Source organism: Sarcophilus harrisii, chromosome 5 (assembly GCF_902635505.1).
Source record: "Sarcophilus harrisii chromosome 5, mSarHar1.11, whole genome shotgun sequence".
Taxonomy (NCBI): domain Eukaryota; kingdom Metazoa; phylum Chordata; class Mammalia; order Dasyuromorphia; family Dasyuridae; genus Sarcophilus; species Sarcophilus harrisii.
The window spans coordinates 268,310,583-268,445,158 of record NC_045430.1 but is presented as its reverse complement, the minus strand read 5'-3'; the positions used below and the strand labels follow the sequence as shown (position 1 = coordinate 268,445,158).

Here is a 134,576-nt window from a genome sequence, read left to right as displayed (position 1 = left end):
GACTGAGGGATTCCTTCTCAGCCACATCAGTTTTTTAATTTAATTTTTGTAGGTTATACATGTACATTCATTTTTTATATATTTCCATATGAGTCATGTTGGGAGAGAAAAATCAGAACAAAAGGGAAAAACCACAAGAGAAAAAAAAAAAAAAAAACAGAAGGAAAAAAAAGTATGTTTTGATCCACATTCATTCTCCATAGTCCTCTCTCTGGATATAGATGGCTGTTTTGATCACCAGACCTTTGGAACTGGCCTGAGTCACCTCACTGTTGAAAAGATCCATGTTCATCAGAAGTGATCATCGTATAATCTTGTTGTTGCCGTGTTCTGCTGACTTCACTTCACATCAGTTCCTGTCAGTCTCCCCAGGTCTCTCTGAAATCCTCCTGCTGGTCATTTCTTACCGAACAATAATATTCCATAACATTCATATCCCATAACTTATTCAGCCATTCTCCCACTGATGGGCATCCCCTCAGGCTGCTGTAATGTCCAGGCTGGCTGTCTGGAGGGTCTCGGGACCAGCCCTAACTTAGTGGAGGAGGCAGGAGGCAGGAGAGCCACCAGGAGGATGGTCAAAGGTGGAATGTCTCATTTCCAGTCCTCTTAGCCCTTAAATACCTTGGTATGATTACATCATTACAGCACACTGAGCATGTGTGAACTAGAGAGCCATTACATCACCATATTTAGTACTAAGTATATGTGAATTAGAGAACCATGATCTCATCAATCAGTCTGAGTAAAGTCCTGTTGTAAGTATTCTGGTTTCAATTATACTTCTCCAGAGTTCCCCAGTATCTGTGGTCCTCTACAGGCTGCCACAAACATTTTTGCACATGTGGGTCCCTTTCTCTTTATATTTATGATTTCTTTGGGATACAGGCCCAGGAGAGACACTGCTAGATCAAAAGTTAAGCACAGTTTGAGAGCGTTTTGGGCATAGATCCAGATTGCTCTCCAGAATAGTTGGATCAGTTCACAACTCCACCAATCATGGAGTAGTGCCCCAATTTTCCCACATCCTCTCCACCATTTATCATTATCTTTTCCTGTTATGAGAGTCTTTCTTCCTGCCTCAGACTCTCATCAGCTGCTTCATGACTTAGATGATAGCAGCACCGACCTCCCAGGATGGCAAGGATCAAGTAAGTTAATTTATACAAAGGATTTTGAAAAATACATGCTCTTATCTATATTATATATTATTCCTTTACAGAATACATGCCTCAGTTTCCTCCTCTGTAAAATGAGGGGATAAGACTAGATCTACACCCCAACTCTACAGTAGAGGTCTACACTAAAGACCCTGTGAAATGTACCAGCAATTCAGTCTTTCACAATAGGGGCCATTGGGGGCCACAAGGAGTGGTGGGCTCAGGAAATGCTATTAGATGACCAGAAGAGCTGCCCAAGCCTCTGTGGAGGAGACTACTGATAACAGCAGCAACAATTCATGTTTCTAGAGTTTATCAAGCGCTCTGCTCACACCCCTGGCTTATTCACAGCCCACCCACGCTCAGCTCTGGGTTCTGAAGCTAACTTAGTTCCAGGTGAGATATGATTATAAAATCCCAAGCCCCCACTTGGGACACTGAGTGGCTGTGGGCTGCTGGTTCTTTCCAGGTCGCTTTCCTCATCTTGTGTCAGAAACTTATGATTCAATTCAAATCTGAGCCCAGAAAGAAGACCCCGTCTTTTCCAAGAAGGGATCGCGAGTGGGGGCCCATTTGTCTGCTTCTCTTTATGTATTACTCAGGGAAGCTAGGAGACTGGCCATACTGGGAAAGAAAGCTAGAACTGGTGAGAACCGGGGTCAAATTTGGCTGGTTTGCCTCTCGGCTCAGAGACACTCCCAACATCTACCTTATCCCGTACCCTCCGAACAACATGGCGGCAGCATAACCAGCCACCGGGCCCCGTCTCTCCTTCACATAATAGACCCGAGGCTGGAAGGGACTCAGGACAATTTTAGGATTGAAAGGCCGACTAATAAAATTGTGGCTGCCTAAATCAACCCCATCTGCAAAAGAACTTCTACCTCAACTTTCCTGACTCGTCTTCCAGCTTTACCTTAGAGACTTCCCAGGAAGAGGGGGACTCCTGGAGTTAACAGACAGCAGCCTCTCCACACAAATTATCTCCTGCCATGAAATCCCTAAACCCGGCCAGCGCCTGCCAAGTGCAGATAAGGACGGTGGAATTGTTGGGTCTTTGCAGCCTAGAACCTAAGGACCCAATAACTTGTATACAGCAAGTGACTAAAAAACTCCCATACACTGGCTTTTATCTCATAGTACTTTGGACCTTTCCTTTGCAGGTAATTGTGCCAGAGAATAGCAGATGACTCTTGTGTGTTTATTCCCCAAGTACATCGTTGGCTATCTGAGAGTAGAGATTGTGTCTGATTTCATCACTGTAATAATTAATAATAATATTGATGTTTGAATATTAATTGTTTTTAAGTATTAATATATTAATAAATATTAATTATTAATAATGTGATGTATTTTGTTAGTTCTTTAATATATTTATATAATAATTACATTTGTATGAAAATATACATTTCAACAAATTATATGTTTATATTATTATATAAATATGACTATTTATTAATATGAATATGAAATATAAATAAATATAAAAATGATATGATAATTACTATATTAATAGTGATAATAATGATTATATTAATCTTAATATAGTACTAGGTTTGTGAAGTGCTTTACAAACATTTCATTTGATCCTCACATATAAGTGCCATCAAGAGTCCCATTTTACAGATGAAGAAACTGAGGCCTCAGTCTCAAGGAGATCAAGTGTGATAAAGTCACACAGCTAGTAGTGTCTGAGGCAGAATTTGAACTCAGGTCTCCCTGACTTCAGGCCCAGTGCTCTATCTATTGTACCCCCTGAGACCTGCAGAATCTCAACAGTGCTTTGATTATAAATGTTTAAGTTGAATCTCACTGTCTCTTATGGAACATGACCTTTTAATAGGTTACCATCCTTTCCCATGAGCCAGCCGCCCAACATTTCATGGGAAGAGCATCAGAACCAAAAGGAGGAAAAGAAATATAAAGATCAGATGACAGAGAGAGAGAAAGTATTTTGAAAGCTTTTAAAGTGTTTAAAGAACGTAGCTAGATGGTGCAGTGGTTAAAACATCAACCCTGAAGTCAGGAGGACCTGAGTTTAAATCTGGCCTTAGATACTTAACACTTCCTAGCTGTGTGACCCTGGACAAGTCACTTAACCTCAAGGGGAAAAAAAAGAATATAACCTCAGAAAGTCAAATCCTTGGCTGGGAGAAAGAGAAGTTTGATGGGTGGGAATTGGGGAGGGCTGGACAGAGAGGGCAGGCTGGAGATGAAAGAGATCCAAAAATCCCCTTTGGATTAGTAAATATGATGTAACATCAGAAGATAATGTTGAACCCTCGCCCTGGGTAAAAAGGTGGTGGACCATGGGTTTGGAGTAAGGCATGCCTTTTCATACATAATCAATGTGTTGATTGTTCTTTAATTGTATTTATTTGTTATAAGAGAAGTTTTGTTTGTTTGTTTGTTTGTTTTTTATTTAATAGCCTTTTATTTACAGGTTATATGTATGGGTAACTTTACAGTATTGACAATTCCCAAACCTCTTGTTCCAATTTTTCCCCTCTTTCCCCCACCCCCTCCCCCAGATGGCAGGATGACCAGTAGATGTTAAATATATTAAATATAAATATATAAAATATATTAAAATATAAATTAGATACACAATAAGTATACCTGACCAAAACGTTATTTTGCTGTACAAAAAGAATCAGACTCTGAGATATTGTACAATTAGCTTGTGAAGGAAATCAAAGATGCAGGTGTGCATAAATAGAGGGATTGGGAATTCAATGTAATGGTTTTTAGTCATCTCCCAGAGTTCTTTCTCTGGGCGTAGCTGGTTCAGTTCATTACTGCTCCATTGGAAATTGGTTGATCTCGTTGCTGAGGATGGCCAGGTCCATCAGAACTGGTCATCATATAGTATTGTTGTTGAAGTATATAATGATCTCCTGGTCCTGCTATAAGAGAAGTTTTTAAGAGCTGGAGAGAGGTACTGGGAAGTAACAATGATGTTTAAAAAGTAAAATATTTTAAAAACAAACATAAAGTGTTAGAGCGATGAATTTGGAGACCAAGGACCAAGATTTGAATGGGGAGGCTGCAGCCTCCTGGCAGATGTTGAGCAGGTGACTTTCCTCTTCCTCCCGGCCTCAGCCACTTTATGTGTAAGATGAGAAATGAGTGGGTTGGACTGGATGGCCTCTGAGCTTCCATCTCGCTCCGAGCCTGTTATTTTTACCCTAACGGCCTCAAGAAGGGATTCGCCAGGCTCATCGTGGTGACGTTTCCAAAACAAATGGAGGACTCTGGGTCCTCCCTTGTTCTCTGGCCCCTGGGCCCTCACCACAGCTGTTTTCACAGAAACCTCAGGCCTGAGCTGACCAGCGCCCTCTCATCCGCCAAAGAGCGGGTGGTTTTGATCTTAGCCCAGAGCCCCCAGCTCCAAGTACCTTCACTAGAAAAACATCCTGGAGAAGGATCTTTCCTCAAGTTTCTCAAGCAGCTTGTTTTGAATAGATTAGGCTGAGAGCTCTGTGTTTACCTAAGAAACTCTAGGATTACAAGGCAAACACAGTGGGAATGTGCCATTTCCCTCCCTCAACTTCGTCTTCCAAGTTTTCCATTTTATTAAGAGGAAAGGATTTGGGGGATCAGTCTTTTGCTAACACTGCCCCCACACATGGATCCACCATGCTTCAAAATCTTATTCAAATTCCCATGGGAGCCCTCCCTTTTGTCACCCCATCCCGTTTTTTGTAAATGTCACTTGGCTCAATTTCATGGGGATCAGGAAGCTTCACTCCACACACAGGCACATGTGGTCCCCTCTACTTCCTCAGGTGCCCCCCAAAAAAGGGTCTTAACAGCAAGATTAAGATATTTCCAAAGTACTTTTTTTTCCAACCGAAAGATTACGATGAAACTGACGGGCTGTGGAAGAAATATTGGATTGGGAGGCAGGGGCTCTGAGTGTCCTCATTATTTAGTCTTGTTTTAGTTGTGAGGGACTCTCCGTGATCCCATTTGGGGTTTTCTTGGCAGAAATAGAAGAGTGGCTTGCCATATCCTTCTCCAGCTCATTTTACAGACGAATAAACTGAGACAAACATGGACTTGCCTGGGATCATCAAGTTAATAAAAGTCTGAGGCCAGCTGTGAATTTAGGAAGAGTTTTCCTGAGTCCAAGCCCAGTGCTCTTTCCACTGTATTATTTTATGTGCCCCTTGGCAGCTCTTTTCACGGTGGAGAGCTGGGCCTGAAATCAAGAAGATTCATCTTCCTAAGTTCAAATTCAGCTTCAGACACTAATTAGGCAGCGTAACCCTGGCCAAACCATGTTTGCCTCAGTTTCTTCAGCTGGAAAATAATCTGGAAAAGGAAATGGCAAACCAGACCAGGATTTCTGCCAAGAAGACCCCAATGGGTCATGAAGAAATAAGGAAATCCAATTAGTCAATTCTTAAAGAAATTAATTCAGACTATTTAGTGAAAGGTCAAATACCAGAACTGAAGCTCAAGTATTTTGTCCACATCATGAGAAGACAGGACTCACTGGAAGAGATCCTGATGTTGAAAGAGATAGAAAGGGAATGTTAGTTAACAAGAAAGAATCATCGATTCCTTCCAATCACTTGTACTATTCCAGCCCCATCCAGACTTTACAGGGTCTGCTCCGGAATCATTTTACATTCTACCTCTATCGAGTGCAGCCTGGTTGGGCAAAGGAGCTCTTCCTTTTCATCTTCTCTCCTCCCCGGTGATTCTTTCCCTCTTGGCCATTCTCTGTCTCAGACTTTGGTAGCTGATGGCCCACTGGTCTGGCGCCCAGAGAGAGGAACACAGCAGCTGCAAAAGGAAGGGAATGGCAGAGGAGGGGAGGGCTAGAGACTGTCTTAGAAACAATAAATGTGAATTTTTTCGAGATAGTGGAGAACCAAAGGGTCTGGTCCCTAAAGGTTAACAAAGACTAGCACAAGACTGAACAACAACTCTATTCCAGCCATCACTATCACTGCCAGGGGTGGAGAGGAAGCTGGGGAGTTAAATGAATGAAATGACAGACTTTCTAGATATAACCCTTAGGTCAATATTATACAATGGTGATCCCAGTTTGCAGTAAAATTTTACTTGCCCACCAAAGCTATATTTATGAACAAAAGTCCTGACTTCATAGAACTTGGTGCATAATAAATGCTTGATAAATGCTTGTTTGACTGTTTCCTTAGCGGATAAATTCCTACTGTTTCTGGCATTCCCCACTCCCCCTCCACCCTTTGTCTTTCTGCTGGTTCTTATCTCTTCTTCAGAGAACAGATAAGCCTTCTGGAGGTCAGAATAGCCCACAGAGAAAAGTTAATGATTTTAAAAGGCTGCAGTAAAGCTAGTTTGGGAAATGCTACCCAGGGGCTGAGGGACACTTTGATGAATATCTATCTGGCTGTGGCCAGCCAGGGGCCAAAAGGCAGAAACTATCTGAGGCCTTCCGGAATCCCTGTGTCCCCTGGTTTGCCCTGAAATGATTTCTTGGGGGGAATCTGTCTCTCCAGAGGGAAGCTGAGCATCCCAATGCTTCAGTTCCACCCCCCTACCCCTCACCTCCCTGTGGAGCAATTCTAGTATCAACAGGATTCCATTTTGGAATAACCTCACACAGAAAGGGAATGTTAACAAGAAAGAATCATCGATTCCTTCCAATCACTTGTACTATTCCAGCCCCATCCAGACTTTACAGGGTCTGCTCCGGAATCTGGTTGGGCCAAAGGAGTTCTTCCCTTCTCTCCTCCCTGGTGACTCTTTCCCTCTTGGCCATTCTCTGTCTGTCACAGACTTTGGTAGCTGATGGCCCACTGCTCTGGGGCCCAGATTGAGGAACACACCAGCTGACTTTGGAGATGTCACAAGGCGCTGTTCAAAAGGAAAGAAGGCAGGAGTGTGAGGTTGTCCCGTCCAGAGCATCAGCTCTTGGCTTACAGACTCACCCTCCAGAGGGACATCCTCCAATGGCTACAAGAAGGGGTTCTGGGGAGGTGAATCTCTTCAGTGTAGCCTTAGAATTCCAGCTCAGAGCAGCCCGAGGATAATTGTGCTTGCTCTGGTTTGCACTGATAGTTCCATGAAAAGAGAGAGGATGGAAGAGATCCTAGTGGCCTAGGTCAGGGTATTGCCACTGGGGGTACAAAGCTAAAGCAACTCCATCTTGTTTGCAATTCCTCCATCTTGCCTCTGGCCCTGTTTGGATTGCAGGCCCAAATTCCCTACACACACACACAAACACACACACACACACACACACACACACCCCATTACCTTCCCCACTGCTGCAACAGCAAGGATAGTCCTATCTATTAAGGCATGGTGACAAAAAACAGCTAACCTAAAGAAGAGTTTTTCTGGTTATTAGCCCTTGCAAGGGGCCTGTCTAATCAAAGGACGCCATCTTCTCTATTCCTACCCTATTAGGTCCCAGAGAAGGACTTGTCCAGTCCTAAGGTACTTCATGCCCAACTCCTTCTGCCTAAATTGAAACTCGTACAAATTTTGTCCTTTTGTTCCTTCAGGAAGTCTCTACCTGTGCAAGTGGGGCTCTGTTGTTGATATATATAAATTCCCATTGGTTCCTAAAGTTATGGTATTGGGTTTTGATGTTTAAGTTATGATTGTGGTTTGTAATGGTACCAACAAATTTTACCCACACCATCTATTCCATGGCATTTAACCATGTTTTTGTACTCTAACATGTATTTACAAGAGACATACTTCAAACAGACAGATACCCAAGAGTTAAAATAAAGGGCTGGAGCAGAATCTTATTATTGTACAATGGAAGTTTTTTTTTTAAATGGCAGATGTAGTAATTATGCTCTCATATAAAGCAAAAGCCAAAATAAACCTAATTAAAAGAGATCATCAGGGAAACTACATATTGCTTAAAAAAAAAGTGCCACAGAAAATAAAGCACTGCCAATAATAAATATATATGTACTAAATAGCATGGCATGCAAATTCTTGATGGAAAAGTTAAATGAACAATAAAACCAACTTCTGGGGGACCTCAATTTATCCTCTCACACTTAGATGAATCTAACCATAAGATAAATAAGAAGATTAAAAGGTTAACAGAATTCTATGAAATATAGATATGATAGATCTTTGGAGGATATTAAATGGGAATAAAAAGGAATATGCCCTTTTTCCAACTGTACATGGCACCTTCACAGAAATTGACCAAATCAGGACATGAAACCTCACAGACAAACGCAGAAAAGCAGAAGTATTAAATGCTTCCTTTTGGGACTATAATGCAATAAAAATTATATCCAATATGAAAAGGCTCCTCTTTCATGTATATCAGAAAGCAAGCCTTCCCCAAGCTTTTATGAGTTGACTAGGATGCCACCAGAGCCTAATGGTAGAGTGGAAATCAGAAAAGATATAAATAAATAATGGCAAAAAACCAATATTTAGCATATCTATTGTTTGTTTACAAATATTTGCTTCTGAAGCATCAGAGAAGTAAAAGCTTTAGAGCTAGAAGGGATCTTAGAGGGTTCTAGTCCATATTCTCTCTAAAGAGATGAAAAAATAGAATTCTGGAGAAGTTACAGGGTTAAAACAAGGTCAAAAATGTTCAAGGTGAGGATCTGAATCTAAGTCTTCAGACCAGATTTCATTCTTTCTACTGCATTGGGATGGTAGCTGTTGTTCTCCTGTTCATTTACTCAGTCAACCATTTTCCAAGTTCTCTAAAAGATGATCTGGAGACCAATCTCTGTCCAGTTTCTATTGATTCCTAATCCTGAAACACCCAAATAAGTGAGTTTGTACATGGGTAATAGAGAAATCTACTCTTCTTATCCAACAGTCAATCCCCTATCAGCTGGAGAAATAGGAGGCAAGAGAGAAGGGGGTATGAGTCAAAGAATTAGACAACTCAAGCACCAGGAATAATTACTCTGCCTTTTAAAAAGTGACCATCTCCTCTGCCATAGATATTACAAAATATTTCTTCAAGATCCAGTTCATAAACCACAACCTCCATAAAACCCTCCCAGATTTCCCACCTCTATACTCAACATCTACTCCCACAGAGGAAAAATAGAAATCATTGCGCTCTGAGCATTGGATGGCCAATAAATGTTGAAGTCCTTCCCACCCCAGGGTGCTATTGAATTATACCTCCAAGTCATTCTCCTCTTCCCCCATGCCCTCAGGCTTTCTTCAAATAATGAGGGTCTCTTCCCCCAGCATGTTCCCTCCTCCACCTCAAAAAAAAAAAAGAACAGATTTAGAGCAAAGAGAGATCAAAGAATAATGGCTCTGAAATCTTGATAGGTGTCTAGGGAGTCCAGCACAGTCTTTTTTTTTTAATAATTTCACTAGATTTATTTCATATATATATATGTATGTATATATATATATATTTAAGCTTTTTATTTTCAAAACATATGCAAGGATAATTTTTCACCATTGATCCTTGCAAAACCTTGTGTTCCAATTTCTTTCTCCCTTCCCTCCACCTCCTTTCCTAGACAGCAAGTAATCCAATACATGTTAAACATGGTAAATATATATGCAAATCCAATATAGGCATACATATTTATACAATAATCTTGCTGCACAAGAAAAATCAGATCAAAAAGGAAAAAAAATGAGAAAAAATAAAATTCAAGCAAACCACAACAAAAAGAGTGAAAATGCTATGTTGTAATCCACACTCAGTTCCCACAGCCTCTCTCTGGGTGCAGATGGCTCTCTCCATCACAAGACCATTGGAACTGGTCTGAATCATCTCATTGTTGGAAAGAACCACGTCCATCAGAATTGATCATCATATAGTATTGTTGTTGAAGTATATAATGATCTCCTGGTCCAGCTCATTTCACTCAGCATCAGTTCATGTCAGTCTCTCCAGGCCTTTCTGAAATCATCCTGCTGGTCATTTCTTACAGAACAGTACCTTGCCCTCCTTTAAGATCTCTTTGGGATACACAGGCCCAGCACAGTCTTTAGAAGCCCTGCTGGAGAGTCCAAGAATCAAACACTAAATACAGTTAAATGAATAAGATAAAACTGTCACTAAAACTCCTTGAGGGCTGTGTTGTCCAGAGGAGAAAGAGGAAGAGACCCTGGGGCTCTTGAAGGCTCCACCAGAGAGAGCAGTGGAGTGGCTTTCCCATAATTGCTCATGAGGGCAATCCCTCCAGTGGTTCAGGTTGTCAATCCTGTGGGACTAGTCCATTAGAGAGGGGAGAGATATCCATCCTTCTGTGTTAAAGTAAGACTTCGCATAACCCTGCCCCCTACACAAAGCACACTCTCTTGAGAAAAAACCATCTTTTCAAATAATCATGTAGACCATAACATGTGGATAATATAACACATTTTCATTGGCCTTGGAGGTGTACAAAGCCCACCCCCTCTAACAACTATGGGAAGGTAGAAAGTGAAGAACTCTATCTCCACAAGCATTATATATATTATATATTTATATTATAATATATATTATATATTTTCTTATCTGCCATTTTAGTAAACAACAACAAATAAGCAACAAAATAAATAAAACAACAAAAATAAAGTTTTAAAAATGCTCTAAAAAAAAATTTCTGTCTCCAGTTTACAGATGAAAAGCAGAGAGCTTCGATCGGTCGTCCAGAATTGTCCAACTGGTCACTCTTTTGACCCCAAGGCCAATGTTTGCCCTCCACCACCGGAGGTATTCAAGAAGGACATGAATGACCCCTTATCAAGGAGCCAAATCATTAAAGAAACCTCTGATTCTATGCTCTGATTTCAAAAAAGACCCGGATTAGAATCCTCAGCTCTGTGACCTTGGCGAGTCATTTAACCTAAATGGGCCTCAGTTTCCTCATCTGCAAAAGTAAGGAAGCTGCACTGGCTGACCCCTAGCTCGAAATCTAGAAACCTACAACTGGCCTTGATTCCCGGACTGTGGGATGCCATCACCCAGTCCAAGGAGCGGCTCGTGGCTCTGCTGAGCACCAGGGGGTGCTATTATACTAGGAAAATGAGAGGTACCAGGACCTAATCATTGTTTCCATTTAATTCACGGCCTGCCAGAGATTTTAATAACCTGCCAGATAATATCTTCCATCCAGCAGCAAAAAGGAAACATTGTAATCGGTGTTTGCACAGGTGGAATAGCTTCATCTTCAAATGAGGGGCTATATGCTTTAGTGGAGAGAAGGGATCTGGGTGGGAGTCCTCTAGTTAGTTGTATGTTCGTGAGGATACATGTAACCCTCGGCGTCCTCACCTGCAAAACAGAGATGATACATTTCCCAGCTTTGCTCTGTGAAAAGCACTTTGTAAACCTGGACCTGCTTGAAAATGAGCAGAACTTCTTTGTTCTCTATGAAGCTGGGCCAGCGGATGAAGAGGATTCAAGAGAGGTGGGAAAAGCTGGGGATGCTCCCTTCCTCCTTCCTAGAATGGAGAGTCTAGAATTCAAGAATAGCAAAGATGTGGCACATTAAGGTTTAGAGTATTAGGTCTCAATAACCCCGAGAATTAGGGGCTATTATTCTCATTCCTGTTTCATGGAGGAGGGAACTGAAGCATTTAATGGCGGCAGTGAAGCTCAAGGTTTGGAAAGTTAGTAAATGTTGGAGGAGGACTTGAACTCAGATCTTTCCACCTCTAAACCCAGCACTCCACCCACTGCACCCAATATTAACCGCCAGCTTACAAAGAGGCTAAGAAGAGAAACTGTCCAGAGAGGAAGTAAAAACAAACAAACAAACGAACAACCTCTCTCTCAAAAGAAATCATGAAGTCCCCAGAAAAATGTCTTAAGAGTCCGGACTTTTCTTGTTTTGTCTTGGTCCAGCTATCACTTAGCCAAGCTTGCAGAGTTGATTAATCAGGATGGAGAGGTGTGTTCTTGGACTTCTGAGTCTGTTTTGGCACGGGTTCCCTTCCATCTGAGGTTGGCTCAGTGCCCTCCCCACAGAAGGCATTTCAAGAAACCTTTATTAAGTGTGCAGGGGCGGGTGTGCCAGGCTGCTGGTTCCTGGGGCCACACTGACCATAACATCAATATTCCCTGTCTTTAAGGGGCTCTTGTTTTACTGGGAGAATCAGGAAGGGACTAGAGGCCATCTAGTCTAATCCCCTTCTTTTACAGATGGGGAAACTGAGGCTCATAGAAGTAAATGAATTACCCAAAGGATCACACAGGTGGTGGTTGTTGCTCTCAGTCATAAACTTTTTCTGTGAGGGGTTTCTTGGCAAAGATACCGGAGTGATGTGTTTTTCTTGCTCCAGGAAGAACTAAGGCAAATGGAGTAAGTAACTTGTCCAGGGTCTCACAGCTAGTAAGTGTCTCAGGCCAGATTTGAATTCAGATCTTCCTAACTCCAAGCCTAGTGTTCTATCCACTGCATCACCTAGTTTCCCCCGCCTCACACAGGTAGGAAGGAGTCAAATCTGGATTTGAAATGTCCAGAGAAGTCTGCAGAGTCCTCAATGTAGCCTGCTTTCCTCTCTGGGAGGGAGATGGGGAGGGTATCCTGTACAGAGAAGGGTACAGACATGGGCAAGTGGAAGGTCACTTAGGAAGGAGTGAACATCAGCAACCAGGGAATCACGGGAAGTTTCCCACTTCTTGGAGGAGGTGCCACCCAAAGCAAGTTTTGAACAAAGAAGGGGATTCTAGGATTTCTCTTCTTCTCCTCCTCCTCCTTTCCTCCTCCTCCTTCTTTCTTCCTCCTCCTTCTTTCCTCTACCTCTTTTCCTCCTCCTCCTGCTCTTCCTGCTTTCCTCCTCCTTTTCTCCTTCTTTCCTCCTCCTCCTCCTCTTCCTCCTCCTTTCCTCCGCCTCCTTCTTTACTCTTCCTCTTTTCCTCCTCCTCTTTTTCCTGCTTTCCTCCTCCTCTTCCTGCTTTTCTCCTCCTCCTTCTATTTTCCTTCTCCTCTCTCTTCCTTTTCTCCTCGTCCTGCTTTCCTCCTCCTCCTCCTTTCCTTCTCTCTCCTCCTCCTCTTTTTTCTTTCTCCTTTCTCTTCCTCCCCCTCCCCCCATAACAGCCCAAGCAGCCCTCATGTAAGATTCAGAGTTCTCTCCCTTGTCTGAGTGTTGATTGGCTCGAGCTTTCTTGGGTTCTTATTCAAACCATTTTTTTTAACTTCACTTGTGAGAAAATTTTCTTTGGGGATAATCATGGATTCAGTCAGTGGAGGCGTTTTTAGAATGTTTCCAATCCAATTTGCTTATTTTACAGATCTAGAAACTGAGGCTCAGGGAGGGTAAATGAATGGCTGCATAGCCAGGAAGCAGATGCAGCAAGACTTCCAAAGCCTAAGCCGGACTCTGCGCTCACTGTCTGAGGGGACCCTAGCCAGAGAATTTGGTGCTTTTAAAATCCATTTTGACGATTGCACTTCAATATAAGTCATTTCCTTGGCAATCCTGTGTATTTTGTTTAAAAACCATGATTCCTTGGGACAGCTAGATGGTGCAGTGGATAGTGCACCGGACCTGAGTTTGAATTTTGCTTCAGACCTTTAACACTTCCTAACTGTGTGACCCTAGCCAAGTCATTTAACCCCAATTGCCTCACCAAATAATAATAATAATAATTTTTAAATAATGTATAGACCCCTCCTCAAAATAATGTTTAAATAAATAAATAATGAACATCTGGATTCTATGGAGTTCATAGGTTTCACCATTCTGCTTTCCAGCTGACCCCACGGCACCCGCAACTGAACCATACCAAGCTCAGATGCACTCCCCTTCTGAGACAGACTCACTGTCTCTTTCTTCTTCCTCATTGGACAGGATAACTAGGTTAGATGAAAGCAATTCAGAAATCAGGCAGAGATCAGCCAGCCTAAGATTGAAATCCTAAGGAATCAAGGGGGGGGGGGGGGGGGGGGGGGGGGGGACCTCAGTTACTTCCCTCCTTGCCTTGTCCTCCCCCAAATAGGCTGGCTAGGATGAGAAGGCTCCCCTGGCCACCACTCCTGGGCTCTGCCAGTGTTCCCCAAGGCTAACAAATTGAAGAGAGGATGCTGGAGAGACTGAGTCATTCTCTGCATCCGTGTACTTGGACAGGTGAGCTCTCTTCATCATCCGAAGAAAGCTGCCAAGGGCGAGATGGCAAAGCTTGTCCCCTCTCCGGCCTTCAAGAGTTTTCAGAAATGTTGAGAAAGGGCAGGGGAGCAAACTGTTTTTTACTAGAGCCATAAAATCATCACAGAATTTATTGAAAGCACTGGACTTTCTTGGAATTTCCTTCCTTCCTTCCTTCCTTCTTTCCTTCCTTCCTTCCTTCCTTCCTTCCTTCCTTCCTTCCTTCCTTCCTTCCTTCCTTCCTTCCTTCCTTCCTTCCTTCCTTCCTTCTTTTTTTTTAGTAAGGCAATTGGGATTAAATGGCCTGCCCAGGGTCACACAACTAGCAAGTACAAAGTGTCTGAGCTCAAATTTGAGCCCAGGTCTTGTGTTTAAGCTACCCCAGATTGCCATTCCTTTTCAAAGAAGACCAATAATATCATAGCCTCAAGCCAGTGAGTCCCACGATATAATGCTTAGGATTCTGGAGTTTAAATTGGTGATCAGACCTCACTTATGACTCCACTTACCACATAGTTGGGTGTTTGTTTCTCTTCTGATAAAATGATGCCTTGCCTTAGGACCCACTAAAAACAGCCTTCTTCTCTTCCAAATGGATCTTTTAAATCACCTTAGAATTTGCTGTCCTGCCTTCTCCCCACTACCCCGGGAGCCTGGGGATAAGAGTTTCCCATTAAATTGATTAAAAGATTTGATTTAGGGGCAGCTAGGTGGTGCAGTGGATAGAGCATCATCCTTGAAGTCAGGAGGACCTGAGTTCAAATTTGATTTCAGACACACTTCCTAGCTGGGTGACCCTGGGCAAGTCACTTAACCCCAATTGCCTCAGCCAAAAAAAAAAAAAAATTGTATTTAGAAAATACTCTGCCTTCAGACCCCCTGGCTTTCCAGCCAATGAACAAATATTTATTAAGCTCTTTGCTTCGTTTCTCACTTAGCCTTAATCACTGAATGGGTGTTGCCTCAGACAAACTGAGACCTGGGAAAGACTTTAGTTTCTACAAAGGGCTAAGGTTTATGGGATAGGGGGATAGATTCCACAATCACCAAAAAGTATAATCTTTCATTACGGATTGCTGAAAATACACATTTTTGTATGTAATTCTTATATCAGTTCTAAGAAAATGTGCTTTTTTTTTTTTAACATAGTGACCATGAGATAACCAATAATATATAGTACACAAAATAAAATTGGTAATATGTAAAAAAAATTATCGATTTTACATTTTAAAGAAGGCTAAGATTTTTTCTGGCCTACTGTGAGTTTGACATTTCTCAGGACTGCTAAAGGAAGGCACTTAGTAGGACCACTTAAGGGCTTTTTAGCTCCCACGTCCTTCATCTGTCACAAAGAGAGGCTTAGGGAAGTGTCTGCTTTTAAAGACACATGAATTGTGTGTCCTTGAAAAGCCCAACAAAGAAAAGGCCAGCACCATCATTTCTTGTACATTCAGCTTCAAGTCCTGACAAGAGCAAGCTGTTCTCCCTTGGAAGCAGATGGGAAAACAAGATAGAGACAGACCTTCCAAAAAAAGGCTTGCGAATGCTCCCTAGAAAAGAGAAGCCTCGTCCTTCCAGCATTCGTCATCTTTGCTGAAAAATTCTGAAAAAGACTTTTGAAGAACCTCTCACACTTGCATCTTGGGGCCCTTTTTGGGGAGTGGTTTGTTTATTTGAAAAAAGTGGTCCAGTGGTTAGAGCCTGGAGAAGAACTGCCTTCATTTAGCCTCAGACACTAGTTGTGTGATTTGAGATAGATCACTTAAGTCTATTTGCCTCAGCTTCCTCATCTGTAAAATGAGTCAGAGAAGCGAATGGCAAACCACTCCATTATCTTTACCAAGAAAATTCCACACGAACAATTAGATAAGACCAAAAAATGACTGAACAACAAATATAGTAACATGTAGGTACACTGGCTATAGAACTGTGTCATATAGTGACATAATTATATTGATAGTTATGTATACATATATATATATATATATATAACTAATTGAATCAATCTCTTGGTATCCCATCAACTTTCTAAGATTTTAATAATAATAATTTAAATTTATTTAACTGCTCCTGAAAAGTTTACAACTGCCATAAATACAGATTTACTTCATTTGATCTCCTCGAGAATTGTCTGGTGGAAACTATTCCTATTCCCTGCTATCATTTTCTTTATTGGAAATCACTGTGTAATTTTAAAGCTGTAAACAATCTATATGTCTCTGAACAGACTTGTTTCTCTTCAGTAGAACGTAAGCTTCTCGAGGGAAGAAAACTCTGTTGATTTTATATTTGCAGTGCTGAGCACAGTCCCTGACACATAATAGGCTTGTGGTAAATGTACCTGGCACGTAGTAGGCATGTGGTAAATGCTTGGTGATCGATCTGCTTTGCAGATGTATAAACTGAGGCCCATTGACTCAATAGCTGGCCAAGATCATGCTAAGTGACGGAGGCAGGAGTTGAACCTGACTATAAATTTTGAAATGCTTTGCAAAGCATAGTAAAGCAGCTCATTTTTTTGGTACGATTCCCTGGAAAAAAATAACTTCAATCAAGGTGTGATTATAATAAAACTCAAGTATATTTTTAATTCATCATGCATTTATTAAGCTTTTCACACCAGATATTATGTTAGGAATTGGGTAAAGACAGAAACTAGTTCCTGCCTTCAGGAAGCTTACAGTCACACACACACACACACACACACACACACACACGTGTGTGTGTGTATACACATATAAATGTAATATCTGGGAATATATTTTATTATATGATATAATATGCTCATATAGAAATATATGAATGATTTTAATGTATACACACATATGCATACATGCATATATATATATATATACACATACACACACACACACACACACACACACACACAAAGAGGAAATTAAATGTACGAAGTAATTTCCAAGGAAAGGACACTAGCTTCTGTGAGGAATTAGGAAAGAGTCTCTCTTCTTCAAGAGGAAGCACTGATCCCCAAAAGAAGCAAGGAGTTCTGTCCAAGAGGCGATGGTAAAGAAGGAGAGCATGGCAGCAGGACTGGGAGGTAGACTGGGCAAAGGAATGGAGATGGGAGATAGAAGGAGCTGATGGTAAGGAGACCAGTTTGGCCAGAATGGGGAGGGAGTATGTCAGGGAGAATAATGGATAGGGAAAGAAGACTGAGATCATCAATAATGCCTTCAAGTGAAGGATTGCTTTACATCAGATATGGAAAACTTCAAATCCCATCACTATGAGTGAAATTGATTGCATTTTAATGGAGAGGAAATGACTTGTTTCTGATGTGGGAGTCACTCCTAAATCAACCTTCTCTACAGTCAGACCTAGACACCAACTTGTCAGGGCAAAGATCCAGACGATCTTTAGAAGTTAGAAGAAAGGCCGAAAATGAGAAAAAGATGTGGGGTACGATGAATCTAGTTCAATAAATTATAAAAGGTGAAAAAGGGAATGGGGAGGAAAAATACAATCCAGAGGCAGACAACTGGGAATTTCATGCAGAAATTTAACTAATGATAAATTAATAGTAATAATAGCTTTATAAAGATTTATATAAATTAGTAGTAATAGTAGCTTTATAAACATTTATATAAATTATTAGTAGTAATAATACCTTTATAAACATTGTATTTTACAAATCTTATCTCATTTGATTTTCACAATACCTGGTTGTTGGCCTTTATTCATGAAGAAAGGAAGGAAGGAAAGAAGGAAGGGAGAGAGGAAGGAAGGGAGGGAGGAAGGAAGGAAAAAAGGAAAGGAGGGAGGGAGGAAAAAAGAGAAGAAAGGAAAGAGGGAAAGCCAAAGGGAGAGAGGGAGGGAGGGAAGGAGGGAAGGAAAAAAAAAAAGGGAGGAAAGGAAGGAGGGGAAACGGGAGGGAGGAAAGCCTAAAAATCTTTGTCAGTTAACTAATTTACTTGTCAAATGGAGTGATGTTAGTTAAGGACAACACTAACTGAGAACGTGAACTTATCTTTAAAATCTTATGAAGAAAGATGACAGATAATAATGAGCGATGCTGTCTTAAAAACAAAAAGCAGGGGAAAATAAAATTAGTTTTAAGAAAATTTGTGTGTGGTCCAATTAAGGGGAAAAATATCCCAAGGATAGCTAAGGATGAAAATGGAAAGAGGTCAATTAACAAAAGAAAAATGAAAAAAATCTGCATAGATTTTTACAAGAAATTGTCTGCACCACCAAGGGCAATAGAGCCACCGACAACATTGTTGTACCAAAGGGAGGGAAAGACCTTAGGGAGAACAAGAATGGGGAAAGTGGCCAGACTGAACCAAGGGGACACAGAAGAGCTCCATCCTCCAGGAGACCACTTTCACCAGATATCTAAAAGGGAAGGTTTGAAGAGGGAAAAAAAAAATCTGGGTCCTCATTAATAGCAGAAAAATGTGGTAGAAATTAAAAGCTAGAAAAATCTATACCTGCTCTACTGCCAAATATAAAATTATTAAAAACAATCTTCTACAGATGAAATAGGGGTATCTTTTGTGAGGGAGGAAACAGGAAGGTTTTTACCACCTCTGCTCCAGAGTAAAGCTTATCTTTACCATTGGCATTATATCACACAATGGTTGGAGCTCTGGGCCTAGAGTCAGGCGGACTAGAGTTCAAATGTAACCTCAGGCACTTATTAGCTGTGTGGGCAAGTCACGTTACCTTCTTTGCCTCAGTTTCCTCATCTGGAAAATGAGCTGGAGAAGAAAATCACAAAACACTCTGGTATCTTTGCCAAGAAAACACCAAATGAAGTCATGAAGAGTGAGACGGGCTGAAAAACACCTCTACAACAACAAATCACTTGAACTCTCTGAGCTTCAGTATTTTGTTAAAAGAGATATTCATGTTTGTTCCAACTTCAGTAAAGGCCATAAGCTTTGTAAGTCTTAAGGTATGGCTCAAAAGTGTATTCTTTTTTTTCTGTTATCTTTTTGTTTTATTAAAATCTTTTTTATTCCCTTAAATTTTTTTTTTTTAGTTTTCAACATTTACTTTTATAAGATTTGGATTTCCATTTTTTTCCTTCCTCCCTCCTTCCCCTCCCCAAGAGAGCAAGCAATCCGATTATAGGTTGTGTATGTAAAATCATATTAAATCTATTTCGACATGAGTCACATTGTGAAAAAAGAATCAGAACAAAAAGGAAAAAACACAAAAAAGAAAAGAACGTGCCATCTACATCCAGAGGAAAAACTAGGGAATCTGGATGCAGATGGCATTTTCCATCATGAGTCTTTTAGAAATGGCTTAGATCGTTGTATTGCTGCAAATTAAATCCGTGGCACAAACTTGCTTTTATTAGTACAATGTTCGCCCGGTTCTGCTCACTTCATTCAGCATCAGCTCATTTAAATCTTTCCAGGTTTTTCTGAAATCCTCGTGCTCAACATTTCTTATAAAACAACAATATTCCATCATATTCATACACCATAATTTGTTCAGCCATTGCCCGGTTGGGAATTTCCAATTCTTTGCCATCCAAAAAGAACTGCTACAACCATTTTTGCACATGTGGGTCCTTTTCTCTTTTTTATGATCTCTTTGGGATACAGTCCCAGTAGCAGTGTTGCTGGATTAAAGAGTATACACAGTTTTATAGTCCTTTGAGCATAGCTGCTCCCCAACAATGATTGGATCGGTTCGCAACCCCACCAACAATGCATTAGTGTGCCAATTTTCCCACATTCTCTCCACCATTTATCATTTCCCTTTTCTGTCATATTAACCAATCTGATAGGTGTGTGAGATGGTACCTTAGAGTTCTTTTAATTTGGATTCTTCTAATCAATAGGGATTTTACATAAATATAGCTTTAATTTTTTCATTTAAAAACTGCCTGTTTATATCCTTTGACCATTTAACAATTGGGGAATGGCATGGGTTCTTATAAATTTGACTCAGTTCTCTACCTATTTTAGAAATGAGACCTTTATCAGAAACATTATCTGTAAATATTGTTGCTCAGCTTTCTGCTTCTCTTCTAATCCTGACAGCTTTGGCTTTTCGCAAAATCTTTTTAATTTAATGTAATTAAAATTCTCCATTTTGCATTTCTTAATGTTCTCTATTTCTTGCTTGACCATAAATTCTTACCTTCTTCATAGAGCTGACAGGTAATTCCTTGCTCTCCTAATTTGCTTATCGTGTCTCATGTACACATTTTGTCCGTATTTTCATGTGATGTGAGAAGCTGGTCTATACTTAGTTTCTGTTGGACTGTTTTCCAGTTTTTCCCAGAAGTTTTTGTCAAATGGTGAGTTCTTATTTAATGAGATGAGGTGAGATCTTTCAAGACTTGTGAAAATCGAGTAAGGCTTCAGCTACTTCAGAGTTGGAATAGGCCTGAAGGACTTTAAGCATTGAGTCAAGGGCATACCTAAGTCCCCTTCCTGCTCTCCTCCCATGACATCAGCATCTTCCTATTTTGGTCAAATATGGGCAACTATGTACTTATTGGTCAAGTTCAATTTCTTGGGTAGTTCCAGAGTTTAGAATGTAAGACCCTCAGCCAATGAGAATGAGGGTCACTGGTGGGAGGGGATATTTGTATTAGGGATTAAAAGTGTTGACCCTAACTCCCAACGGGGCTTCTTCCCTTAGATGGTCTGCTTGATGGGTGGGTCGCCCTTCTCCTGAGAATGTATAATAAACTTTGCTTATAAAAATCTCTCCATTTTTTTTTTAATTAAATGGTGACCCCCTCACCATTTCTGAACCACACATTATCCCTGAAGTTAAAGTCTTTAGGTTTATCAAACCTAGATTACAGGGAGTAAGAGGTGAAAAATTGGAACAAGAGGTTTGGCAGTTGTTAATGCTGTAAAGTTACCCATGCATATAACCTGTAAATAAAAGGCTATTAAATAAATAAATTTTAAAAAATTAAAAAAAAAAAAACACCTAGATTACTATAGTAGTTGACAATTGTGTCTTGGAAACCTAACTTACTCCACTAATTTACTACACTATTCCAGCACCAATCTTGCTGATTGTCACTTTATAATATAGTTTTAGATTTGGTATAGAGAGGCAGCTGGGTGGTGCAGTGGATAGAGCACCAACCCTGAAGACCTGAGGAGACCTGAGTTCAAATCTGGTCTCAGACATTTAACACTTCTTAGCTGTGTGACCCTGGGCGAGTCATTTAACCCCAATTCCCTCAGGAAAAAAAAAATAGATTTGGTATAGCTAGGCCACCTTCCTTTGCAACTTTTTACATCATTTCCTCAGAGATGTATTCTGGTAGTTACTATCTGGAGATCTGTAGAAGTGACCAGGGTCACTCTTATCATATCTACTTTACAGATAAGAAAATACTTTTGGAGGTAGGAACTGACTTGTCCAAACTGCTAGCTTTCAACTGCCCAGGTGGAGACACCCCTCCCAGTCTAAGCTGATCCCATCTAATCTCCTCATCGTGTTTCTAACTCTTTTCACTCAAGGTCATTCACCCAAGAATGGGCACAACCGAATCTGAAGGTAGATCTTTTTCATAATAAGTTCCTTACTCTTGTTGGCCTTTAGTAGCGTCTGATCCTTCATGGCCCCCATTTGGAGTTTTCTTGGCAAATACCCTGGAGAGGTTGGCCACCTCTTTCTCCAGCTCATTTTACAGATGAGGAAACTGAGGTAAACAGGGTGAGGTGACTTGCCCAGGGTCACACAGGTAGTGAGTATCTAAGGCTGGATTTGAATCCATGATTCCCTGTCTCTAAGCCCTGTGCTCTGAGTACTCTGTAATAAGAGCACCAACATTTCTGTAGGATTTTAGGACACCCACACAGAGTACCTTCCTCACAACCACCTTTGAGGGAAGTGACTGCTTGTAAGATGGCTCAGGAAGGTCGCAGGACTAGTCAAGTCAAGGATGGGATTTGAACTCAGGTCTCCCGTATCCAAGCGCGGCATTCTTCCTTCTTTTCCTTGAATCCCAGTCAGTGGGGTTTGGGGGATTGTGGGCAAGAGGAACGCTGGGAGTGTCCTGAACTGGGGAAGAGCCGCGTGGTGCCCCAGGGTGACGGGGTACTGATGCATGGTGTCCTTCCCATGGGGAAGTCCTGGCTTGTGGAGTCAGAAATCGGGATCCTTGCTTGGTGGGCCCACCTTCCTTCTACTTTACTTTTCACCTTTCAGTTGAAATTGGACCACGTGAAAGGTTACACTTGCGGAGGGCAGCGAGGGGCAATTCGCGCTTCTGGGGGCGAGAGGAGAGGGTCAGAGTTTAACCAATAGAGAAAGCCAGAGAAATAAGGGCCACCCCCTTCTGTCCCAGGCAGATCCTTTTTGGGGTGTTCTCTCTGAGTCTGAGCATCCTGTGTGAGGGAGAACGGGCCAGGGAGCATCTGGGAAAGGGGGGCAGGGCATCCAAAAGAATGGACTGAAAGTGTTGGGGTAGTTAGCCCAGAGAAGAAAAGGGTCAGGGACCACGAGCATGGCCTTCCAAGTGGTCATAAATAGATAAGGACAGCTGGGCAGTGCCAGCCCAGGAGGCAGAAGGACCCGAGTTCAAATCTGACCTTAGACATTTAGTAGCTGTGTGACCTTGGGCAAGTCACTTAAGCCTGTCTGCCTCAGTTTCCTCATCTGTAAAATGATCTTGGGGAAGAAAATGGCAAACGGCTCCATTACCTCTTCCAAGAAAACCCCAAATAAGTCGTGAAGAGGCAGATAAGCCTGAAAAGTGAGTGATCACCAACAACATAAACAGATAATAATATTATATATGTTATCTCATTTGGGCCTCACAACAACCCAGGAAGGTAGATGCTATTAGCTCTTTTCATGGATGAGGGAACGAAGACAGAGAGAGGTTAAGAGAGTCATGCATCTAGAATGAGCCTGAATCAGGATTTGAACTCGGAACTCCGACTCTAGCTCCAACTCCAGAAGGGACTAGATTGTTCTGCGTGGTCAAGTTACAGAAAGATGGATCTGCTGGAAGGAGGAAGTGGGCCCCCATTATAGAAGTCATGGAGATGAGGCTGGATGCCCTTCAGTCAGGTTATCATAAGGGAAGGCTTTCCTGTGGAGAGTGGGGAGGAGAGGAGGAGAGATGGGATGGGGGGAAGGGACCAGGATTAGAACGTGGGTGATTCCTCATTCTGAGTTCAATCCCTTGCCCAAAGCCCCACCAGCAGTAAACAGGAGAAGCAGGACTGGGAAACAGGACTGTGCTGGCCCAGGGAGGAGCTAAGGTAACCGCTTGTTTTCTTCTGGGCTTCAGGCAGGTCTGGGGAAGCCATAGCCCTGCCCCTCCTCCCTCAAATCCCCCTCGCTGTCTCCTCCCCAGGGTTTTAGGAGAAAAGAGGACCCCAGCGGCGCCTGGGCAGCTCCCACCTCCATGCCAGTGTCTTTTGGGTGCAGGAGCCACCACCACCGGGGTGTCCCTTTGTCTTCCCCCCAGAGCTGCTGGGCTTGATTGGCACATGGGACACACATGATACAGAAGTTTTATCGATGCCATTTTAAAAAACATTATAACCATATCTAGAAATATTACAGACAACCCCCCCCCCCACAGAGATTTCTTTGTAACAAAAGCAATGGGCACATGGCCACGGTGTATGTGACTTTCTGCACCTGTTGCCCCCCACCTCTCCAAGGGAAGGAGGGAGAGGGATTTTCTCCAGCACCAAGAATAGCCGCCACTATCCCACAGTGTTCTAACCCTCTCATCTTGGAGATGATGAAAGGGAGGGAGCCCCCCGAGAGAACATAATCTGCCCAGTTATATGGGGAGCAGAGGAGGGTCTTCCTCAAAGCTGGCGCTCTTTCCTTTTTATGAGACTGAACAGCTTGGGAGGAGGTTCAAGCAGCCATCTTGTGGGAAGTGTGGGCCTCAGAATGGTGAGGGGGCACCATTAAAAAAAAAAAAAAAGCTGGAGAGATCTCTAGGAGAAAAACCAAAGTTTACTGTATGTTCTCCAGAGATCCAGGGTCCCACAGGTTGAAGGGCAATGGAAGGGAGGAGGCACCTTTCAGGACTGCTTTGACACTTAAATCCCTAACGCAAGCACCCTCCCGCCACTGACCCTCATCCTCATTGGCTGAAGGTCTCACATTCTAAACTCGGGAACTACCCAAGAAATGGAACTTGGCCAATAAGCACAGAGTTGCCCACATTTGATTGAAGTAGGGAGAAAATGATGTCATGGGAGGACAGCAGGGAGGACTTAGGTGTGCCCTTGGATCAATGCTCAAAGTCCTTCAGGCCTACTCCAACTCTGAAGTCGATGAAGCCTTACTCGATTTTCACAACTGCCTTGGGAGATCTCACCTCCTCTCGTTCAGGAGGGTCTCCTATCCCCATGAAATGGGAGAGTTGGAAGGGACCTCCAATCTGTACAGGGAAGGATCTCCACTGGCACTGGCCACAAGGACCGGCATGCCCCAGGCTGGTACAGGCTCTGGGCCCTCTAACTGCCCAGTATCCCTCATGGGCCCAGCCAGCTAAACTCGAGAGTGGGCAGACACTTGGGCACATTTCCTCAATTTTCCTCCATTTTCTGTTTCATTCTGGAGATACTAGGGAGCCAAAGGGAGTTAAAAATACATTAGGGAAGCAGAAAGTCCCAGCAGTGACTAAGCACTTCCAGGGAATAGTAAGTTGATCAACATATGGGATTTATTTATCTAGCACCTTTTGTGTGCAATTCTGGGAGGCTGGGTTTAGAAAAACCTACTTTGGAGAACATGGAAGTGAGCCTCTTGAGAGAGAGAAAAGGAGAGAGAGACAGACTATGGTCTGGAATGAGGAGAGACTTGAGGATGGCTATTGCAGTCATCCGAGATGAGGTGACAAGGAGACGAGAAGGGCCAAATGTGAAAGATCCACGTGGGGAGGGCAAAATAACCAGGACTTGGCAACAGATTGGATGGGAGAGAATGAGGAACCAAGGATGACAATGAGAGCATGAGCTCAAGTAGGACCCAGCACCTTCCTCAGTAACTGGGAAGACCGGAAGAAGGGGGGGCTGGGTTTGGGGTGGGGGACAGAGATAGTGAGTTCACTTTTAACTTGCTGATTTTAAGATATCCGTGGTCTCCTTTAAGATGTTTAGAAGGCAATTGGAGATGAGACTCAGCTGGGGGGGCAGGCTGGGATAAGTTGAAGGGATAACCATCTCTCATAGAGACATTAATTGCATGAGAGGAGAAGACTCGATGAGATCATCCAGTGAGCCACAGAAGCCCCAGTCCAGAGGCCTGGGAGATGCCATTATCTGCAGCCTCTTCCACAAAGATCCAGTAGAGGAGAATCAGGAGGTCACAGTCACGGATCCCTAAAAAAGACCAACATGGTCAGAAGCCGCTGAAGGGGCAGGAAGGAGAAGAATTAAGGAAAGGCCACGGGATCTGGCCATCACAGGATCATCCATGACATTGAGGAGAATCCCTTTGGCTGAATGAAGAGCCAGAAGACAGAGTGGGAAAGAGAGAGAAGAGAGGAAGTGGAAGCACCTTTTGTAGGCCGCCCTCTCCAGGTTAAACACAAAGTGGAGGAGAGGAGGGGACAATAAATAGGAAGGCGGATGGACCACTTGAGAGTTTTTTGAGGACAGGGAGACGGGTCATGTTTGTAAGCAGCAGCAGCAGGCAAAGGTGACTGAACATTAGTTAAGGAGTCAAAGTGAATTCTAGGGAAAGTGGAATGGGATGGAGTTACTTGGACAAGCAGAGGAGCTGGTCCCATGGGGGAGAAGGAGGAAACAGAGGCAGAAGGCATCTGGGGGATGGGAGACGCAGAGGAGGGGAACAAGAAGCTCTCAGCAAACAGCCTCCTTGAAATTTAAGACAAAATTCTAAGCTGAGAGGTCAAGTGGTCCATGGAAGGGATGAAAAGATTTGGTAGAGCTGCCAGGATGAGCGGAGCAGTGAATTAATTGGGGAAGAGAAAAAGGATTGCCATGTCATGGTGAGAGCCCGTTTGAGATTATGCAGCATAAATTTATAATGGATCCAGATTTTCTCCAGCTTTGTTAAATGGACTCTTAGCTTTTTAAGCTGAGGTTTTCAACAGGTTTCAGGTTGACTGAAGCAAAGCCACAGTGTTTAAGATTAGATAAGAAACAAGGCAGAAAATGTCCTCTTTTACCTACTCCCAACCCCCCCCCCAAATCTATATGTATATCTGCCTGTCAAATAGATAGATAGATTTAGGTATAGATATATCTCTCAGGTTCCAGACCCAAACAGAACAAATTGTTATTTATAGTCACTCTGAACCAAACAGGGCCCAAAGAATGACCAGATGGAACTTGGCCTAGGACATATCATTGGCCAATCAATGAAAATTAGAGGGATTTGGATTTAAGATGTGATCTTTAAGAAAGAAAATTAATTAAAAAAAATTAAAATAAGTAAATTTATAAAAAGAAAGAAAGTTAGCTGGTAAACCCCAAGATTTTTTAGGGGGTTTCAGTGATCGAAACTTAGATTCCTTTGAGTAGAGCACCTACAGGTAAGGGTAGAATATGTATGTGGACAGAGGGAAGGGAAGGAGGAAGGAAAGGAAAGAAAGGATAGAGTGAACCCCAAAAGAAAAGATTATTGGGTGGTGGAAGATGTTTAGAAGTAGCCATGAGGACCAGGGAGCATTTCAACATGCCCATTTCAGTCATGAGTTGGGAGGCCTGGCACCCGTCCTCGGTCCTGAAGGGAGACCCTACAACATTCCACCCCACGACGCAAGCTCTCATGTCCTTGTGAGGTCAGCATGGCATGGGGCCATTTATCCTATAGGTCTTTGTATTTTCAATAACACATCAGAAGACCTGCCAGCATTGTAAGACCCTCTTTAATGAATCTTTAAAGTGTTTCCATAAGATGCCAGAGGAAGGGTCTGCTGCCTTTCAGTCATTATACAGAGGAAGGAAAGGAAGGAATAGGGAGATTATATGACCTATTTGGCTGTTGTCCATTCTCAAAGAGGCTAAAATGACATCACAAAGTGAGACAAGTTAGTGTGTCCAGACCAATAGGAGCTCAGAAGGCTCTGCCACAGACCATAGTCTTTATGAACATTTGGGGTGGATTCTCTAACTGCGCATCTCGCGTTTCTTCTGGGCAAAGTCAGTTTTACTTTGCTCATGGAGCACAGCCCTTCTCTGAGGAGGGCACGCCATGCCCGGGTGTCCTGTGCCGGGACCTCCAATGTCATACAAATGATTCTAAAGTTCCTAAGAGAGACCTTGAGCGTGTCCTTGTATCACTTTTTCTGACCGCCTTGTGAGCAGTTGCCCTGTGTGAGTTCTCCATAAGTGAGTCTTTTTGCCAAGAGTACATATGGCGTTTGCACCATATGGCCAGCCTAGAGGAGCTGTGCTCTCTGGAGTAAAGTTGGAATACTTGGGCAGTTTAGTTTGAGAAAGGACTTCACTGTCTGGTACTTTATCCTGCCAGTCTTCCTAAGGAAGGAGAGGAGGTGAGATCTCTCAGGACAGTTGTGAAAATGGAGTAAGGCTTCATCAGCTTCAGAGCTGGAGTAGGCCTAAAGGTCCTTGAGCATTGACCCAAGGGCACACCTAAGTCTCCTCCCTGCTGTCCTCCCACGATATCATTTTCTCCCTACTTCAATGAAATATGGGCAACTCTGTACTTATTGGCCAAGTTCCATTTCTTGGGTAGTTCCCGAGTTTAGAATGTAAGACCCTCAGCCTCTCTCTCTCTCTCTATATATATAGATAGATAGATAGATATGTATATATATTTATATATTTCAATTTGAGTCTTCCTGTACAAAGTGACTAATAGGGAAATGTCTAGCAAGATTGCATATGTATAACCTATATCTGATTGCTCACCATCTCAGGGAATGAGGAGGGGAGGAAAGAAGGGAGGATAGAATTGGGAATTCAAAACTTTTTAAAAATGTTTGAAAATTGTTTTACCATGTAATTAGGGGAAATAAAATATATTAAAAAATAAATATATAGTAATCAATTTCTTTTCTATTAAATATTTATTTTCTCTCCCTTTTTCTTCTTTTCCCTGGCTCCTTAAAAAAAAATTAGAAAGATAAAATCTCTTGTTAAAAATATGTCAAGCAAAACAAATCTGACAGTGAACATTTCCAATAATGTGATTCTCCTTCTGCATGTTGAATCTTCACCTCTGGAGGGCCACAGATTAAGAGCTTGGAATGTTTGTGGCAGCCCTCTTTGTGATGGCCAGAAACTGGAAACTGAGTGGCTGCCCATCAGTTGGGGAATGGCTGAATAAATTGTGGTATATGAATATTATGGAATATTACTGTTCTGTAAGATATGACCAACAGGATGATTTCAGAAAGGCCTGGAGAGACTTACACGAACTGATGCTGAGTGAAATGAGCAGGGCCGATTATATACTTCAACAACAATACTATATGATGACCAGTTCTGATGGACCTGGCCATCCTCAGCAAGGAGATCAACCAAATCATTTCCAATGGAGCAGTAATGAACTGAACCAGCTACGCCCAGAGAAAGACCTCTGGGAGATGACTATGAACCACTACATAGAATCCCCAATCCCTCTATTTTTGTCTGCCTGCATTTTTGATTTCCTTCACAGGCTAATGGTACAATATTTCAGAGTCCGATTTTTTTTTTGTGCAACAAATAACTGTTTGGACATGTATACATATATTGTAATTAACTTATACTTTAACATATTTAACCTGTATTGGTCAACCTGCCATCTGGGGGAGGGGGTGGTGCAAAGGAGGGGGGAAATTGGAACAAAGGTTTGGCAATTGTCAATGCTGTAAAATTGCCCATGCATATGGTTTGTAAATAAAAAGCTATTTAAAAAAATAAAATAAAATAAACATATTGCCACACACACACAAAAAAAAAAGAGCTTGGAAGAGGCTGTAGGGGCCATCTATTCAACCCCTTCATTTTACATATGAAAAACATGAGGCCCATAAAGATGAAGCTGCTTAAAAAGGACACACAGGTAATAAGTGGCAAAGTCAGGATTTGAAACCCAGAGTCTGATATTAGAGATAGGGTTCAGAGAAATGAGGTGGCCACTAGCTGTGTGACTCCTGGTCATTCTCTGAACATCTTAGTGTCAGTTTCTTTATCCATAAAAACAAGAATAATGGGATCAGGCATATCCTCCCTCAAGTGAATGAGATAATCAATGTCAACCTTTATGGTTGTTTTGGCTAAGAATCCAGAATTCTGCCCTCAAAGCTTTCCGAGGCACCACGTTTATGGTGCTGTAAATGGAGACCTAGAAGAGATCTAGAACTCCCTGGTCCAATCCCATTCTTTTCCAGACCAGGCACTTGATGTCCAGAGCAGACAAACGGCTCACTTGTGGCCCCATGGCTTAGTGTTCAGTGGAAGTGCTCACGCATGGACTAGGAAATTCCAAAAGATTTTTCTGTTCCCTCTCAGTAAGGAACACACACGCAGTTCCAGTCGCAGGCAGCTGTAACTGGACACTTTCCGCTGACCCGCTGCCTTGTAAAAGCCCAGCAGGAGCTGCCGCAGAGAACATGGGAACAGCCCTACCCACCGAGGCTCCGGCTAGACCAGGCTTCCGTGGATGGCGCAGGAGCCTGGGCTGGTGGGCTCTGAAGAAAGGAGTCGGGGCAGCTGGGAAGTCTCCTTCAGAAAGGAGGCTGGTCCTCTCTGGCAGCTATGTCCGAGCTGCCCGCCAGAGACTCCAATGGAAAGTTAGTCACCGCCAATGTCAGGGATCTCCTTCATCCGGAAGAGCCAAGTTGTTTTGACTTGTGATTTGGGGAACCAATATTGGGGAAGCTGAAGGTATAGAGGTGGAGTCTGGAATCATAATCTCAAACTTGGCAGGATCTTTGGGGACCCCATAGACTCATGGGATCATAGATTTGGGCTGGAAAAGACCTTTAATCTTAATTTTACAAATGAAGAAACTGACTCATCCAGAGTCCTATATATAGTATTAGAGGCAGGATTTCCACCCTGGTCTTCTTGATTCCTGAGTCAGTAGCCTTGGATCTCTGTTTCAGGTTCAAAGGTTCTTAATCTGGGCATAGCGGGAGGGTCTGTGACCTATTAAAAATGTATTTTGGTAACAATATTTTTATATAATTTGTTTCACTTGTAATTTTATTCCATGAGTGTCAGCAGACTGCCAAAGGGGTCAATGATACAACAATCATAACGATAACTAGCATTTATATAAAACTGACTATTTGGTACAGAGATAAGCACTTTCCGGACATGATCTCATTTGATTCTCACAATAACCTTGGGAGGGACGAGCTATCATTCCCATTTTGCATCTGAGGAAACTGAGACAGAGAGAGGTTAGTGACTTGCCCAAGTTTAGCATCTGAGGCAGGATTCAAAGTTGGATTTTCCTAATTCCAAACATCATGCTCTAACCATCCCACTACTTACCTACCCATAAGAGAGTTATGAATCCCAATGCGATAGATCTCTTCTGCAGTGTTCCTGAAAAGCAAATAGAATTGGATGCCCACAGATACCGGCAGGTCTACCCATATTCTGACTGAAGACTAGAGAGAGAAAACTGAACTTGGCAAGAAAAGTCTTGGGTTCAAATCACTTTTGACTTATGTGACTTTGGGAAAGCTTCTCTAACTGGATTATGTGGCCCCTAAATCCCCTTCCAAGCTTACATCTACAATCCTCTGATCTCTGACTGGATGGGAAATCATATGAACAAGGAAAATGGACATCACCTATTGGAGGCGCCCTCTCCAGTGCATCTTATCCTAGAGTCCCAGTGAGTCCATAACTTGGATGGGAAAATTACACCTTTACATCCAAATAACTGGTCTCTTTTGTGATATTTTACATTTTCTTTTATGCATTCACGTTATTCTGAGGGATCTATGGGTTTTTTTCCTTCTTTTTTATTATACCTTTTTATTTACAAATATATGCATGGATAATTTTTCAGCATTGACAATTGCCAAACCTTTTGTTCCAATTTTTCCCCTCCTTCCCCTCCACCCCCTCCCCCAGATGGCAGGTTGACCAATACATGTTAAATATGTTAAAGTATAAGTCAAATACAATATATGTATACATGTCCATAGTTATTTTGCTGTACAAAAAGAATCGGACTCTGAAATATTGCACAATTAGCCTGTGAAAGAAGTTCAAAATGCAGGCAGACAAAAATAGAGGGATTGGGAATTCTATGTAGTGGTTCATAGTCATCTCCCAGAGTTCTTTCCCTGGGTGTAGCTGGTTCAGTTCATTACTGCTCCATTAGAACTGATTTGGTTCATCTCATTGCTGAAGATGGCCACGTCCATCAGAATTGATCATCATACAGTATTGTTGTTGAAGTATATAAGGATCTCCTGGCCCTGCTCATTTCACTCAGCATCAGTTCGTGTAAGTCTCTCCAGGCCTCTCTGAAATCATCCTGTTGGTCATTTCTAACAGAACAGTAATATTCCATAATATTCATATACCACAATTTATTCAGCCATTCCCCAGTTGATGGGCATCCACTCAGTTTCCAGTTTCTGCCCACTACAAAGAGGACTACCACAAACAATCTTGTAATACAGGACCCTTTCCCTTCTTTAAGATCTCTTTGGGGTATAAGCCCAGTAGTAACACTGCTGGATCAAAGGGTATGCACAGTTTGATTATAGGTTTTTTTTTTTTTCATCAGACTGACTTTCCTAACGGGGCTATGATTCAAAAATCACTTAGCACAATGCCTGGCACATAGTAGGTATTTAAGGTTAATTTATTGATTAAAAAAAGATTGAGAATTCCTAGTCTAATTCAACCCCTTGATTTTACAAACAAGAGAAGTTCACAAGTTTACGTGATTTATCCAAAATCACACAGTTGTTCAGTGACAAAGCCAGAACCTTCTAACCGTCGGCTTCATTTACTTTCTGATCTGACATTATGTCTCCGTCTTCTGAAGTGGATGGATCAATAGAAATAAGAAAGAACTCCAAATAATTCCCCTGTTAAAAAGCAGAACGGATCGCCTCAGGAACGGATGACTGGATGAATGAATGAACGAATGAAAAAAGCATTTATTCAAGTGTTCTACATGCCAAGCATTGTGAAGCTAGAGAAGGAATGAGTGGAATTCTGGGGGCCTTTCAGTAGAGACTGACTGAGAGCCATATAAATGCCAGCCATAATTATTATTATTAATTCAGTTCTTCAGTGGGGGGCACGCAGACTGTCTGACACTCGGTGCCATATGCAAGAGGGTCAGGGCTTTAACTGGAAGGAAGTATTCAAATGGTTCTTCATCCTGATGACAGAGGAAGAAAGTTCTGATCAGGAAGCTTGGGGTATTTTAGGTCCAGAAGACTGGGGGCTGGGGAAAGGCTACCCTGAAGGGATAGAGGAAAATATGGAGCAGGAGGAGAGGGCATCCCTAGAGCAGAAGTAGCCATGGGGAGGAAAAACAGTTCAGGAAACCATTGGTTTTTCTGCTTTACCACCTACCGGCACAAACTCAGATTTTGAAAAGAAGTCAAAAACATGAACAAAGAACTGAGGGTGAATTACAGGTCCCTGTAATTGCCGTGTTCACAGTTCGGAGCCTGGAACGAGCCGAGGCGGGCAGTGGAGCCTAAGCATAACAGAAAGGGTTTGGGATTGTTGTTTTTAGCTATATTTGAAGCAGAAAATCAAAGGAGGACTAAGAGAATGGGATTATAATGGCTGAGTTGGAGGCTGAATTACTCAGCTTTTCTTTTTGCTTCTGTTTTGTTCTCCAAAGAAAATATGCCTGCAGATTAGAAGGAATGAAATCATAATGGTTATGTGGAGGGAAATCCCCAGGAAAGGGCTAAAGAAAGCACTGACTGAGCACTTACTACGTGCTGGATGCTGTGCTGCTGGGTTCTGGGGATACAAATAAATCCAAACCAGAAAGTCTCTGCCCTCAAAAAGCTTACATTGTAATGGGGGGAAGACAACACAGAAAGGGATGCTGGGAAGGGACAAGGCAAGGGATATCCATGAGCCTCTGGTCAGCAACTATAGAAAACAAAGGCAAAAAGCTCACCCATGAGGCAGGGGGCTGGGAAGAAGGGAGAGAGGCAAGAGTGCTACTTTCTGGTGGGCTGGGGGGACGGGGAAGTGAGACCACGTTGGGAGGACTGCAGAAAGTGGGAAGTTTGTCACCCAAACCCGGTGAATGATACAGGAATGTAAAGGATTGCCTTCTTGCCGAGCCACAGCCAGGGAGAGGGGGAGGGAGAAGGGGGAGGGGGGTTCAATAAATGGAGGAGAATAGGAGAGGGAGCCCAGGACAGTGGGCTCGACTTTCTGAAAAGGGAAGAAACAGACATTCTGGGGTCTCTGGCTAACCAACTCTGGCTTCCATTCCCGGCAACCTTCTAAAACCTATGAATGAGTGCAGCATGTGAGCATCAGGGAAGGGATGCAGCGCTCACCGAACCCCAGCAAGGCTTCCTCCGGGACAGGACAGGGCAGGCCACCTTAACCCCATCTCCTTCTCAGACACAGTGACTCAGGGGCAGTCAGAGAGGGAAGGAGGGAAGCACTGCGTGTATGTGGATACATATGTGTACATGGGCACAGGCACGTGTGTATAATTCTGATCAGCATTTACTAAGTGCTCACCGCATCCCGGGTCAAGTACTTTGCTGGCTCAGAGATACCCAAACCTTCTTGCTCTGAGGGAGCTTCTGAGACAATGGAGGAAGCGACAGGTAAATAAGCAGTTCTGTCCTAGAGGGTGGATAGAAAGGTCCACAATAACATGTCTCTCCCGAGACCCCTTTCTCCCATCCCTTACTTGTTCAGCTGTAACCGACCCGCCAGAAATACGTGTACACCCTCTCCCCGAGACCCCCGTCTGGGACTAAGTAACGGCCTTGTGTGCTGATGGGATGGGATGGTCCCTGTCTCTTCCCTCCCCTGGGGATGAGTTTGGCCCAGATACTGGGATTTCTAGGCGGAGTTCTGACTTTAAGGGCCAGAGCTCTGCCCTAGACATCTGTAAGATGGAGATAATAATATCTGCAGTACCCATTTCACAGGATAGGTCAGCTGCTCTCGTGAGTCCCGGGTCCACTTCTGTTCTCCCATTTCAGGATCAGCCCCCTCAGTGCTCCATGTTACCCTGGTGGACTTAGCCCAAGGAGTCGAATGCCCACTCCTGCTGGGCAATGAGGCCTCTGGCTTGTCAGGGAGGTCCTGGGTAAGAGCCATGGGCTCCCTCTTCTCACACTCTCAGGCTAAGCAAAAAGGAAACCCAGACGACTGTTCAGTTACTCAGGGTTTGAAGCTCAGCCAGAATCTTGCGAATCTCTGTAGAATCATACCCCCAGCTGGCGGGGTGAGCAGAAGCCAGTGCCCTCGATGCCCGCAAAGAGGTATCATGGTACAGTGGGCAGGACAAAGACCTTGGGGAGAAAATCTCACTCTGCCTCTTATTACTTGTATGGTCTTGCACAAATCACTTTGTTTCTCTGCATCTGAGTTTATTCAACTGTAAAATGGCGGAGGAGGAGGCAGTCGGACAAGAGTCTGCAAGAGTGGGACCTTCTACCTCTAATTCATGCTGCTCATGCTTTTCCCATCGCCATTGCTTCGTTTTTAGGCCCAAAGCCTCAGTTCCTGCGAAGTAGAAGTTAGACCCAATGGCTAGTTAGAAGGCAAGAGGCCCCTTTGTGGGGGGCAGTGTGGGATAGTGGAGGGAGCTTTTGATTTGGTGCCAGAAGACTTGGCTTTCAGTTTCACCTCACATGCTTGCTGCCTCTGGCACCACTTAGGTCTCAGTTTCCTCAAACATAAAATGGGGAGGGAAGAGGAGGGGTTGTACTAAATGGCCTCTGGGATCTCTTCTAGTCCTAAATTTTAGCTTCCCTGATTCTATAACTTGCTTGCTACATGACCTCCCCCTCACTGAACCTCAGTTTCTTTAGCTGTAAAATTGGTTATTTGATCCCCCTGAGAGGAAACAGTCCTGGCTTCAAGGAACTTTCAACTGTTGAGTCCCCACAGTGAGAAGTATTGTGATATGGTGCATAGAACATTGCTCAGAGAGCTGGTTCAAATCCTGCCCTTTCGTTTACTGGTTCCCTGATTCTATGCATCTCTTAGTGCCCCAAGCAATTGTCTAAGGCTTCTAAGTCACCACTGGAATTGCTGAGCTGCATTGGGAGAAGTTTCCTCCTTGAGAATTCTCATCACTAATGAAATCACAGACTCAATCTCCCTCCAAACCCTAAGGCTGTCCCCAAGCAAAAGGCAAGAGATGTTGTCTTCTTGTCTTCGGGCCCTTGGGCACAAACAGGCTTTAAGAAAGAGTTCTTGAATCAAATTGAATTTCAGCTCTAGGTTTTCTAAAATTCATAGAATTTTTTCATTGAAGGTGACTTTTAATGATTCATAAATTCCTTCTTTTTGTTTTGTTCAGTCATGTCTGACTCTTCATAACCTTATTTGGGGTTTTCTTGGCAAAGATACTGGAATGGTTTGTCATTTTCTTCTCCAGTTAATTTTATAGATAAGAAAACTGAGGTAATCAGGGTGAAGTGACTCGCCCAGCTAAGAGGTATCCAAGGCCAGATTTGAACTGAGTAGGATGAGAGTTCCTGAATTTTGATCCAGTGCTTTATCCACCACACCATCTAATTGCCTTTATTTTTACAGATTAGGAAACTGAAAGTGAGAGCTTCAATGACTTGCCTAAGGTCACACAGCCAAATCCTTTGATTCCTAGTCCTGTGTGATGGTGATAAAATGGAACAACAGGCAGTGATTGGAAGCTAAGAGGGTAGTTTCTGAAAATATAAACATGTGGAGAAGAAGCAACAGTAGTGTAACCCTTGGTGGATGTGATGGAGACGTGCAAGGCAGGTGTTCACAGACTCCAAAACTTACCAGGATAAAATTATGTAGGAGGAGAGGTATGAGCAATGTCACCCCAGAGGTGTAGGACAAGAGAAAAAGGTGTGAAGGGCATTCAAGGAGAGGGGGAGGAAGAACGATGGGTGGCTTGTATGGACCTCTTTACTTCTGCTTCCCTTTTTGCATGCCCATTACTAAGGCCTTAGTAAGCAATTAATAATTGTTGCCTCTATCTATCTATCTATCTCTGCATCCATCCATCCATCTATCTATCTATCTAATCTATCTATCTATCTATCTGTCTATCCATCTATCCATCCATCCATCCATGTATCCATCTATCTATCCATCCATCCATCTATCTATTCATCCATCCATCCATCTATTTATCTATTCATCCATTCACTGATCTAGCTAGCTAGCTGGCTATCCTCTATCTCTCCTCCTTCTAGCTTCTCTCTCCAGGTATCTATCTACTTCTTCTGTATTGATCTACTCCATCCCAAATGTTTTTTACAGCTATTCGTACCTGACTCAGCAACAACAGAGCAGAAGAGGAGGGGGCAGCTTTCAGAGAGTTGGTGAGCAGTACTGCATTTGCTCATCTGGTCCAGAACACTCCCAGACATCAAGACTGGTTTGATGAAAATGATGGGGAAAATTCAGAAGCTGCGAAATGAAAAACAAGAACTCCATGGGGGTACCAGCAGGGCAGTCCTTCCCTCTCCAAGAAGGTAGCATTCAATTCTATCAAAAGTAAAGTACAATCAAAACTTTGAAAGATGCAGGATTCTTGGTTCAGTAAGAAGGCAGAGAAATCCAGGTTTATGCTGATAGTAACAATCCAAAGCATTTTCATGAGACAATAAAGACTATTTATAGGGCAAAGACCAATGGTGCTTCTCAGCCACTTGGTGCTGATAGTGTGTGGCCACACTGATTAGTGATAAGGACATGATCCTAGAGAGATGGACTGAACACTCCCACAATGTTCTCAACAGACCATCATCAATCAATGTTGAAGCTATTGACCATTTACTTCAAATTGAAATCAATCACTCCCTAACTGAAGTTCCAACCAAAGAAAACCTTTTGAATATCATTAGGCTACTTTTGTGTGGTAAAATACCAGATGCTGATTCTATTCTGGCTGAGGTTTACAAGATGGGGGGGTCCATTGCTCATGCAAAAGCTGACTGAAATTATCCAGAATTCATGGAAATGTTATGCCCCAGGAGTTCAAGGATGCCTCCGTAATCCATCTTTATAAAAGTAAAGGGGAGGGAGTCTCTCTCATTCATTGCTGGTAAGATTCCTGCCACCTTAACAGGCTGACTCTACATGTAGAAAAAGGTCATTTACCCGAGAGCCAGTGCAGCTTCAGAAGGGGCCAAGATGATATGGTGTACATTGTCTGACAACTCCGGGAAAAATGGCAGGAGCAGAGCAGAGGGCTCCGTACAACATTTTTTTTTTTTTAATAGCCTTTTATTTACAGGATATATACATGGGTAACTTTACAGCATTAACAATTGCCAAACCTCTTGTTCCAATTTTTCACCTCTTACCCCCCCACCCCCTCCCCTAGATGGCAGGATGACCAGTAGATGTTAAATATATTAAAATATAAATTAGATACACAATAAAGTATACCTGACCAAAACGTTATTTTGCTGTACAAAAAGAATCAGACTCTGAAATATTGTACAATTAGCTTGTGAAGGAAATCAAAAATGCAGGCGTGCATAAATATAGGGATTGGGAATTCAATGTAATGGTTTTTAGTCATCTCCCAGAGTTCTTTTTCTGGGCATAGCTGGTTCAGTTCATTACTGCTCCATTAGAAATGATTTGGTTGATCTCGTTGCAACATTTGTAGCTCTGACCAAGGCCTTTGATGCTGTCAGTTGTGAGGGCTTATGGAAAATTATGTCAAAATTTGGTGGCCCAGAGAAATTCATCAGTATAGGACATTAATTTCACAATGGCATGCTTGCCTGGGTTCTGGACAACGGGCAACGCTCTCAGCTTTCCCAGTCACCGATGGAGTGAAACAAGACCGTGGGCTTGCTCCCGTGCTTTTTAGTATGATGTTTTCATCCATATTGCCAAACAGACATGGAATCAAAGGCAGCTATCGCACCCATGGTGAATCTCCAACTTGCAAAGGCTACAAGCCAAAAGGGAGTGTTGGTGCCTGGTTTTTTGTTTGCAGATGAGTGTGTGTTCAATGCAGCAAATTTGTCCAAAAAACCACAAATGAGTCATGGAGACTTGGATACAACTCAACAACAAAAATCTTCTACCCATGCTTTTTTATATCTATTCTACTCTATCTTCCATTTATTCTTCAGTATCTTTTCTCTCTCTCTCTCTCTCTCTCTCTCTCTCTCTCTCTCTCTCTCTCTCTCTTTTTTTTCTCTCTGTCTCTGTCTCTCTGTCCCCTGCTCCCCCCTCTACTGGGATCCATTATCAAAAGAACTGGAAAAGGCTCCCAGAAGAGTGGGTGGATCAGCATTATGAAAGAGCAGCTTTCCAGGTTGAGAAGAATTTTGATAAATTATGCCATGGCTGTTGGAGAGAACTCTTCACCAATGAAAGCATGGGTGAAATCCCAGTTACATAAGAAGCCTGAATGCTTATTAAGTACTTTGTAGCCATTAACTCATCGGTTCTGTTATGATCGACCCCATATTATGGATGAGAATGGAACTTAGCCAAGTTGGACAAACACCAATCGCCTGAGGTCAGATCCAGAACCCTACTCTCCCTCCAAAACAAGCACCATCAGTTTAGGAAAATAAGGCACTCCAACAAATCGGCAAACTTTGAATCCTCACCTTGCCAGGAACTGTCTTTGGTGCTAGAGATAATAGAGACTAAAACCAAACATTCCTTACCTATAAGGACTTTGTTTAAATGTTTAAATAGGTATATAAGAATTCAACATCTGACTCTGTTGTAGCAATAAATCAATCAGCAATCATTTTTTAAGCTTTTACTTTGTGTCAGGCATTGTGCTAAAAACCTGGCAATGCAAAAAGAAAGCAAAAACAGCCCCTGCCCTCAAGGAGCTTACATTCTAAAGGTGGGGGCAGAGACAATAGACACATATGTAATTATGTGTCTATTGTCTCTGCCCCCTCTCCTTTGGGATATATTTGGAATATTTGATTTCAAATATATTTGAGATATATTTGGGAAGGATGGAAGGTTACATGAGGGAGAAGACACTAGCAGGTGTGGATTGGACAAGACTTGGGTGTCTGGGATTATTGCAAACCTGTGTAAATCTAGAGAGTAAAGTTTTGGAGTTTGAGACAAGTGTGGTCCCTCTGAAGTTCTCTGCTGTAGAATGAGGAAAAGGCAGATTTGGGCATTTGATTCATGATGAAAAAAATTGATGGGCCCCCTCTGATAAGTTTTTGTTTATTGATAAGGAAAGGGAAAAGCTTTCTAAAGATTCTCCCAAAAGCTGATGGGATTAATCTAAAAATTGGAATTCCTACTTCCTTTTCTAAAAGTTAGAATCCCTAACTTTCTGCAAGGTTCAGTACAAGTAAATTCTTCCTTCCCAAGGCTTTCCCTCATTCTCTCAATTCTCAGCCTCCCTCATCTATCAACAGGTTATTTTACCTTAGTAGAATGTGAGCTCCTAGGAACAAAATTGTTTCTTGTCTGTACTTGTGTATCCAGCACATAGTAGGTGGTGATGGTAGTTTTGTCTTTCATCCTCAAAGACGCCATGACATTAGGGAGGTGATGTCATGACTTGCAAGGGAATTGGATGTGAGGGAGGGCTGCGCAAAGTCATCCTCCAGTGGCTAGATATAGATCAGAATAAAATCAGAGATGGCTCTGGATGCCTGGGAGACCTTGAAGGCCTTTTTTAAGCTAAGCTGTTTACCAGATCTCAGTTTGCCTGAGGTACTTAATAAATGGTGGATGAATGAATGAACAAATTATCATTCATTCATTGTCAGTGAGAACTTCCCGTTCTCAAATTCTGTGATTCTGATTCATTCATTCTAATTTGTAAGGCGCCTTACGTAATTACTTAGAAGGGACTCCTACCCCAATAGCTGCATAGTCAACCCTGTTAAAAAGCAGGGTTGCTTTATTAAAATTCAATTAATTGGATTTTAATAGCATGAAAGTAGTTGTGAGAAATCATTAAACACCAAATAAAGCTCTTTGAAGAGCACAGGATAATGGGGCAAGAAGAGACTGGCTTTTGTAACAGTAATTAGTGAAAGACTAATTTTCTCCTAAGTTTTAACAAGAGAGTTACTCAAGTTAGTACACAGCAAGTTTATTTAGCATTTTACAAGGTCCTGGAAGGAGTTATAAACTTGGTAAGAGATTTTTTTAAAAGGCAAAAGAATGAAAGTGTCCTAAGTGGGAATGCTACTTCATAATATTTTCGTGTGATGGGAAGAGGCTCCACTTCTATTCTTCTACCATAGTGATCCTAGATAAATCGTTTTCTCTGAGCTTGAGTTTCCTTATTAATGAAATGGGGGAAATCTTAAATATTCTCCTACCTCCCTGGCTTATGTGGAAGATGAAAATGGAGAAAGTAGGTAGTTTGCAGTTGGAAAGGACCTGGAAGCCACTGAGTCCAATCTCCTCAATTTACAAATGAGGAAACTGAGGCTGAGAGGTCAAGTAATTTACCCATGGTTATCTAAGTAGGGCTTAGAGCTGGAGTTCACACAGGTCTTCTGACTCCAAGTCCCATATTTTTTCCATTCTCTGTGTCCAGTGCTGGCCCTCGTTACCTCAAGCCCAGACTATTGCTGTTTGGCTCTTGTTTCCAACCCGTCCCCTCTACAATCCAACCCTCACTCACCTATCAGTGGTTTTCCTAAAACACAGGCCTGACCATGTCACTCCCCTACTCAATAATCTCCAATGGCTCCCTGTTATCTCTAGTATCAATGATAAAATTCTCTGTTGGCTTTCAAAGCCCTGCCCTCCCTTTCAGGCTTCTTACACCCTCCTTCCCCCCACCTCCAACATTACAAATATTCAAGGCTTTTTAGAATACTCAATGTGTTCACATAGCTGGATCCATTGCTTTGTGGAAGATTGTTTTAACAATTATATAGCACTGTTTTCTGTCGGTCAAGTACCTTACAATCCAGAGATACCTACTTCCTTGAACAAAAGACTTTGTTATTTATTGGCTGTCTCCCATATTCGGGATGCTCTTCTTCCTCACCTGGCCCTCCTGATTTCCTTTAAGTCTTAACTTAAGCCTTACACTCTATAAGAAACCTTTCTATAAGCTTCCTGCCTAATAGTGTCATCTTTTTGTGATTACTGCCCATCTTCTCGGAATGTATCTTATTCACACAAAAATGTTTGTATCCCCTAGAATTCCATGAGCACAGGGATTTTTGTCTTTTTTTTTTTTTTTTTTTTTTTTGTATCTCCAGGGCTTCCCACAGTGCCTGGAGCATAGTAGGCATTTAATAACTTTTAAAAATGCTTGTTATCTTGACTTGATTGCAACTCTAAATATGTGTACATATATTTAGAGTAAATATATACATATATATATACATATACATGTGTGTGTTTACAGAAATGTATGTATAAATGAATAAGAATTGAGCACCTATTATGTGAAGACATTTATGTGCTTGGGAATAAAAGAAAATAAAATATAGTTCATGATCTACAGAAGCTAAAACCCAAATGATAGGACAGAAAACACTGCTGTATAATCGATGAAACAATCTTCACAAGGCAATGGATCGGGCTTTGTGAATACATTGAGTATTCTAAAGAGCCTTGAACATTTGTAAAATATTTTCCATTTCTTTGTTATCTCATTTGATCCTCACAATGCTTCAAAGTGGGGGCTGTTACTATTCCTATCTTTAGATGAGGAAATGGAAGTTCAAAGGAGTAAAAGTATATGTCTGAGGTAGGATTCAAATCCAGCTCCTCCAGACTCAAGTCCAGTATTCTAGCCACTAGGCCAAAAGAACAAAAAGGTGTCGTCCAAAATAGAAGGCTTCCTGGAGGCAGAAGTGATGTAAAAATTTAAAAGAAAGGAGAGATGCAGAGATGAATGTGAGGGCCATTCAAGGCCGTTCTAAGTCAGGCTCAGAGGTGACAATTATAGAACTATGGAATCTGAGAGATGGACCGAGTTATGGAGCTATACCATCTAAGCCTTAATCTGGTCCTTGCTGGATGACTTCCAGGGAGGTCACCCAAATCAGCCCATTCCCCTTCTGGGGATTTTGAATTTTTTAGAAATTTTTCCTCATTTCAGCCAAAATTCTGATTCACCCTTGCCCATGATTGCCCCTCAAAGACCAAGCAAATCCTATCTAATTCCTTTCTCATGTGATAGTGATACCCCATTAAATATTCAAAAGCAACTGTCGTGTTCCCCCTTAAGTCTTCTCTTCCCAGGCTGAATATTCCATTTTCTTTGAGCCAATCTTCGGATCCTCACAAAGCAGCCTTCCAGGCTTTCACCAAATTGTTCCCTGAGGGATGTTTTCCAGCTTCAAGCTCAGTGCCTGCTTGTGGATGGTCATCCATGCTTTTCCTGAAACAACACAATACCCCAGAGGGGTCTGACCAGGGTGGAGATATCGCCTCTCTCTGATCCTGAAGCCTCTTTATCTCTGAATGCAGTTCATGGCTGCAGCAGCTTTCAACAAGTCACACTGGGAAAATGGGGGCAGATCAGAGGGACAATGACCACTGTCTCCTTAGGACTGAGGGTTCTCACTGATGCCCTCAGATTCTAAAGGCCCGTAGATAAGTAAGGACTTTGCTTCCCTCGGTCCCTAAACAATCCCTTTGTCAGAACCGACACTGTCCCATCCCAGGGTAAAGAGAGCAAAATCGAGACTTTAAAAAGAAGCAAAGAAAACCCAAAGCCAAAAATCTAGCCATAATAGGCCCCGGTCACATAAACAACTGGCTTCGATGACGGAACTTCATTCAAGCCAGTCAGATACCAGCTACCTACGTACTCTATGACAGGAAGCCATTGTGGATTTGGGGAGAAGGAGCAACACCACTGGTTGGTCAAGAGAGAGAATTCTAGTCATTGGGAGGATGTAGGAGAGGGATATGGAGGCAGCAGCCCAGGAATGCAAGATAGAAAGACTTAGTCTGTTGGACAGATTCACCGGAATGCTTGTTTCTTTCTAATTTTTTTTGTTTGATGGATACTTTTTAGTTTTCACGTAGGATATTTTCAATCCCACTATGCTCCCCTACCTTCACTTGAACCCATCCTCGTAACAAATAGATACACTCAAGCAAAACACATTGGCCATGTCTAGAAATGGCTGCCTCCTGGCCTGCCTCCTTTGCCACTAGATTTTCTGAATTCAACATTTCTGAATTTCACCATTAGTTTTTCTGAAGTCACCACTGATCTAGTAAAGCATTCTGACCCAACTTACTTCTGCAGGAAGCCTTTCCCAACCCATCTTAATGCTGGGGCTTCCTCTCTTAATTATTTCCTATTTATCTTGTTTGTTTCTTGTTTCCTTATTAGATTGTGAGAACCTTGGAGATAGGGGCTTCATTTTAGACCCAGTATTTGGCTCATCCTGGGACACAGTAGGTGCTTAATAATTGTTTTTCTCATTATCATAGGAAAGCATAAAGAAGGGATTTTTATTTATATCCTTCCTTTAGTTCCAGAGTCCTAGGTGATCTGATTTTTATTTTATCACAAGTTAGCTCTGTTGTAAGAGGATCGAACCTTGAAGCCAGATCGAGCCTCAGAAGCCATCTTCTCCAATTACTCCATTTTACAAAAAAAGCAGAGGCCCAGCAAGGTTGTTTTGCTCCAGGTTGGTGAAATTTTTCTCTTCTGAATGCTAAGGCCAATAGAGCAGAGCAGCAGACCAGGTATTTCCCCAGGTGACTCTGTCTTCAGAAGTCCCTATCAATCCTGTTCTGACAGAGATGATTCAATAACCAGCATGCCTTAAACTGGCATTCTCTAATTGATTCAATAGCAATTATTATGTAATGTTTGTTTTATGTTTAAAAAAAATACTCAGGTGATTTATACGTTCAAAAGTTATGAGAAAACTCCCCGAGGACCAATGGTGAAAAGTGAATTTCAGAATCAAAATAAATCGCACATCACAATATTTAAAGGATTGGATAGAAAAGCAGATGCAAAATTTCAGTAATGGAGTTGTGTGATAATCCCATAACCTTGGAAAATGGGGAAGGGAAAAACTGAGTCCTCTTTAGGAAAAAAAAAAATTCTTTAAAGATGATAGAATGTTAATTACTTACTTGTATGCACCCAGGATTGGTTATCATAAAAAGACTTGCCCTTAAAACAAACATCTATTAAAACAAAAGCTGATTTATAAGGTACTTCCAATAGAGTAAATATTCTCATCACCTGCTGGGGCTACTAGATACACCTGAAAGGGTTCTCTCCCCACCCCCAGTCGCAGAGGATGCTCATTAGTTGGAATGAGCTGGGAAAAGGTAATTTGACCAAGTTTATAATAGTGCAATAATGACCTCGGACCTTTATTCACTTTTCCCCTGGTTAAAGGTAAGTTGGAATTTTACTGGTTGCACATATCCAATTTTTAAAAAATATATATATTTAAGTTTAATTAAGAGTTAACTCCAAGAAGCTGGATGTGAAGTTGTTTTGGATGTGAAGAAAATGATCAGAAGCTGACTCTACTGAAATCACAATGGACTGTTAGAGAAAGAGAAATAGAATCTTTTTTTTTTTTAATGTGAAAAAGCTTTTGGTTACATTTATAATTAAATATAACTGAGAGACAATTTAGAGGACAAAGAAGAAATTACCCTTGGGATCTAGGTTTAGGGGAAGAGTTCATGATAAAAATGGACAATTCTGATTATAAACAATTTAAAGGGTTTTGTACAACCAAAATCTAGTGTAGCTTAGAAGGGAAATGATGAGAAAAAAAACCAAAATCTTTGCAGTGTTCCTTTAATAAAGGTCTCAGAATCAAGGTATGTAAGGAACTGATTCAAATTTATAGCACTAAGAGACATTTCTGAAAGGAGAAATGGTCGAAAGATTGGGATAGACAATTATTAGAAGAAAACCAAGCTATCAATAGCCAAGTGGGAAAAAAAAAGCCTAAATCACTAATAATTAGAAAAAATGCAGATTAAAGCTTCTTTGGGGTTTTACTCTTCACTTCTCAGACTGATAAGAGATGACAGAAGAGGAAAATGATAAATGTTAGAGGGGCTAGAGGAAAACAGACACATTAGGGCACTGTTGATAGAGCTCTGAATTAGTCCAATAATTTGGAATTATGCCTAAGAAGTTATTAAAAATATATAAACTCTTTAATACATAAATACCATGACCAGTTCTTTTTTTTTTATTTTTTTTATTTAATAGCCTTTTATTTACAGGATATATGCATGGGTAACTTTACAGCATTAACAATTGCCAAACCTCTTGTTCCAATTTTTTACCTCTTACCCCCCCCCACCCCCTCCCCTAGATGGCAGGATGACCAGTAGATGTTAAATATATTAAAATATAAATTAGATACACAATAAGTATACATGACCAAAACGTTATTTTGCTGTCCAAAAAGAATCAGACTCTGAAATATTGTACAATTAGCTTGTGAAGGAAATCAAAAATGCAGGTGGGCATAAATATAGGGATTGGGAATTCAATGTAATGGTTTCTAGTCATCTCCCAGAGTTCTTTCTCTGGGCGTAGCTGGTTCAGTTCATTACTGCTCCATTGGAAATGATTTGGTTGATCTCGTTGCTGAGGATGGCCTGGCATGACCAGTTCTATAAACGAAAAAATCAAAGAAGGAAAAGATCTATATGTAGACTCCAAGTTCAAATTTTGCCTTAATCTCTTATTCATTGTGTGAGCCTCTGTTTCAGTTTCCTTGTCTATAAAATGGGAATCATATTAGAATAAGGTGCTTTATGAACCAATAAATCGCTAAATAAATGCTAGTTATTGTATGCAAAAATATTTATGGCAGCTTTTTCGTGATAGTTAGAAATTGGAAACTAAGGGGGTGTCCTATTGGGGAATATCTAAACAAATTGTGACATATGAATGTAATGGAATTATTGTGCCGTAAGAAATGATGAAATGGGTGGTTTCAAAGGAGACTGGGAAGACCTTTATAAATTTATGAAGATTGAGCAGAATGAGGAGAACAATTTATACAATGATAAATTACAGAGAAAACCAACTTTGAATGACATCAGAACTCTAATCATCTCAATGATAAAATATGAGTCCATAAGAACAAAGATGAAAAATGCCACTTGAGTCTTGGCAGAGGTGATGAATTTAAGCTGCAGAAAGAGACGTTCATTTTTGCACATGACCCATGTGGAGATTTTTTTTTTTTTCTTGACTATGCAACGATGTATCGAGAGCTTTTTTCCCCAAGTTTTTTAAAAAGTTTTGTTCAGTGGGAGTGTGGGCATTGGAAAAAACAGATTAATTTTTAAGAACAAAGGAGGGGGAAAACAAATACCAGAAATTTACAAGCACATGAACAATCATTTATAATCATCCAGGGGGATTTGTTTTTGTCTCATCATATGTTCCTAATTCTTTTCTTTTTGTGCTCTGATTTATACATAGGAAGACTCCTATTTGTCCATGGATGTTAAAATAATTTTAAAATGAATAGTTATGGGTTACGAATGAATCCATAAACTCAACTAAAATTTAATAATGAAAACTTAAGCTCTACACAGGTCATGTTTCACTTCAGCTCAGTTCTGTCGGTGTCTTGTTTACCCTACACCGGTCATAGAGGTAACCTGCTTTACGATGTCCTTGGTTTCCTGACTATCTGAAGTAAGGCTGCTCGGGGAACTTTCAGCTGTCTCTGATGGTGACCATTTGGTGTCATCATAACGCCTTGGCCCTTTTACTATGACCTTGTAAAGTTCGAGGATTATTTTCTTTGTACAGGTGAGCAAACTAAGACTTGAAAATCAATGATATGTGCAGTATTGCAGTATTATAATCATGAAATGGTTAAGCCAGGGCTAGGACTTGGATCTCCCTGGCACAGGAACAAGACTTTTTTCCATTTATTTTCCCCCTGGCTAAGAGAAATTTCCAAACTCCTTTCCTGAGAAAACCAATTCACAAAACACTTCTATCCTTTCTTTCTTTTTCCCCCTTGACCACTTATTTTTTTTTAACACCAAAATAAAATGCTTTTACTTTTTGACAACGACATTAAAATTTGTCTTTTGAATCTTTAAGTTTGGTTTTTTGGGAGGCCCTTTTTTTCCACATTATTTCTCCCCATCATTAAATCTTGGTATAGTGGGCAAAAATAACCAGAATCACAATTAGACAACAGGTTCTCCAGAACATCGTTCTGGGCTTTTTTGGTCAATCTTCCTGCCCCTTTGTTTTCTTCTTGGTTGTGCTGGGGGTTCCCCCCCCCCAATAACTCTGTAGCTGGGACTCCCTAGTGCTAAATGTTCCATGTAGCAGCAAAGGTGCACATGTATGAAGGAGCATTTTTTAAAATGTCATTTACAGAAAAAGATGTGGCCCTGGCAGTACAGGGTGGGGAAAGGTGAAGTTTGCTTGCCTCCAGTATTTTTCAATAGAACATTTGCCATGGGTTCTGGGTTTTTCTCGTTTCCAAACCACATAATGGAGGAGCTCTGGATTAGCCACCATTCAATCCAAAATCCTTAAGAGGCTTCTCCTTCCTCAAGAACTTTGTCTTTATTTATGATCTAGACATGTACATGCTGTTTTCCCCCAAACAGAAAGAAGCTTTTTGAGATAAGATTGTTTTTGTATTTGAATTCCCAGCACTTGCCCCCAGATCTCCAATAACAACAGCTAGCATTTATCTGGCCACAGGCAGTTTTCCAAGTCCTTTATATTTTCTCTGTTTGTCTCATTATTAAGCACCTACCATGTGCCAGGCAGTGTGCTAATACTAGGGATGAAAAAAAAAAAAAAAAGCTAAAAGAATCCCTTACCTCAAAGTCTAATGCCAGGAAACATGTAAACAAATATCTACAAAGATAACTAGGAAATAAACAACTGAGAAAAGGCACTGAAATTAAGAGCTTTATACTTGTTGAATGAATGGAAAAGTGTTTGCCTCCCAGTTAATGAAGTCCCAGGCTCAGTCGATTTTTGGTTAAGTTATCCCAAAGTATTTGAGCATTTCCAATTCCCAGGGCACCATCATAGTTATTTGAAGGAGCTTTCGTGACCAAGAAGATTGAGCCGAAGGGCCCTTTTGGGCCTACTTGGCTTCTTGACTTGGGAAACCTTTTCTGCTTCTGGGAAACGCTGGTGGTGCAGACCCTAGTGGGCCAGGAACCGAATCTTTCTGCTTCCTGGGGGCCATCAGCACATGGATCCGGCTGGTTTAATTTAAAGGCTGTTTCCAGGCCGATGTGGGCAATGAAAACGTGCTGCCTTTCAAACACCTCGCCCAAAGAGTCCGGACACCCAGGGTTAGGGAAGGAGGGGGACACTCTCTGCAATAAGTGACACTGACCCAAGAAACAACCTGTGAGTTCTATGGCTTTTTGGAAACAGGGACTTTTTTTTTAAAGATATGATTTCACTAAACATGAGCAAGAAAACCAGAAGATGCTGGGAAATTCAGCATTCGTTAGCTCTTCCTCCCTCCCTTTATCCCTGTTTCCCCGTCCTAAGAGCCCCAGATCCATCACCATCCCCCCCCTTCCCCCAGCCCCAAACCGTTCAGTTGTTGCCAGTTTCTCAGCCCCCCTCATTGGGACTTCTGGGAGCCGCTGAATTCTGAGCTTTGCCAGTAACCCCATGGCTGTTCCTATGAATAAAATCCCGGATATTAAAATCTTGCTTATTCGAGTCTTCCCTGAGGGAAGAGGTAACTGCCCCAGCTCAGCCCGAGAATTTGGATGAGACGGCTCATACGTGTGTGTACAAATCACGCGTGATCTCAAAGCGAGCAGAGAATCGGCCTTTCTCCACACACCTCGCCCCCCACGCTGGAGGAAACCAAAAGGTTCTTGGGCTAAGGAACGTGCAAGCTACATTTGCCAAATTAACTCTTCCTTTTAAAAGAAACGGTGAAAGCTCCCGGTCTCCTCTTCCCTCCTCCCCCTCCGCCCCCCGCCCTTCTCCCCCCCCCACCAACAGCCTTCCCTGGTGGCAAATATTTGAGTTTGCTGGGAGCCCATCCCTCGGTGCGGCGGTGGGAGGGAGGGAGCGAGCCAGCATACAAAAGCCAGCCAGCACTACTAAGAAGGCTAATGTTTCCTGTTTGCCTTTTACACCGACCACCCTCCCCCTCCTTCTGACCCTCCTCGAGGTTCCCCCCCCCCCCCCCCCAACTCCACGCTCCGGCGGAAGTGAGTCCGTTCGCTCCTCTGGAGATTAAAAGGATTCCAAATTCCGCTCGGTTTCAATGCCCGGTGTCCTGGGAGGAGGAGAAGGTGGAGATGGGGAAGCAGCCGGAGGAGAGAGGGGAGCGGGGGAAGCGCGCGCGCGCGCGCGCAGACACTCACACATGCACACAAGAGAAATACACATGTTTATCACACAGCGCCTGTGAGCGGCGGCCTTGGGCCAGGTCCTCCGAGGCTCGGGGCACCCCCGAGCTCGGGCCCCGCGGCGCTCGCGGGGCCCCGCTCCGGGACTGGATTAGGGTGCGGGTGTGGGAATCCGGCCCCCTCCACGCCGCGGCCCAGGCCCACGCGTGCACGGCCGGCGGCTCCTAATTCACACCAGGCCCTGGGCATTTTTCTGCAGCGGGCATTTAACTGGGACGGGGGGGGAGGGAAGAAAACGCGAAATGCAAAGATGACAAAGGAAACGTGATCCCCCATCGCGGCAAAGGTTGGAGTCCGAGAGAGAGGGGAGAGAGGAGATAGACCCGAGGGAGGAGGAGAGAGGGGGAGGGGGCAGCGCCGGTGGGGGTGTGCTCGGATAGCATTGCACGACCGCCCGAACCGGCGAAAGGTATAATATCTTCCTGGGGATGAATAATTCAGGGCGGCCGGCGGGGACCAGCGGCCCCGCGCGGCACAGGCAGCCTCCGCCGCCGCCGCCGCGCGGGTAGCACGCGCGAGCCCCTGACCGCCTGCCCGCCAGCCCGCCAGCCCGCCGGGCGTTCCAAAGCCACCCAGACCGAGGCGAGCGGGGCGCGCGTCACCCCCGGTGCCATCGCCGGGTCCCGATCCCCCAGGCTGGGGCGCGTGCAGCCGCCCGCGGAGTTAACCCTCCTCGTAGTCGGTGGGGTTCGCGCGGAGAGTGCCCCGTGCAGCTGCCCCCACTGCCGCGTGGCCCGAACTCGGGTGGAAATAACACGGCCACGCGTGAGCGAGGCGGGGGGCATCCGGGAGCTGCCGCGAGGTTCTCCTCTACCAAGCCACCCTTCCGAGCCTCGGCACCCGGCCGCGACGCAATTGGAGCCCCCAGACGTGCGGTGGCAGGGGAGGAAGGGAGCTGGCCGCTCGCTGGAGGCCCGCTCTCGCATTATTTTGGAGGCTGCTTTCGGCTCCTAAGGGGAAGAGACGAGAGCCCCAGGTGAAACCTAATCAAGCAGCAAGACAACCCTGACCCCCCCCAAGCCAAACCACCTCGGATTCTCGGGCTGGGGGGGGGGCTAGTCCGGGGAGTAGGATCTCGCAACCCCTTTCCTCCCCACACCCCCCTACCTCTGCCCCCCAGCTACATTTTCTCGTTAGGGTATAAAGTACCAGTCGACCTCCAGCTGGCCTCAGGTTTGAGCGGGGAGTCCCTCGCCCCCCCTTTCTTGGCGGCTCTGACCCTTACCCCCAGCCTTGGTCAGGCTTGTCTAGGCACTTGTGTTCTAGAAAAGACACTAACCACGTTGTCAGCTGCTGACCCAAGGGAAAGGAGGCGAATCTGTGTCAGTTATTGATCGCTCCGGGAAATCGATATTATTATTTAATGTAAACAGCATTAAGGTTAACTATAGGTGGGGGGTGGGGGGCGCTTGCAAAGCCCGGCCATCTCCCAGGTACCCGGAGGAAGGACTTGGCTCTCAAATCGCAAGACTAATTGAAGCAGTTTTCTGGGTGAGCTGGTTGCTCGGCCGTCTCTTCTCCCCCCTCCTCCCCCCAACCCGCCGCCCAGCGCTTCCTCCTCCTCCTCCTCCTCCTCCTCCTCTTGTTTTGGTTGCAAATGGCTTCGCTTTCCGAGCCAGATTTGCAGCTCTGCCCCCAGTGCAAGAAGTGCGGCTCGCGGGCTCGCATCTCCTCCGCCTCGGCCACGTCGCCGCCGTCCTCGCAGACCTCCGAGTCGGCCGGGGGCGGGGGCGGGGCTGGGGGCGGGGGCGGCCCGGCCTCTGCGTCCTCCTCCTCCTCCTCCTCCTCCTCCTCCTCCTGCTCCTCCTCGTCCTCACGGAGGCTGCACGTCCTGCCCTGTCTCCACGCCTTGTGCCGCCAGTGTCTGGAGGCGCAGAGACACCCGGCGGCGGCGGGCGGGCCGCCCGGGGAGCCCCTCCACTTGCGCTGCCCCATCTGCGACCAGAAAGTGGTGCTCCGCGACTCGCCGGGCATGGACGCGCTGCCCTCCTCCAACTTCCTCCTGAGCAACCTGCTGGACGTGGTGGTGGCGGCCGAGGAGACGCCGCCGCCCAAGAACAACGGCCGCGGGGTGGTGGTGGTGGGCGGCGGCGGAGGAGGCGGCGGCGGCGGAGGCGGCGGCAACGGAGGCGGCGGTAGCGGCGGCGGCGGCAACACCCGCCATCACCACCATCACCATCACCACCACCACCCCCGTGCGCCCCCGCCGCCGCAGCCGCAGCCGCAGCCGCCGCCCACGGCCGGCTCTCCGCTGCAGCCGCCGCAGCCGCCGCCCTCCTCCTCCTCCTCTTCTTCCTCCTCCTCCTCTTCTTCCTCCTCGCAGCAGCAGCCGCCGCCTTCTTCCTCCTCCTCCCAACAGCCGCCGCCGCCGGCCCAGCACCAGCACCGGGAGCACCCGCACCGCGACCACCCGCACGCGTCCCGCGCCCCGTCCGCCCCGTCCTCCGCCCCGTCCTCTTCCTCGTCCTCGCTGATGCTCCGGCGGCCGCACAGCCAGAGCGAGGCGCGCTGCAGCTCGTGCGACGAGGGCAACCCGGCCAGCTCGCGCTGCCTCGACTGCCAGGAGCACCTGTGCGACAACTGCGTCCGCGCGCACCAGCGGGTGCGCCTCACCAAGGACCACTACATCGAGCGCTTCGGCAGCCCGGCCGCCGCCGCCGCCGCTGCCGCCGCCGCCGTGGCCAACAACACGGCGGCCGCGGCGGCGGCGGCGCAGCTCGCGCTCAGCCAGACCTTCCCCGGCTCGCCCTTCTCCATCCTCTCCGTGTTCCCCGAGCGGGTCAGTTACTGCCAGCAGCACGACGACGAGGTGAGCTGGCGGGCCGGGAGCCGGGGCGGGCCGGGGCGGGGCGGGCCCGGGCCGGGTCGGGCCTGGAGCCGCGAGACGTTGCTCCGCGGGGGACGCGGCCGTGGATGCCCCCGGAGACACCCCCCCCCCCCCGGAGAGATCCGTGGCTGTGCGGCTGCCGCGAGGGAAGGCCTCCAGCACAATGCTCTCCGACAGACGGGGAAACTGAGGTCCACAGAGGGGTGGGGAGGGAGTCGGGGAGACCTCGAAGCTTTCCGGGGGCCTCCACCGCAACAGCTTGAGGAGCCCGGGGGCCCCCTGGTCGAACGGAGGTTCTTAGGAACATTCCGTGTTAGAATTCCAAGGGCCTGTGGTTACTGGGATGACCTTGAGCTAGTCGACTCCCCTTTCGTACCTTAGTTTCCTCGCCTGTAAAACAGGGACATTGGATTTCTTGGTTCCCTCCCTCGAATTTCTATGATGTATTAGATAATTGGTGATAATTGGGAGTTTGTGTGTGCGCGCGTCCGTTCATCCGTGCCCCGGAAAAATGGGGGCGGAGAGGGAGCCGAGGCCTGGGGCCTTGCTGAGACCTTCCCTCCCTTACGGCGAAACCCACCACCGGGCTGCCCCATTGGCATTTAGTTTAATTTGGGAGGACTGGGAATAGAAAGAGGTAAGGGGCCTGTGCCTTTTTACTTGGTCATATTGCAATTGCTTCTCCCCACAAAACTCCCTAACTCACAAAGTTTGAGCAAGCTCAGAGTTCTCCTGCCCTGCACAGTTGCCCTCAACACCCACCCACGCTGGCTCCCGCTTTCCCTCTCGGAGGCCTTACTTTAGCTAAGAAGGGTGTTGGACACAGTTTCCCCGTGCACACGTGGAGCTGTCTACGTTTGCCTCGATTTGGGACTCCCCTTGGAGAATTGGGGTGGCCAGTTGGGTCCCCATCCGCCCTCCCCCCTTCGCCCCCTCCCACTGTCAGGCATTTTAGTCGTTGCTGTTGTTACTTGGGACCCGGGGCACTCTCGGTGGTGGGGGAAGGTGAGGTGCCTGCAGCCGGGGGAATTGAGGGGCTGGGGAGGGATTGAAGATGCTTTTGTTGCTGAGTCAGTTTTCTTATCTGTTTCTCCCCTCCCCACCCCCCCAGTCCTTGAATTTCCTCGTGGAATAAATAACCTGTGGCCTTTTCGCTCAGTCCTAACTTGTGGACGGCCGCTGAGCATTTTGAAATGCAGTTGTTGAGTGGCAGGGAAAAAAAAAAAAAAAAGACATTGCTAGTAGGTGAGAATTAAAACGTGCCTAAAAGTCTGGTGGGCGCCAGCTTCATTTAGTTAAAAGTTTACTTGTGGTGATCTACTTGGGTAAATTCAAGTGGATTTTATGATGAGTGGGAAATTGAGTTGTGCTAGCCAGTCCCCTGTTGGTAAAAAAAACAAAAACAAAAACACAACGATCTTAGGCTGGGTTTGGGGGTGTTACTTTTACTACTTCTTTGTTGGGGTGGGGAACTTGGATTTTACCCCTCTGTTTAATTCTGTGACAAAGACTTGAAACTCCAGTCCTTTCCTTTCCCCCTGAAGAATTAAACAAGTGAATATTCTTGCCCACTAAAAATGTAACAGTGAATAATGGTAGATCCCAGGGTCGAGTCCCCACAAGGTTTTCCCCCCAGTGGCTTTATTCACTGGAGAAAATTCATGAAATTCTACCAGCCAGTCCTGAGAAAGAATTGCTGTTGGAACTTGAGAGAAATGACAAGTTGGAAATATTATTTTTAGTCTTAAAGCTTGGAATTAAGGGGTGTGTGTGTGTGTGTGTGTGTATATGTTTATAAAAAAGGGCCTTCATCTTGTGCCTATGGAGAGCTTCCTCTTGGGAGCTGGCATTTGTTGACCCTTAACCTGGACAGCTAGTTACTTGGGTAGTGGGTGATTTTCCCCCTGGGGCATGGGTTATTTTTTTGTTGTTGTTATATTGGACTGAGTGGAAGATATAGTGGATGGACTTTTCCATTTAAGGATAGCAAATGAACAGTGGGCTAAAGAATTGCTAATCTATCCACATTTAAAATAGTTTGTGAAATAATTGGTTCTCTACACGCTAAATACTCAATGACTACTAACAGCAATATTTTATATGAGTTGGTTTTTTCTTTTTGGCTCTCTCTGCCCCACCATTTTTTTTTTTTTTTAAAGAAATCTTCCTCTTTCTAATGAGTATTGAAAGAAAATTGCTCCAGGAATTTAATTTTATTTATGGAGTTAATTCAAAAAAGATTTTTAGGGTTAGCAGACTAAAAAAATACATGAAAGATTAATTTGTTTTTGCTTAGAGGTATATATATATATATATATATATATATATATATATATATATATATACCTGTGTGTATGTGTATATATATATATATATATGTGGGTGTATCTATATATAGGTATATATAGATACACACACATGTGTATATGGAGAGAGGTGTTTTATTGCAGGGCTCTTGTGGGGGGGAGAAATTAGTCAATTTCTTCCTTCAAAAATAGTGATCAGTTTCTAATATGTTTCTAATCAGTTTCTAATAATACCTTCTTGTTTAGAAAGATGGTCTTTTGCTACAGTCCTCCTCTTAGGTCTCAAAATAATCCATTAGCTACTTCAGGGCTCTCTGTTTATTTTATGGTGACTGACAGACATAATTCAAGGGTGTGTATCTGATTTTGCTGGGCTTATTAAGGCTTTCTCAAACGCTTTGCCACCAAAAGAAAAAAACTTTGATCAGCTTAGTAGAAATTTGTCCCCGGGGATGTTTCCGAATCTTTTCCCCCTTCAGAAAGAACCATTTCCCCCATGGGTCACTCCTGGATATTTTCCGATCTTTCTGGAAGAATTTAAAATTTGAATGAAGTCTTGCTGAATTTTGAGGGGGAAAAAATCGACTCTAAAAAAAACCCAAACAAACCTCCCAAATGATTTTGTCTTAAAATAGGAGGCATTCTGCTATCATGTATGAATTTAAAAAATCGGCCTGTGTAGCAGTTAAAAGCCAGTCCCACCTCTGGTACCGTCCTAGGCACCTTGAGTCAGAAGGGCTTCCTTGGTAAGAGACGAGTTTGCTTAAGCTGGGTTTTCTGTAGCAGGTTCCTTGTCCAAACCTTTTTTGTTTTGTTTTTGATGGGAAAGGAGAAGTGCAATCAAACGCGCGTTGTTGGGAGAATGTGGGAGCACCTGAAACAAATACATTGAATTTCCTGGGTCAGTGGGGAGACCAGACAGGATGTTGCACAAGGGCGAAGGAGCGGAGCTGCAACAAAGTGTTTTTTCCCTGCGCTGGGAGAGGGCCGGGGCCTGGGCCTGCCACACGCCCTCCCCAGCCATTTGGTTGCCTGGGTCTCCGTCAGGGTTAGTGTCACCAGGGCCGTGGGGCTGCCCCTGAGAAACGCTCCCTTTTTGTGTCATTGCAACATAAAATTTTAGGAACTCGGGGACCAACTTTGATCCCCCTCCTGCTGCCCTTTTTATGGCGCCTAACTGTTGCTGCTCTAGTGGCCGGGGGCCCTGGGCCCTGGCAAATAAAAAGCCTTTTACAGCTGGGGAAGAAATGAGGAAGGTTAATTAATGATCAGCGAGGTGATCAGCATTTCCTGGGGCGGTGGGGGTGGGGCGGGGGGGGGGGGCTGAGGCTTTCCTGCTCGCTTTCCCAGCTCTCCCCGCCCCCCGCCCCCAAGCTGGAATGCATCCTGGGTCCCGGTGATCCGTATGCAGGCCCGGCCAGGGGAGGGGAAGACATTGTAGCCAGCTCTGCTGTGCAGAGCAGGAGCTCTGCCTCCACCGGGGGAGGCCATTGTTTTTAAAAATTGCTATCTTGCTCTGGAGAAACTTTGTAACCAAGCTTGGCACCGGGTTGGGGAGGGAGGGTGACCTTTCTCTTCCGCCGAACTGCAGAGGATTACAATCTTGCTCCCCCTTAGGCCCACAGGGCCTGGGGAAAGGCTTCTGCAAAAGGCCCTGGGGGAAAGTGGGCAAGGATTGGCCTTGCCCTGGAAGAATAAATATCTTTCCAGAAATGCAAACTCCCAAGTAGATCCCTCACAGGAAACTCAGCAGGGCCGGCTGCCAAGGGGGTCACCTCTCTGCACTTTGGTTTGCAGGCAGAATCCCCGCCCTGTCTTCCCCTTCCCCTTAGGAAAGGGCTTAGTAGAAATGAGCTTCTCCCTTAGGAAACCCGTAGGACTTGGATCAGAAGTGGATAGGACTCTGAGGGCAGCTAGCCCAATCTCATAGCCCCATTTTACAGAAAAGGAGTTTTATGACTTTAGGTCAGGATTTGAACCCAGTTCCTGAGACTGCAAAGCTTGCAGACTTTCTTATTAATGACCATCAACACATGTCACCCAGGACCATAGATTTTAAGGCTGAAAAGACCTGAGAGAGAGACTTGCTGGGGCCATTCCCATCACCCTCCAGATTCAATTTGAGAAATGTTTATGGATCACCTCCTGGGCCGGGGAATGAGGGAAATGAGATCCTAAGAAATGGAGTTGACTGAGGTCACACAAGTCAGGACCCCAAACCAGCTCCTCTGAGGGCATGGCTGGCTACTGGTACTCTTTCTGGGACCCCCATTTGGAGAGCTAAGGGAATTGAGAGACCATGTATCCAGCCGGGGCTTTTTAAACTGGGGTCAGGAACCGGTGGTAGGTTTTTGCTGATATTTTGAAGACAATTTCCATGTAATTGGTTTTCTTTGTCATCCTCTGTATTTTCTTTGACACATTCAAGGCCATGATTCTGAAGGGCTTCTTTTTATTTCTCTGAAGTTCAGGCCTGGAAAATGGAGACGGGAAAGGCCATATACTGGGGCCTGGCCAAAGGCTATTGGCTACTGCTCGGCCAGAGTCAAGTGTGGAGGGTTCCTGAGGATGCTTTGAGGGCTGTCTTAGTAGCAGGCTGGAGAAGCCATCAGACATCTATAACTGAAAGGGAGGGGGTCTGCCTCAGTGCATCCCCCGTTCCTGAGCAGGTGGGACTCCTTGGGACGGACTCCGGGGCCCTTTTCCGGATAGTTACCTTTACACCCAGTGGGCAGCTCTGCTGGAAAGGTGGGAATGTATGTATGTTCACATCCAAAGAAGCTCCTGGTTGCTTAGTAAACCAGGCCTCTTGTCCAAAGGGAATGATTAAAGAAGTTGACAGTTTTTGAATTCCTCTCTCTCTCCCGTCCTCCCATCCTCCTTCTCTCTCTTTTTATATATATAGAGGGAGGGAGAAAAAAAGATATATATGTATATGTGTATATGTATATATATATGTGTATATATATATATATATGTATATATATATTTTTTTTTTCTCCCTCCCTCTATATATACATATATAGAGAGAGGGAGGGAGAAAAAAATATATCTTTTTCTCCCTCCCTCTTTTTCTCTCTTCTTTCTTCTCTGCTTCTCACTCTCTGTCTCTCCTCTCCTGTCCTTCCGCCTTCTTCATTTCTTCCCCCTCCCCCCAGAGAGTTTATAGGTATCATTTACAGGGTTCAAAACTAAACAACCTTGGCTGGATATTGGGGAAGGAGGAAAGTTCATCCGAGGGGGCCGGCCCAGTCTGTTGGCCGAATGGCGAGGTCGAGCTGAAACAGTTACTTCTCAGTTGAGCAGGGCCCCCACTCAAGGCGACCTTGTTGGGTGAACTCTTTGGGCCCTAATAAGATGACAGAGGCCGCCCTCACACAGCCCAGGGCGCTGTGGAGCATGGCTGGTGTTTCCCATGGGTAGGAGATACAAGCCGGGTAAGCCAGATGGGGTGGGGGCAGGGATCAGCTTTAAATGTCCGGCCTTTTGTAGCTACCTAAATTTTTCGATTCAGAGAAGAGGTAAAACACCTTAAAATAGTCCCTAACTCTCAGCCTCTGATCTCAACCTGGGATGGGAGTCGGCCTAAATTAGGGACCGAGTTATTGGATCGGAACCACAGACACCACTGCCATCTTTTGAAGATTGGGGATCCCTCCTCCTCAGATGTTTTAAATGCATCTAAACAAATACAGAAGGTACGAAAGAAACTAATTATATCAAAATAATTATTCAGATATTCCCCAAACAAGTTCATAAACCCCTGAAGCCCCCATCAACACTTTCCCCAATACAGTGAGGTTTATAGGGCTCAAAAGAGTTACTTTGAAAATGACATTCTCATCATGAGAGATGCTTGAATTTCCGTGGCTCAGTGTTGTAGTGCTTTTAGGTACTGAGATATTTTTATGGAAGCTACAAAAGCAAAACAAAAAGAGTGTTCTTTGTTGTCTTTTTTTTAAGGGTATGTTTGATTTAAAAAAATTATTTTACTATGTTTCTAGGTAATAATCCCTCTTCTATAACAAAGACTAACCAACTGGGTAAAACCATCTGGCTGGCGGGGATTTGTGACCTTCCTTCTTTATTTCTTCCTACTTGCTCAGGGCCACGCTTAGTCGAACCATTTCCATAATTTTTGATTTCATTTTCCTGGAGTCACCCTGTAAACTGGTGCTAGTTGCACCTAAGTGCCTTCTTTTGACATTACTTCATAGGAGTTTCTCTGAATGCTTTCCTATGGTGAAGTAATAATTTCAATGTTCTTGAACCAGCTTTTTCAGCCCTTCTCCAATCGATGGCTATCCACGTTATTTCTGCTTCTCGGTGTGTACTTTATCATTTCTCCGTTGCCACATTAGATATACAAGCTACCTTGTGCTTTGTCAGCTAATTTTTGAAGACATAGTGTTTTTGCATTGCATTAATTTCTGACTCTGCTGCCTCCTGCCTCTACCCTTTTCTCATAAAAAAAAGTCTTTTTAATGGTTCAGCAAAGTTAACAAATATAGCAACTGACGGATATGTGCAATTAATGGTTAAGCAAAACTAACATGGAAACTGATGTTCTCTAAACATATATGTGCAATTAATGTTCAGCAACATTAACAAACAGAAACATTCTCTAAGTATATATGTGCAATTGCATAGAGAAACTGACATTCTCTAAGTATATGTGTGCAATTAATGTTCAGCAAAATTAACAAACAGAAACGTTCTCTTAAGTATATATGTGCAATTAATAGTTCAGTAAAATTAACATAGAAACTCACATTCTCTAAGTATATGTGTGCAATTAATGGTTAAGGAAAACTAACAAACATAGAAACTGTCATTCTCAAAGTATATATGAAATTAATGGTTCAGCAAAACTAACATAGAAACTGATGTTCTCTAAGTATATATGTGCAATTAATGTTCAGCAAAATTAACAAACAGAAATGTTCTCTAAGTATATATGTACAATTAATAGTTCAGTAAAATTAACATAGAAACTGACATTCTCTAAGTATATGTGTGCAATTAATGGTTCAGCAGAATAAACATAGGAAGTGATATTCTCTAAGTATGTATACAATATACCTTAGCCTTTGACTTGAGGAAGCAGAAGGAAATGCCAGGGGTTCTTCTCTGGGGTTAAGTTTAGGCCACTTACCTGTATCTACTTGCTTTCATCCTTTGCCCTGGCTTGGGATCTTCCTTCCTTGTTTTTCTGATTCTGCTTCACTTTGCATCAGTTCACTACATCTTCCCCAGTCTTCTCTGAATTATTTAGAACTGGGTGTTTTCTTGATATTCAGCAATATTTTATTCTATTCTTAAACTACAACGTATTTAGCTCTTTCTCACTCCCTCCATGGCTATGGGGCACCTGGGTAGGGACACTTTGGAGAACAAAGGACTGTTTTTCCTCAAAATACAGCTCAGCATTTTCTAATTTGGTTTTGCTTGTTGGGTGTTGATGGAAGAAGGTGTCGCTGGCTTTGGAGAGGACAGTCTTATGTTACTTTGAAGTTGGCATTTGAAAAAGTGAAATGATAAAATTAATTGGATATTAAAAAGAAAAAACCTTTTAAATTAAAAAGAGTTTTACTACTTACTAAATATTAAGAAGATGCTATGACTTAGTAAGCTGGGGTTGGTATTTTTTCCCTTTACGTAAAAAAAAAACCTTTAAAGACTCATTAGAATGTGATATACCACGTTAGCCATAAAACCGATGATTAGAAATCTGTACGTCTCTCCTCTTCTGTCCCCAAACAGAGCAGCTCCAAGATAGGTCTTGTTGAGCAGCAGTTGGGTGGGCTTTGGGGAAGGGCTCAGTTTTCCTGAAATTTCAGAGAATTTTACTTCCTTGCCCAAATACCTGGACAGGTGTGACTTCCTCGTTCTTATTGATCTTTTCTCTATTTTTCAAAATGGTGCAAGATTTATTTAGTTTTTTTTTTAGCTATCAGGTCCAGGCTTGAGAATGAAAGGAAGTCCTGAGTGGGAAGCTACAGCAAAGGCTGGGACTGAACACTCTGGCAGGCCCCTTCTGGCCCTCAGTGAACCAGGAGAGAAGGCATGGGATGATGGGAGTGTAAAAACTGGACAGGGGAGAATCAGAAACCGTTCTTGGCCTTGGACAGTGCTTTGGTCTGATGACACTTTCAGGGTGTAAGGCAGGTTAAACCTGGGATCGCTTAACAAGGTAAAGGAGATTTTCTCACCCGGGGTTGCCTACAACTTACAAAGAATGACATCACAGTTCCCTTTCAAAAAAGTAAGCCCTGTAGATCCCAAGATGATAAAAAAGGAAACTGAGTCAGCAGGGCCAAAAGTTCACCAGTCATTCTCAATGTTTCTCAAGGACAAATCTTTTATGGGAAGATTCCTTTAGTTAGGTTATCTCAAAAGAGAATACTCCATATTCCATAATTCCTCTGCCTTTGTAGCTCTGTCTATATCCCCTTAGGCACTGGATTGACTGGATCAATGGAAGCCTTCACTTGATAGTTTGGATAAACTGGTTAATAAAATAAAACTAGGGGTGTGGGGAGGGACCCTGGAGTAGGCCCTCTCAAAACCTCTGATTTGGAAAGATGGGTTTTGTTGAACCTTGTTGGTATTTTCTGTCTGGTTTCAAAGCCTTTGATAATTGTAGACCCAGAAATTGGGGGTCAGGTCCTATCTCCCCAGGAAGGGGAAGGGGACGCTGTTCAGAAAGTCCTGTAGCTCCAAGTGCCTTTGACCTTGTTTTGTATTTGAGTGGAGCCAGCGAGAGCGGAGGTCTTAGTCCTGATCCATTTCTGGGGGCTGTTGTCAATCTTCCTTCCCCCCTGACTTTTCTGGGGCTTTCTCCTTCTGGTGAGGCACTTGCCATGCCCTCTGCCAGTAGCTATGATCTTTTAATGGCGTGGTAGAATTTATTGCTAACCAAGATAATTAATAAAATATATAACCGAGAGGATCTTGTGTCTAGGGCTCCGGCGACCATTTGCCTGGGATTTCCTGGCATGGTCCTGATTCGAAGACAAAGTGTACATTGAAGGAAGCTGTGGGAAAGGAGTATCGTTTGTCAGGTCATTTGTCCCAATTTTTGGTTTGGAGAATATGGTCGCTGTCTCTCCAACCTTACCGGTCTTTGTACTTCTTTTTCTGGATTCCCTAAGCTAAGGATAAAGATTGGCTTTTGTGGGCTTTTGGAAAGCTGCAATTTTGCAATCAGTCATTTTCTAGAGTAAACCATTTTTTAAGATGTTGATCACTCATCATCTGGTTTACAGAGAAAGATTATATCCATCAATTCAGCATTGTCTGCTATGTGCAAGGCTTGTAGCCTTGTGGAGGTAGGTAGAAAAATAAATGATGGGGTCAATATTCCCTTATCCAAAGATTTGAGGATTTTTAAAAATTTATTTTATTTATTCATTTTTGATTTGAATATTAAAAAAAGTTAGAGTGGTTTTCTTTTGAATATCAAATCCTGAGGGGGTCATTTAAGAGGAGGAAAATTTCTGTGGTGAAAGGGATGGGAATTAAAGGCTGCTTCTGGTAATTAGCCAGTCTTCCTTGGCCTAGAAGGACTAATAATGTTTATAATAGGTAGCATTCACAACATATTAAAAGGTTATAAAGAGCTTTAAAAATGTTGTCACATTTGATCCTCACAACGACCTTGTGAGGATGGGGCTATAATCATCTCCATTTTACAAAGGAGGAAACTGAGGTAAACAGAAGTCAAGTGACTTGCCCAGGATCACACAGCCTGTGTGTGTCTAAGGCTGGATTTGAATGCAGATCCACGGGGAAGGAGGATGCATACATGTGTAGGATAGATGGTTCAGTTCATTTAAGCCAAACCCCTTAGCAGGTCAGCGCTGGACCTCCAGCCAGGGATCCAAAATTCAGAGGGGAACAGCTTTTTCTCCCTCCCACAGATGATATTCTGCTCTATATCTGACATGCTGCTGGGGGGCCTGTTCCTTACTATGCCCCCATACCTGGGTGAGCGAGACATGTATTTTGGAGGGAATTTGTCCGTCTGTCCCTCCCAGGGCTTCCACGTACTGTGGACAGATCTCATTTTGTGACTTGTTATGGGTAGTGTATCAGACCTGTTTTGTATTAGAGAAGGCAGAGATCCAGGTAAACATGACTTCCTTGGCTCCCAGCCACAACACTTCTTCCCACCAAGCCCATCCTCTGCCTGTTGAACATCACACTATTAGCTGCTTTCCATGATATATGGATATTTCTGGCTATGGTCATTCTAGCGAACACTAGATTTTTTTTTTTTTTTTGGCTGCCTCTTAAATCAGTCTTGAATTTTGTATTTCCCACAAAATCGTTGCCTGGAATCCGGGTGGAAAGAAGTGGTTTTCTGGTAACTCCCCTAAATGGTCTTTCTTGGCTGGCTGGGCTGGTTATTTGGGGGCCTCGGGTGCCTGAGATTTGTGGAGTCCGCCATGGGGAAAGCACCTGTAAGGGGTGGAAAGATCCCATGGCTAGTGAGGAATCGGGAGATCTGAGATATGGCCAGACCCTGTTCCGGACCGGCAGCTGGCTCACTTTAGGGCAGTGATTGGCTTCTGGTCCTCAGGCCTTCATTTTCTCCATCTGTAACATGAGGAGTGCTGAACAGCTGGTCTCGAAAGTTCTGTTATCCTAAGCACGCGTGCATCTGTCTGGGGGCCGGAGCATCCGGCACAACGGTGGGCTTCCACCCCATGGGGCTGGGTGACAAAATTACCGTCCCGTGGTAATCTGAAGGATTTTTCTAAAATTAGGGCTGGGGCCCTTGTATATTCCCGTTTTCGCCGGCTCTGCTCTTTACTCTCTGTGACTCTGGGAGGCTTCTCAGGCCTCGGTTTTTGTGTTTGTGAAAGGCCGATAACCTTGTAACCTTGCAGCTCCAGACCAGTGATTTTGGGCAAGGCAGTGAGCATTTAGTGTGGGCTTCCCCTGTGCTAGGTTGTGCAGAGATGGGACTTGTCCTTAAGTGGGGGGATGGAAAATTGGGGGACACCCCAGAGCTCCTTCAGTCAATGAGTAGCACCTGCAGAAAATGTGTCCCTTAGTGGGCGGTTGCTTCTAGGGTGCTGGAGGCCTGCTGGTCAGAGAATGACGCTGCCCAAAGATCTGTGTGATTCTGGAAATGGGGGATTGTGGGGAAGGTGCTGGATGGACCCCCGGGGGTCCCAAACCAGGGACTTGGATTGTAGTTAAGTGTCTAACTGTGTGGTCCTGGAAAAGTCACTTCTGGAAATGGGGACAGGGGTAGGAGGTCCTAGCTAGGAAAGCCCTTTGTAAACCTTAAAAGCCCTGGAGAAACGTGAGCCATCCTTGGGAAGATAGAGCCCCGGACCTGGCCTTGGAATTTAGAAGGCAGGCCTTTGTGTGGGGCGGGGGAGAGAAGAAAGACGGACTCTTTGCCGGCCTTGACTCGGCTCGCGTTTCAGAGATGGCATCTGCAGGTTGCTGTGATCACTGGATCCCAGAGCCGGAGCTGGAAGGGCCCTCAGAAGCCATCCCGGCTGACCTTTTAATTGTTACAGTCGAGGAAAGGGGGCCAAAGGACTTGGGAAGCAGATGCAGGACCCTGGATTGCAGGGTACCACAGTGCACTTGAAAATGGCTCTGGCCTCAACATGGCAACCTGGAGATATAGGCCAGGGGTGTTTCCTTCCGTTTCCTTCCCTCTCTTCTCCCCCTCCTCCTTTTCCCTTAAATGTTATTTAAAATGCACTCACTTGATTTTGTTATATGGTTATGATAGAATTTCTCCAGAGTCAGATTTTCCTTAAGGAGGAGGATTAATTAGGGATTTCAAATAAATGACTGAGGGTTGGGAGGTTGATGGGAGATATGGGGGAGGCTGTTTCTGCCAGGCAAGTAAGGGAGAAATCTACCTGCAGCTAGAAAGGGAAGCTCCCCTTGGAGTAAGGAAATAAATCCTCCCAGAAAGGTGTGAGAAAGCATCTGCCAATGTGGCCGATTATGGCTAATCAATCGGGACTGGATTTATTTCTGGGTGGAAAGTGGCTTGCTGGGATTTGGGAATGTGCTTCAATGCCACAGAAAGGTGGGGTCCGGCCCTACCAAGCCCAGGCCCCAGGCAGCGAATCGGGGAATAGCTTTTGTTTTTATTGTGGCAAAGACCGGGCAGTGAACAGGGTGCTCATTAACCGGACACCGGCCCAGCAGATTATGGCATGTGAGTATGATGGAGTGCGGTTATTATAAAAGAAATGGCTCCAAAGAAACTTGGCGGGATTTCTGTCACCTGATTCAGAGTGGGCTGAGTGGGCTGGACAGAACCAGAACAGTTTCTGTTCAATGGCAGCACCTTTGAAGGAGATAAGATCAGTGACTGGAGGAGACTCTAGAAGAGCCTTGATACCCCTCATGTGACAGGAAGTGGTGGTCTCAGGGTGCTGAATGAGATGGACGTTTTGGAACATGACCATTGATGTGGAGATCTGTTTTATTTGATTCTGCATATTTTTAAAAAATTATTTATTTTTATTTTCAAAATATATACATGGATAATTTTCAGTCTTACAACACCTAGATGTTTTCCTCCCTTTCCCCCAATCCCTCTCCTAGACTGCAAGTAACCCAATATATGTTAAAGATGCAAACTAATTATTTTTAATGCACACTGCTTTATGAGTTATTTTGGGAGAGAAAAATCAGAACAAAGGAAAAACGTTGGGAGAGAAAATAACCAAAAAAGTGAACGTAGCATGTTCACTTCATTCAGTCTCCAATTCTGCATATATGCTACAAGATTTTATTTTTTGTTTTTAATGGCGGAGAGCTGGGACAGAGAGAACCCGTGCTTGTTGGAGAAGGAAATTGCTGCCAGTAGGGCTTGACTTCAGTCCCAGAGTGGGAAGCAAGCAGATGGGCTAATTTGGGCAGTAAGACACTGGATCGAGTTTTGTGAACCCCTTCCTCACAGGTGAAATGAGAAGCTTTTCCCACATGCTTTTCAATTTTACCATAAGAAATTCTTCCATCTGTTCTAAGTGTAGGGTCTAGGGACCTGGCAGGTAAACTTTGTTGGGACTGTAGGGCGAAAAAACCAAACTGCTCACCTTTTTCTGAGTCCTTGAGAATTGGCAACTGTTTTTTATTTTATTTTTTCCCAAATCTGTGTCATCAGTTATGCAGGTAACTATAGTTCTATTTTACAGATGAGGGAAACTGAGGCACATGGTCATGATTTGCATTATTTAACCTCCCAGAGTTAGCCGGGTGTTAGAAATAGGATTAGGCCTTAGTTAACTCTCGGTGCCATGTTCCTTCTGCAACACCAATGAAACTGAAGTAGGCACGTTTACAGAATCGGTATCTTTCTAGGAAAGTAGTGACTGAGAGCACGCAGGGTGTTTGATTTGGCTGCAATGGCTTGATTTGTGCATGTCTTTCAGCAAGGTGAGGTCATGCTGGTGGACACGTGGGAGGTAGCATTGCTTTCAGGTGTACTGCCCACAGCGGCTCATACTTACACATGCAAACTGCGGGCAGGGTTATGAGTAAATAGACTTCTGATTCTTTGAAATCTCACACACCAAGTGTGGCCTTTGCCCCGGCCATGTCTCCCTGGCAGGTCTGTATCCCAAAGAGATCCAAGAAAGAAGGCAGATTCTATGAGTAGGTTCTTTATATGATGGCAAAAACTGGAAGCTGAGGATGCCTCTGGAGCAGAGCTCGTTAAGTTCTGGTCTCTGCATGGGATGGGGTCCACTTGGACACAAAAAATCATTGAGGCCAAAAAGACAGGGAAAAAATTGTATGAACTGATGCCGAGGGAATCGAGCAGATCCAGAACACTGGTGCTGTGAGATCCCTGTTAGCAAAACGGACCAGAAATGGATGAAAAGTGAAATGAGCTGGACCAGGGCAGCGATTTATGCCGACCCAGTGAAGGCAGGCAGCTTGGGACGCTTCCAAAACCGGGATCCAGGCGAAGGCCATTTGTGACTCCCCCAGAGCTGACGGTGCTACGTGAGCTCCCTTCCAGGGAAGCGGTGGCTTTTGGGACAGAACAAGCCACGAATAGTCATTGAGGGAACTTCTTTTTTTGCCTGGTGGTTCATATCTGTTAAAGGAATGTTTCTTTGTTCCTCCCCAGTGGGATTGGGTGGGAGGGAGAGAAAAATAGATTTCTCTTAATTAAAAAACAACAACAAAACGAGTGAGAGTGAGTGTGTGTGGTGTGGGAGAGTTGTGAGCTTTGCTCACATAAAGCCAGTATAGGGGGTATTGAGAATGTGTAACATAAAAATAAAATGCATCAGGGGGCTTAATTTAAAAAAAAAAAAAAAAAAAAAAAGCAACAAAAAGCACTGACCGCCCTTTAGACTGAAAATTGCCTTTCCGTACAGGGATGACCCATAATGGCTGACCTATTCCTCACCTTGGCGGCCCGTTTTTCTATTTGATCATCCATGTCTGGCGTGTATGTAATCTTTTTAGACTCTGAGGCAACACGCATAGATTGTTTGTGTTCTGTGTTCTTCATATAGCATGACAGTACAAAGGTTTCTAGTGCAGGGAAGTACAGTAGAGTGAGGAAAGGGCTGGGTTGTGGAGAAGTCCATTTTTTTTTTCAGTCTCGGTTTTCTCATATGTGAAATGGGAACGATGCTCAAGACTGATCATCCAGAGAAATGTCTGTTCGGTTTAGCTGTTACTGAAATTAATTACATGATAAAGAACATCCTCACACCTAAGTATAAATTTAAACTTTAATAGATTCAGAAGTAGAAATAGTCCTAACATATACAAATTATTTGGAAGGTGATTCAGATTTACTTTACACTTATTTAATGAAGTGAGTTTTGTGTGATCAGTGTTGAATTTGAACAAGACTGGACATGCATTCTGAGTCCTGTGGCCTGCAAGTGCCAGTTTTGTTCGACTCTCAGATTGGGGGGATATTAGAAGATGCCCCTCTTCTTGCTTGACCATCTTGGTCGCCCATCTCTCCTCATTCAGCTTATTTATTGGGTCACGTCGTCATAGCTGTCCTGGATGCATCAAAAGCATTCATTCTTTGGAAGATTGAGCTTAGAGCCACAGTCACAGACTCGGGCTTTTTACTGATCATGGGCTAAGGAAAGGTTTTAACAGGGTTTAATAGATAAGGAGGGGGAGGGGACAAAGGAACAAGCTCTTATTAAGTGCCTACTGTATGCCAAGCTTGACACACTCAGTTGACTAGAACCATGTGTAGCAGAAGAAGGTAGGTAGGTTAAATTTTAATAAGAAACCCTCGCTTCTTAATCTCTTCTCCTATCTAGTCCCTGCAAGTCAGTATTTAAAAACCTTAGCACTTGTTTTTTTTCACAGTTGTTGAATCTGTAACTTCTGAAAGTTATTAAAGGATAAGACTTTGGGGGAATCCCATATACAAAATGTTTTCCCTATATTAGGTCCCCTTAGAGCATCCTGGCAGACCAATGGGGAGCTGCTATAGGTTGTATCCCCATTTTATCAAAGAAAACAAGTGTTAGAGGTGTGAAGTGGGCAAGTGGGAGAAACAGTGGAAAGACTGATTCAGCTAGGATCGGAGGTGGCTTTTGAGTCTCGTTTTAGTTATCCGGTCACTTTGTAATCCCATTTGAGCTTTTCTTGGCAGAAAATGGAGCAATTGGCCATTGCCTTCTCCAGCTCGTTTTACAAATGAGGAAACTGAGGTGTAAACAGGGTTAAGTGATTTGCTCAGGGTCACACAGTTAGTGAGTGTTCGAGGCCACATCTGAACTCGGGAAGTTCAGATGTGGACATCTGCGCCTAGCCTGGCACTATTCCTCTCTTGGAAGAAAGCCGGGTTTGGCCGTTTGTTGTATTGGATACAGTGATTAATGCAGTGACATCCAGCCACGCGAGAGGCAGGATGGTGTGCGGCAGAGACGACCTCTGGACCTTTGTACTCTGAGAAACTAATAAGGATCCTGCATCCCCGAGAACTTTTATTTTTCATTGTTTTGTTTTTTTATCGATAGTTAACTACCATAGAAATGAAACCATTTCAGTTTTACAAAACTGGTTTTCGGCTTTGGGAATACTCGGTGGTTCCCGGACCACTTCTGGCAATCAGCTGGTTTAGTGGATAGAGACCTGGGCTTGGAGCCAGCCAGACCTGGCCGGGAACTTGTGCAGTTATTTAACCGCCTCGTGTCCTCTCCCTTTGTGGCCCGAAGCAGGTTCAAACGGACAAAATGAGTAAAATATCTGCATTCTAACAGTGAGGAAACTGAGTATTCCAGTGGGCCAGGAGCAAAACCTACTGTTTTCCACTGACATTCCCTGGTCATTTGGAATGAAAACGTTGGCCAAGGAAAAGCCGATTCTCTGGACCTGACTTGTCATTTAAAAAAACAAAAAACGAACCTCTAGAGAAAAGCCTAAAAGATTTTTGCTCAGCATAATGCCAGGCATACAGTAGATGCTTAATAAAAGTTTTATTGATTGATTGGCCCTCTGTAATCTGGTAAGCTTCATCTAGGAGTAGACCCAGTCCGTCTCATTCTGCTACCCGCACGTATATCAAGGAACGCATTTGCTTCAGGTTGGGATGCCCATAATCCAGGCCCATCAGTGGCAATAGGTGCCGCTGGCTGATCGAAGGAGACCTTGTGGCTGGTTTCGGTGACCAGGAGTCCACCTTTAAAGCCACAGCTGGTACCATGCTGGACAGAACAGGGTCTGGAGCACCCGAGTTCACATTGGACCACAGACACTTCCTTGGCAAGTCACTTAACTAGTTTGCCCCTTTCTTCAGCTATAAAATGGGGGTGATAATAGCATTTACCTAGTGAAGATCAAATAAGATATTTGCAAAAAGCACATAGCACAATGCATAGCGCACAGTAGGGACTTAATGCTTTAATTTTCCTCCTTGCTCTTTTTCCTTCCTTCTTCCCCCTTTACCTCCCATGCTTCCTTCACCTGGCATTAAAGGCTGGCTCCTTTTCATTTTTTCAGCCTAGTTTTCCATTGTTTCCCTTTACGTGCCCTGCATTGGGTCAGAGTGGGCTGCCATTTTGGCCGGGAATGAGCTGCCGCCTCCTTTAATGCTCTTCAGTTTATCTTGAATGTATCTTGTTTTCCTGTATTTATTTGAATGACGTCTTCTCCATTAGATTGTGAGCTCCTGGTGGGGAGAGAGGGGAAGAGAGAGACAGATCCAGAGAAAGGTAGGGAACAGAGGGAGAAAAGAGAGAGGCAGAAACGAGGGGAGAGACAAATTGGGACAAATGGATTTATTTGCACGTGTCTTTCCCATTAGATTGTGAGCTCCTGGTAGTGATGAGGGAGCCAGAGGGAAGAAAGAATGAGGAACAGAGAGGGAGACATGGAGACAAGGGAGAGAGTGATTGGGTGAGAGTGGGGGTTCTTAGCATAGCGATGGGCACACAGGTGCTTAATAATTGTTGATGGACACATGCTGCCTGTTCAAAAAAGATTTTCCTGACTTCTGTCACCTACCTTTCTCTACCTACAAAGTCAAGAGGGCATTTTCTTCAGCTTTTCCTGGGTTTTTCATGACTCTCCTGGGCACCCACCATATCGGATCCCCTTATTTTTCTGTGTTCTTGAAGGCGGAGATTGTGTTTCATGTTTGACTCTGAATCCCTAGCGCCTGGTATAGAGGAGATGCTACTTACCTATTCAATGGTTGACATTGTATCTCAGCTCCCTTAAAGAAAACTTCTTGAGACTGGGGGCTTGTTTTTTTTTTTTTTTTTTTTTTTTTTAAATAATAACTTTTTATTGACAGAACCCAACCCATGCCAGGGTAATTTTTTTTTACAACATTATCCCTTGCACTCACTTCTGTTCTGATTTTTCCCTCCCACCCTCCACCCCCTCCCCCAGATGGCAAGCAGTCCTATATAGGGGGCTTTGTTTTTAATCTACATCTCCAGAGCCTAAAGGAGAGCATAAAGTAGGTGCCTAATAAATGGAAGAGGAACTTTGGTTTTGGTCATTGTCAAGTCTGATTTGCTGAGCCCAGGCTGACCGTGTAGACAAGTCATGAGAAATGGCACCGAAGATTGGAGACACAAATGGATTTATGAATTCCAACAGTAAAGTGATATTTTTAGGAGAAACATTTGGATCGATCAGACAAGGGACTTCCTTGGTTTAATGGCTTGGATGGACTGTATGGAAAGGAGAAGGAGCAAAGCACTGTGGGGGCGAGATCCCAGGGATTCTGGGTCCCGTTTCCTATTGCCTCGTTGGAAGAAAGGAGAAGGGGAGCTTGGAGGAGGCTTGTTTTGTTTAGTTGTTTTTTGATTGTGTCTAACTCTTCATGACTCCATTTGGAGGCAGAGACATTGGGGGTGTTGGCCATTTCCTTCTCCAGCTCATTTTATCAATGAGGAAACTGAGGCATCCAGGGTGAAGTGACTTGTCCAGAGTCTCCCAGGTAGGAAGTATCTGAGGCAGGATTTTAACTCAGGAAGTTTTCTTGACTCCAGGCCCAGAGTGCTGGTGCTACTGCTATTCAAGCTAATGTTTGATAAAGAAAAGGATTTATTTTCTGGTATCCAGATTTAACCTGGTTCATTAATAAGATATTTTTGAAATTTTAGTATTTAAAAAAATTATGAATAAAGTGTTTCTATATCTCTCTCTCTAAAGGGCTGTGAAATAGAACTTTTTGCTGGCAATGATTATTTTTAAGTGTGTTCACAATTCTACTATTATCATTAAGAGTGAGCTCTCCAGAAATTCTCCAGCTTCTTGTACATTCTAGACTCTCCATCTGTCAACCCTGGACATCCCTGGCTGCCCTTCCATGCTTGTTGCACCCTTGGATCTTCCTTTGTTTGCTTTTATATGTGGGGGTCCCTCACCCCAAAATTGTCATTATTTGGCTTCATCTAGAGCTGGGCGGGGGGGGGGGGGGGAATGGATGGAAGCAAGAAAAGACATCCTTAGAGTGGCAAGAAGAGTCCTCCATTTCAGAGGATCAGATCAAGATTCGTGTTCCAGTCCTGCCCCTTCATTTACTACCCAGGGAGACCTCAGGCAGAATGACTTTGGTCGCCTCAGTTTCCCTTGTGTGCACTCACTGAATTGTGTATATACTCTGACCCAGAAACCACTACTCAATAGCTCAAGGACAGACAGAGGGGAAGGGACTCAGATGTACAGAAATATTGAAGGCATCGCTTTAAGAACTGGAAATCATTTGAGTGGTGCCCTTCATTGGGGCTTAGCTGAGAACTGTGGGAAATAATGTCATAAAACGAGATTGCACAGTGAGACATGAAGAGGAAGATGGATTTTGGAGACCCCCTGGGGTCCTGGGATGTACTGATGCAGCAGCAGGAGGAGCAGGGAGCCCATGGCCATGGTCTCCTGAAGGAAAACAACTTGGCAAGAGGCAGGATTCTCCAAAAGTCCGGCTTCCCGCCTCTGGGAGGAGAAGGATGGGCTTTTGGGGGTAAAAGGAGAAATGTCTTTTCTGATTTGACACAAATTGCCACAAATTGATTTGATTTGATTATTTCCCCCCCCCCCTTTTTTTTTTCTGGTAAAGATGTTTTTAAAAATGAATAAAAGAGGAAATAAATATAATTCCTCCACATGCAGCTGAATCAGAGATAATTCCCCAGAGAGAAGGTCTGACCATTAAGGGGGCTTGGGGAAAGCTTCTGAGGTGAGATGTTAGAGAGGTGTGCAAAGGAGCCAGGGAATCATAGGGGGGGAGGGAGGAGAGGACCAAATGGTGGAGGGGGCAGCCAGGGATGCCCAGTGTGTAGAAGGAGGGGAGTAATGGACAAGAGGCTGGAGAATTTACCGAGAGCTTGCTTTTATTTTTAAATATATAAAAACGTGACGTGATTAAGCTTGTCATAAAAGAGGCTTTTATTTAGGGGCCAGAGTCGTGATGAGAAAAAAAAAACGGAAGCCGTTCGGCGAGACATTTAAACCGTGCGTGGAGGAGGAGAGCAGCGGGCCAAGAAATAGACGTTTTAGAGAGTTACTTGTAATAAAGGGTTTTAATTCTAATCTTCTTAAGAAATGGTCTTATTTGTGGACGGAAATACCCATACTGATTTCCTCTTGGCACTTGGTTTTGAAACTTTAACCAAAATGGTCTTTTAAAGCCATAAATCTCTGACCCCGCAGGTGGGGCTGACAGTGTGGGTAGTGGTTAGCGCAGCAGACCCGGAGACCAGATTAGGATTCGGCCTCCCCTGAGGAAGAAGCTGTGACCTTGGCCTCGGTTCCCTCCTCTGCAGTGAGGGGAGGGCACTTGCCTGTCCGGGACATGGGGTAGCGTAGATGAACGCCCTAGCTGTTCTTTGCTGAACAGTTTTGCCTTTAACTGGGCTGGGAGTGGGAGGGAGAGGGGGCAGTGGAGGATGCTCCAAGGTCAGCCTTCTGATAACACCGAGGGGAAGGGGAAGGAGGAGCTCTCACTCCTGCAGAGCCATCACCCCGGAAGCTGATGTTGCTCCCTTTCCCTCCCTTAGATGGAGGCCACACGAGGGTGGGGATGGGGGTGGGCCGGCCCTGGCAGGATGGGCTGTGGCACCTTCAGGGGCACGGCTGTTGGAGTTAACAAGTGCCGGATTTATTTTTAGTTTTCTATGAAACTTATCTCCAAGAGAAAACCGGGAGCTGGACGGTGGCTTGGGAGGGGGCCGGCTTGTGGCCTGGGTTAGGTGGAGTCCCAGCCAGGTGGGGGCTGGGCTGTTGGTGCAGGGTTCAGACCCCCTCCTAGACCATTGATATTGGGACTTTGGAGGATCCCCAGCCTATGGGGGAAGCAGCTTCCGGCTGTGTCCTGGGAGCTTTCCTCTGGTCTGGGTAACAAGAACTTCCCTCCCTTATGCCCTTTGAAATAGACAAAAAGACCCTGGGTTGGTTGGAATTCTGGCTTTGCCATTTACTATCTGGGGCATTTCACTCCTGGCCTGTTTCTTCCATCTGTAAAATGGGAGAGTTGACCTCCATTGCCTCAAGATCCGGGCCGTTCCTCCTGCCAAGATCCTGACTGATTGCTGGCAGACTCCCCCAGGGATGGAGGATGTCGCAGAAGGCCGGGCCCACCCTTTGTTTCATTCCCCCTCTCTCCAGTTGATTCCCAGCGATGGGGGTAGCCAGTAAGAGTCCATTTGGAATTTGGTGGTGAGTGCGGGAGTTGTGATCAAATCAGAGAGAGTCTGAGGATTCTTTGGGGCTTAATTCCCCCAAGATTCCTTCAACAAAGAGCTCTTTTGCAGACGGCTCAAGGGAGGCCGGACTGACCAGTAATCCAGGGGGGAGGGGATGCTCAGGATTGGTCCCCTTCCTTCAGGGGGCACCAAGGGCTGACCCCGTTCCCATAAAGGGTTCGCATCCCGCCCTGCGGATCCAGGATTTGGCGGTTTGCTTTCTTCCCGCTTGTTTCCCATAAAGGTGTTTATTCCCATTGGGAAGAGTCGTGCTCAGGGTGAGATCTGGCCCGCTCTCCTGTCGCAGGGGCAGCGGTGAATGCCGGGTGTTTGCCGAACGTGTCACAACAGTTCGGATTTCGTCATGTTCTTCTGGCGTCTTGACGGTTGTGCAACAAATAGGAGCGAGTGCGGATGGTAGAGTCCCGGATCTGGGGAACATCCCCATGTGCCTGGAAATGGAGGGTGGTGGCAAAGGCTTGGGGGGGGGGGGGGGGAGGCTGAGCAGGAACTAACCGGCCATCCCACAAGTAACAGGCCATTGTCCTTCCTGGCTCTGTCCCCTTCTGCAACCTCAGCAAACACTTGGGAATGGATGAAAAGGACCACTAACACACCAAACAACCGAACTGCCATGGAAACCAGAAGGGAAATTGAACACCAATTATAACAAGGATGCGCCTCCCTGAAGCCAGGGTGGGTGGCAAGGGCTCCCAGTGTAAAATACTGTATACACTTCCAGCCCCAGCCGCCGGGATTAGTTTGGCAGAACTGCCTGCTCCCTTCCCCCAGCCCCTTTTAAAAAACCTTCATTGCTCAGGATGGCCTGTTAGATAGGGGGAGACTGAAAAGTAAATTAGATGTAAAAACAGAAATACTATTTTTTCAAAAAGAAATCATAAATATCCGTTCCACTTGAGACCATCAATTTCCTGTAGAGATCTATCTACATTGGAGATTTCTTTATCCCCATTTAACTTAACAAAGTCAGTCAGTCTGCTAAGAAGGAAGGACTAAAAATCGAGCCCCTCAGCTGGTGTTGGGGTTCTCCATGGCGGATGCCCGGGGGGAGTGGTGTTTATTTTTTAATCGATGCCTTTGGGGGTGGGTGGGTCTCATCCCCTTCATTTCTGAGCGTCTCGCCCTTCCTTCCCCATGGATTCTCACCCTCTGGTAACAAAGGACTGAAAAAAACAACCCCCATTGCTGAGAGTATCTGCCTGATTCCCTGCCCCGCCAAGAAGGGGAGCGAGGGTTGGATTCTCAGCCCTTTTTTTTCTAGGTCAGAGCTTGGTCATTATAATTATACAGTGTTACTGATTATTTTTCCCATTGAGTGATTGAAATAACAATGAGGTGTTAGGGGCGGGCCGAAATCTAGGCCGCTTTATCTCAATTGCTTTTCTAATTTGAGCAGACGTGGGTATATGAGACTGGGTGGCCACACTTAGGCCGTTTCCCAGAATTTCATGCTAGGTCCTGCTGCCCTTTAATCATGGGAAATCCGAAGAGTGAGCTATTTCCCGGGCTGGCCGAGCAAAAACGTTAAGTAGAACCATGAAAAATTGGCCAAATAGTCAAAATTAGCTTTCTTTAATTAAAACCAACAAGTCCGAGAAAACTAAATACCTAGTTAAGAATGGGGGTGGTGCCCCGGGGCCTGGGGGGAGGGGAGGAAGGGGAGGAAGGGGCAAGTGAACTTGGAGGAGCGGCCTTTTGTGTAGCTTCCCCCTCCATCTCGCCGTCTCCCTGAGAATATTTAATTTCATGCTAAAAGTTTTTTATTTTAAAAATAATATTTGTGACTGAGGTCTCGGGCGTTTAGCTCAAAGCACTTCTGAAAGCTTAGCCGAATTTTCAGTGAGATTTCGGGAAAATCGCCACCTTTCGAATTTCATCTTTTTCTGGCTGGAAAAAATGATTGGTTTTTCCAGCTCCTCAGGGTGAGCTGATCAGGACTAGCCTAGGATCCGATTTAAGAACCTTAATGAATCTGGGACCCACCCGGTTCATGCTAATCCTGGTTTAATTCTTTTGCTGGGAGTGGATGTGGGGAGTGGGGGAGGCCTAGTGGGCTTTGGGGCCTGGGGCACGATGCTTGTGTGCTCTCTCGGGCCGGGCTGCCCGGCTGTTTGCCTCCATTTATTAGAGCCCATTTCCTATCTGTTCACAATGGCGTGGAGCTTCAAAGGTCCATCCAGTGGCGATCCAGAATGCTGAGGCTCCCTTTAATTGTTTGATAGGCGCTCATAAAAAAGTCCGATTCCCTGCAGATGGGCTCATTTCCACGAAGATTCGCGCGCCCCCACCCCCCACCCCCGGCGAATTAGACTTGATATTTCTCTGCTTTTCGGGATGTCCCCAAAGTCTCGGTTCCTTTGGGAGCTTTGGAGACGTCCCGTTTTGGCCGCTCAGAGTCCCCGTTGGAGCCTCTTGCTGGAGCCCTCCGCTGGGGGTGGGGGTGGGCTGGGGCTTCGTCTTTAAAAACATGACAGGTAGCATCTGCCCCTCTGGGAAACGCCCCCCGAAATGGACGGAATCCTCGTCAGTTTCTCGTCAGTTTCTGCGTCCGTTTCCCGGGGCCGGTGGAGAAAACCTTCATTGTTTGTTTTCCTGCCGAGGGCTGGCGGCGGGCGGAGAGCCCTTCAGCGGCTTGGGAGTGAATGGCCCCCAGAACCTCCTTCTCCGGGGGACAAAGCCAGAAATTACTTGGGGATTACGTGCCCGCGCCACTTGGGGACGTGAGGGCCCGCCTGGGGGGGCTGGGGAATTCTGGAACGGCCCGAGGGCCGCGCCGGGGGCACGCCGGCCTTCCTCCCTTTCGGCGGGTTGCTGTCCACTACGGCTTGTACTAACATCCCCTTGGAGGAAAAGTCCCGGTTTGGGTGTAAACGATCCCTGTTCGGGGCCCTGGCTGCCGAGCCCGAGAGAGGGAGGCGCCCCGGGAGGTGAGTGCCCAGAGCCTTTGGGTTAAAGTTGAACTGGCGTCGGGCCAGGGTTTGTTCCGGAGCCACTGGTTAAAGTTTCCGTGCCTTTCCCCAATGCGAGAAATCGAGGGAGTGCTGCTGGATGGGTTAGAAAGAAGGATTTTCTGGGAGCGACCCTTCCTCCCTAAGCAAACCACCCGGTTCCCTGTGGGGAAAATCCCATCCCTTTCTCCCCCCCTCTCCGCCCCCTTTGTTATGAGGAAATAGCCTTGCAAACTGCCCCATATGCGAATTCCACAAACATTCAGGGAGTGAAGTTTAGATAAAGTTCCTAGAATTTGTAGCTCACCAGCGGGAAAGCCAGCTCAGCAACCATTCCCCCTCATTGCGCAGATATGGAAACTGAGACCTAAGGAGATCGGGACTTGCTCTCAGAGACATAGAAGCCAAAAGCGGTGCTGCCGCCCCCCTTCCCCTCTGCCACTCTGTTTCACTTAGGGAATATGACACAAATAACTAGAATATTAAAAAAAAAACAAACAAAAAAAAAAAAAAACCACACAAGTCAGAACATGAGAGGCCGGGAAGCATTTCCAGCCGAGATTTCCGCCCACTCACACCGTGTAGGTCTTTGGATGTATATAGTTGTTTATATGACATCTCGGGAGCCCTTGGAGGGACCTATTGCGGTTTTCTTTGCTTTGATTCCCCAGCACAGTGCCAGGCACATTGGAGGGCTCTAATAAAGGCTGCTTTTTGTTGGGGATGATGAGGGTCAAGGTGCTGGTGGGCTGGCTCTGGAAAGGCTCTTGTGTGAAGTAGGTCTATTTATTTGAATTGGGTTAAGGATGAATTACCGTTGGGGTGGAGGCAGCCCAGGCAGTTAGTTAGGTGGGAAAGGACCGGGGGAGTCGTTCCTTGGCAGGAGCCTCTGGCTTCCATTCCAATATAATGTCATCTTTTTGAAAGCAAGGATTGGCTTTGTATTTACCCACCAAACGGGAATGGGTTGATGCATGGAAGGGGGGGGGGGGCGGGGGATAGGAGAGGAAGCTGGGAAGGTAGGGTCGTCCACATTGGAAATGACCTGAAATGCCGGGCAAAAGAGCTTTAGTGTGAGAAAGAAGTGACCTGCGCAAATTCTGCTGAAAAAAGGGTAGTAGGGAGCCGGGATTAGAGGGAGGAAAGAGAAGGAAGTTGAAATTATTGCACTCATTTTGTGTTTTAGAATGCTTTTGAGAAAATGCACTATCCTGTGAATATTGTAGATGTTTTACGAAACTACCCGGGCATGATGAATTATGTGGTAGAACTTGTGTTTTTATTTTGTTTCTGGGGCCTAATGTGAGCACTCTGAATGATTTCTCCTCCCCCCTCCCCTTCTCTGTGTCTCTGTTTTTCCCTCCCCCCCCCCCTATCTTTCTCTGTCTTCTCCCCTCCTCTTTTTATTGTGTTGGCTCCTACTCTTTGGATGATCTGATTTTTTTTCTCACTTTTTAGATTCAGGATCCAGGCCCTTCTGTATATTTGTATGGTTATAAACTTATTTAGATTAAAAGGAAATACTTTAGTATCACAAACACAATATTAAATCTCAAGAAAAAACACCATTGATTTGGAAGGAACCAGTATTTATACAATCATAACAGGGTCAAATCCAGAAAAGATGATTAAAGCCTGAAGTTTTCAATATCCCACCACTAGGAGCCCTTGGTCACAACCGTCATTGCAAACACAATATGAAATGCATTGGAATTGGTGCTGATGACATTTCCCCAGACCCATCTTTCCCATTATAAGAAAGCTCTAAAGATGCAAATCGTTGCCATCCTGTCTCTCCCCCCCCCAAAGAGGCTTCTCTCATGTGGAGGCGGAAGCTAGCATCTGGTCTCTGGGGGACAAGGGGATGCCCTGGTTTCACACTCTGAAAGCCCAAATCCCATTTAGGTGATCAGATCCAAATGAGTGACTTCTCCAGGAGAGATGGATGGCGTTGGCCAAGTGGACGGGGCCTGGTGGGTCGGGACCCCCACTCTAGAAGCTTAACTAGCCGATGACATGCAAATCCCTTAAGCTCCGAACCTCAGTTTCCCATCTGGAGGAATGAGTGACAGTGGGAGTTGTGGGGAGGGCACACATCTTCCAGGAGGAGAAAGTGGGTATTAGGCCAAGGAAGGCGGATCCACCAAACTGATGGTGAAAGTTTTCCCCCTGGAGAGCACCTTTACCCGGCAGGCTGCTGGGAAAGCCCGCCTGGACACCCCTTCTGCCTTGGTTCTTCACTCACTTTCTGCCTCCACTGGGAAGTCAGCACAGGAAGTCTCCATTGCAGCCTTCCCACCCCCATCCCATTCTCGTCCCCACCCCGCCCCCACCCCCATCAGTGAAATGCTAAATCAATCATGCAGACTTGTGGCAGCTTCCGTGCAAATATGAAATGCTTCCTGATCCTATCTAATGGAAATAAATCAGAGGCAGCGGGGTGTGGAGGACAGGGCCCAGGGGTGGAGTTTGGAGACCTGGGTTGGAATCTCACCCCAGATACCTAACTCCCCGATTACAAGAAGCTCTCTTAACCTCCGGGAGCCTCAGTTTCCCCAGGTGTAAAATGGAGCGGCTTCTCTCGGTGTTTGCCTGACAAATGCTTTTGCAAAAGCCCGGGGCGATACCAACGTGGGGGGGGGGGGAAGTCGATGGTCATAAAAAGCCCTGGTCCCGCAGCCCCGTATTCCGAGTTGCCGAGGCTCTCTCCCGTTTCTGAGAATGTCAGTCCCGGGAGCCACCTGGACCATCCTCGAGCCTGCTGTGATGGGCCAGAAGCCGCTGCCGCTGGGCCTCCTTTTAATAATTTATTAATTCTCTTAAAACCAAACCACCACCACCGAGCTTTTAGTGAACAATAAAAGGCTCGCTGCCTTCCTTCTAGAGGAGAAGCCGGTGGGGAGGGGGAGAGGGGAGAGCATGTAATAAACTTAATTTATGTAATAACCGTTCCCATTTATATAGCACATCCAGGAATAAAAAGACAAGCCACAAGAGAAGGTTAATTATTAAGAACGAGGCTGGCTGTGGTTTTGTCATCAGATTATCACTTTCTTCCTCAGCGTTTCTCAGGGAAGAGTTCAGAAACGTTCCCAGCATCCCCGACTTGGCCGGTTTAAGGGTTTTTTTTTTTTTTTTTAAACCCACCCTCCCGTCGGAATCGCAGGGGTTAAAGGCAGCCGTGTTGTGTGAGGGGCCGAAGCGGCGGCCGCTTGGCTGTTTTATTACTTTTGTGCTCGGTTAAAGTGGTCAAGGGAAAGTAAGCAAGTTAAAGCGCACGCCCCCCCCCCCCCCCCCCCCCCCCCCCCCCCCCCCCCCCCCCCCCCCCCCCCCCCCCCAGTGCTCTTTGCAAAGTCTCCCTTATCTGCATTAAAAGCATTCTTTCTGCCTAACTCTGCCCGGTTTTCTTTCTGCTCCACTTCAAAGCCCCCCGTCTCTTTGTGGGCCGCGTTTTTTCTAACCCCATTTTGCATGGCCCTCTCAGCCCATTGAGGGGGAGCCGCCGGCGGGCCTGCGCTGCCGCGGGCGGGCGGGCTCCGCCCGGCCCCGGGCTCCGCGGCCGGAATTCATTCCTGGAGTGCCTTGTGAAACACCCCCGTGGTCATGAATGAAGCATCTCTCTGGAATGTTTATCTGTTTCTGCTCGGGCCCAGGCGCTGACCTTTAAACCCATTGTTGGCCTGACCCACCGGCCAAGGGGAGCATTGAAATCTCATCTTCCTGTATACTGTAACCGGCCCCTGGCCGCCGCCGGGGGGGGGGGGGGGAAAGGCCCCGGAGCCTGCCGCGGCGCGCTCCCCCTCCCGAACTAATAGAAAAGCTTTCGCATGAAGTGGATAATCGGGGTGGTCCCGCGGAGGACGGACACCGGGAAAACCCCTTCAACCCGGCGAATTTCAAGCCTGGAATTCGGAAAGGGGGGGGTTCCCGAGCCCTCCCTCAGCCGCTCTCCTCCCTCTGCCTCCGTAATTAAAAACACCGGGCCAAATAAATACAAAAGGCCTCTGGCCGCCCCCGCCGCATTTACGGGAATCGGCGCTGTGTTAATTTCGCGCTGTTATTAACAGTGTGAATTTCACGTGGGCCGGAAAGGCCCTTTTGGAACCTCGCGGAGAGAGCCGGGGCCGGGGCTGGGGGCGGGGGCTGGCGTTGGGGTCCCCGCGGAGTTCCGATCGCCGGGCGCAGCCCCCCCCCCCCCCCGGCTCTTGAAAAGCCCGAATTTTCGTGTTGGCGCCTTTTTGTTCTGTTATGCAAATTCTCCCCGCGCCGCTTTTTCCGCCTTTGTGGCAATGTTTTGCCTTATATTCCTGAGGTTGGGGATAGAAGCTTGAACTGTGTGTGTGTGTTTTTGCTCAGAAAGGGGGCAAATCCTTATTTACAAGGAAATGAAGGATGTAATTCAACACCTGAAGCATGTGACCTTCTCCCCTTCCCTCCCCCCGCCCCCCAGAAACCACCGCAGTTTGATTTGCCCTCTCTCGCTGTGAGTGAAATGGGAGGGAAGGTTCAGTCACCAAATGTTTTCAAGGACAGTTCAATGTACGGGGTCCAGCTGCTCACAATAGACGCAGTTAAATGTCCCAGCCGCCAGCCTTTTCAATGTGGATACCTAATAGGTTCAGATGGAAGAGAAGAGCGGAGAAGGATTATCTTACCGAGCAGGCTGGGAGGGCCTATTGGAAGGACTCATCCCTGACCAGAAAGGGGGGCAAAATCCCTTTCTGATGGACAGTGGCTTCCCCTCCCCCATCCTCCCCCCCCCTTCCCCCCTTTCAAACACTATGAGGTCTCCGAACTAACCTAGAGAGGCCTTTGTTAGCTGGGGGGGGGGAGACCAGTGGCCACTGTAATTAACAGGAATCCCTCTCCCTGCCCCAGGAGGGGCGAATTGCTCCCGGCTTGGTGAGCTGGAGGACAGTGGCCCGGCGGGCCGGGAGTGGGGGCTGGGAAGTGGCCCCCTGCCTGTAATTTGTTGACCAGAGGCTCGCTGAGGGCCCTGCACGGCCACTGGGAAGGAGATGGCTGCAGGGACTTATTTAATTTGAAAAGCACCATGGTGAACATACAAATGGGTGGCCGAGCCCCCGCTGGGCCCCGGGCAGATGTCGGGGAATCTCTGGGGATCTAGATTTTCGTTGCTTCCTCTCGAACCCAAAGGGATCATTGTTGCTCAGGCCTGGGTGTTGGGAAGGATTGCCACTTTGCTTATAAAAGCCCCAAAGAAGGGGAAAACGAGACTGTTCCTCCGGGCCCCGAAGGGAGGCTTGGACTAGAGATGATTTCCTGTCGTACTGCAGAGCTCTCCTATCTGGGAGTTTGGAGAGATGCTGTGGATCTGGCATAAGGGGAAAATGAAGCATTGGGAGAAGTAGGGAAAGCCAGCAGTTCCCTGACCTGGAGAACTCCACTCATCCAGAGCCATGAACTCAACTGGGTGCAAGCATGCAGAAGAATTCCGGAGTTAATTGTTGACTTGGGCGGATTTGGTCCCAGAATCCTTTGTGTGTGTGTGTGTGTGTGTGTGTGTGTGATTACTTGGCTTACTGGGCTGGAGTTCTCCCATCTTTATTTGGGGTTTGTTCTTTCTTGTCCCTAATCTTCTCATGAAACATTGTGAACATGTGAGAGTCTGGGCAGCGCCAAGTTGTAAAACGTGGAGAATACCGAGGTTCCCTTTAGGAGCCCCCCCCCCACCCCCCTTGCTCGGGCCCCCGAGAGCCTGGAATTCCGCAGTGTCTACCAGCACATTAAACCATCTCCTGAGATGTGCCCGAGGAAGCGGTTAATCTCCACTTCCTTCCCTCCAGCTTTTTATGGGCATCTGTGAGCCTGTCCCTACCTTAGCCCCTAATGATCATAAATGACCCTCTCAGAGGGCAGGGGCCGGGGCCAGGCAGTTCTCTTCACACACTAACACATGCAATTAGGTGCTTAATAAATGCTTTTTGATGATGACTGAGCCCATGGCTCATTGTAGTTGGGGGGGGGGGGGCCCCTACCTAGAGCAAGGATGGGGGGGGTTTATCCCTGGGATTAAGAGTTGGTGACTCACAGAGAGGAGGGAGGCAGTGATTCATGGCCCTTCAAACCCAGGAAATTGTCCTGTGGCTGAGGAGGGGGCCTGTGGGGTATTATTCCGCCCCGCCCGCGCCCCCCCCCCCCTTTTTCCCTTTTCCCCCCCTTTTTGGGTTGATTTTCAAGCCATTACTGATTCAGAATGAGGCTGATGACTACCAGGGACGGGCCTGGGCTGCTCTGTGGGAGGGAGGGAGAGAAGGGAGCCAGGGTGTGGCCGGGAGCTGGAGTCTTGTTCGGCTTCTTGGATGCAGCCATTGGAACCCCAGAGGGAGCAGAGAGACCGGAATCTCTTCTTTCCTCTTCTCCAAGGACCATGGGTTAGGAACTGGAGCAAGCTCACTTGCTGCACTTGGAGTCAAAGGGCTTCAAATCCTGCCCCTAATTCTTCTCCTTTAAGACCATAATCAGTTTCCCCTTCTGTAAAATGAATGGGGCAGAACTGTTAGGCTGTTTCCTTTCTGTCTATTGAAATCCAGTTCCTGGCATACAGTAGGCATTTAATGCATGCTTGTCGATTGATTCCAAGTGTATGATTCTATAGTCATTAGAGGGGAAACAGAACTGGTGATTTGCCCGCTGACACACGCTGGGGAGTGTGGCCAGTCTCGGCAGGTAATCGGGGCAGGGGACCTTGCCCACCTTCCCTCACTAGAATCCAGTTCACTTGGGTGTCGGGGCATCATCTCCCCGCTGTCTTGGTCCTTTGGACAAGGACAGACGGCGAAAATGCTTTCCCAGCTTGCAGCTACTAGTCTGTGGAATTATTCTGCCTGGGCCTAGAGTCGAGACTCATCTTCCCGAGTTCACACCATTCCCTTCCTCTGTTGTATCTTCTCCTTTCAATGGCTTTTCCCTGGTTTGTCCCTGAACTCATTCCCTCCCTTCCTTGCTGCAGGGCTGGTCTCTGGGGACAAACCCAACCAAGGACAAGGCTTCCTCTGAGGGGCCCCCAAATCCCCCAGGCCTTTTTGATAAGGACTCCCAGTGGATTCTGGTCCAGAAAGGAGCCAGATTTTTGCCCTTAGGATGACGAAGAGCTAACGCTTATCGAGTGTTATCCAGTGACATATTTGATCCTCACAACGACTCTGAGACACCTGGGTATCCCTATGATAGATAGAAGGAAAGTGAGACTCGGAGGCGACCCCTTTGCCCGGAGTCCCAGATCCCAGATCTCCCCAAAGCCAAGCCCAACACCATCCGCCACGGAACAACTGCCCTTCTGGGTAGAATTCGGCCCCAGTGGCCAGTGAGTGGAGAGAGCCCCGAGTCCAGAATCGAGAAAACTGGAATTCAGCCCCAGCCTGGGAAAGTCACTTAATCTCCACCTGCCTTGCTTTCCTCAGCTGTCAAATGAAGCTAATAATAGTGCCACCTTCCTCTTAGAGGATCAAAACGAGAGGATATTTATAAAGTGCTCAGCAGAGTCCCCAGCAGGGGCTTAATAAATAGGTGTTTATTATTATTATTATTATTCTTTCCCTTCTTTTTTCTCCCCTCTCTCCCTTCTTTGTGAACAACTGACTCTTAAATCCAGAAATTACCCCCTCCTTCCTCTCCCCGTACAGAGGCCATGGGCTCGGTCATCATCAAAAAGCATTTATTAAGCACCTAATTGCATGTGTTAGTGTGTGAAGAGAACTGCCTGGCCCTGGCCCCTGCCCTCTGAGAGGGTCATTTATGATCATTAGGGGCTAAGGTAGGGACAGGCTCACAGATGCCCATAAAAACCCGGAGGGAAAGAAGGGGAGATTAACTGCTTCCTCGGTATATCTCAGGAGATGGTTTCATGTTCGGCAGAACATTAAATCTCCCTTCCTTCCCCTCCCCTCCTTTCCCTTTTTTTTTTTCTCTCTCCCCCTTTCTTTTTCCTTTCCCTTTCTTTTCTCCCTTTCCCTTTTCTTCCTCCTTTCACTTACTTGGCAGGATTTCCATTAAAATCCCTAGCAGAGACTTTGTTTACAGCTTTGTTTACTCCTCATTTAATCTTTACATAACTGGGAGGTGGGGTTAATATTTTCTCCCCATTTTAGAGCAAATTAAGGCTCAGGAGGTGAAGTGACTCAAAATCCTCCTTGTCTGATTCTGATTTTATTGGTTGCACTGAGGCGTAGAGAAGCCAAGGCTGCCCCCAGCCCCGGGCACGAACTGACAGGCAATTCTCTCAGCTGTGTTTCCCCTTCGGACCTCCTGCCCTCAAACTTGGGGTCACAGATTTATGACGGAAAAGGACTTGGGGGGGTGTAGCTACTTTTTGTTGTTTCATTTTCCAGTCACACCCAAGTCTTTGTCACCCCTTTGGGGTTTTCTTGGCAAAGCTGCTAGAGTGCTTTTGCCATTTCCTTCTCCAGCTTGCTTTCCGGATGAGGAAACTGAGGTCAAGAGGGGGAATTGACTCACCCGAGTTCACACAACTAGTGTCTGTCTGAGGCTGGATTTGAATCCAGACCTCATGCTCTCTCCCCCCCCAGCTGCCAGTATCTGGTCTGCTCCTTTCATTTTGCAGATAAGAAGCCCGAATACTCTGTCAGATCATTAGTGGTCACCGAGCTGGGCTTGGGACCCTGTTCTCTGCTTCTTTGGCCAGTGCTCTTTTAAGCTTAACATCCCACGGCCTTTCCCAATTCCAGCCACAAATTGATCTTATTTTATGTTTCTGAACTCGGAGTCTGCTGGAGTTGAGGCAGGGGAGGCGGCTGTTCACTATATTCATGTTGACTCGTCCCCCTCAAAAATGTCCTAAACAAGTTTAACCCCCGGTTCTCTAAGCTCGAATCCCCCAGAAGAGAGGGCCTAGAAGTGGGTGGCAGGCTTAGGGCTCCCAAGGAGGCGACTTGTCCTCCCGTGCCCTGTTTTCAGAGGGACGCCAGGGGTTGGTGGTATGAAAATTTCCATGCACATCTGATTTGGATGGAGCAATAAAAGTTTGCATAATGATGATTCCGTTGATTGTCGAGAGACTGGTGACCCACCAAAAACATGTCAAAACAAGTGTGTTCCGATCTTGTTTTCTTTTTCTTTTTTCTTTCTGTCCCCACCTTAGACAAAGGAGGTTGGAACTAGGTTAGCCGTCCTGGGACCGAGAGAGCCGGGACTCGGAGGCACATTCCCTGGGCCTCCCCAGCTGTCGAGGGTGAGGTCGCATTCCTTGCCAGGCCTCCAGATTCTGTCTTTGTGCCAGTTGGCATTCCATCTATCCAATTGGAGCTGAACGCAAGCCATCTGGCCCCCGGCCAGGTACCTGTCTCTCTTGGGCAATGAGCCTTTAGGGCTGGCTGCCCGGCTGGCTGCTGGGAGCTGGGGCCCGCTGATCCTCAAGGTGGTGCTGGACCACTCCCTCCGGAGCTGCTTGTGTGCCCGAGTGGAAACCCGAAGGTTTCTCAGGCCTCGGTTTGCTGAGTCAGGGGAAACGGGGAGGGGGCGGGGGAGGGAATGGTCCAAACCTGGGCTCTGGCCAGAGTGAGATGCTACAATCTGCAGTCTATGCCCACCTTGCAGAAAAGCGGTTTTACTTTGGCTTTCAGATTCACTTATGGTTGTGTCGGCTCATTGCTTTGCTCTGTGTGTGCATGAGTGTGTAAGATGTCCCCTTTTTAGCTCCTGCTGCTTGTCCGGGAAGGACAAGAGGAGGTAGCCTGGGAGGGACAAACAAGGCCTGCTGGTTCGTGATTGGAGACCTTCAGCGGCGTGCTTTCCACAGTGGAAGGATTCAGCCAGCCAGGGGCTTTGTCGGGTCTCTCCCAGTCTTTGTTCCAGCTTGTGCCGTGGTTTGAGAGAGAAGGCCCTCGCTGTTGGCCTGGCCTTGGCCAGGATGCCAGTTATGGTCCCCAGCTGGAAGCCCATTGGCCTGGGCTGGATCCCCCCAACTCCCATCTTTATACACTGTGTGGATGTCTCTCTGAAACTGGTCACCATGCTGCATTCTGGGCCTCCATCCCCAGAAGCCTCCCTTCTTCCAGGTCATCTCTTAGGGAGGGTTACTCTCTCCTGGAGGGCAGGGATAGTGACCATTCTGTCTTTAAATGGTTACTAGGGGCTTAGTAAATGCTTATTGGTTGGGATCTCGAGAGCCCAGAGTTGGGGGAAGCCCAGTCACAACTGGCACAATTCATCTTCTAGTTATCCACAAAAATGGCTGGGAAAACGGGAAAATAATGTGAGAAACTTGGCATAGACCTACATCTCACAGCCCAGAGCAAAATAAGCTCAACTGGGTACAGGATTTGGGCCCAAAGGATGATACCCTAAGCGAAATAGGAGAGAGCAAGGGATAATTTACCTATCAGGTCTTTGGAGAAGGGAGGGATTTATGACCAAAGAAGAGCTAGAGAGCATGAGGAAAGGCAAAATGGACAACTGGATTACCTTAAATTTAAAAGGGTTTGCACAAAAAAACCCAACAGAAACAAGATTAAAAGAGAAGTGGAAAGATGGGAAAAAGTCTTTACAGCCAGTGTTTCTGGTAAAGGCCTCGTTTCTAAAATATATAAAGAACTGTGACAAATGTATAAGAACACAAGTCATTCCCCAATTGATAAATGGTCAGACAATGTTTAGATGATGAGATTAGAGCCGTCTATAGTTACAGGGATCTTCTGGGCACCAAGTGTAGCACAACGGCCACTTGGCTGCTTGTGCTCCTTGGGCATCCCCGCCGCCTTACAGTGCTCTGATGGCTCCCTTCCTGGTGCCCTCCCCCTGCAGTGGTTTTGCAGGTGAAGGGGACTGCCCCTTACCCCTGCAGATGAATGAGTACTAGACCCCTCCCCCCTTGCATTTCCTAGATTAGTAAAGTGATTTGCCCAGCATCCCCAGCACATAAAGATGGGGGGGTGTCATTTGAATTCATCTCTTGTGCCGTGCACCTGCACTTTACAGTCTTAGGCAATTTTCTGGGCCCCAAGAGGTTGAAGGGCTTGGCAGGGATCCCATGATGAGGATGTATCTTGAGGGGAGAGACCCAGGGAAGCACAGATAGCAGGGACATCAGCCTTGGGTCTCCAAGGCCACCACGTCCCCACTGCTCCAGATTACCCAGGACAGGGGACAAAAAAGGCTATTTGAAGAAGCGGGGAAAGATCCAGCACCCGACGCCCAGTGATGTGCTTGATAACACTGGCTGATTAATCCTCGAGCATGTGCATGGCCCTCCTCTGTCCTACATACTGAGCTCATAAAAACAATCTCTCTCCCTAAGAAGCCGACGTTGTCCCGGAAAAGAGAGAGGGGATGTTACAATATGTATCTGAGGAAATAAGGAAAATGTATCCGCTGAGGCGGGTGGCAGTGATACATCCCTTCGTGCGATACTTGGCAAGTCCCTCAGACTCTCTGTTGGGTAGTGTAGCCACCTGGCCCAGGACTGCCAGAACGAGAGGGAGACTCTCCATAAGAGTGTGGCAAATGTCCTAAGCCTTATCTCCGCTCCTTCTGCGACTTCCTCCCCCACGTGGAGCTGGCAGGTGGGCTCCCTCTGGGGTTTGTGGGCCGAGGAGGTGAGATTTCATCAGGTCCCCATCTGCCTGGGACAGGGACTCGAGCCTAGCTTTTCAACACCAGGGAAGTCACTAAAATAAAGGAGGGCGAGAATCCCTGGGATTGTCAGTCTTTGTGCGCAGGTGACTTGACTTAGTCATCTTGCTGTTGTCTGAAGCCAGTCAGGGCCGGTCCGCCACATGCCTCTGGCGATCGCCTGTTTCTCTAGATCCGTCCGTCCGTTTATCTGTCTGGGTCTAGGAGAGGGAAGAAACGGTAGCCGTTCCTGCCTCGATGGCCGCCTCCATGATCAGACTTTGGTGTCTCTCGAGCCTAACATATGGATGAATCTGGCTCAAGTCCTGTGTGTTTTAATCAAAGTAATTCCCAGTAAGCAGCAGTGGGCACTAAATTGTCTTTGCAGTTTCCTTTCTTTTGGTAGGGGCCCAGGTGTTCCCTAGGGACGGGCCCAAGTAGCCAGAATTGGCAGGTGATCCTTGGGGTTAGTTGGATTTAGATTCTCGGGGCAGCCGATGGCCCTTGATTCAGAGCCAGTGGGGCCATTGGTAGAGGAGAAGGGTCCTCTCTAAGAAGAAGGGGAGAAAACCAGGATGCTGAGTGGAGGCCTCTGCTTCAGGGCTGGAGGGGGGGAGAGGGCAGGATAAGACTTAGTGACTTCTGACTTTGGTGGATGAAAACCATGATAGCCAAGTCAGCCTTGGGCTCTGTTTTGAGAGCCCACTCTCTTAAAACCTGACTTGAAAGCTCCGGAAGATTCTTGTGATCTGCCGATAACCTCCATTTTATTGAACCACACTGGATTTGCTGAGCCTGTGTAACCTGCTTTGGAGTATTTCTTTCCTTTCTTTTCCTTTTTGTATATTTTCTTTTTGTAAATAACTGGGGTTAAGTGACTTGCCCAGGGTCACACAGCTAGAACCTATTAAGAGAAAGGGAATGTTTCTTTTCTCCCTAAACCCTGGGGCACAGGCAGAATTATCACACTCAGTTGAAGGAAGAGTAAAAGAGAAGCTGCTGGTCCCAGGCCTAGTCAGTGGCTGAAGTTCGAGGGCCTGAGCCTTGAGCCTGGGTCCTACTGACTAGCCTCCAGCTCTCCCCCTCCCCCCATTATCACTTTGGCCTTATTACTAAATCCTGGAAAGGAGGGGGCAGGCGGACGAGGTTGGTGCCTCCTGCCACTGGGCGGTCATCTCTCAGCCCTCATTTCCAGAGTCTGTAACGTAGGCGTGGGGACTGGCTCCTCTGGAAAACTGTAACCTCCTCTCCTGGACTCTGGAGAGATTAGAACTGCCCCAAAGCTTTCTTTTTTCCCCATGCCTCCTTCCATTCTTTTTTAAGTTTTCCTGCTTGCTTCTTGTTGCTTTTTCTTGCTAGAAATTGAGGATGAAGAAATTTTGCAATCAACAGTGGTGTTTACAATTTAAAAAGCAACGTCCTTGGTTTTTATGTCCCCTTCCCTGCTAAATTCTTTTCACATCTCCCACAAGCCACCTCTTCCATCCAGCCATTCTTTTGAACAAAGAAGAAAAAAGAGGAGAAAAGATTACAGCAGAAACAAATCTCCTGACGTGGGCAGTGACTACATCCATAGCTCCTCACTCTTAACGGGAAGGGAGGGATGATATCAAAATGACCTCATTTATTGGATTGTATATTTGCCCATACCTGGGGAAGACAGAATGACCCCAAGGTGCTTTTTTTGTGTTTTACTTCGGTGACATCATATTTGAACATTTCTCGTTTAGGCATTTTCTTAATGGGATTTCCCAAAACGGGGAATTTTTTGAAGCCTTATTAGTTCCTCATTAGAATTCCCCAGACTCCAACGCTTTGGTAAGGGCCAGAGAGAATGGGGCGCTGGGGGCTGGTATCCCTCCCAGCAGTCAGGGGGCTGAGGAGCAGGACAAAGGCCGCCTTGACCTGGCGGTGCCACGGGGGCCGTTAAAGGTCAGCCTGAAGTAACCAGCATAAAAGTGCCATCTTTCCCGGGAGGTTGAATGCTGGATGGGCAAGGAAACGGTCCCATTCATTAGTTTGCCTCTAAAGTCTGCTGAAGACCGTGAAACTGTGGGTGGGCTTCCTTGTTCTCATCTGAAACCTCCTCCTCCTCCCTTGCCTTTCTGTAGTTACAAGAAGGTTCTTTTGGGGGGATTTCTTGAGGGCGAGACCAGAGAGATAAAGGTTCACTCTCAGTTTCACAAGCTGGACTGGAGAATTCTGGGATCCAGTTACCTAAAGGCCTCTTTATCAGGCTGAGCCAGGCGGGAGGGAGAGAGAGAGAGCCGAGCTCACTGGGTAGGTAAAAGGCAGATTTTCAGGCCTTTGTCCTTTTGAAAACCAGGACCCATTTTGAAATCACCTTATTATCCAAGAGATGGGTGATACGGGGTATCACGAGCAGAAAATGCTGAGCCAGGAGAGATGAAGACGGCCCAGATGGGCGGCCCGAGGGAGGAAAAGATGTGGCAATGGAGCTGCAGAGAGACGGTGAAGGGGGAGGGCACTGGGAAGGGTGGACAGGCTTCCAGTTAGATTGGAGGAAACCAGTGGAAACCATAGATTACTTCATTTCAAAAAGGAGGGTTTGGTCATTAACCTTGAGCCCTATTGCCTTTGTTTCCCCCTTAGATGAAAGTTTAGTTTTTTTTTAAAAAGTAGCCATTGCTGCTGGCAGCCTCTGAAAGAAGAAATCGGTTGGTTTACTTAACTATACAAGTTTGAAAAGTGACAGAGCCTCCAAGAAAAGGAAGATTTTCTTGTCTTTTTAAAAATTATACATGTATATTAATTTTTTAAATACACATTTCTTTATGAATCATGTTGAGAGAAAAATTAGAACAAAAAAGGGAAACAAATCTCTGGAGAGGGGGAAAAAATGACCAAAAAAAGAAGTAAACATAGCATGTGTTGATTTAATACTCAGTGTCCATAGCTTTTTCTGGATGTAGATGGTGTTTTCTGTCCACAGTTTATTAGGATTACCTTGGATCACTGAACCACTGAGAAGAACTGAGGTTCCGAATGTTTTCTCATTCTCTCTCTCTCTCTCTCTCTCTCTCTCTCTCTCTCTCTCTCTCTCTCTCTCTCTTTCTCTCACATTCTGTGTTTCTGTATCTGTGTGTGCATCCAAGAAAGATGCTCCACATCTTTTTTTTTCTTCCCTAGTTGATCATCAAATTATCTTGATGCCATGTACAATGGTCTCCTGGTTCTGCTCATTTCCCTCAGCATCAGTTCCTGTCAGTCTCTCCAGGCCTTTCTGAAATCTTCCTGCTGGTCATTTCTTACAGAACAATAATATCCCCTAACATTCATGCACCATAACTCATTCATCCATGCCCCAGCAAAGAACATTTCCGGTTCTTTGCTACCACACAAAGGGCTGCCACAAACGTTTTTACACATGTGGGCCCTTTTCCCTCTTTTTGGGATACAGGCCCAGTAATGACACTGCTGGCTCATAGGTTATGCAGAGCTCTATAGTCCTTTGGGCAAAGTTCTAAACTGCTCTCCAGAATGGTTGGATCGGTTCACAGTTCCACCAATAATGCATTAGCATCCCAGTTTCCCCACATCCCCTCCAGTATTTATCATTATCTTTTCCTTCATCTTTGCCAATCTGAGAGCTGTAAGTAAGGTGGTCCTTCAGAGTAGTCTTAATTTGCATTTCTATAATCAAGGGTGATTCAGAGCATTTTTTCATATTACTTTAGATGGCTTTAATTTCATCATCTGGAAATTGTCTGTTCTTATCTTTTGGCCATTTATCAACTGGGGAATGATTTGTATAAAGAAGAAGATTTTTTAACAGAAACATGGGCAAGGCTGTTGCCAAGTACAGATGGCGACCTCTTCCACTAGTTGTTTAGGAGACTGGAGAGTTCAAGAGAGGCTGGGGGTAATGAGCAAACTGTGATTCTGGATTGCATGGAGCATCTTGGATGCACACACAAATACACAGAATTTGTGTGTGTGTGTGTGTGTGTGTGTGTGTGTGTGTGTGTGTGTGTAGGAGAGCATTAGGAACCTTGGGGAAGGAAAGAAACAGAAAGGATTAAATGGTGTCCAGGGGCTGGTGAATTTAGACATCTTATCTGTAAACATTGTCGCCTTTCCCCGTCTTGTTTCTAGTGTGTCTGGCCTGTTTTGTATAATTCCTTCTCTCTCATTTCTCTCTCCAGTTGGCTCATTTTTTATTTTGATTTTTCAAAAAGCCCACTTGTGTCACCCCCCCTTTTCCAGTAAGAGGCAGGAATGTTGTGCCAGAAATGGGCAGTTTTTATAGAAAAACAATAAAACTTACAGCCGCCATTTTTGATAGCATTCAGATACTGGGAAGGAGAGGTAGCTGTGTATGCGTGAGTGCCCTATCATTTTTTGCTACCTTTTGTTTTTTGATGATGGCCATGTTTCCTCCCCACCTCTCTGCAGTTTGAATCCTTCCTCCCTTGGGGGACAAAAAGAAGCTCAAACTGAGAACTCTTGAGTGACGGTGTATGCAGCGTTCTGTCGTGTTAGCCATCCATTCTTCTGCTGTTTCATTCTTTTCTCCAGGACTTCTCTGTCAGTCAGCTCATTTTACAGATGAGAAAACTGATCCCCAGAGATGAGGAAGAGCTTTGTTTTCCTGGAGGGACCATTGAATCAAATTCAGTTGACGCTGTTTGAGGGCAGGGACTGTTTTAGGGCAGGGACTGTTTTGTACAGTGTACACTATTTAATGCATGGTTGTTGTCTTTTAAAATGTGTTAAATAGAATAAGTATCTACTTAGGAAAAAATGTAAATGAGAACCTTCTTTTTCCTCTCAATAAAATTATATTCTATTGGGGAGAAACAGTGGTTTCAACCTATGGAGACCTAATGACTTTGGGGTTTCCTGACCTATTGTGGGATAGGACCCTCTCTGTGACAATTTCTGTTCCTGATGTGACCAAGGGCTCATCTGGAAGTAATCTTGGAGCTCATTCTCAGTTAGAAGTGGGCTAAAAAAAAAAAGAACCTGTGCAGATTGAAGCCTCGGTGGGAGAAGCACCAGCTCTCCCGATGGGCCCACTGGGCTCTACCAGGAGCGTCTTTTGCCCTGTTTCGGGGGTGGGCACAGTGGGGCAAAGCAGGCTAGGCACATTTAGCCAGTTTCTATATGGGATTAATCATTTCCTTTTGATCTGCCACTCTTTTCACATGTTGCATTGATCAGGATGCCCTGCCCCTTCCTTGAGAATTCTGGGAGATTTTTTTTTATTCATTGGCAACCGCAGCTTGCCTGATTTGGGTCTTGTTTTTATTTTTTAGAGTTACCCCTTTAAAAAACAAAATAAACAAACACTTGCCCTTTGTTTCCTGTTTTTTAGGACTGTGGGAACAGATGATGGGCTGTCCTGTGCCCCAAGTGTTACTGGGGGAAATGTTGTAAAACATTTGTATTTGCTGTTTCAGATCTCCTTTGCGGAGGTGGGGGGGGGGGGGCATAACACATAGTAGACACAGAGGTCATCCTCCATTGCATCTCGAGTCATCAACCAGTTGCCTTGACTGTCCTGTCACTGGGCAATGGCAGCTTTAGAAGACAATCAGGCAGAATTGTTCTAGCTCTGCTTCACTTAAATCCATTTTATGCACTAGTTGGAATCACCGCCATTTTGCCATTTCTGGGTATCTCAAGGCCCTGTTGTGGATACACTGGGAGATGTAGTCACAGCCCTGCATGAAGGTGGCTCAGGCCCTAAGGTCATCATGTCACTGGAGGGGGGGTCAAGGAGAAAGGGAAGTGAAAGGGGACTGGGGGGCTTTGTTTTTAATTGGGGTTAATTGTTGTGGGGAGAACAGTGACTTTAAAAGCAGAAGAGCTGGATTCAGATTTTTCCATTGATGCTTACTATTTGGATGGATGGTGTTGGACTGGATGGATGGTGGGCTGGTTTGGATGGATGGTGAGGACCTATTTCCCTCATGATCCCGGCTTGGGTTTCCTGTCCTTTCAGCTAATAGGGAGCTGAGATCCTAGGAGGTTCTTGGACTGGTCATAGCTGGAACGGGGGGCGGCTCTCTCCAAAGTCTCCTCCCTAAAATGGCCCCAGCCAAGCCCAATGCAGAAGTGTTGGAATTGTTCTTGCTCTGTCTCATCTGGGTCTCTGCTCTTGCCTTAGCAAAGAGAATTGAAAAGAAAGAAATGGAGGATGGTGTACAAAGGTCAGTGGAGAAAGGTGTTGAAAGCTCCTCCTTTCTGGAAAGAACAGCTGAAGAAAACAGTAAAGACCTGGGAATGATTTTTTCACAAAACAGGAATAGATTAACTGGACCATCCAAAAGTGAATGGAACATTTGAGTTCTAGTAAATGGAAGGAACGTTGAAATCTCCTTTTCTTCTATTTGCACTGGGAGTCATCCCACATTCTTCCTCAGTCCCATCGTACTCCCCCCTTTTGTTTTTAGTGTCCTAAAACTCTTCAAAGATGTAGCTGGGGTACTGTGTGTGTGTGTGTGTGCGCGTGCACGCTACACTGGCATCTTCCTTTAGTCTGGAAGAACTTGATTTCAGTTCCTACTTCTGATAGTTAACTTGCTGTGACCTTGGGCAGTCACTGGTCTTTCTTTTGTGCCTCAGTTCCCTCTTCTGTAAAATGAGGGTTTGGGCTCTTTCCTTTCTGGTCTAGATCTAAGATTTGTGATTCTAGGAGAAGGAAAAGGTTATAGGGAGAGAGGAAGAGAGGAAGGAAATGCTTTGTAAGGCTTCCAGAGGGGACCTGAACAAAGGCCCATCACTCTGGAATGGCCGCCTGGCATCTTTCCCACTACTTCAGAATGATCTCCCGCAATTTGGCACCAGACGTTGACCACAGACTCCTGGCGTAAGGATGGGGGAATGTATGGTGCAGCCCTCGACTTTCTAGACCAATATAATGGCTGTCATTTATTTAGCACTTTAAAATTTGTGGAACATTTTTCATTTGATCTCCTTTGATCCTAACAATAACCCTGGAATGTAGGTGCTATTGTTATCCCCATTTTATAGGTGAGGAAACTGAGAGAGAGAGTGGTAGAATGACTTGCCCAGGGTCACATGGCTGGTAAGTATCTGAAGCAGGATTGGAAGGCTTCCAAGTCCAGTGCCATCCACTAGGCTGCTAACCTTCTGGGCATGGGCATAATCTCCTTCCTGTTTCTTCTCTCCCTCCCTTTCCCTGCAGTGATGACTTAAACTTGTCACCCGTGGGGAGAGTTTATTTCTGTAACTGAAATCTTTACTCCAAGCGTTTATAAGTTGGACCAGCTATTCGCTTTCATCCAGCAAATATTTGTTAAGTGCCTGGTAGGCAAGGTGGTGGAGTGGTTAGAGACCCAGGAGAATAGCTTGATTCAGAAACAACACTTTGGTCACTTATAATAGAGGTTGGATTGGAGGGAAGGGGCTGCAGAAAGAGAGACTGAGGCTGTAGTTGATTGAGTGCAGACAAGATGCACGTAAGAAATGGAGGCAGGAAGGACAGGATTTGGCAACAACTTGGAGCTTGGCTCATTATGTTTCTAATACTTTGCAAAGGACAGTGGGAAGAAATTCTTGTTTTTATTTATTTAAAAAAAAAGACAAGATTACAAGGGAATCTCCCCTTCCCTCCCCTTCCCCCCCATTCGGAATCCAAAATGAAAGGTGGAAAAGTTTGAATAATAGCAGCAAGCATGTATTAAGTGCCTGCTGCATACCAGGAACAGCACTAAGTCCGGGGGATTGAAGAAAATGGAAGGAGGAAGAGTTCAGTGTAGGACTGGGTGCTGAACTGTATGTCTTCAGGCCACTGCAGATGGGCATAAAGAGAAAATATCCCCACCGGGAACACCTGGAAGCTGCAGCTGGGACGTGGCTAGGGAGTGGGAGGAGGAGCAGAATGTGGAAGGCCCAGAGAAGACTGCATTTACTCTTGGGGACTGCAGGGAGGCATGGGGGAGTCTAGAGTGAGGGAGTGACGGGCAATTTTCAGGTTGGAGCCCACCTTGCCCAAAGCCCAGCCAAGAAGGCTTTGCTCTGTCATGGGGCATGGGGAGTGACTGAGATGAAATTGAGCCCAGCATCTCCTGTCGGAGATGGGAATTATGGGCACAGTGTCACCCAAGGAAGGCTCCAGAATCCAGGAATCCCCAAAGCTGTCCTCTTGATGTTTGTTAAAGGTGAATTCCGATAAATCCCTGCAGGAAGCAGGTGTGGTCTGAGACCCGAAGCCCTGGAGGGCCCTGGGAAGCTGCCAGGTGTCCTGCCCTGGGGGCCTGCGATTTAGACCCGATTGGGCCCTTAGAGGAGTTCTGGGCCAGGTCACCCCATTTTGCAAATGGGGAAACTGAGCCCCAGACAATTCAAATGAATGTCTTAAAGTCCTGTGTCGTAGGCAGCAGATATGAGATTCACGCCCTCCTCCCCCCAAAGCAGGCTTATAATATCTGTCCCCATCTTCTGTCTCCAAGGACTGTCATCAGAACCAGATGGAGTTTATTCATATGAAAGTAGATGTGTCCCTGAGGCTTGGAGTGTAGGGCACCAGGCTCAGAATCAAGTCCTGCCTCTCTCATTCATTAGCTCTGTAACCCCACCGCAAGTCACTTAAAGCCTCAGTTTCCCCCTCCGTAAAAAGGGGGTGCTGTTGTTATTTCAGTCATGTCTAACTCTTCAGGCTCCCATGGCGGGTTTTCTTGGTAGAGATGCTGCTTTACCATTTCCTTCTCCAGCTCATTTTCCAGATGAAGAAACTGAGACAGGCGGGGTGAGTGTTTCGCCCATGGTCACCATGGTTAGCAAATGTTCAGAACTCGAATCTTCCCGATTCCCACCCCAGTGCTCTTACTACTGAGCCATCCTAAAGAGGGATAATTCTGCTTTAACACTGCCTTGGATACAGGATCGTGAGAAGGCTCAAGTGAAATCAGTTGTGCTCTTGGAAACCTGTCCAGATTCCAGCTGTGACTGTGAAGGCCCTTCCCGAGGGGCAGGAGGGAGCCCCTCCTTGTTGAAGGAGCTACCCTTCCTCGTAGGCGGGCACCTTCTGGGTTCCTTAGAACCTGACATCACCAGAGGCAAGATGGGAACAGGACTTTCTGGCTTAAAAGGTGGCTGGCTTCATAATGAGCACATTAGTCATGATTGTGAGTAATGCTCAGGATGGTCCCCCAGATTTCCTTGCTCTTCAGCAGCATCAAGGTAGAATTCACCTTAGCATCTAGGACTAGAAGGGACCTCCAAGGTCATCTTTATACTCTTGACCTTATTTAACAGATAGGAAACTGAGGCTCAGTTGACACTGGAAGTAACCAGCAGAACTGGGATTGCAATCCCTCCATACCACGTTCCCTCTTGCTTTAGGTGCTTTGTGGAGAATTTCACACAAACCATCCCCATCACCAATCTTTGAGCTCTTCCTTCCTTCCGTCCTCACTCCCCTTCCTTTTATTTCTCCATCTCTTTCCCCAAATGTCTCTCTTTCCTTCCCCTTCCAGAGGATCAGTTCTTAGAATAAGTAATTTAAAAGAGGGGGGAGAAAAGAAAAGTAGTTCCTGCAAAACGCACCCATGTATCTACCGAATCCAACAGGTCTGTTGGGTGTTCCATCCCCAGAGCCTCCCACCTCCAGAAAGAATAGAGGGAGGTTCATTTACCCACTTTGTCTTTGGGGCCAAGCTCGCTTATGATTTAAAGAGGAGGGTTTACTTTCATTTTTTGATTTTGTTTCCATCCTATTTGCCTGTTGTGGTCGTTGTCAAGATTGATTTCCTGCTTCTGCTTGCTTTAATTCCGTCAGTTGATGTCCCTTTTCCCATGCTTTTCTGTATTCCTCACGATCCTCATTTATAGCAGTTATCTTCTATTACATTCCCATGCAGCGATTGGTTTAGCCGTTTCCCAAACGATTAGTTGCCATATGCCTTGTTTTAGCATTTTATTGACAAGGAAAATAATTACTGTAGACATTTTGGTATATTTGGAGCTGCAATTTCTTTTTTGTTAATTTTTTCTTTTGGTTTGTGTCTGGAAGAGAGCTATGGTTCAGAGGGAGATGTGTGTTTTACTTGCCTTAAAACAAACAAACAAGCAAAAAAACAACAAAAACCAAAACAAAACATGTTTTCCATCTTGGCGGACCAATTTGTAGCTCCATCAACAGTGCCTACATCATTAGAACCTTTCTTATTCTCTTTTTTGTCATCTTTGCCAATTGGCTAGTATGAAGTAAAATCCCAGAAATGTTTATTATGTGGCAAATGGTTTGTTCTTCTTTTGAGAACTGTCTGCTCACATCTTTTAACCAGCGATCCACTAGGGAATTGGCCAAATCATTTGAATCTTATGGGAGTTACGTAAGATGAACTCTAGCTTCCTTTCTATCCTGCCTCAGTAGGGAGAGAAGACACTCAGAGACTTAAGACAAATGATGTTGGTTAATATTTACTGAGCATATGTAAGATTTACAAAAGACTTTACATCCATTTTCATTTGCTCCTCAACAATCATGAGGTTGGTGCTATTATGCCCATTTTATGGAAAACAGAACTGAGGCAGAGAAGTACTTGCCCATAGCCATACAGCTAGTGTCAGAAGTGGGATTTGAAGCCAGATTTCTTTAGTCCCACTGCTGTACTCTATTTCTGCTTTTTTTGGGGGGGAAAGGGCGAAGGCAATCCATGTCACACAGATTGTAGTAAACGTCTAAGGCTGGATTTGAACTTGGACCCAAGTCCAAGTTCTGGGGCTGGTACCTTGTATTTCTACTCAAAAAGTCAACATGATTTGAAAGTTGCCATGTCCCTGTCAGTTAAGGTGAGAGAAGATGCTCATATAGAGTCGTTATTAAATGAAATAGCGCTTGACTTATCTTTCCAGAAATTGCATTCATGCCTGTTGTCTCGGAACACTCACAAAATCTGGCTTCTTGTCGTGATTTACCTTTCGAGAGGTTTAGAAAGCTGCTTTTTTTTTTTTTTTCTTCAGGAGAGAAGGGAAAGTCGGGGTCACCAAGGGCAGGACTCATCAGAGGCGCCATGACTGAGATTTGGGCCCAATTGTAGTTGATGGGGTTTGGGGAGGAAGGTGCATTGTAGGGAGTATGGGGGGAAAGAGGGAATGGGAGGAGGGGGACAGCCAGGCAGAACGAGAAGCTTGTTATCATCTGGCATTCTCCTTTGACACCGGTGTTCCAGAGGTCTCTTACAACTCCTTTCCTACAACGCATCTCCTGGAAGCTTTGGGACTCCCCAGGTGGACTCTCTGCTATTGCCTGGGTTATGATGGTGGCGTAGGGTCAGACGCAAAGCTGGAGGGGCATCGAAGGTCATTTTGCCCAATTGACCCCTTGTTGTTTTTCCATCATAGTAATTTTGGTGGTCCCCACTCCCCCCTTGCCAAATGAGTCTTTTCTCATAACAAAGAAAATAAATTAATCAGAACCAGCCAATAACCAGCTGAGCCTGACTGTATGTACCATTCAGTGTCCATGTGTCTCCCTCCCTCCCTCCTCATCTCACCCCAAAGCCGTCCTCCTTTCCACTGTGCTGCGTGGTAGTCGGCTGCCATCCACTCCCGCTGGATGGGCAGAGGTTCTAGAATACAATCCGGGATTTCTGTTTCCTACATTAAGTCTCTATTGGGCTTGGTGGATCTGGATCATTTTTTCCTGGCTCCCAGCAAGGAAGGGACCGATGACGGGCATCCTCTGCCTCCTTCATTTTCTATCTTGGAAGGAGTCAGTTTGAGCAGAGACGATAGTTAGTCTAGAAATCCCAGTTGTTTTGGCAGCAGTAAGCGAATTCCTCCCAGTGCGATTTAAGCCACCCATCCCAGTTGTCTTGGGAGAGCGGACGGGATTTGGAGGGCGTCCTGCTCCCTTTCCTTTCGGGGACGGGGGCGGGTGTTTCATCAGTGAGCTGCAAGATTGCCAAAGGGATGGAAGAGTCAGCTGGGCCTGATTGAGACCTAGCAGATCTCAAAGAGGCCTGTTCACCCCTCCGAAAGGGCTGCTTGGGCATCCTGCTGTCCTCCCTGAGCTGCTCCTTGGAGCCTCCTCAGGAGGAGTCACTGAGATGAATGATGTGCAGGATTTTACTTTGTTTTCTATGGGACTAAAGGGTAACCTTCTTGAGGGCAGGGCCTTGTTAAGGTAACAGAGATAACCCCCTCACTCACCCCATGGCCTGTTGTAAAAAGTGGTTTGCTCTGTACTATGTTTGTCTGCACACATAAGTCTATAAATACCCACAGAATTCCTATGGTCACCTTTCACAGGGAAGACTGATGCGATAATGCCACCATCTTGTGGCCGTTCGCGATTTTGCCATGATGCATTTTCACAACTATAGGCATCGGTGGGATCGGGTCCCATTTCTTCTCTGTAAAACAGGAACACTGATGCTCCTTCCTTAACTCTGGGCAGCGGGAGAGAGCACTTTGGGAAACTCGCCCACCAGAAGCTTCTCTCAAGGCGCCGATCATCTCGAAAGCGTCAGGTGTGCAGGGGATCCAAAGGGCTCAGCAGGCTTGAGGCTTATTGCCCACGACTGAATCTCATTAAGCACTTGGGATACCTGGAAAGGAGGCTGGCCAGGGATGGAAGGTGCCATGCTGAAGTCCCTTATGGTGGACAAGAAATATTGGGGTGGGGTGAGAGGGCTAATAGCCAGTAATAACAGCTAACATTCCTCTGGTTCTTACTGTGCACCAGATGCTGTGCTAGGTACTTATTTGGTCCTCACAATAATCATTTTACAGATGAGGAAACTGAGGCAAAGAGGTTAAATGACTTACCAAGAATCACATAGTTAAGTGTGAGGGTGGACTTGCGCTCTCTCTACCGTGGGTCAGAAGCAGAGCTGGAGATAATGCACTATTAGCACTGTTGTTATTGTCCTTGAGTTGTGTTGTGCTCTTGGTGACCCCATTTAGGGTTTTCTGGACAAAGATAATGGAATGATCATTTTCTTTTCCAGCCCATTTTACAGATGAGGAACTGAGGCAAACTGGGTTAATTGACTTGATTAATGAATAATTAATGAATATTTCCCTAGTTGCAAGCAAAGGATATCAAGTTTAGTCATTTTCTGACACAATTCCAAATGGTTTCGGTTTTTCCCAGAATCCTCAGGAGTATCCTTGCACTGTCTCCTTGTAGCTTCTCCAGCATTTTGTTATATTTGCCCATTTATAGCTCATGACTTTAAGGTATTCTGAGCAATTGTTTAAAAAAAAAATTTAAAAATAAAAATAACCTTCCTGGTTAATTTGCTTTGGGTTAGAGAATTTTATTTCCCAAGTAGGAGAGACGTGGGGAAAGAAAAAGGATGGGAAAGGAAAGGTGACTGCACCTTTCAAGATATAAACCGGGCAAGAGTTGGTGACTTTCAGCCGTCTTAAAGAAGGCAGACTGTGTTGGAGATGATAGGGCCAGTGGAAGAATCACTCAGGACCCGCGTGATCTAACTCTAGTGGGCCTCAGTTTCCACATCTGTAACAAGAGGAAGTTGGATGTCTTGTGTGTCTCCAGCACTGGGCCTGTCACCCATGCTCACCTGTGGCCAGGAAACAGGCTTTTTGTTCACTGCCCGTCTCCTTCCCACCTTGCCCAGAGCCTTGTCTCTCCTTGTCTGGGCCACATCAGGTGAATTCACATCCTGCTTCCTCGAGTTCCTTATTGGTTAAAATGGAGCTAACTACCCAGAAGTCCCAGAGTAGTGGAAAACGCAGTAAAATGTAGGTGTTATCAGGGCAATGAGGATCTTCCTTGTCTCTCTTCCATCACAGACCTGCTGCTCCCCAGAACCCGACCTTTGGTGGCCCCAGGCCGGAGCTTACTCATTTTGGATTTGCTCAGTCCAAAGCTCCAGCTCATTTTTCTTTTTTTTGGCAGAGGCATTTGGGGTTCAGTGACTTCCCAGGGTCCCACAGCCAGGAAGTGTTAAGTATCAGAGGCCAGGTTTGAACTCGGGTCCTCCTGATTTCAGGGCTGGCGCTCTGCCCACCTAGCTGCCCCTCACATTCATTGTTGTAAGATTCTGAGTTCCAAATATTTTTCTCCCTCCTTCCTTCCTCCCCCAAACAGCAATCTGAGGCAGCTTATGTGCGGATAATACTTTTAAAGCCTATTTCCACATTAATCATTCAGTGAAAGAAAACTCTGATTAAAAAGGGAAAAAACACAGGAAAGAAAACAAAAAAGGTGAAAATAGCTTGCTTTGACCCCCTCGGAGACTCCGGCTTTGCCCCTCAGGATGGGATTGGCCTTTGCCACCCCAAACCCCTCGGGATTGCCTGGAACCGGAATCACAGAGCGGCTGCCAACGGCCCACTGGCTCCTCCCTGGCTTGCAGTTGCTGGGACAGCGGCCTCCTGGTCCCGCTCACATCCCGCTCACTTCCCTCTGCATCGGTTCTTGTCAGGCTCTCTGAAATCCGCGGCTCAGTGAGAATGTTCCGTTATGTTCCTGGACTGGTCCCCAGCTGATGGACCCCAGCTGCTCTCGGCAAGGGGATCCTCCCTGAGGCTTCTGGGGGCCGGCCCCGTCTCGCCCATGGCCCGCACCCCTGCTGCCCCGCCTGCGTCATGGCCGCCTGTCCCCCCTTCCTCACTGCCCGTTCCCCCTCCCTTAGGGCAGCCCCACAGGGGGCCCCCACCCCACTCCCTGCCGTGGCAGCCCACCCTCGGGGGCCAGCTTGGGCCTCTCACCTCGGGAAACCCAAATTCCGATCCTGCTTCAGCCCTCAGCTGTGACCCTGGGTCTGATCTCGCCTCTGCCGCCTGTTCTTGGGGGTCTTGGAGAAGCCATGGCAGCTTTTGGGCCCCTCTGCTCCTCCGGAGGGGACTCTGGGACTTGTAAAACTTCTCGGTGCCCTCCATGGTCTCACTGGGCAGACCCATTCTTTGGCTCCTGACCACTGAAGGGCCAGGCCCCGGGCTTTCCTTTGGGCCTTTCCTGCTGCTGCTCCCCCTCTCCCGGGCACCTCTCAGGCCCACACGGTCTCCTGGCTCCCCTTCTGCCCCTCTGGCCCCTCCTTTGCAGCATCTTCACCCGGGAGATCGGGGGTGCGTCGGGGGCCCCCCCCCAGCTCTCAGGACCTGGCAGGGAAGGCTGGGAATGTTCGCCTGCCCTCATTATCTCCCCTGCGAGGGCAGCTTATCTTTCAGTGTTTCCCCCCCAGGCCCATCTCCCCCCTCCCCCCAGCTCCTGGTAATGGTGCCCAGGACAGACCCCTGTCCCGGCAGCTGGCAGAGCGCCCCCCCCTCCCCCGGGAGCCTCCCACAGAACGGGAGACCCGGACTGAAGCGGGCTTGTCTGGGCAATTCAGGCCTTAACCACCGGCCGCTGCCCTGGCCTGCGCTTCTCCGGCCACCAGGGCGGGGTGGGTACGGGGGCGTCTGGGGCGGGGCCGGGCTGGGGAGGGCAGGGGCTGTTTCAGAGGAAGAAGCTCCGGCCCCTGAGTGGTGGCAGCTGCCCCCTTGCCAGCCGGTGCCCGCCTGGGGTGTTGTGCCTCAGTGCCTTCATCCTGCACTGGCTCCTCCCTGCGGGGTTTCTTTGCTTTTTAAAGTCTGGATCTGAACCCCCAAGTCAGGGGCGCCGGCTGTGCAGAGGGGGGAGGGGGCTGGCCTGATCAGGGGCCCCAACCCACGTGATGCTGGGGCTTCGGGCTGCTGGCTTCCCTAGGGGGGAGGGGGCATCCCCGCCCCCACTGATTAGCATTTCAAAGGTCCACCGCCCCTCCCCCAGCTGCCCTATCTAGCTGGGCGCAGTTTCCTGTACTTTGTCTCCCCTTCCCTCCTGAATCTCCCTCCTGAATCCCCCTCCTGGCCCCCAGTCCCAGACCCCCCCCCCCCCCCAGGGGGCGTTATCTGCCTGCTGCTCTGGCCAGTAACTACATCAGCCCGGCTTTCTGCAAAACACCTTTACATGACTGGTGGAGCGGATGCCCCTTAGCTCTGTGCCCCCGCCGTGTTCTCTGGGAGGAGAGCGAGGGGGCCCCGGGATCCCCACCCCCCAAACCCCCCCCCCCGACTTTAACCAGGCTTGTTTCTCTCCTGGTGGGGCAGGAAAGGAGCCCGAAGATGGCTCAGCCCAGAGGCCCCGGCCTCCTGCCGGCCCCCAGCGAGCTCCCCCCACCCGCCGGCCCCTGCCCTTGTGTCCCCGGCTGCCTCCCTGCCCTCCCCGGGTGCCCTGACTGGACTCGTGGGTCCCATGACCACATTTGGCCTTTCCCTTGGGGCCTTCACCCTTGGGGCCCACCCGGGAGGGTGCTGGGAGTTGTTCAAGGCCTTTCCCTCATGTTGAAAGACTCTGCCTGGGTGACCCGAGGCAAGTCACCTCCAAAACTGCCCCTGCTCGCCCCCTCTGGTCCCCTTTGGGCCGGGGCTCCAGCCCTGCCTCCCTCCCTCCGGTACCTTCCAGAGCTGCCACTTTCCTCTTTGGGCTCCTGCTCCCCAGATATTCTCTTTCCTAAAACACCCATTTCCCAGCTGGCCCAGGAAGCCTGGATTCTGCAGCCCAGAGCCTCATTAGCATTTGTGAGAATGGACTCAAAATAACCTTCCCGTGAAAGGGGAGTTGAATTAATCCTGTGGGCGGCCCCAAGCCAGAGAAGGGGAAGCCTTCTACTTGAATTAGCGGCCTTTGGGGCTTTTCTGGCCCAGGGAGGGGATTTAAAAATTTAAATAGCTTGTTTACTTGGTTACCAGCTAGATTCAGGGGAGTGGTATCTGGTGCCCTTGGCCGAATAAAGGCCCGGTGTCTTGTGGGTAAGAAAAAACAGCTCCGGTGGGCTGCTCGGAGGGCTTTTATGGTGCCCCTGGAGGCTCTCGGGTTTTGTTGTGGGCCTTTACGTGGCCAAAGGAGCGACAACATCCAGTTAGTCTGAAGGGATGCTTGGTGGTTGTAGGGAGACAGTGTACCTGTATGGGTGGGCCCAGCTGCTCCAGATGTGTGCTGGGATCGAAGAAGGCCCTCCCCCTCCTCTTTCTCCTTCTCTTCCTCCTCCTCTAGTCCCCCGCTCGCTCGCTCACAGCTTCTGAGACCCAGAAGCCCCCGTGCTGGGTGGTACAGTGGGCCTGGCGTCAGGAATTCAAATCTAATCCGACTTTAGACACTTGCTGCTGGGGACCCTGGATAAGTCACTTAACCCTGTGGACTGCAGTTTCCTCACTCATAGAATGAGCTGGAGAAGGAAATGGGTTATCAAGAGGCGGACGTGACTGAAAATGACTGGGGACAAACAATAAAAGGGAATTTCGGTACTCCCCGCTGCTGGCGAACCCCAAGTGCAGACTCAAAGGTCTCGGGACATGCCCTTAAAAGGCATCTGGAACAACACCCCCTTTCTTCCCCCCCCCCCCCCCCCCATTTTATAGCTGGGGAGACTGAGGCTTAGAGAGATCGTGCCCTGGCCAGGGATCCGCAGCAGCCCAGTGCTCTCGGGTGGGATTCTAACTGAGACCTCTGAGCTCCGAGTCCCGACTTGTACTGGCGGCCCCCCTTCTGGCTTTTGCCTCCAAAGCCCCGGCTGGAACACAGCCGAACAATTCTGCCTCGATTTCCCTCCGAAGGGCACGGATATTTAAGTGGTAAATCAGCCTTGTCTGAGGTACCCAGCAGCCTCCGCAGCCTTCTTCCCGATGCCCGTCCCTACTTAGGAAGCGTTTCCTCTTTCCTGAATCCATATTATGTGTTGGATTGTTGGAAAATAATGTCACCTGTGGTTTAGTTCTTGGAGCAACGAGGACGAAGGAGTAATAATTGAATAAAGTTTCAAGGTTCGTGATTCTCTTTATCTAATTCCCAGCAGTTCCCGGTCCTGGGATAAAGTTTAGGTGATTTAGGAACGCGCAGGGGTGGCTTTGTGCCGGGAGCCGGGCTCTCCTGGTGGGACCCCCCTGCCCCCTCCCCCCACGTCCACCTGCCCATCCACCCTCATCCGCAGGGCAACCGAAAACCACCCCGGCCGGCTACTTGGCGCTCTCCTCCGCACAATGTTTCCCACTGTTTTGAGGAGAGGAGGACTCGGTTACACAGCCCACCTACCGAGCTTCTGGCCAGGAGAGCCCCCCACGAGGAGCCGGAAAACACAGACAGAGGAGATTGGATTCGGAGCTCGCTCCCAGAGTCTCGGCCAGAGACAAAGGGGAGCCTGTGCGTCCCGGAGAGAACCTCCTCTATGTCTTTGGAAATCTAGATCCTTACGGAGATGGCGATCCCAGTCTTAGAAGGGGGTTTCCTTATTTGCCCTCTTGTTCCGACTGGGGAGGTCGGCTCCGGGCCTCGGGAGCGGCTGGGAAACCAGTGATCCCCACTGCCCCGGGTGACCTTTGGCTCCCTTCTGGGCTGCCACTTGGGCCCCGGTTTTTAATTTTCTAAGAGTCGTCTGCTCGAGGTCCAGTTGCCTGCCAGACCCAGGAGCTCCCTGGAGAAGAAGGCGGGAGAAATCCCATGTCCTGGGGGAAGCCGTGGAGACTTTAATCCTTGTGGATGGTCTGGGGGTTCAGAGCCCCCTGGGGTCCTCTCCTCCTGGACACACGGGGGGCTTCTGCCTTCCCCCCTTCGGCCCTTTAGCACCGGCCATGTCATTGCTTTGTGACGCTTCTGAGGTTGTGTACCTTGTGCTCCCTCCCAGGAGGAGGGAAGCTCCCTGAGGGCCAGCCACGTTTCTCTGACCTCAGCATATAACAGCGCCCTGTATACCCTGGGCACCTAATAAATGCTCCTTCAGATGAATCGAGTTTGTTGTTGAGGAATTGAAATCAATCCACTGGACAACTCTTGCCACCATTAAGCATTCCTCTCACCAATAAGCCCAGTTCCGGGGGTGGGGGCAGCAAGGGGCAGTCTTTGGATGCCACGACACCCCCAAGTCCTCGTCAGCCATGGGAAGGGCAGGTGCATCCAAGGTCTGCTGGTTTTTCCATGAACTCTTTCTGTTCCCTGGTCTGTAAAGTCTGCCGGTTGCCACTCTCTCTTTCCACATTCCCTCAGCCTTAATGCACCTTTCCTTGTTTTTTCCCCCAGTTTTTTTGTAAGTTTATTTTTATTTATTTTGCTGAGGCAATTGGGGTTAAGTGACTTGCCAGGGTCACACAGCGAGGGTCTGAGGTGGGTTTGGAACTCGTGCCCTCCCGATTCCAAGACCCGGCCCTCTGCCCACTGGCCTGTGGGCGCTGCCCCGTCATTCCCGCTTCCCCAGAGGGAGCTGTGTCCCCGGCTTGCCCTCCTCCTCCGTGGGGACCCCGTTCGGGTCCCGTCCGAGCTGAGAGAATGTGGTCTCGCTTCCAGAGGAGTTTCTGTTGTCACCACACCCTAAGTGACCGAGTAAATGAAGGAAAAGCCCTTCTTGGTCCCGGACGGAAGCACTGGGCTGAGCTCCAGGGCCAGGGCACCAGGCCTTGCCCGCCAGAAGCTGCTGCTCTGCTAGCCGATGACCACCCACGTGGGGGGGCGGCCCACCCTCCGCCCCCCCGCCCGCCCTCACAGCAGCCCGGATGTTGTTAGGGTTCTAGAGCCGCATGGGAGCTGGGAGAGGGGGCTGGGATGGTCAGAAAAAGACCAGGCTGTGGGAGCTACTATTGAGAAATGCAAGGGTGCTACTGGATGCTAAATGACTGGTGGGGGTCAGTGAGAGAGGAGGGCCGAGTCACTGAGGAAGCTGAAGGTCTGGGGGAGGAGAAGGTGGGGAGGGCCTTGGGATCTGGGAAATGGAAGATCCAACTTTTGTCTGAGGTCAAAGATTACCCCAAGTGGGTGGGAGAGCGGTGGGGGGGGGGGGGGGGGGCATGGAGCACTAACTTTGCATGGAGCACTTCGCTTGCATGGAGCACTCTGCTTAGGGCCATTCAGTCTCATTTCATTTGATGTGGTGGGAAATAGGGAGTAAGGATCAGGTGCCCGAAAATGCTCCTGCTCAGAGTTTGGGCTTTGGAGGGAAAGAAAGTCCTCCCTCTGCCCTCTCAGCTGTGTGGCCGTGGGCCAGCCCCCGTGAACCCATCTATAAAATGGGAGGAATTGGGCCTCTGGGTGAGGCCTCAGAGGCAATCCTGGCTGTAAAGCTCTTTGCGAGCCCTCCAGGGCAGATCTAAAAGCTTATTGTTAAAGGATAATGGCAGGGTCGGAGCAAAGGCTTCTGGGGCAGGTGTCTAGGCCAGGGGTTCTTAAGCTGTAGCTCCAGGAATTGCTGTCTCTTAAAATTTGATCACTGCAAGATATTTCAGTTTAGAAAAGGGCCAGGACCCAAGGAGGGCGAGAACCTGTGGGCGCTCCAGCTTCTCATTTGGTTTGGCCTTGGCTGTGGCTTCCAGCATAAGTTCTCTCAGCTCAGTCTCTGTCATCATCATCATCAAATGCATCTGGGAGAAAGTGTAAATTGGGGTAATTAAACGAGCAGAGCCTGCAGGAAGTTCCTTTTGCCTGGTTGGAGGAGCCCTTGCTACCTCCTGCCTTTGGGGCACCCCCCAACCTTGCTTCTCTCTTGGCCCGCTCCTCACCTCAGCTGAGTTGTGGACAGTCCTCCCCCTCCCGAAGTTTTTCTGGCCTTGGGATAATACCAGCGTTACCAGCGTTATTTCCCTCTCCTAGATGCTTTATTTTGGGGGGAACGACATTAGAGAGAAAAACGCTGAAAACTGTCCCTGTCTCCAGGAAGCTTGCCTTCTTTCCTGGGAGCTGGGAGTATTTCTGCATGCTCTGAGGCAAGTCTTCTTCTTCCCTTCCTTCCTCCCTTCTTCCCTTCTTCCCATTTTATTTATTTATTTATTCATTCACTTATTTATTTGTCTGTTTTCCTGTGGTGTGGGAGACACTGGCCACTGACAGGGCCGGGATGAGGCAGCAAAGGCCTCCTGGAGGAGGGATGACCTGGTGTTGAGCTGAGGACGCTAAGTGATGGAGGTCGGGGCAGATCCTGGAGAATGGGAGGCAGGAGGCAGAGCTTGGCCATGGGATGTGAGAAGGGGTGTGTGTATGAGTGTGAGTGTGTGTGTGTGTGTTTCCTGGCAAAAAGCTATTGAACATGACTGACACATGGCTTTTCCAAGATTAATTTTGTCTTCTAACCCACTCCTGGGCGGGCCCCGCTTTTGCGTTCGGGCGGCCATGAGTTTGGGAAGTGCGGTTAATAACAGACGGGAGCACCGATTCACTGCCACTTGGTGAGGTGCTGTCATAAATGGGGGCCCGTGACTGGGGAGGACACAGGGTGGCCGTTCTCTGGACCCTGCTAAGGTTTACCAGGAAGCTGGGCCCAGCCGGGACAGCCAGGCCATTTGGGAGCTGCGCTTCCCTGGAGGGGGCAAGGAGAAGGGAGGGGGAAGGTGAGCCGCACTGGCCCCTGTGCTAGGCAATGTCCAGGGCTGGACCTGCTCTGGGAAGGTTTTAACCCAGGTGGCCATTGTGTGTGTATGAGTGTGTATGACTGTATAAATGTATGTATGAGTATGTGTGTGAGTGTGTGTATAAGTGAGTTTGAGTGTTTGTGTGCACACACGCACTCACTTGCACGCCTTTATGTATCAGTCATTTTCCCATAAGCCTCTCTGCCCCTGTCACAGGAGCACCATGGACTCCTGTTACAGGAGGGAGCACCGTGGGTGGATGGTCCTCATTGGTGTCGCCTGCTGGCTGGGGGACTGTCTTTTGCCATCAGTTTCTCTGAGAGGAGGCGGTGGTCATTGCAGATAGACAGTCTGAGAGTCCTGGAGGATGGGATTCTAGGTCTGCTTTCTTTGCTCCTCTTCCCACTTCTGCGACTCCCTTCATACGGAGCCCAAGATGTCGCGTTGCGTTCCCAGCCAGAGTTTGGCCGGCCGTTCCTGAGCCGATGGGTTCCAGGTTCCTTCAGCACAGATCGTTCCACTGTAAACACTCGAGTGTCGCTGGGACTTTGTGTCCGTCTCTGGACTTCTTGGGACACGTGCCCAGTAATAGGATTTCTGGTTCAAAATTATAAATGGCTTTCTCCGTTTTCTCGCAGAGCGCAGATTGTTTTCCTGGCCTTGCGGGACCCAGCTCCTGGCTGCCCCACAGGGTGTGAGTGCACTTGCCTTCCCATCAGCCCTCCAACTCGTCTGCTTCCGACTTTGATCCCTCTGTCACTTTGTGATGTATGAGGCGATGGACAGACAGGGAGGCTTTAGTTTGCACTTTTCTTATTAGTGATTGGGACCCGTCTTTCCCGGGGCTGCCGTTTTGTGATTGGGCTTTTGCAAACCGTCCCCCAGTTTTGACCCCTTGGTGGTCGGGGGCCCTCGTTTCTGTTCATTTATTTGCATCTCTTCACAACGACTTCCCCATACAAAAAGTGCGCCCCCCGATACGGAGGCCCCGAGATGCCCTCTGCATTCCACGGCTTTTGTGTGCAGCTCAGGCCGGGGAAATTTGGGGAAGGGAAGAAAGGTGGGTGGGAGGATAAGCCGGGCAGGGAGGCCAGGAGCGCCGGCCATTGACCAGCCAAGAATTGTCACTCACTCAGGTCAGAGTTTAACCCCAGGGTCCATTCATCAGCTACCGGATCCCAGGGGAAGGTTCTGAATATCTGCCCGGCCCCTACCTCCCTTTGAAAGTAGCCAGGACTCTTCCCTCAAAGGGGGAGTGGAAGGGGGGGGGCTGAAAGAGCCCTGGGATTCCTGCTGGTGCAGATGTTTCTACAGTGGCCCGGAGAGCCTTTCCCCAAGTCCTCGGGCTTGCCCGGCCTGTTTCTTGCTGCCTGAGATGTTGGTGGGAATGGCCACGAGATCCGGCCCATCCCTCCCCATTCCCACCGAGGAAGGAGGGTTTGTTTGGCTTTTGGAAAATGCCTGTGGAAGATGAATAACACCAAAGGGCTAATCTTGGACTGTTTTGTGGGCATCTGTGGAAAGGAGAGCGGGGGAGAGGGAGAAGGAGGTGGAGAAAGATGGAGATGGAGAGGAAAAAAAGTGGGGGGAATAAGGGATGGTGTAATAAGTGATAGCACAGGAAACAGGATTTCTTCATCTTGGAAATGGAAAATGAAGGAGTTTGGGGGGTTTTTCCCATTCTGAATTATAAATGAAGTCCCTACACCCCCCCCCCCCCAATTATTGTACCCTTTGCTAGCTGGATAGGTGATCATGGCGAGCTAGTTTCGGACTCCTTTGATATTCCCTGGGAGTGAGGTGCAGGGCTGATGGGCTCCGCTCGTGGTCTCCTGCTCCAGATTCAGCCCTGTTTCCAGCACTGCAGAATTGAGTATGTTAGTAACACTGTGTCCCCTTGGGTAATTTCTTTCAGGAATTTGGGAAAATTGTTATTTGATGTCTTGGGTGGGAGAGGAGAGAGCTGGGGCTGGGGCTGTTGCCTGGATCACCGGGAGGACACCTCGGGGACGGGCTGGTCCCCAACGCCCATATTTGGAACACGAGGAAACCGAGTCCCAGAGTGACAGCTAAGGGCACAGAGCTTGGAGTCCCATTTGAGGGCTTGTTCACTCCACCTTCTGAAATGGGGGCTTGCTGACAGTCTGCCAAGGGTCATTTACAGAGGGAAGCTGTTTAATTTGGCTGACTCGCCAGCAAGGTCACCTTTTGGAAAAAGGCAGTTTTCCTAGACTCGTTGATCCAGAATGAGAAGAGCCCCATTTCACAGATGAGGCGTCTGACCCGGCGTCACCGGCAGTGGGGGTCGGGGCAGGATGGGACGACTCCCCGTCTGGGCCGAGCGGCACTTTGGCCAGGGCCCGAGGTCGCAGGATTGTGGCCATGTCGTCCCGCGGAGTCTTCCTCAGCTGGGTCGCTGGGCCCGGCTGCTTTGTCCTGGCTGCGTCCCCTGGATGTTGGTATCACTGGGAGATGGTGCTGGGACAGGTCCAGACCCAAGAGGGCTTTAAGGGGAATTATTGGGGGAGGGTGAACTAGTACCCCCAGCTAAGTGGCTGAGCCAAGCTCGAGGGGAGCCGGCGTCCTTGGGCAGAGGGGAGCCGGGGTTCCTGGGCGGGGGGAGCACATCCCGCTAAGCCGGCTGCTTCCAAGGAGGCTGTTCTGTGGTTGGCCAGTCTCCACACGGGCCCCTCCTTCCTCTGGATGGCCACAGAGGGGCCTGAGGATTTCCTGAGTGGGCGCTGTCCGAGGCAGGGGAGCCTCGAATGCAGATCCAGCGGGGTCCCGGTGGCCCCGGGCTTTGCTTTTAAAGAAGTAAACCCGGCTGCAGAATTCCCTGGCCACTCCTTTGGGACCTGGCTCTCCGGGGAGCCCCGAGCAGGCTTCCCAGCCTGCATCGGATAACTGTGTCTTTCAGCAGGATTGGTTTTCTCTTATGGATATGATCTTATGCATTTAAGTAGGCGAGTCGAGTCCGGGGAATCCCCGACCGCGTGGGGTTCAGCACCCCCGACCTAGAGCCTCCCTCAGGTGCGTTCCGCCTCGGCTTGCAGAGGAAGCCCTGGAACGCGGTCCCCACCACGTGGTGGCAGTATGCCCTTCACAGCAGGAAACGCTTCTAAAGGGGGGGCGCTCCGAAGCAGCCGGTGAAGGTGGGCACCGGCCTCCAGGCCGTGGCTGCTTCTCCCTGGATTCGTTGGGAACGGCAGTTTGCTCTCTTTCCGAGCTGGTTCCTGTATGTTGGGGCTCTGTACTTGCAGGGTCCCATGGTGGGGGCTTCTGGGGGGCTCCTCGACTCATTGGGTTTGTGCGCTCCGGGGGCAGCTCTAACCCAGTTTAATTTGGAAGAGAAGGGAATTTGTTACCAGGGGGTGGACTTTGTCCGTAAGGGACCCCTCCTCAGCGTGTTCGTCTCGGGCCGGCTCTTTGGAGCCCTCCTTGGGGGGGCAGGAGTCCAAATGAGTCACCTATAAGCGCTGCGTTCTGAGAAGCGCTCGGCGGGGCCCTGGCTGGATTCCAGGCGAGCTGCCCCAAGGCCTCCCTTGGCCAGCCGCCCTTTGTGCGGCCTCCCCGCTCCCCGGCGGCAGCCTTGGACTTTACTCTCCCCTCGCCAGATGGGAATGGTAACGAGCATCTGTGGGAAGGGTGATTGATGGCGGCTTTTAGCCCGGCCTCCCGGCTTCCTGGCCTGGCCTTGACTGGAGCCGCCAGAGGCGAGGCTCTTTTCTCTCTAGTGTGGTCAGATCCCTAGCACTGCTGCAGGTCCCGAGCTGCCGCTGCTGTCTCCTCCTCCTCCTCCTCCTCTTCCTCCTCCTCCTCCTCCTCCTCCTCTTCCTCCTTCTTTTTTTAAATAATTTTTATCGTTTGTTTCCGAGCGCTGCTCCTATAGTGAGCATGGGGAGATGTAGGTGAGCAGTTGTTGTTCTCCCTGTTTTTGCTGATAAAGAAACTGCAGTTCATGGAACTTAGTGACTGGCCCCAGATCTTGCTCTGGCCCGGAGCATCTTTGTTCCTCTCCGTGAGGATGCCTCGGGAAGCCTGGGTGAGGGAGGGTGGCTGAGCGCATCCCTGAGCCGTTCCACGCTCTCCCCTTCCCCGGGGGGATCCCGACGGACGCCCCCTCACGTCCTCTCCCCCTTCTTGTCTCGTAGGTGCTTCATTTCTACTGTGACACCTGCTCCGTGCCCATCTGCCGAGAGTGCACCATGGGGCGCCACGTCGGCCATAGCTTCATCTACCTCCAGGACGCGCTGCAGGACTCCCGAACCCTCACCATTCAGCTGCTGGCCGACGCTCAGCAAGGTCGCCAGGCCATTCAGGTGAGTGGCTTTTGAATCTGCCGCCCGGGTTCCGGTCCCATCGCCAAAGCTTTCCTCGTTGTGTGACCTCGCTCAGGCTCCCGGCGTCTTGTCTCCTCATCTGCCAAACAGAGTCAGAGTCGGGGGCCCAGGCCCCTCCCAGCTCTCTCCCAAGCACTCCTGGGTCCATACTCTGGTCAGCCCTCCCCATCTTGCCCTCACATAGCAATGGCTCTTGGGCACTCCATGTCTTACCCTCATAAGACACCTTTGGACTTTGCTTCCCCTGTGCCATTTTAGGACCCGTCCAGGCGCTCTAGACTTGAGGCTCTGACCCATAAGGCGCCTTGCCCTTTGTTTGGCTATTTTAGACTTTAAAAAAGGAGGTGAGAGCTTGGCTTTGGCTGTGATGGGCTTCCTGCGATGTGTTCTGAGCCCCTGGTTTTATTGGCTGCCCGGCACATAGATAGGTCTTGGGACACAGAAATTAAGTGACTTGCTTAGGGTCACACAACCTATAAATCTTGGAGATGAGACTTGAACCCAAGCCAGCTCGCCCCTGTCCCCAGCTGTTGGCTCTGGGCCCAATCATCTGATTTTAAACTTAAAAACAAGATGTCAGTTTAGGGAGGCTGAAATCTTGCTTTTCCTCAACCCCATGAAACGTCTTATTTCTGCTCATTGTCTCTTTTCTTACTGTCTTTTCTCAGGGCCCAGCGAACATCTCCCCCCTCCATAAACAGACGTCCCAATCCCCCAAGAGTGACATCAGCTAACAGTGGGCGTCACTTTCCATTTCTTCAGGGTTTACCCTTCCTTAGTCAATAGGCATTCATTATTAAGCGCCTACTGTGTGCCTGCCATGAAGGGAAAAGTCTAGGCAATTAAAACTTGAACCTTTTGGTCTTGATCTCTCCCGAGCAAATAGAAGCCTCTCCCGTATTCTCTTGGCTTTCTTCCCGCCTTCCCTGTTCGGTGCAGGAGTGACTTACGGGCCAGAGGAAATTTTGGGGGGTGGGATCCTGAGATCTCACCTTCCATTAGCCGGTAATCAGGGTTGTTTCCGGATGATTGATCCCTGTTCCACCAATTTAAGCCCCTTGTTTCCAGTGCGGCAGGACGGGCAGGGAATGCTCAGTTTTCCACTGTTCATTTCTGGACCGATTACACAGTCGGCTGCCAAATGTGGCCCGCCTTTTAATTGGAGTGACTTGAATGAAGCAATTACTGGAGTTTCCCTGAAATGGGCTAATCCTTTCCCCCTTCTCCATGGCTCAGGGCCCACATTTTCTGGGGGCCAGTGGCTTGCTCCCCGGCATGCTTCCGTGTTCTGGGCTCCTGCTGATTGACACGATGGGCTAGTTTCAGAACATGCGATCTGGGGGAGGAGCTGCGATGTCTCCCCCCCCCCCCCCCCCCTTCATCCCCTGGGGAGACGGACCATTTGGGACATCCTTTCCCCCTGCAGCTGCACCTTCCCATTTCCATGAAATCAAAGCCATCGTCTGGCTCTACCCCTGCCCCCAGCCCACTCCCTTTTAGGTTCTGTCATTTTCTCTACTCCAAGTTCGCTTTGGCCCATTGTTTTAATTTGCCCAGAAAGCTAGAAGGAGCCCTCTGGAGACACTGGCCAGGCCCCATGGTACCAGCTGTGGTCTCTCAGCCGGCATGCAGGAGGACACGGATGTCCGCAGCCCACCTCTAGGTCTCGTGGAATAGCTGAAGGAGGCGGGGCCCTCGCTTGAGACCTCGCTTTCATGTCCTATGAAATCCGGAGCCATCCGGAGTCTAGCCCCCATGCAGGGCCGGGCCTGGGGTCTAGCGGCCGAGCTCTACCCAGCCCCAACTTTGATTTGGAAACTGCTGGGTGTGCTTTTTACTGCGGTCACTCCCCACACTTCAGGATTTCCTTCTGGGCACAAACTCCCTCTGTCTTTGGAGCCAACCAGCTCCTCGGACAAAGTTTTGCCCAAAGTTCCTTGGTGGAACCAAGTATGTTTGCTGAATGGAAAAGCCAAACCTAAGGCAGGGTGACCAGGGCTTTGCCTCAGGGTGCCAAAGAGCCTGTCTTCCAATGAGTTTCTACATCCCCCTATACCCCTCCCAGAGGGTCGGCTCTGGGTGCTTTTGCCTTTTTTTGCCTCCACAACTTTTAGCATGTGGAGATAGAAGATTTTTTAAAAATATATAAAAAAATCTTCTTAAATAATAGTTTTTTATTTTCCAAATACATACAAAAGATAGTTTTCAGCATCCGCCCTTGCAAAACCCTGAGTTCTAAATTTTTTTCCCTCCTTTCCCCCATCCCTCCCCTAGAAGGCAAGTCATCCAATACATGTTAAATATGTGCAATTCTTTTATATATCTTTCCATATTTTTCATACTGTGCAAGAAAAATCATATGAAAAAGGGGAGAAAAAGCAAGCAAATGACAACAAAAAAGGTAGAAATACTGTGCTGTGAGCCACATTCAGTCCCTGGTTCTGAATGGAGGTGGCTCCCTCTGTCACGAATCTATAAAAATCTAATAAGTCCTTAGGAAATGCTTCTGGACCCTTAGCTGCCCGGTTTCGGGTCTGATAGCTACCTGGGCCAGTTGGGACGATCTCAGTGGACATTCAGGGCTTGTGTCTAGTTTCTGTGACTAGAGTAAGGGTTGACCCATTCTACAAGGAACGGAGGCTTGTTTTGAGAGAGACAAGCGGCTAGCCAAGTGGCCGAGGCCCAGGCTTCAAATCCAGGCTCTCCTGTTCTTTCCGCTTTTCCCTTGTTGCAGAGATGTTTAAAGAGCAACAACAGCACGCTAAAAAATGAGGGACAGCCCTGCAGAAATGGTATTGGAGTGTACAGGAGTGCGGGAGGGCCCAGCAGAGCCCTCGTGATCAGGAGCAGCAGAGAGCCCTGCTGGGTAGCCCCTGGAGCCCAGTGGCCCCTTTGGTCAAGGGCTGTGAATGATGATTTCTCATTTGTTGGCCCTGAGATTTCCCAAGATCCCGCAGGAGAACGTCCCTGACGCGTGTCCAGCCACCGAGCGTGGGGGTGCCCTTGGCTCTCGCCTCCCACCTTTGTAAGTGGCCCCTTGCCCGGGCAGCCGGTCCCACACAGGAGCTGGGCAGGATTCGGCTTTTCTTTGTATCTCCGGGCCTCAGTTTTGTCACCTGTAGAATGGAGGGGCTGGCTGGGGGCCTGGAGTCTCTTTGCCACATCTGCTCTTATTCTGCCATTTGTTGTGGCCAGTCTCGTCGTGGAGGTATTTCTCAGCTGCTTTCGAGGTAGTCACATTGCTTGGCGGCACCCGCTGTGCCCGACCCCCCAGCATCCCCTGCTCTGTTTATCAAAGCTTTGTCAGCAGGGGGAAGTGAGCAAATGACCCATGTCCAGGAGTAAGCTCCCAGGCCTGTGGTCTCCCCCAGCTGCTGATGCTGATAAGGAGAGTGGGTAAAGCTACCGGTCGTGATAAGGCATCCTGGCTGACCTGCATGTGGGCCCTTGTCAATATTTGATGATTCTGGGCTCCGGGGCTCACTCTTTTGCTGATTTTAGAGCCACAGCTGCCCATCTGAAAGAGCTGGTATCAGAGCAGCCGACTTTTATACTATAGAGCGCTTTACAAAGGGGGTCTCATTTGCTCCCCCCAGTGACTCTGGGAGGGAGGTGCTGTTCTGAGCCCTGCTGCAAGACATTTATTTAATGGAAAGAACCATTGAAGATTGGTTGAAACTGATTACGTGATGAAAAAGTTGTTTTTAGTAGTGCAACCTGTGCTAATTGATCGATGGAGTTTGCTTCTTCGTTAATCCTGCTCCGTGGTGATAATGCACAAGGAACTCATTCAGGGCTGGCTCAGTAAAATCATCGTTTTCCAGTTGGCCATAAGCATTTAGTTGTACCAAGGTGCACATGTTGCCCTCCTGTCCCCCCTCCAATAATTGGATAAATCGGGAAATTTGAAAGAGATTCTCAAACAAACTTGATAACCTGGGATTTTTCCAGTGCAAAAGAAAAGAAAATAAGGTAGAAGCCGTTATTGATTTAACGTCACTGACATAGCCTTAATCCCCATTGTGAACTAACTATATCACTAGCATCCGTCCCATTGTGACCTTTTGACAAAATTACAAAGATTCTGCCTAAAGATAATTTAAAAGCCAAAATTATTAAAAAAAAAAAAAAAAAAAAAAAAAAGAACATCCCCCTCCCTTGCTGATATTGAGCAGCGTAACCTGCCCCTTGTGGGATCTTACCAATTTGGGATTTCCTGCAGCATCCCGTGTTCCCAGCCTGCCCTTTCCCCCTCTCCCAAGCTCCCCTCAGGCACCTGGCCCATACTTGAGGCTTTCCCTGCCCTGTTTATTATTCCATGGCGTGTTCGACGCTGCCGCCTGCTGTCCCTTGGCGTTCCTGAGTCGTGTCAGGAAGATGCCGTCTTAGTCAGTCTGGGCCAGGTGAGGCGAGGAAGGGCCGGGGGCTTTTGCAGGGTCGGATTCTTTCCTCACAATTAACAGTTTCAGTTGGGTTCCTTCCTCACAATTGACAGTGTCATTTGTAGGACCAGAAATTTGCAACTAAGGAATTCCATTTCCCAGGGTCCCCCTTACATATGCACAGATCTTTTTAAGATCAATCAAAATCAGGAGCATTTATTTACTGCTTACTGTATACCAAGTGCTGCAGAGTCAAAGAAGCAGCAAAAAGAAGGGGACAGAATTTGGAAGTAATTAAGGACAGAAGGTGTACCTGCCTAGTTTAAGGCAACTTTATGGGCAGCAGGGGGATGTTCATTAGCAAGTGGTCAGCCTGCAAAAGGTCACCTGCAGAAGAAGGGATGTTTGAATTGAGCCTCAAAGGCAAGCTAGTATGTGCAGGTGAGAAGGAACACCCTTTGGGCTTGGGGCAGAACCAGTGACTAGGCCTAGAGGTGGGTGATGGGAGTACCCCTTGTGAGCAACAGCCTTCAGAAGACCAGTACGACGGGATGAGAGAGTGTGCGGAAGGGAAGGCAGGGAGGAACCAGCTTGGGAAGCATTTAAATGGCAGGCAGAGATTTCATATTGAATGGAAGTAACTGAGTGTATTGAGAAGGAAGAAGGCAGGGAGGAGGAGACAATTGGAAGTTCTTATCTCATTTAGAATAGCTATTTATTAGAAATTGAGCAAATTACATTTGATTTAGTCAATTCCAGGCATAAGGGAGCAGGGCACCCCCTTCATGAGATTCCCCTTCACTTTCAGTCCCTTTTTCAGCATGGGAAGCACCTCTGTATGTTTGGGATTTTAAGATCTTTCAGCTCCTCATTAGCGGGTGCTGATAGGACAAGGTGCAGGACAACTTACAGGGCTCTGTACCCATCAGGGCATGTTTAGGAATGCCCACCAGAAGGAACGGTGGGTGTTATTCCCTTGGCGTGCTGGCACCCTCCACCACTCCCTTCACTCCATTGTGTACTCCACAGTCTACTAGGCTGACTTAAAAACTGGGGAGTGCGGTTCCCAAGAGTCCTAATGCAAGCAGAGCTTCTTGGGCTGTTGGAGCTACAAAGGTGACAGTCTTTTGAGATCATTGTCTAATGATCAATCCCTATTTCACAGGGAATCTAGAGAGATGTTCCAGCTTGTCCAGGGGCATATAGTAGGCCATGAGACCCAAATACTAGGAGCTCATGAGACCCAAGCACCAGGAGCTTTTTGCCTTATCCTGCCATTTCTCATGGGAATCTCTGTTTTTGATTAGGAGCAGTGGGGTAGCAAGGGTTGGGAAGGGAGGTGGATTCCCAGTACAGACACCCCATCTTTGCATGCAGATTGGTAACAGAATTGTCTGTGGTAGGGTTTTGAGCCCCAGTTTTCCTAATTCTCAGGCTGGTATTTATATCTCCCTCATTCCCCTGCTTCTCATAGAAATCTTGGTGGATTTAGAAAGAGGCATTAATATAACAAGTACTTAAAATCACCAGATTTTTTTATTTTAAATAATTCTTCATGGATAATTCTGCCTCACTTTTGAAGGCTAAGGAAATATTAGGAAATCTGATTTCTTGCCTAAGCAGGATGAAGTTCCCTTTGTATACTTGATATAGGTGTTATTTTTTTTTCCTTCAAGAAAATGTGTAGATTTCTTTCTAACAGTTTTATCTTTTTTCTTTTTTTCTTCTTTTTGCTGAGGCAATTGAGGTTAAGTGACTTGTCTGGATTTGAACTCGGGGGCTCCTGACTTCAGGGCCAGTGCTCTATCCATTGTGCAATCTAGCTGCCTCCCTTTTTCTTTTTTTAATACTATATGTATTCCTTTTTTTCCTCCCTGGTTATACATGTATATTAACTTTTTAATATACATTTCTTTATAAATCATGTTGAGAGAAAAATCAGAACAAAAAAGGAAAAAACCACTGGAGAGGGAAAAAAACAAAAAAACTCCAAAGAAGTAAACAGAGCAGATGATGATATAGATTCAATCTCCATAATTCTCTTTCTGTATGCAGAGGCGTTTTCTTTCAAAGTTTTATTGGGATTGCCTTGGACCTAACAGTTCTGTCTTGACTTTCTAGGAAACCAACACCTTTGTGTTTGGGGCTGGGGTGGGTAAGGAGTCCGGGTTGGGGGTAGGAGACACTCCCTGGAAAACAGCTGCTTCTCCTGAGGTTGTTCTGGAAGCGGCTTTTATTCAGGCAGAGCGGGGCCCAAGGTTGGCTGAGAGCTGGCACACGAGCCGCTGTCCCTACAGCTGCTCAATACACGCTACATTTGATACTTCATTTCAAGTTTTCGCCCCTAACTTGGCTACACTGGTTTTCCCGTGTCAGAGTATCTCTTAATAGTCCTGACATACACTATTTAGGTGTAACTTCTTATACAGAGGAAGCGGGGGCTGCCAAGGCCTCCTTTGGTTACATGTCAGGCAGGTGCCAGTCTCTCGCCATGCCAGCCCTTTGCTCAGAGCGGGGCTCGGGGAGAGCAGCTTCCCATGGGAGGCTCCCTTGGCGGTCGCCGGCGCCCCTCCGGACGCACGTCCCACATGCTGTTTTGTGTGTTTGTCGTTTGCAGCTGAGCATTGAGCAGGCCCAGGCTGTGGCGGAGCAGGTGGAAATGAAGGCGAAGGTGGTCCAGTCGGAAGTCAAGGCGGTCACCACGAGGCACAAGAAGGCCCTGGAGGAGCGGGAGTGTGAGCTGCTGTGGAAGGTGAGACCCATGCTCTGCCGGACCCGGCCGCCGGGAGCCAAGCCCACGGTCCCCAGGGCAGACTTTCCCAGTGGTCCTAATTTTAGACTTGCACGGCTCCTGTTCTAAATCCGGAACATTGGCGCATTTCATGGAAGTGTTTTGGGGGAGGAAGGGCCCAGCCGCGGGTGTTGCCGGACACACTGGCGCATTGTCTGCCCTTCTCTCCCAGTCCGGCAACAAGGGCGCTTTTCAGAGCTGTGAGATAGCCGTGAATGAATCGTGCCCATGTGGGGAAGGCAGGAGGAGAGCTTTTTAAGGCCAGCTGACTGATAGGAAAGAGGCCTTCAGGGGAATTGCTGGATGGCTCCATTTCCTGGCCTGTACTAGAGACCAGCCTCCTTTTTGTTCTTAAGACCTTTCCTCCTCGCTTTAGAGGGCCCCCAGATAGAACAAAATAACTTCTCCCCCTCCTCAGTGCCCCCATCAGAGGCCCCCTTTTTGCCCGGTCTCATCCTTCACTTAGGCTTAGGAATTGACCTACCGTTGGCTGCCGCCAAACTCTTCGTCTCCCTGAGAATACCCAGCATGGCTGGGAATTTCCCAGACCTCTGGGTGCTTCTTGGTGGGGCGGTACAGAGCGTAACTTGGGCCTAACTTTATGAAATGCCTTTCCCATGAGAAGTTAGCCAGACACCGCAAAGACTGGGAACTTTTTTGTTTCCACTGGTTATTTGTGGAAGACCAACTGCGGGTCCCCGAGCCTTCAGATGCTGTAGACACTCCAATGCTCTCATTGTTCCAATCTTATATAACATCCCCAAATGTTAATTAAAAGCGGAGAGGAGCTAGCTACTTGGTGCAATTTGAGAAGACTGTCTGTGGTGTCTCACACTGAGCCCCAAACTTGCTCTTCTGGATTTCTGGATGAAAGGGTCTTTGTCGTCTGCTGAGGGTAGGGGGGGTGCGCTTTTGAATGCTCACCTTCAGTGATGCAAAACCTCTTTCTCTTCCCTGCCCTCGCTCTGGGTCTCAGGGCTGCCGTCTTCCATTTTTCAGGAGAAAATGAATTTCTTTCTCCAGTCCTAAGTATCATGGAATAACCTTTCAGGAGGAAAATTGTCAGGTGTGTTTTTATTGTGGATGGTGGATATTATTTCCCAGAAAATTCCTTTGTCTTTTCACTTGGGTTTTCTTTCTGAAAGCCGCCCAGATTTCAGCATCGGGCCTTTAATTAAGCTTAATTGTCCTTGACTTCTTTCCCGTGACATTAATTGCAGCCGGCCAACCCAAACCAGCCAATTGCTGCAAATTGTCATCTTCCGTATTCTCGGTGTTTGGCCCGCTAGATGCTGGCAAATCCTTCTCGGGTCTTTTCTTCTTTCTTGCCTCTGCCTTAGGTTCCAGATGATGGCTCCTCTCCCCAGCTAGCTGTCTTCAAGATGTCTCGCCACCACGGACACTCACATTCGTGTTCCTTGGGTTTCTCCATGTTTCCAATCTGTTCTCATTTCCCATTACTGTGTCACCTTTTCCCTCTGAATCTCAATCATAAACTTTCTCATGGGAAGCTTTCTCCATCCCCTGGTTCCTGCCACTAACCATCAGCCTTTCCTTCCCCATACACCACTTGTCTTTCCTTCTCAGATGCTGAGATCCATGATCTTTCTTACTGGTGGACCCCCCCATGGGTGTTCTGTATCTCAAGGGCTCACAGGTGGTTCAACAATCTACCTTTTGTTTCTCTGGGTCTCCTCAGTTGGATTGATTACTGAGTGTGCTAAAGAGCCCCAGTCATTGATTCATCTCGCTTCTGTGGATTGCTCCAGACGTTTTGGGTGGGCCTGCCCATTAGCCACCAACCTGGAGGGAAAACCACGAGGTCACCGAGTAGAGGGGGGGGGGGGGGGGTGTGGGCCTGGGAGAAAGCCTGGCTGTGCTTTGGGGAAAGGTGGTTCCTGCACTCGGCCTGAGGAGGAATATAGAAGGGAAAGCAGCGAAGCTGAAGAATTCTTATGGGTCAGGGCCTGGACCAGTGATTTTGTGAAATTGAGTGAGTCCTTGAGGCAGGTCTTTGGCGACCTTCAGAGCCTTGGGAAGAAGTCGAGAGACCCTGGATGAACCAGAAGCAAGCTTGAACTTGGATCTTCCAGATTCTGAGGCCATTTCTCTCTACCCTAGATTGAGATAGGATCATTAATTGGTGTGTGAATTAATTAACTAATCGTGCGAAATCAAATTAATTTAAACTTCAAGACTATCAGTGCTTTGTTAAATGTAGGGATTTTATTTACAGTATTCTCCCAGTAGTGTAAGTAAGGGCAGGGTGGCTGCCCTTAGAAGCTGGTAAATCCCTGTCACTGACAGCATTGACGCTGTTTGAATGAAGCGTCTCCGGAGCCCACCTGCAGACACTGTCGTCCATACTGGGCCTGGTGGTGAGAGTGCGGAGGCCGGGGATCTGGGTAAAGGGAAAATGGATTTCCACTGAACCATCCCTGTGAGAGTTCTGGGTTTGGACTTAGCCTTGCCTTGCCCTGTTTCCACTATCAAGTGATGATCATTCCTGGTAAGCTCCCCGGAAATAATTTGCCTGGTAACAATAAATATGAAAAATCCCCCTCAAGATGCCAAAATCTGAAAGAGCAGGAAAACCCTTGGCAAAAACCTTAGTAAAACTGTGGAAAAAGAAGATTAAGTCTCTATGACTCCATCCTCTGGGCAGAGGCGGCAGCTTATGGTCGCAGAATGTTAAATACACAGTCACATTTTCTTTTTTGTTACAAGGGAGGGAATGATTTTGTGAGGGTAGCAGTCGTGGGGTCGGGGGGGAGCAAAAGACATTAATAGAATCTTTTCCTAAAAGTCTTTCAGTAAACAGAATTCGTTCTCTGAAAGTGCCGATTCCCAGAGGCCCCAGTTTCCTCCTTGCGCTGGGGGGGAACTTTTTGTGCCCCCAAAGGTGATGGCCAAGCTGGCCGCCACCGGTTCCTTTTCCTGTAAAATGTTCACCAAGGCCTCTCTCTTGCCTTTCTGCTTTTAGGTGGAGAAGATCCGCCAGGTCAAGGCCAAGTCTCTGTACCTGCAGGTGGAAAAGCTTCGTCAGAACCTCAACAAGCTGGACAGCACCATCAGCGCTGTGCAGCAGGTCCTGGAAGAGGGGCGCGCCATGGACGTGCTGCTGGCCCGAGACCGCATGCTGGCACAGGTCCAGGAGCTCAAGAACGTCCGGAGCCTCCTCAAGCCGCAGGAAGACGACAGGGTGATGTTCACCCCCCCGGACCAGGCCCTCTATCTGGCCATCAAGTCCTTAGGCTTCGTCAGCAGCGGGGCTTTTGCCCCCCTGACCAAGGCCACCGGGGAAGGCCTCAAACGCGCCCTCCAAGGCAAGGTGGCGTCGTTCACGGTGATCGGGTACGATCACGACGGGGAGCCGCGCCTCTCGGGTGGCGACCTGTTGTCCGCGGTGGTCATGGGGCCCGACGGGAACCTGTTCGGTGCCGACATCAGCGATCAGCAGAACGGCACCTACCTGGTCAGCTACCGGCCGCAGCTGGAGGGCGAGCACCTCGTTTCCGTTATGATGTGCAACCAGCACATCAAGAACAGCCCCTTCAAGGTGCTGGTCAAGTCCGGGCGCAGTTACGTGGGCATCGGGCTGCCCGGGCTGGCCTTCGGCAGCGAGGGCGACAGCGACGGGAAGCTCTGCCGCCCGTGGGGCGTCAGCGTGGACAAGGAAGGCTACATCATCGTGGCCGACCGCAGCAACAACCGCATCCAGGTGTTCAAACCCTGCGGCACCTTCTATCACAAGTTCGGCACACTGGGCTCCAGGCCCGGCCAGTTTGACCGCCCGGCGGGAGTGGCTTGCGACTCCTCGCGCAGGATCGTGGTGGCGGACAAGGACAATCATCGCATCCAGATATTCACCTTCGAAGGGCAGTTCCTCCTGAAATTCGGGGAGAAGGGCACGAAGAACGGACAGTTCAACTATCCTTGGGACGTGGCGGTGAATTCGGAAGGCAAGATTCTGGTCTCTGATACACGGAACCACCGGGTCCAGCTGTTCGGGCCCGATGGGACCTTCCTGAACAAGTATGGCTTTGAAGGGGCCCTCTGGAAGCACTTTGACTCCCCCCGGGGTGTGACCTTCAACCACGAAGGCCATCTGGTGGTGACGGACTTCAACAACCACCGCCTGCTGGTCATCCATCCAGACTGCCAGTCTGCACGCTTCCTGGGGTCAGAGGGCACCGGCAATGGGCAGTTCCTGCGCCCCCAGGGGGTCGCCGTGGATCAAGAAGGACGAATCATCGTGGCGGATTCCAGGAATCATCGGGTGCAGATCTTCGAATCCAACGGCAGTTTCATATGCAAATTTGGTGCTCAGGGAAGTGGCTTTGGCCAAATGGACCGCCCCTCGGGCATTGCCGTCACTCCAGATGGCATGATCGTCGTGGTTGATTTCGGAAACAATCGGATCCTCATCTTTTAATAGAAAGTGTTGGCTTTGTGGTGGTTCTTGCGGTGGTTTTTGGGGGACGTGGTTTTGATTTTTGTTTTTATTTTCTCCATTTTGAATTTCAAAGAAGAAACCGTCTCAGGGAAATTTTTTTTCTTTACTATGAGAACAAGAAAAAGTACAACGTTACTGAAGACCTACCTCATCTTTATTTTTTTACAGATGAATGTACTTATCTTTCTGCAGGGATTGAGCCTGGGAAGTTATAGATTCTATCTACCTCATGTTCTTTGGGTTTCCTCCTCCCTTTGTTCCTTTCCCCACCCTCTCCCTTCTCAGCCCAGTGCAGATTTTGTATTTACCTCCATCCCCAAAACGGGTTATTGAATGCACAAGCCAACGAATGGATTGGTTCTCATACTGTCACTGGATTGGTCGTCTTCGATCAAAGCTTTCTAGAGAGGAAGCCAAATGAGGCTCTCTAACTTTAAAAAAAATTACAGAAAAAGAAGATTAAAAAAAGTAGGGTTAGATACTTAGAGCATCTGTGTTGCAGATTCTAGACTGTGGTTTGTGGGTTTCTGCCTATGTTAAGTGTGTTTTTTCGTAAGCCTTTTAAGAACTTTTTTAAAATGCTGCAACAGGGAACATTTTTCTCTTACCCTTTTATACCTCAGTATGTTTCACTTCCTGTTCAGCATCTTTTTCTTATTTCTGGAAAATCTGGGTGGGATGTGCCATCTCCGAAAAGGGGGCTTTTCCCATTTGGGGATTCTATTGAGAGGAGTGTATACAGTGTCCCTATTCCAAATGGTCAAGCCAAGGATGGCACACATCTTAAGTTTTTTGATGACTTTTATTAAAATGTTCTTCAAGGTTTTGGGAGATGGTTTTGGTGGGGGTGGGAAGGGTATAATCTGTTGTTAGAAAAAAATTGGTTAAGGAAGAGAGGAAGTCATCTAATTTCTTGGATTTAAAACTTTTAAAATTTGTTTGGAATGAATGTAATCTTTGTGTGTGTGTGTATTTGTGTGTGTGTGTACACACCAGTAGAAGCAAAAGAACATGCAAAATTGTTGTCATGAGCATGGAATAGCTGAATGTTGTTTCTTTGTGTGTAATAGTTAGGAAGTTGTGTCTTTGTTTTTGTTGTTTGTTTTTTTCCTAAGAGTGATGGTGATAGGTGGAAGGATAAAGTTTTTATTTTTGAAGCACAATTTTTACAGCTTTGGAAGTTCAGGGAACAAAAATCTTTATTGTCAGATTTGCTAAACATTTCCCCTGGTTTCCTTTTCCTCCCCCAACAAAAAAAAAATTTTTTTTTTTTTCTTGGATCTTTTGAGAAGTCACTTTAATGCATCATTTGCTGAAAACTGGTGCTGCACAGGAGACCTGAGAGTCAGCATTAATTCCTTGGAGTGCTTTTGAATGTAAAGATCTTTTCCCCTCTGAAATGTCCCCTCCCTTCCTCCCCCCCTCAGATGTTGACGTGGTAGGTGAAAGTGGGGGAGAAGGCTACCTCCTCCTTCCTCTGCCTCAGGCAGTACCAAAGAACCAAAGCCCAATGGGAGCATCCAGCATTGAACCCATGGTCAGACCGGTGGTACTTGGGAGGGCACTTTGTTTCTAGTTGGGCACACATTTCTCCTCATGACCTTTTCCAGGGGGTCCTTATCTGTCTTGAAGGATAAAGCAGACATTGTCCACATCGTGCGGGGACACAGCTTGGCCTTTTCTTCCATTATCCTGCGATAGCAGCGACTTCTCACTTTGTCCGTCTCTCGGCTTCCTCTGAAAAGAAAGCAGCCTTGCCTTAGTCCTCAGTGAGGGAGGCTCTGGGAGCTGCCTGCTTTTCAGTGGCCAGAAGCCTCAGGGACCCTTGTTCCAAAAGAGTCAGAGCTCAAGAAATCTAGTGACAGGGAAGACAGCGATTTCTTTTTGACCCCTAGAGGAAAGTGGCTCCTGAATCCCCTTGTCCAGATACTCATTCAGGCAGCTTTGTCTCTGCTTGGGCCGGACGGCTCACCCGCTACCTTCTGTTGCTGTCTCCTCTCCCAGGCCCTTCCACATTATTTCTTTTCTTCTGTGTCTCTGTCTCTCCCTCTTTTTGCTTTTCTGCCTCTCTCTCCCTCTCCCTTTCGATGTCCTTGAAGTCTTCTGTCCCTAAACTAAAAGACCTTTAGTATATCCAGGGAAGAAAGGATACTGTATCCACAGAATCTTCACTGTCGACAAAAAATCTCAAGTGTATCCATTTCCTCCTACGGGAGATGAAGTCTTGAAGGCAGTAGGCAGCCCCTCTCCCCGTGGAAGCCGAGCCCGCCATATCCGTTAGTGGAGGCAAGACTAAATAAATATTAGCTGGCAGGAAGGAGCCGGAAGGACCGAGAAATACTGCCGGGCAGCGTTTGCCATTACCTCCAGTGCAATGCCTCTTATGACAGAACCTTTCCCATTTGTTTTAGCTGTCTCCACCTTTGGCCCTAAATTCCAAATTCTCATTGGTTTGGTTTGGTTTTTAAATGGTTAAATGGTAGTTGGGGATGGTCTTATTTTATGTGAGAAAATACTATCCCTTATTATCAAAGACAAAGTGGTTTTAAAAGCTTTAAAAAAAATTAATTTCAGTTCTGGGGATCCTTGCAGAATTTTTTCCTCCTTCATCTTGACGTTACTGGTTGGTCGAGGTGGTCTGCCCAGGAATAGTAACGCTGCCTTTGCCTGTATTACAGTACATTTTCTGTGCGTATCCTTTTTATTTCTCCCCAGCTTCCCCCTCTACTAAGTGTCCTGCTGTGCTCTCCCAGCCATTTTGGGAGGAAATCTTGAGACCTGGATGACGCGTTACCTTTTTGTCGATCCGGCAGTAACCGGCGTACCAAAATCCTGTTTTCTTTCTGGCTCTGAAGGTTGGGATCCGTCTCGTCCTGAGAGCAGGACCTGCGTGATCTTGGATGACCTTCCCTGCCCTGTATCTGGCAGCCGAGGAAGCTCTGGGTTTCAATGACTGAAGTCCTAAGAGGATCCTTGGCTTTCTAACTTGGTAGCATCCCTCATTTTTTTTTAATTGAGAGATCACTGTACCCAGCCGCCATTCAGAGAAATGTGTGTCGCATTTGGGGACCTATTGTTTGTAAAACATTGCCATCTGTGGGTCCCCAGACTCTCCCCCTGGAAGAGTGCTGAGCGCTCTGGAAGAACTTTAGTCTATCTTCCAGTCCGGTGCATCTTTAGTCAAAGGGAAGAATAGGATGAAAGCCAACATCTAGTGCCCCCGAGGGGTGTGGCTGTTCAAAAAGCACCCAGAGAGGGTCCAGGAAAGGTAGAAATTAGGTAAATCAACTGTGTGAGAGAGGGACAGACATGGCTTTGAGAAACCTTCCGGGAATCTCCTTTGGCCCTAGTCCAGTGGGCACCCAAGGTGAGAGATGTGGGAAGTGCAAAAGAAAAAAAGAAAGACTAGGTACGTTTCTGGCGAACTCTAGTTTTAGCAAAGGCAGATGGATTTGTGCACTAAAACTCCTGAAGGAATTTATAGAATCAAGGAGTAAAACCACTTTGGGTCGGGGGCTGACCTTTCAAAAGTGTGGTCAGCTAAAAGAAACTGCTTTCCTATGGCTAAAGTAACCATTAGGCAATCCTGCTGCCAAGCCTGTGACACAGAACCTATCCGAGGTAGCCCTGACGCTGTGTAGTGCAGTACGTACCCTAGGGGAGCTAGAACAAAACCCCTCGGTGGGTACCAGTTTTAAGTGTAACTTGGAGGAAACCCCAGAAGATTATATCACAGAGACAACCTGAAATCTAAACATTGGGCCAAAAGATTCGAGTTGGAATTAGGGCACTTCATATTTGGCGTCCAATGGGATAACTGGAGATGGGCTTTTATTTTTTTTATTATTTTTTTTTTTTAGTTCGAGTTAAGCCAAAGCTTAATTTATTTGAAGAGAGAAGTCTTTAGGCTTGGTCTAGCAGAATTGTGTTTGTTTGTCTGTTTTCTTCTTTCAAAGATTGTGAGATTTCTGTGTTTGGTAAATGAGTGAAAGTCGTGCCAAAGTTTTGTGGGGGATTTTTTTGTCTGTTTTGTTGTATTTTCTTAAAAAAAAAAAAAAAAAAATCTACGTGGTGCCAAAAAAAAAAAAAAAGGAAGTAGGGTATTTATTTAAACACCTCTCTTTGGAGTTTGTTTCCAACAGTCTGGAGCTGTATAAAAATCAAACACTGGTACTTGCGTTAGACAAATATGCCTCTGATCCTCGAGTCCTTCCCTTTGAGTACTCGGGTTCCCTGCTCGCCGATGGCGCGGGATGCACAAACCGTTACACCAGTTTTATTTTTCTAAATTATTATTTGAAAAGTTGTTGGGTTTTCGTTGTTTGCTTTGTTTCTACCTCATTTTTAGAGAGACAGCATCTACCTCACTGGAGCACTCAACAGGTCTCTGAAGAAATAGTATTAATCCATTTGAGGAAAAAAGACGGAGCTCTCCCACTCCTACAAGTAGAATACGTCCATCGACCTACAGGGGATTTTGTTGACTTTCAGGAGGACTGTTAAGTTGTTCTGGTTAGAGAAACTGAATTGAAACCAAATGTTCTTAAAAAACTCAAGCAAACTTAGTCACCAAATTCAAATAGTTCTTAAAGTGGACTCTTTATTTTAATGAAGAGTTATGCAAACTTGTTTTAGAAATCCACTTTTTTCAGTATTAAAAACAAAAACGACTAGTCATTTGAAATTGATTTGGAATTGGAATTTGCAGCATTCTTACATCTTCAAGACCTTTAGGTCTCCTCTCTTCAAGAGAAAAATATTTTATTTTATCTTATGTTTGGATGTTTACAAATACATCCTGTTAGAGAAGATTGTATTGCTTTAATGCTTTGGACGGCAGAGCTATCTTATACCAAATGTTGGAAGGGAATGAGAATTGTTTTGACTTTGTGATTGTATTTGTAGTTTTCTTGACCCAGTGGGATGTCTTCCACCATGACCTACAATAACCCACTTCTCTTCACATTTGGGGAGAACTCTTTGAGTGAATGTGATTTTAATTTTTTTTTTTTTTTTTTTTTTTGCTACCAAAGGTATCTGAGGGGGATTTTTTTTGGGGGGGGTTTCAAGGTTTGTTTTTTGTTTTTGGTGTTTTTGGTTTGGTTTTAAATAATAAAAGTCGAGAAGCACATTACCAGAAAGTAGGGTTGATCTCCCATTCCCCCCACTTGTTTTTTTTTTCTAGTTTAAGTGGATCTTCTGAGTTGGGGTTGGAGGACTGATGGGAGTGTCTAGAACACCCCCACCGCCCCAGAGTTCCAGTACATTGGGTTTGTGTCATGGTGAGAAGACATGCCTCTATTTAAAAAAAAAAAGAAAAAAAAGAAAAAGAAAATGATCTTACGGGTTAACATTAAGCCAGATAGGTGGGACGTTTCCTGCCATTGTTTAACCAATGATGGTTCTAAAAGCTTTGTGAGTACCTGCATGGTCTTAGACCCTCTTAATGATTGTATGAACGTTACAAACTCAGGTAGAATTGGTTGTGAAGGCTCTTATTTCACGGAGCATCCAGACTGAATGTTACCTGTCTATCCAGTGAACGGAGTCGCCGCCCGCCAGGCCTTTGCCCCTTCCTGTGTGTAGTTTGCTTCTTAGTCTGAGTAGCTGTATTTGTCCGCTCGAGGACATTGTGTCCTGGTCCTGGGGCTCTGAAGTGTGTTATCTTCTGGTGAAGGGTGGGTTTTTCCTTTTTTTTTTTTTCTCCCCTTAAATCAGTACAGGTTATGGGGTGGGTGGGTGGGGATCATTAAAAACTAGGTTAAGATTAGTCGGGTGGGTGGGAGGGGCCCGTTAGCATGGTTTATGAGAACCTGGCTTCCTCTGTCGATTGCCCGTTCTGCCTCGCCTTGGCAGAGACACTTTATTCAACGTGGGACCGGTAGACCTGCGCCTCGGCGGGTGGGGGAGGATGCCCGTTCGAGGCCAAACGGAAAGCGAGGAGGAAAGGAATCCTGGTGTCCCCGTGACAGAGCCGACCTTATCGAGGTCAGACGTGTGCTGGGAAGACCACCAGCCTCCCAGGAGAATTTCCTTATTCCTCAGCAAGTGGGCGTTTTTCGCTCCGGTCATTCCTCGGCCGCGGGGCCGGAGCGTCGGGGCTCTCCCGGGACAAACCTTGCTACTTGGTGGGCATTAATTCATTTCAGTTTGGCAGGCTCGGTCCCCCTCCCCTCGGGGAGAAGAGGCAGGCTTAGTTTTGACCATCAGATCCCAGGCCCTGTAGGGAGCCGGGCGTGATGGGCAATGGCCAGAGGAAGAGCAGACAGAGGTGTTCAAAAACTCCTGTGTAGACAGAGGCTTCTGAATGTATCACTGTGGTCCACGGAGGAGGCTGAAGAAGGTAGCAAGGAGATGCCGTGTCAGCTACCAGCAGCCTTAAAACAAAGTTGGTGTCTCTCTGGACCTTAAAATTGTTCCTATGCAGTTTATTTTATTTTTGTTTAATCAAATAAATGTGAGGGTTTTTTTTTCCATTGAAGTCGTGTCCGTGTGATTCATTCTTGGTCAGCACAAGTCGAAGGCTGAAGATGAACTTTGAAAGTCCAAATGGGGGCAGTTTCTCTAAATGCTTTATTGACGCCTTATTCCTCTTCAGCCCCTTTCTCGACGTCTCTGTTAGTGTCTGTTTAGAGAATGCAGGGTTCAGATTCCACGTGGCTTTCCCGCTCTCAGTCCACAATCCTCTGCTCGTGGCGCAGAGGTTGGGGGTAGTGGGGAAGGCCCTGGATCAGGATCACACCCCTGGGCCTGCCCCTTTGTCATCCCTCTGCCGAGCCTGCCGGCCTCCTGGCCCTGCTAGCTGAGGCCGGACTGCGGGATGTCCAAGGCCCTTCCACGCTCTGCGGCCTCGGGTGTTTTGTTAGAGCCCCGTTGCCCGATTTATTATCTGGTAAATTAAAGTTCCATCTCCTCAGACGGGTCTGCTGCCCTGTAGTGACGGGCTGAACCTTGCCAGACGGTGCTCGGTGGGCGATCGGGCAGCCCCTCGGCCCACTATCGCCAGGTTTGTGGGACAAGAGTGCGCTGGCGGCTGATTGGTCCCAGTTTTGCCTCAGAAAAGCCTTTGGTTAGCAGTGCCTGAATCCTCAAAGGGACGAGTCCCATATAAACATTTCAGAGCTCACTCTTTCCACGGCCATAGTTTGTCCATCTTCTGGCCCCTCCCTCCCGTTTGCCATAATTGGCCACAATGACCCAACGGGCACTTGGCTGTTATGATTTGGGGCATGAGGTGGAGACCAAGGACCTTAGTTCATCAGCCTGGGGACTTGCCATGGAGCGAGCTCCCTTTGTGGCCCTGAGGCTATGCCCTTTCCTGGAGGCCCCCGGTTGGCAGAGGAGGCCTTCCATGTGGGTACTGGGGGCCGCTGGGAGGGGGTATCTTGATCTGCACAGGCGTGGTGCCCCAGGGCCTGCCAGGGGAGAGCACCCCGGGGGGGAGCCGAGAACAAGAACCCTAAGTGACAGGTGTCAGGGAAGGCCCTGAGGAGGGAGTCGGGAGTCGGGACACCCGCCTCAGAGCTGCGGGTCCTCGGAGGCCATTTAGTCTGGTCCTTCGTGTGGGCTCAGTGACCCCATGGGACTTGGAGGCCTGGCTCTGGCCACAAGCTGGGATGTCTTAAGAGGGACAAGCCCAGGGCCCAGCGCTGGGGCTGCCCTTTGCTCAGCCCTAAGAAGGGAGGCGGGCAACCTGATACGGTCCTCTGGCTCACCCAAGCAATGCCCGCTGCCCCGGGCTTGCCGTTCTCTGCTTCGGGACCTCTGAGAGGGAACTCAGCACCCCTTGTTAGGGCCGTCCTCTTCACATTGAGGAAGCTTTGCTTTTTTCTAAACTTTGTCCAGTCCTGCGTCCAAGCAGATCCCTGAAGACGGCTAATGTGCACCCCGAGTTTTCTCCGGGCTTGACACCCCAGTTCCAAGGAGAGAGGTGCCAGGAGCAGCCCTGGGGATCACCTAGCAGGCTGGACTTCATAGATGGAGAAGCTCCTTCAGCAAGTCCCCCCATGGCAGGGGAAGTTTGGACCCCTTCGCCCAGTCCCCCCTCTCCAGCTTAGCGTCTCCCCCCACCCTCCCAGGTGTGATGGGACCTGGGGCCAGGGCACGACGAACCTTGACCTCCCCCCAAGTGCAGCCTGGGCCGGCGGCCCCCTCCCATTTCTTTCAGACAAGCTGCCACCTCCGCCATGCTGCCCGTCCTGTACGAGGGTCCAAGTCCGAGCCTTGCAGTGCGGTTCTCCTCCAGACCATCTCTAGCCTTCAGTTGTTTCGGGGGTGGGTGGGAACAAGTCAGCGGGCGGTCCCTTCAGAATGGAGTTGGAGATGGGGCCCCCGAAGGCCCGAGGTTCCCCTATCAGGTTTGCCGGCCCACGTGCAAAGTCCGGCCCCGAGGCCTGAAGAGCGGTGCTGCAAGCAGGCGCAGAGCCGGCTCCGGACACCCAGGGCCTCTCCCCGGGGAGGAGGCTTTCAGGGGAAAGTCGGCCGCTCTGCTCCCACGCAATCAGTGCAGCGGGGACAACACGGGGGCCCAGAAACCCTGGCCCGGACCTCCAGAGGCCGCCACCCGGAGCTGGGGGTGCTGCACCGAGCTGTTGGCATTTGGCGCCTGGGGAGGCCCCATGTGGTGGGAGAGGGGAGCCAAGCCAGGCTGGGGCCATTCAGGAGGGGACCACACAGACGCTATGAGCCCAAGGAGGGGGGAGAGGCGCCCAGGGGCAGATGCAGTGGAGCCATTGCCCTGGCGGCCGCCACCTCCGCAACTGGCAGAAAAGCAGCATTTTCTGAGATGGGCTCCCT

General features: G+C 47.1%; 1 protein-coding gene across 1 annotated transcript; it reads left to right on the top strand.

Annotated features, from left to right (window-relative positions):
* Window positions 1–50,762: 50,762 nt before the first annotated feature.
* Window positions 50,763–131,146, top strand: TRIM71 (tripartite motif containing 71). The gene is made up of 4 exons (XM_031940443.1): window positions 50,763–52,439; window positions 113,963–114,130; window positions 121,151–121,285; window positions 124,308–131,146. Exons 1-4 carry the CDS (start codon window positions 51,228–51,230, stop codon window positions 125,757–125,759), a joined length of 2,967 nt encoding a protein of 988 aa, XP_031796303.1. The 5' UTR covers window positions 50,763–51,227; the 3' UTR covers window positions 125,760–131,146.
* The last annotated feature ends 3,430 nt before the right edge of the window (window positions 131,147–134,576 follow it).

Coding starts and splice junctions, on each gene's coding strand:
- TRIM71 (XM_031940443.1), top strand. CDS start 51,228: ATGGCTTCGCTTTCCGAGCCAGATTTGCAGCTCTGCCCCCAGTGCAAG. Junction 52,440..113,962: donor GCCAGCAGCACGACGACGAG/GTGAGCTGGCGG, acceptor CTTGTCTCGTAG/GTGCTTCATTTCTACTGTGA. Junction 114,131..121,150: donor AAGGTCGCCAGGCCATTCAG/GTGAGTGGCTTT, acceptor TGTCGTTTGCAG/CTGAGCATTGAGCAGGCCCA.